This window comes from Camelus dromedarius, chromosome 19, assembly GCF_036321535.1.
Source record: "Camelus dromedarius isolate mCamDro1 chromosome 19, mCamDro1.pat, whole genome shotgun sequence".
Lineage (NCBI taxonomy): Eukaryota > Metazoa > Chordata > Mammalia > Artiodactyla > Camelidae > Camelus > Camelus dromedarius.
The window spans coordinates 18,102,601-18,225,735 of NC_087454.1; the positions used below are offsets into that span (position 1 = coordinate 18,102,601).

The 123,135-nt window shown below is 37.6% G+C and overlaps 17 protein-coding genes, 2 non-coding genes and 1 pseudogene across 19 annotated transcripts; 9 read left to right on the top strand and 11 right to left on the bottom strand.

The window, feature by feature from the left end:
- Nucleotides 1-552: 552 nt before the first annotated feature.
- LOC116147748 (histone H3.1) lies at nt 553-8,359 on the top strand. The gene is made up of 2 exons (XM_064476036.1): nt 553-1,074; nt 6,856-8,359. Exons 1-2 carry the CDS (start codon nt 735-737, stop codon nt 7,170-7,172), a joined length of 657 nt encoding a protein of 218 aa, XP_064332106.1. The 5' UTR covers nt 553-734; the 3' UTR covers nt 7,173-8,359.
- Nucleotides 2,354-3,950, bottom strand: LOC135318564 (histone H2A type 1-H). Its single transcript, XM_064476024.1, has one exon. It carries the CDS (start codon nt 3,932-3,934, stop codon nt 3,548-3,550), a length of 387 nt encoding a protein of 128 aa, XP_064332094.1. The 5' UTR covers nt 3,935-3,950; the 3' UTR covers nt 2,354-3,547.
- On the top strand, nt 4,238-6,863 carry LOC105084589 (histone H2B type 1-C/E/F/G/I-like). Its single transcript, XM_010974730.3, has 2 exons — nt 4,238-4,624; nt 6,724-6,863. The coding sequence occupies exons 1-2, from the start codon at nt 4,248-4,250 to the stop codon at nt 6,803-6,805; spliced, it is 459 nt and encodes a 152-aa protein (XP_010973032.2). The 5' UTR covers nt 4,238-4,247; the 3' UTR covers nt 6,806-6,863.
- A 656-nt stretch (nt 8,360-9,015) lies between the features above and the next one.
- On the bottom strand, nt 9,016-34,477 carry LOC135318565 (uncharacterized). The gene is made up of 3 exons (XM_064476033.1): nt 34,186-34,477; nt 32,942-33,311; nt 9,016-10,453 (listed from the first exon to the last, which is right to left on the bottom strand). Exons 1-3 carry the CDS (start codon nt 34,472-34,474, stop codon nt 10,126-10,128), a joined length of 987 nt encoding a protein of 328 aa, XP_064332103.1. The 5' UTR covers nt 34,475-34,477; the 3' UTR covers nt 9,016-10,125.
- Nucleotides 13,152-15,137, bottom strand: LOC135318562 (histone H2A type 1-like). The gene is made up of 2 exons (XM_064476014.1): nt 14,721-15,137; nt 13,152-13,241 (listed from the first exon to the last, which is right to left on the bottom strand). The coding sequence occupies exons 1-2, from the start codon at nt 15,107-15,109 to the stop codon at nt 13,202-13,204; spliced, it is 429 nt and encodes a 142-aa protein (XP_064332084.1). The 5' UTR covers nt 15,110-15,137; the 3' UTR covers nt 13,152-13,201.
- On the top strand, nt 15,340-17,731 carry LOC105084569 (histone H2B type 1-N). The gene is made up of 2 exons (XM_064476025.1): nt 15,340-15,843; nt 16,797-17,731. The coding sequence occupies exon 1, from the start codon at nt 15,440-15,442 to the stop codon at nt 15,818-15,820; it is 381 nt and encodes a 126-aa protein (XP_064332095.1). The 5' UTR covers nt 15,340-15,439; the 3' UTR covers nt 15,821-15,843; nt 16,797-17,731.
- On the bottom strand, nt 28,039-28,496 carry LOC116147786 (histone H2B type 1-C/E/F/G/I). The gene has a single exon (XM_031435496.2). The coding sequence runs from the start codon at nt 28,441-28,443 to the stop codon at nt 28,063-28,065; it is 381 nt and encodes a 126-aa protein (XP_031291356.1). The 5' UTR covers nt 28,444-28,496; the 3' UTR covers nt 28,039-28,062.
- LOC116147782 (histone H2A type 1) lies at nt 28,719-29,841 on the top strand. Its single transcript, XM_031435491.2, has one exon. It carries the CDS (start codon nt 28,757-28,759, stop codon nt 29,147-29,149), a length of 393 nt encoding a protein of 130 aa, XP_031291351.1. The 5' UTR covers nt 28,719-28,756; the 3' UTR covers nt 29,150-29,841.
- On the bottom strand, nt 29,857-30,588 carry H1-5 (H1.5 linker histone, cluster member). The gene has a single exon (XM_010974712.3). It carries the CDS (start codon nt 30,535-30,537, stop codon nt 29,857-29,859), a length of 681 nt encoding a protein of 226 aa, XP_010973014.3. The 5' UTR covers nt 30,538-30,588.
- Nucleotides 34,478-38,413: 3,936 nt separating the features above from the next.
- Nucleotides 38,414-40,060, bottom strand: LOC105084571 (histone H3.1). Its single transcript, XM_064476020.1, has one exon. The coding sequence runs from the start codon at nt 39,636-39,638 to the stop codon at nt 39,228-39,230; it is 411 nt and encodes a 136-aa protein (XP_064332090.1). The 5' UTR covers nt 39,639-40,060; the 3' UTR covers nt 38,414-39,227.
- A 603-nt stretch (nt 40,061-40,663) lies between these two features.
- On the bottom strand, nt 40,664-41,208 carry LOC116147783 (histone H2A type 1). Its single transcript, XM_031435492.2, has one exon. The coding sequence runs from the start codon at nt 41,155-41,157 to the stop codon at nt 40,765-40,767; it is 393 nt and encodes a 130-aa protein (XP_031291352.1). The 5' UTR covers nt 41,158-41,208; the 3' UTR covers nt 40,664-40,764.
- Nucleotides 41,209-41,429: 221 nt separating this feature from the next.
- Nucleotides 41,430-41,870, top strand: LOC105084567 (histone H2B type 1-C/E/F/G/I). The gene has a single exon (XM_010974709.3). The coding sequence runs from the start codon at nt 41,471-41,473 to the stop codon at nt 41,849-41,851; it is 381 nt and encodes a 126-aa protein (XP_010973011.2). The 5' UTR covers nt 41,430-41,470; the 3' UTR covers nt 41,852-41,870.
- Nucleotides 41,871-45,731: 3,861 nt separating this feature from the next.
- Nucleotides 45,732-45,803, bottom strand: TRNAM-CAU (transfer RNA methionine (anticodon CAU)). Its single transcript has one exon. It is a non-coding gene; the product is annotated as a tRNA-Met (tRNA).
- Nucleotides 45,804-46,175: 372 nt separating this feature from the next.
- On the bottom strand, nt 46,176-46,246 carry TRNAG-GCC (transfer RNA glycine (anticodon GCC)). The gene has a single exon. It is a non-coding gene; the product is annotated as a tRNA-Gly (tRNA).
- Nucleotides 46,247-54,629: 8,383 nt separating this feature from the next.
- Nucleotides 54,630-58,733, bottom strand: LOC135318399 (olfactory receptor 2B2). The gene is made up of 2 exons (XM_010974708.3): nt 58,416-58,733; nt 54,630-56,018 (listed from the first exon to the last, which is right to left on the bottom strand). The coding sequence occupies exon 2, from the start codon at nt 55,991-55,993 to the stop codon at nt 55,052-55,054; it is 942 nt and encodes a 313-aa protein (XP_010973010.1). The 5' UTR covers nt 55,994-56,018; nt 58,416-58,733; the 3' UTR covers nt 54,630-55,051.
- A 14,900-nt stretch (nt 58,734-73,633) lies between these two features.
- On the top strand, nt 73,634-74,645 carry LOC105084586 (putative olfactory receptor 2W6). The gene has a single exon (XM_010974727.3). It carries the CDS (start codon nt 73,634-73,636, stop codon nt 74,582-74,584), a length of 951 nt encoding a protein of 316 aa, XP_010973029.2. The 3' UTR covers nt 74,585-74,645.
- A 9,043-nt stretch (nt 74,646-83,688) lies between these two features.
- Nucleotides 83,689-84,739, top strand: LOC105084585 (olfactory receptor 2B6). The gene has a single exon (XM_031435463.2). The coding sequence runs from the start codon at nt 83,689-83,691 to the stop codon at nt 84,643-84,645; it is 957 nt and encodes a 318-aa protein (XP_031291323.2). The 3' UTR covers nt 84,646-84,739.
- Nucleotides 84,740-91,359: 6,620 nt separating this feature from the next.
- LOC105084565 (putative olfactory receptor 2W6) lies at nt 91,360-92,289 on the top strand. The gene has a single exon (XM_010974706.3). It carries the CDS (start codon nt 91,360-91,362, stop codon nt 92,287-92,289), a length of 930 nt encoding a protein of 309 aa, XP_010973008.1.
- A 20,928-nt stretch (nt 92,290-113,217) lies between these two features.
- LOC105084564 (olfactory receptor 2W3-like) lies at nt 113,218-114,136 on the top strand (annotated as a pseudogene).
- A 4,949-nt stretch (nt 114,137-119,085) lies between these two features.
- On the bottom strand, nt 119,086-120,319 carry LOC105084563 (putative olfactory receptor 2B8). The gene has a single exon (XM_064476037.1). The coding sequence runs from the start codon at nt 120,141-120,143 to the stop codon at nt 119,205-119,207; it is 939 nt and encodes a 312-aa protein (XP_064332107.1). The 5' UTR covers nt 120,144-120,319; the 3' UTR covers nt 119,086-119,204.
- Nucleotides 120,320-123,135: the final 2,816 nt, after the last annotated feature.

Here is a 123,135-nt window from a genome sequence, read left to right on the forward strand (position 1 = left end):
AGGAATTACATTCCTAAAATAGAAAAATATATTATGCTGCAATGAAATCGTTCTATATATTATCTGACAATGAAAAAAAAGTCCGAGTAAGAATGTTTTTCCCTATGAAGTTTTTGGCCCTTGAATTCCTCACACGGAAATCAGATTTTGCTTGCTGAAAAGTTTAAAAAAAAAGTCAAAATTTAAATGTTTGAAGGAGGGAAAATTGAAGAGTGATGGTATAGAGGTCCATTGTCTTCACGGCTAACTACGAGCCAATTGTGGCCAGTGATCACTGGATATGTGGGTAGTCCGAAGTAAGAAGTGGTCAACATGTAATATACACACTGGATTTCGAAGTTAGTGAAAAGTAATAAAGAATGTGAAATACATAACAATTATATTGATTACATGTTGAAATGAATATTTTAGAAATATTGGGTAAAACACTATTACTATTAAAATTAATTTATCCTTTTTTTTAATGTCTTTCCTATAAAAGTTTGTTTCTTACGTAGCTCATATTTATTTCTACTGGAAATCGCTGTTATAGAGCTAGCACCACAAGAAAAATTAAAAAAATCGAGGTCGTGGATAACAGACCATCAGAGGATTTGGGAAAGAAAATTTTCGAGTCCTAATCAGTGCGGTTACCAGTTGAGTAGCCCTGGTTTCTTCTTGTCCAATCAGCTTCTGACTCTCACTATAAATACGTGGCTAGGTTTGACTCCGTATACCAGCTAAACTTTCCAGCCATGGCTCGCACTAAACAGACAGCTCGCAAGTCCACCGGCGGCAAGGCGCCGCGCAAGCAGCTGGCCACCAAGGCGGCCCGCAAGAGCGCGCCGGCCACGGGCGGCGTGAAGAAGCCGCACCGCTACCGGCCCGGCACGGTGGCCCTGCGCGAGATCCGCCGCTACCAGAAGTCCACGGAGCTGCTGATCCGCAAGCTGCCGTTCCAGCGGCTGGTGCGCGAGATCGCGCAGGATTTCAAGACCGACCTGCGCTTCCAGAGCTCGGCCGTGATGGCTCTGCAGGAGGCGTGCGAGGCCTACCTGGTGGGGCTCTTTGAGGACACGAACCTGTGCGCCATCCACGCCAAGCGCGTTACCATCATGCCCAAGGACATCCAGCTTGCCCGCCGCATCCGCGGGGAGAGGGCCTGAGCCCGAAGCTCCCATCCACCCCCAAAGGCTCTTTTCAGAGCCACCTACGTGCACACTGAAAAAGGACTGTTTACCTGCTCGTTTTTACTGTTCCTATCTTAACTGAGACAATAAGGTGGACTTTTTATGTTGTGATTTTTCTAAGTACAAAATTCCCTACCACTACCGGAGAAATCTTTGCTCCAGAATCTCCAGGGATTGGGTCTGACAGTGAGTTCCTTACCAGTGCTTTTTTCCTTCAGTTTTGACAGGATAGTGCCCTAGTTTACACTTACTTTGAACTACATCTTGTGCATTTTCTTCCTAATACAGAAAATACTACCTGGAATATTGGATCTTTTCCTGTGTTATCTATGTATCTCCTAACTTGGTGAAACACATGGTAAGAATTTGCATTCCTAATGCCTCTTTTTAGTTAGGTAAGATCACTACTACAACCACTAAGCCATCAGACATAATCATGCTTTTTACTTTTCTGTGAGTAGGCTCATGAAATGTAGGATGTATGGTTTCCACATGGGATTTAGGGTGACGCCAGTATTTCAGTATGTTAAAATAATATTCTAATACTTTCTGTTTGGATCGACACCTTCAGTAAAATAGTGTGTCCCCTCCCAGGAAAAAGAAAGATACAGCATTTGGTGGGAAGTGGTCTGCCTCTTCCCCTAGGCCAATCTAAGGCCAATTTCTAATCAGATTGGTATTTTGAGTGTGTAATCAGTGCCTTCTGGGCTTGAAAGCTAAGGAAGGTATCAAGTCAAGAGGTGTTCACAACTGGGATCGCCCTTTCTACACTGAACACTTGCTGTCTGGGTAGGGCACCCTCTCCTGGATATATGCAGTCAATATACTTCTCCAAAGTAATCTTGCAGTATTTATTAAATATTAAGGTTTTTTCCAGGGAAATGAGTAGTCCTAGTTGTGGACATTACTATTTATGTGGACACATACTCCATGTCTCTTTAAACACTCCCTCTGCTGAACTAGAGCAGTCAGTTATCCTACCTGTTATTTTCTGGAACTTGAGTTTTGTTATAGTAATGGCTCACAAAAATGAATACTCTGATATTAGACCATTTGGGCTCATGCTAATGAGTAGATGGTGATACTAAGTATTAAGAACACTGGGAAAGTAGTGATGATGAGCCTGGGACATCAATTTTGAATTTCCCAGATCTACAAGAATTTCCAAAAGTAGATGAGTATGTATGTCTAAGTTTGAGATGTCTGGGATGGACATAAAGATTTGAAAGTTACCACTATTTTTAAAATATTTAAAATCAAAGGAGTGGCCTACAAATCCCTCTGGCTCCTTTCTATCTTGTGATCTATTTGCCTTATGTGCCAGTATCAAACTTCTTGTTATATGCCTGCACATACAAGCTGAGTCTGTTGATGCTCATTCTCTGCTGAAATCCCTAGACTTTCCTCTATTTCCTTTAATCCTCAATGCAGATGTTACCTCTCACAGATTTTACTCCTGTGTTCCCTCAATATCCCCCTGGGCTTAATTCTGTTACATTTTGCTTTACTTTTGTATGTTTCTATTGAACTTTCTTTAGGACAGGTAAAATTGTGTCTAACTCATGGTAGCTGTGTGTCAAAAAATCTATTGAAAATATTAGAAAAAAGGAAACAGAATAAATAGCCTGTGCCTGAATTTCTTAAAATGGTAAAACTAATTGGCATAAATGTCCCAAAACTTTCCAAAGCCCGGAAAAAAAAGACCTTGTTACTCCTGAATAGAAATATGAACATATGAGAATATTTTACCTTATTCTGAAAACAGTCTTTTGCTTTTTCATACGGTAGGCCTCCACTGTTAGCGCTCTTGGAATAATAGTATTCATTACCATCGTTGTTACAACCAAGCTTGGATTACTGTATCTGGACATCTGCTTTAACTTTTGTACTACCAGGTAGCGATAAAAGCACCTTTTAGTAAGCATACTAAAAACAATTCTTCCTTAAGGGCAAATTTTTCAAGATGCAATATTTACTATCTTCCTACAGACACTCCAGTGAGTTCTGTGCATCATTCACAGAAAAATCCCAACGTCTCAAAACAGGCTTCGGTTTGACAAAAAGTTACTCAACCTAAAACTAACTTCCACCTAAGGACCTACATAATTAAGTCAACTTAATACCTTGTAAACCCAGTGATTTTGAACGTTAGTGTAACATAAGTCATTTATGTTGACAAAGCTTCCTAAAAGCCAATTCTGAAATATGGAGAGATGTGAGGGAGGTACCTTAGAACTGAAGAGAAGCATCTGGACTGTCCCTCATTACACTAAGCAAAAGGTGAAACAGTGGGAAATACAAATCGTGTCACCTTTTTTTATGACGATAGAAGTGGCTCTGAAAAGAGCCGTTTGTTCAATTGTTTCCAAACTTGGTCCTCACTTGGCCTTGTGGTGGCTCTCAGTCTTCTTGGGCAGCAGCACGGCCTGGATGTTGGGCAGGACGCCACCCTGAGCGATGGTGACTTTACCCAGCAGCTTGTTGAGTTCCTCGTCGTTGCGGATGGCCAGTTGCAAGTGGCGCGGGATGATGCGCGTCTTCTTGTTGTCGCGGGCCGCGTTGCCCGCCAGCTCCAGGATCTCGGCCGTCAGGTACTCCAGCACCGCCGCCAGGTACACCGGCGCGCCGGCCCCGACCCGCTCGGCGTAGTTGCCTTTGCGGAGCAGGCGGTGCACTCGGCCCACGGGGAACTGGAGCCCCGCCCGCGAGGAGCGGGTCTTGGCCTTGGCGCGAGCCTTACCCCCCTGCTTACCACGTCCAGACATGACTCAGACGCAACAGCTGCTGCCTAGGAAGATGCAGACAAGAACACTGAAACGCATATTTTATAGGCCCTGCTGGGCGCGAAAATGGAAGCCGTAAGATTGGCTAGTATTTTACTTTCATTTGAGCCAATGGAAACGCGACTCCGTAGGATGTGCGGCTCGATTGGGCGAAACTGACCTGTGACGTCACGCGAGAATAACCACCAATCACCAGACACCCTAACTCCACCTCATTTGCATAAGCCGTTGTGATTAAAAAGGTGCCTTTCGCTTCCCGCTCATTCAATTTCGGTTTTTGCCGTTGCTGTTCAGCATGCCTGAGCCAGCCAAGTCCGCCCCAGCCCCGAAGAAGGGCTCCAAGAAGGCGGTGACCAAGGCGCAGAAGAAGGACGGCAAGAAGCGCAAGCGCAGCCGCAAGGAGAGCTACTCGGTGTACGTGTACAAGGTGCTGAAGCAGGTCCACCCGGACACCGGCATCTCGTCCAAGGCCATGGGCATCATGAACTCGTTCGTCAACGACATCTTTGAGCGCATCGCGGGCGAGGCGTCGCGCCTGGCGCACTACAACAAGCGCTCGACCATCACGTCCCGGGAGATCCAGACGGCCGTGCGCCTGCTGCTTCCCGGGGAGCTGGCCAAGCACGCCGTGTCCGAGGGCACCAAGGCCGTCACCAAGTACACCAGCTCTAAGTGAGCCATCGACTGTATTAGTGATCTATTAGGCTCGTTCACACCCAAAGGCTCTTTTCAGAGCCACCCACAGTTTTCCACGAAAGAGCATGTCCACTACATGTTTAGTTTGAAATGGCTTTTATGCTTTCTTGATATGTGCAAGTATAACTAGATCGTTACTTAATAGCTGCCTTGCTTTTTGTGTATTTTTCCATTTTTGTTGTAGTTGCGTTGTGTTAGAGTTTTGTGTATTTAATGGAGAGTTAATGCATAGAACACCGCCCTTTAGTCAGATGAAGTATTTAAAAATACTTCCTTGCACTGCAAGTAACTAGAGCATCGCTGTAATTCATGGGGCTTTCATTTTGTTTTCTGTTGAGGTACAAGCTACTCTGCTATTTACTGCTGATAGGTTTGAGTAAGGGATTAGAGCAGGATTCAAGAGATTGCTTCCCAGACAGCAACAGGCCCATAACCTCACATGTCTCTAAAGCTTCATACTTGTAGTTGAAAGTTAAGGTAGCTTTAAGAGTGCTGAGACTTGGTGCTTCACAGAGAAATAGCCATCAAAAGGTTGAAAATGGTTGCCTCTGGGGAGTGGAATTTTTTAGTAAAACTGTCATCTCTCCTTGACTTAAATCGCTGCCTTAATGCTTCTGTTAATGAAACAAACTTGGATCCGATCACTTCCTACTTAGTAAAGCCAGTTCACTGGTACTGGGTTCTGGTGACGGAAATTAAAGCATTTATTTGCAGGGCTCAAGTAAAGGGTGTGGGTGGCTCATGCTCAAAAGAGCCTTTTATATTTATTTAACAAACAATAAATGGAGGGAGAGAGGCTTTTTACCCAGAAAGGCCCTGCGTGGTTCCTGCTCAGTTTCAGTTTCCTCCCACATTTTCACTTTCCCAGTTTGCTGCCCTTGGATGCCTAAAACTCCTTTCCTTTGTCCTGTCATTTCTCTGCAAATTTTTTGTACCTCTTTGAAGACGCTAAATAAGCTGGAATTCTAAGCCTCCATTTTGAGTTACTTTTCATTTAGGTTTCTCTCTTATGATGTGCACGTGTAAAGACACTCTGGTTTTCTCCTGTTAATACGTGTTTTTGTAAGAGTACCAGTTGAAAACATGTGACTAGAGGTAAAGTTTCTCCTCCCATACAACTGGTGTTTTCCAAGAATGTTGGGAAGAGTAGTTAACCAAATGTATGGAAAAGCAAATCGGGGCAAGAAAAAAAATAAGATATTGGTAACAACATTGCCACTAAACTTTTCATCTTTTCTGAAAATGATTTTAGATTTAGTATATACAAAACAAAATTGCATTCTTTTAAAGATGTCAATTTTTATGCCCCAATTAATAAGTGCAGTGCAATTATCAAAATTCAAAGGGTTTTTTTTCTTTAACTTGAAACATGTTACAATGTTTAAAACATTCTAATGGAAATGCAATAGAAAGGACAATTGTTCCCAGTACAGTACAGACATTACATTAACTATGGTACTTAATCTTTGAGAGATAAATCAATAAATCTTGCTGAGTGACCAGTGATCAACCAAAGAAAAAAACTGAATTACCTACCCTAAAATTAATTCTGAATGTAACAAGCAAATTTTAAAAACAATATATAGAACAGAATAGGATTTTAGTAAGAGTTCCAAGTATAGTGTTAAAGCTGCCACCTTATAAGCGAATTAAAGAATTATTTTAAAAACCTGGCTGATTAAGGAATTGCTAGTGAATTGTTTAAAACTGCACGGGGGTATTTCATAGGACAGAATAATAAGCAAACATTAAAAATAACATTTAAAAACTTAAGGGAAACTGATTTAAATATGATCAGTGTAAAGTGGTTATTAAAACGCCATATACAGCGTTTTCTTTGGGGAAAAAATGTGCTTTTATCTGGTCACCAAAGTACTAATTCCCTAGCAGTAATGACATCTATATGGTGGGATAACTGGTTGTTACTTTATTGTATGCTGTTTTCGTTATTTTCCTCATTGTTTTGTCTTCGTATTCAAAAGCAACTGTTAAAGCCTTAAAAAATGGTAACAAAATAGTTACTACAACGTGAAATACAGTGCAGAACCGAGGTTTTTTGTTTTTTGTTTTTTTAGATTTCCGCCTCTCCCTCCCTGGGGCGGGACTTCCCGCCTACTTTCTTCACGTTCTCAATTCGGTCCGCGAACTGATGTATAAAGGCCAGAGTCAGGGCCGGATACATACAAAGGAGAAGCAACTGAATTGTTTCGCGATGTCTGGTCGTGGCAAGGGTGGAAAAGGTCTTGGTAAAGGAGGTGCAAAGCGCCACCGAAAAGTCCTGCGGGATAATATCCAAGGAATCACTAAGCCCGCGATCCGGCGTCTGGCCCGGCGAGGTGGTGTGAAGCGCATCTCTGGCCTCATCTACGAGGAGACCCGCGGGGTGCTGAAGGTGTTCCTGGAGAACGTGATTCGGGACGCCGTCACGTACACCGAGCACGCCAAGCGCAAGACCGTTACGGCCATGGACGTGGTCTACGCGCTCAAGCGCCAGGGCCGCACTCTCTACGGTTTCGGCGGCTGAGTTAGCAGTTTTGCTTCCGATTTACGAACAAGCCCTTTTCAGGGCTTCCTATTTTCTCATTTGAGGAGCTGTGATGCTAGTTTCGTAACTATTTCTAAGTATTTTGATAACCACTGCGGACATTTTCTTTTTTTAATATAGCCGTTTGTTCTCCGAGGCTGGCTTGTGCGTCTTCCAGGGCGCATGCGTACCCAATCCGCCTAGTTACAGCAGGGGACTCTGCTCCGTCAATCCTTCACCTAAAAACATATTCGAACGTAATTTGTAAGGGATCATTAGTTGCCGATTTTGCTAAAGAAGGTGGATAGTGGGAAAGATTATCTGCTTCATGACTTACGTTTGTTGCATAAAGAGATCTTGCTATAAATATCTACGTGATTTAAGTGGTTAGAACAAAGACATCCGGGACTTAGGACAATTGTTTGGCTTTACTTTCCAGCTGTACTGGGAAAACTTACACTAGAAGGAAGCCATACCCTGAAACCTTAGCAAATATAAAAAAGTATTGTAATTAAATGCCCTGAGAATTTGCAGGTATTCCTTAACATAGATTAGGCAGTTTCATCGCTTGTTCAGGACTCTCCCTTAGAAAACGCACTACAGTCAGCCAGGAAAGATCTCAATCGGTGGCTTCGGGAACGTTAGTTAAATAATTCATCTATTTATATTACAGAGTGACTGCTGTGCTTCAGACACTGCACTTGGCACTGGTGATATATGAAGGGGGGAAAAAAGACTCCTGCTCTTTTTACTGAGGAAAGACAAAATAAACTAATAAAAATCATTTTACTACATCCAATGGGCAATTATTAGTCTTCACTTTCTTTGGGCTGTTGGAAACACTGACATAATTGACCCTACAATTTCTCTTTGATACTTTTTTTGATGCTTCTGGAAAAACAGTAACCATCTGTTGATGACAACAAAGAATTTGGTTATTGTATTAATCAACATCTTTGTAGAGAAGGATAGAATCCTCTATTTAGGTATAATACCAATAGGATACTGACAAAACTCCAAGGGCCCCCTGATACATGCCATCAAGTATTTGCTATTATAGCCACCAAATAAGAAGGGCATTTATACCTAGGAACAAAATCTGTTGAGTTTTGTGTCTTTAATATGCAGTATTGTTTACCCAACTTTAAAAGTGTAAGTTAAACATTTATATCAATAACATCTGGTTCACTTAAGGATGTAGTTTTTTTGATCTGCCCTCTATTTTCAAATATTGCACAATATATAACAATTCTCATAATTGTATATGCTTAATTATAAATATACATGAGAGAACAAACCTTATGTATGGCTGAGAGGCTACAACTGGCAAAAGTAATTTAAATATAAATATATTAACACCTTAATAGTTTCATTATTCAAAATGGGATCTGGATTTAGAAAAGGTAGTATCAAAAGAATCAGGCTATGAATGTAATAGATTTCTAAAGACAAATACTATTAAGTATAATATAGCATTTAAATTATGCACAGAATACCTAGGAATTTGTTGTTTTTAACTGAGAGACTTTTGTCTAAATTATTCAAGAAATCAGTAGAAAACCACAGAGATAATTGATTTACAGTATACAAAATATAAATATTTTATTTCCCCAACTCAAAATGTTGGGGAAATATAATTAAAAGTACAATCTCCCAGTTCAGAAAACTCCACACAAAGGTAGTAGAAACAGAAAAGTTACTTTTGAATAAGTATTAAGCTAGAATATGAGTGCATCACAGGTAATCTGCTAAAGGGTTTGCAAAGCAAAGAGAGAAATCTCTTTTATACAGCTAAGTGTATACAAACCATTCAAATATCATGTATGTAGGCTTGGAAATTTGGAATCAAGGGATAACAAGTTAGGCCCATCTCTCCCGAGGAAACCGAGACAGTGTTATCTTCTTTGTTTTTCAAAGATATGAGGCTAGGGTCCTCAAGGAAACATTCCTGAGTTGGGAGACTGGCTAGGTGCACATTTAGCATTTGACCTTACAAAGATTAACTATTGGTAAGGCAAGGAGTTCTTTTAAGCTTTCAACTTCAGCTATAAAGTATAAAACAATCTGGTCATTGTTTTCTCATTTTTTGTACATGTGGGCAATTGCTTTTTAGTCTGTGTCTGCATGTCTTTCACCTTTGAGTTTCTTTCTATAGCTTCTAAAATCTCTGGGAGGATACTTAGACCCTTGGATTTAGTTCTGGATTACCTAGTTTCTTTAATTCCTTTCCCATTAGGTACCAAGGATCTCTTTAAATTAGTTCTCCTGGGTTTGAGAGCTGCCTTGGATTTTCTAATCGTGGAGCACATTTTTATAATGTGACTTTGTTTTCCGTATAATTTAGTTGAAATACATTTTAAGCACATCCCATCCTTACCAACTGTTATGAGAAGTTAATAAGTACTTTATCAGCCTTCCACACTGTTGAAGTATGAAAGCCTACGTAACAGCATAGATGTTTCTTGAGCAGGACACATGGAGCTAGAATAGCTGTCACTAAATTGTAAACAAATTTTAAGGCCTTATTGGATACGTTACAAATTAGTGAGGTGCCAAGTGAACTTCTCTCCTTCCTTCCAAAACCTAAGCTTGCACTCCATCTACAAGAGAAATGCCATTCTACTAAAAAGCCCTATGTATTTGGTCTATTTCCTAGCTTATAACCCCATAAACTTTATTACAATGTAAACATTACTCTAGTAGGATTACTAGATAATACAGACTCCAGGTTTTAAGGGAAGTATATCCAAGTCTATTGCCTGAAAAGTACCAGAATTACAAGTTTCATAGGCAAGGATAAGTTTTTGTAATAAAGTCAGAAACCAGAAGATAAAAATTGCAAGCCAGAAATAAAAACTAAGAAGCAAAAACACCAGTCACAGCTCCTCAAGTGAAAGAGTAGGGGGCCCTGAAAAGGGCCTTTTGTGGAAAAAAAAAAAAAAATCGCAGATACTCAGCCGCCGAAGCCGTAGAGAGTGCGGCCCTGGCGCTTGAGCGCGTAGACCACGTCCATGGCTGTGACCGTCTTGCGCTTGGCGTGCTCGGTGTAGGTGACGGCGTCCCGAATCACGTTCTCCAGGAACACCTTCAGCACGCCGCGGGTCTCCTCGTAGATGAGGCCGGAGATGCGCTTCACACCACCTCGCCGGGCCAGGCGCCGAATGGCAGGCTTGGTGATACCCTGGATGTTGTCCCGAAGCACCTTCCGATGGCGCTTAGCGCCTCCTTTACCAAGGCCCTTTCCCCCTTTTCCACGTCCAGACATAGCGAAAGAACAAGAGCTAGCTTACAGCTTGTCTGTAACCTGCCCTGATGCGGGCTTTTATACATCCGTTGGCGGACCGAGTTGAAAACGTGAAGAAAGTCGGCGGGAAGTGTTGTTGGGGGGAGGGGAATCTGACGAAGGGGGGGAAAAAAAAAGAGGCCTTCTCGGTTCGTTTGTACTGAGTTTTGTACCATAGTAACTATTTTGTTATCTACTATGTTTTAACGCTTTAACAATTGCTTTTGAATGCGAACGCAAAATATTAATGTTGTGGAAAATACAGAACAGGGCGAGCAATAACAACTAGTTCTCCTACCACACAGAAATCACCACTGCTAGCTAATTTGCTGTTTTGGTGAACAGATAAAAGCACATATCCTTTTAAAGAAATTGTATGCATTTTGGGACCTCTTTGCCCTGATTACATTTTAATCAATTTCCTTTATTAAACAGAAAAATATTTTAATGTCTGCCTGTTATTCTTATGAATTTTCTTAATACAGTTTTAACCAACTCCCTAGCAGCCATTTTTTGGTTTTATAAATAGATTATTTTTCTATTTAATGTAAATGTAGTTCTTCACTATCCTTGGTTGTATGATACTATACTGACATTTCTAATGAAGAGCAGAATATGCCACCCCCAAATATCCCTGTATAGCAAAAGGACTATTTTGAGGTGATTATTTTTGAGAAAAAGCAAACAAGGAGAATCTTTAAAAATGGTAGCATTTACCCCTTTTTATGGGACGTTTACACTTATATGAGAAATCTCCAGTTGTAAGCATATCTCCCTCTATGTGCCAGGAAGAGAAAGATAACTTACAAGAAATTTATCAATGGAGAAGATGCAGGAGTTAAATCTGCCGTACTTTGTTTACTGTGCTTTTCCAGGTCAAGTCCTACAACAGACGACCTCCCCACCACAACATCTATTGTCTTTAGCTGAAGATGGTGCTTAAAGTGGTGGTTCAGTCCATTTCTGGGAGTTTTACTCAGTTCTCAGGGTATCCCAGATACACATAAGAGGTACACAGTATTAAACTTCTGTTTTTCTTTTGTTAATTTTTTTTAATTATGGAGGGGTCTCAGCCACAGAAAAAATGAAATTAATATTTTCATATAAACAATTAAAATAGTAAGAATAGATAAAATTCTGGAAGAGGAGTTTACAAAACCACAAAAAACAATCTTAGGGGAAAGGCATTTTTTGGAAGCCTCAGTAATATGTGCTGCTGGGGGCTCCCAAATTCTTTGTCCGTAGTGTTTGCCCCTTGTCCAGAATTCCTGCCTTCTTCCAAATTCACTCACGCTGTTTCACTATTCCACCACTGATGTTCATTAACATCAGTAATATTTATTTAAATGTGAGACTATTGATAGACTGGAAGAGGAAGTTGGAGGTACACCAAATTAATAAGATCATTCAGATCAACCCTTTCCCAGATAAATTAATAGCATGAAGTGAAAAGTCAGTGTAAATCTTTCCAACTGGTCTTTGCAACTTGGACCCTTTCTGATCGTCAGGCTTTCTTCTCCAGTTTAACTATTTTGAAGTTATTCATTTAACAATCCCTACATTTTCCCCACACGATCTCACCCTTGTTTAAATTTCAACTTCTTTTTTGCTTTTATTTCTATCACTTACTTTATAAGAATTTTTATTACAAAATGAACACAATTTAGTGATGATATTTCATGGGCTTGTCATTGAACTAGGGTCTAGGGAGGTGCAAATAAGAATAAAACTCAGTCTGCACTCTAAGGGCCCTTGTAAACTAAAGCTAAGATACTGAAGGGATTCAGAATGAGCTCCCCAAAATGTGCCACTTTTGCATGTGGACTATTTTGAGCTAAAGACAAGTGACATTCTAAGGTCTCAAGAGAAACTTATGCCCCTCCCTTAACTACCCAGAAGAATTTAAAATGGGAATCTTTCCCAGAATGAGAATTATTATCAGAGAAAAATTTTATCTGATTGACCCACCTGTATGGCAGGGCAAACTAATTGCCCAACATCTACTTTTCTTCCTATTGTCCTGTGAATTATCCTCTTGTCCTTGGAAGTCCTAGGGCCCTATCACATTTCTTATCTCAGGATGGCATATAAACCTCATTTTACCTTTCTGTCTCTGAACTTCTCATGTATGTGGGATTCCTGTATGTAGGAAATTAAATTTGAGTTTCTCCTGTTTATGTCATGTTGATTTGATTATTAGACCAGGCAAAAGGACCTTAGAAGGGTAGAAGAAAATCCTTTCTCCCTAACAAAACACAGCAAATCTTATATGGGAAGATACTGTTAGGTGCTTTCATAATAATCTAAGGTAAGTAGAGGAAAATTAATGGGAAGGCCAATTCCAGAAATAAAATTTAAACAATACTTTCATAAATCTTCTGCCACTAAAATTGAATTTTGCCTCATATGAAAACTAATTTACAGTATGAATTTTGGAGTTCTGAAGAGATCTTCAGGATCTAATTGAACTTATAAATATCTAAATTACTGTGGCAAGGTTTTTGGAAAGTTTTGTTATCTCCATTTATAAATTCAAGGTTTTTTTTCTGAATATGTAGATAGTAAAGAAGAATAGTAAGTGCTTTACACAATGAAATTGTATCAATAGCCAATTAATTTAAAAACTTCAATTAACATGTGGAATTATAAACAATGACAAACCACACTTAAATATTTTATTTTAAACAAAAATTTATATTCATTTATCAACGATTTCATTATAGATTCGTTGACTTCATCAAAACCACTAATAATTATAAAGGTATGATTTTAACAGTGTGATGATTCTTGTGGGGAATAGAAATAATACAAAGAAGCAAGTGTTAGTAATCGCATCATCAACATCATTAACAATAACAACAGCATATTTTATTTTAAAAAATTGGAAGAACTCATAGGCCTTCCTTGGAGCTGTATCATTTACTCTGCTTCAGAGTTCTAGTTCTGAGATATAGTTGGTTACAATTTACAAATTCAAATAATGCAGATGACTTTTTAAGACTAATAAAATGAATAATTAGCTTCATTGAAGTCAGGATTTGGGTCTTCCAACATCAAATAATCACAAGTTAAAAAGAAAAGGGGGGGGAGGTGACATTTGCCTCATGTTTATGATTGCTGTGGTCACTTTTTCCAAATTGAAGTATAGTCAGTTACAATGTGTCAATATCTGGTGTACAGCACAATGTCCCAGTAATTTTTTTCATTAAAGGTTATTACGAGATATTGAATATAGTTCCCTGTGCTATACAGAAGAAATTTTCTGGGTTTTTTAAAAATCTATTTTTATATATAGTGGCTAACATTTACAAATCTCAAACTCCCAAATTTATCCCTTCCCACCCCATTTCCCCCCGTAAACAAGACTGTTTACTATGACTGAGTCTTTCTGTTATGTTAGATCAGTTCATTAGTGTCCTCTTTTTCCTTTTTATAAGATTCCACATACAAGTGTTATCATACGGTATTTTTCTATTTCTATTGTGGTCACTTATATTCCAAGGAACATTATTTATACATGTGATTGCAGTTGAGATTTAAATATAGGAAAAACAAGTATTTCAGGAGACTCAAAAAACTTATTCCAATGGACTAGGAATGCCATACAAATTCATTTTCATTATAACGCATTCATAAGGAAAACTAGACATTAGCTGATGTGGCTAGGAATTGAAGGCCCTCTCTAGCTAGGGTGACTTGATTTGAGAGAATGTTCAGTGATGGTGGTGGGGAAGTAGGGAGCTAAAATCATTGACAATGGAACCTGATATTGTACAGGTGTGATTAAGTGTCCTCTTTTCTTGTTAAGGAATAAACCTCTCCTACCATGTATGTAAACAGCCCATTATGAAATGCATTCTCTGCCTGAAGCTACTTGAGACTGGGAATTAACCCTTTTTCATGACTCTTCAAATTACATTTAGGAAGTTGAGTGGTGCTCGATAAGAATCAATTGAATTAGAGAAGGTAGGCTATAAAGTGACAGTGTGCTAACTTTTTGCTTTAGATGACATTCGATCCCAATGGAGCAATCACAGGGATAGTTTTCGCCCTCGTGGGTTTAACCATAACTATGGGAACATCTAAGGAATCTCGGCAGAATGACCTAGACATAGAATATCCAAAACGGTATTATTTAACATTTTAGCATTCCACAACAATGTGGTTTCGAAAGCACAGCTCCTTTTTTGATACAGTGGGTGGCTCTGAAAAGAGCCTTTTGGTTTTGGACAGGTCTTAGTTGTAAAGGATACCAGATTTCTTACTTGCCCTTAGCCTTGTGGTGGCTCTCGGTCTTCTTGGGCAGCAGCACGGCCTGGATGTTGGGCAGGACGCCACCCTGAGCGATGGTGACTTTACCCAGCAGCTTGTTGAGTTCCTCGTCGTTGCGGATCGCCAGCTGCAGGTGGCGCGGGATGATGCGCGTCTTCTTGTTGTCGCGAGCCGCGTTGCCCGCCAGCTCCAGGATCTCAGCTGTCAGGTACTCCAGCACCGCCGCCAAATAAACCGGCGCGCCAGCACCAACACGCTCAGCGTAGTTGCCTTTGCGGAGCAGACGGTGTACACGGCCCACCGGGAACTGGAGCCCGGCCCGCGAAGAGCGGGTCTTGGCCTTAGCGCGAGCCTTCCCTCCTTGCTTGCCTCGTCCAGACATTACGGAATTATAACCCACCAACCTGAATACAACCTGAGTTGATAAAGTGGGAACTACCCTACTTATAGTCTTTTCTGGGCGCGAAAATGAAAGCGTATCATTGGCTGAAACTACAGTTTTACTTAACCCAATGAAATCGTGGTTTTGAAATATACTTATTTTGATTGGACAAAACTTTTATATGACGTGTCCGGGATTTACCACCAATCAGACAACACGGCTCTACTCACTGCCTCCTTCGTTTAAGTAGCCGTGAAGGAAGAAGACACGTACAGCCTCACACCCATCCTTCCTGTTATTTTTGAATTGTTCAGCAGTTAATTTCCGACCATGCCTGAACCCTCCAAGTCCGCCCCGGCCCCGAAGAAGGGCTCCAAGAAGGCGGTGGCCAAGGCGCAGAAGAAGGACGGCAAGAAGCGCAAGCGCAGCCGCAAGGAGAGCTACTCGGTGTACGTGTACAAGGTGCTGAAGCAGGTCCACCCGGACACCGGCATCTCGTCCAAGGCCATGGGCATCATGAACTCGTTCGTCAACGACATCTTTGAGCGCATCGCGGGCGAGGCGTCGCGCCTGGCGCATTACAACAAGCGCTCGACCATCACGTCCCGGGAGATCCAGACGGCCGTGCGCCTGCTACTGCCTGGGGAGCTGGCCAAGCACGCTGTGTCCGAGGGCACCAAGGCCGTCACCAAGTACACCAGCTCCAAGTGAGTCAGACCGCAGCGGAGCGATCGGTAAGGCTTAGCCTACACCCCAAAGGCTCTTTTCAGAGCCACTCAGTATTCTAAAGAGAACTGACACTCACTTTCTGCAGCGATTGGTTCTTATTTGTTGCAAAGAAACAAGTTCCGCGTTTCCTTATTTTGATCTTGTTAAAAATTACTTCCACTACAGTGTAGGTGGTGCTGCAGCATGCGCGAGACATTTTTATGTCTTTATGTCCAGAAGGATAAGATTCATTATCAGATAAGCGTAGTAAAGAAGACAAAATATCCTTTGTCCAAAAGCAAAGTTGGCTCCCGTTTAAAAATTTCAATTTGGCAAAAAGTTCCTTTACAACGACCTGAACGCTCCTTCCTTAACTTTAACGTGTAGATGCCTGACTCATGTAATGTTTGGCATGCAATAAGAAAGCCACAACTCGTTTTGTTTCCTTTCGGGAGCTGTGCTGACTTTAATCCCCTTTCCCTGAGTTTGGATTTCCCAAATATTAAGTTAGAAAAGGCAGAAGTAAGAAATGGAAGCCAGAATCCAATTCAAATCATTGCACGCATCGACCAGTTGCCACGTTGTATCGGTAGCCAATCCAGAAGCCGCGCGCGTAGTTTGAAATTAACCAACGGTTTCCCTTTGTGGGTCTATCCTAATTGGGAGAATTTGGGGCAGTGCGGCTTTGGGGGAAGATCTCTGCCAGTTTCTCCACTCCCTAATTTCTGAGTGAAATTCCTCTGTACTGGAGGGATTAGGTCCTACTCCCTGCCTTTCGTGTCAGAATCTGCTCCATGTTTTCCTTCTATATTTGTGTCACTTGGACTTAACTATTTCTCTATTAATTGGAATGAGTTTTAAAAGAAAATTATTAAGTAGAGAAGAAAGGCTGTTCCCCTATTCTCAATTCAGGAAGTCAAAATCCATCTCTTCATTTTAAACCTTTACAAATGACATTTAAAACTCTTGTTCTTTGCAGGCCAATAAGTGTGGAAACGCTTCCCCCAAAAGTATACTATTCTACCAATTGACCACTTGCTGCAAAATTTCCTGCTTGTTCCAATTCCATGTGAAAATATACAGGTGACCTAATAAGTTTAATTTGCAATATGCTAAGACAGAAATGAGTGACTAGCCATGAAAAGTCTCAAGGCTCAAGTCTTGAAAAGGGGGAAGGGAAAAACTACTTTGAATATTTGTTTAAGGCCTCACATTCAAGGTTGAATGGGTATGATACATATCTTTTTTGAAACTGTATTAGTTTATTTTTTTCTAGGTGATATATAATGTCAAATACCTGAATTTTTAATTTAGACATGATATTAAAAAGTATGATTTTAATGTGTTATAATAAAATAGACACAAAATATTTCCCAGAAGATTTCCTCATGCACTTATAAGGAAGGAAAATATCCATGAATAAGTTAAGGGTTTTTTGGGTATGTTTTAATTCTATAAAAATGGTATTATATCCTGTCTACTTTAATTCTGAAAATAATACAGAATATAATATTGAGAGTATAGGCATGGCCCATTCATGAAAATGTTCAGATTTTGCATAATACAAAACATTCAATAATAAATTCTAATGTCTTTGCACTTGTTCAAGGGGAAAAAAACATAAATTTACACCAAAAACTAGAATATATATATGTGGTGAGAACTTGAAGCTGCATTTAAAATGTAACCCAGATATATCAGTGTCATTTACTAGTTTGTTCTTGTGAAAGACTATTTTGAAAATATGGAACTGTATAAAAATATTCCACTCCAATTGGAAGGTGACACTGTATAAATGTAACACTGGACTTTTAAAAATAATTCTTAATTTGATTGTAGTTTCATCTTAATTCACTTTTCCCCCCAATATTTGTAACTAACATCTTTAAAATAAACTAGTGGAAAATTAAGGTATTCTGTATGTGTTAATGTATTTGGTCAAATATAAATAACCATATTTGACAAAAAGTCTTAAGAAATTGAAATTCAGTGGTGCCTGTAGTTAAAATAACTGTGCTATGAGTGTGTGCATGTATGGGCATATATATATTATAAGCATATAAAATATGCTTTATTTATACACAATACACTAAAATATATTTTAATTTTTCCCAACACTCTTACTGCAGGAAGATGACAAAAAATACAAAGGCATTGATTGTCTATTTTCTGATTATTTTATGCTCATGGTACAGAACAGCAGTGAGATGGAGAATATAAATAAATCTAATCCTTTGAGATTCTAGCTTCATATTCCATTAGTCAGAAAACACTTTATACATGCATACATACATATACAGATACAGCTATTATACTCTTATTTCTATTATGCTTTTTATTATATTTAATGGAATTAATAGAATAATTGGAAACTGGACAGTCAATGCTTCTGTAGTTTTTGTCATTCTCTTGAAATGAGCATTGGAAAAATTAAAATTTCATCTTCTTTTAAAATAACTGGTATAGATGGTAATGATTATGAGAATCACTTGGAATTATACCTTGCAAAAAGGCAACGTAGTAAGAGCATCCTCATGTTTATTAGCTGTGGACTGTAGTAATTCTTCCAAAAACTCAAAATGAAATATTAAAATTACTAATGTGTTGTGGATATTTTTAAATTGTATGCCTGGATAAGAGTCCATTGTAGTATGCTTTAAAACATTTTAATAATACTATTTTTAAAACATTGTTTAGATAGACACCCCAAAATCTGGTAAATCACCCCCCAAATCTGGTAAATTAACCTTGGTGAGGTGGTTTTACATGGCATAACAGTGAAGCTATCAGCTCAAGAAGAAAAGTGAGTTTGATTTAAAAATATTTTTTATTCTGGGATAAGATAAAAGACTTCCCAAAAAAAAAAAAAAAAAGTAACATGGGCTTAGCCTTGAAAAACTGTTTTTAGCTTGTCATTAATGTGTTCTCAAAGTCCCCTGAATAAGCCAGGTGCTTCAGTGCTCTCCCAGAATAATCTAACATAAACCCTGGTGTGGAGGTTTCCACCTCTATTCAAGAAACTAAAGTCCTTGAAGAGGACCTGATTGCAGGTTTTGAGACAAGGGATATCCTGATGTGTCTAGGACATCATGCTGACTGAAAGCAAGGATGATCTCCGATGTTGGTGTAACAATGGCAAGACTTAGGGTAAGAGAGGCAAGAAAGCTTGAAAGAATCCCCACTGTGTAAGTAGTGCTAATTGGCGAATCAAAACTAAGCAAACAGAACAGCTGTAGTTGTCCACTGGAATAAATTCAGCATCTAAAAAGCCACGACTCTGAGAATCAATTGGAACAAACACTATGATGAGCTGAATAAGAATTTCACGTGGTGAAATTTGATATCTCAGTCTACTCTTTTCCCAAGTCTTTGTGCCCTACATCCTGAAATGAGCATCTTGTTTTCCAGAAAGTGCCTATCCTTGCAAATCTCAAGGGTCTGTTTTGCTTACATTCAGGAAAGGGCCACCTCCTGTAATGCTATAGAATCCAGTCTCAAAATAAGAGCTCCCTGAGAAAGTCATTGATGCTTTGTGAACTAAAATTTCATTTCAGTACAACAATTTTCATTTTAATGACTGCCATGGTTGGGAATCAATCCAAACTCTCATTCCCTGGGCGTTCTCAAACTATCCTACGTAGCAGTTTCTGCCACAGCCATCCTCAACATTACCACCAACATTATGGTTACTAAATAAATAAATGAAATGTTAGCTTTCTTTTTGTCCCAAAGATAGTCATTCTCCAAATGTGGTCTGAGGACCCCTAAGGGGTCCCAGAGATCCTTTTGGTGGATCTGTGAGTACAAAATTGTTTTTATAATTATCCTGAAACTTATTTTCCTTTTCCATCCTCAATGTCCACTTGACAGTTAGATTGCAACACATTGAATGCAAAAACAAATATGAGAATCTGGCTGACTTCTATTAAGTCAGACTTTAAAGATATTTGCAAACTTAAAACAAGTTTCTTCTGTATAGCACAGGGAACTATATTCAATATCTTGTAGTAACCTATAATGAAAATGAATATATGTATGTCTATGTATGACTGAAACATTATGCTGTACACCAGAAAATGACACATTGTAAACTGACTATACTTAAATTAAAAAAAAAGATATTTGCAAGCTGTAAAACAATGCCACTCTGCTAATTTTTTTATTTTGAAAAGTATAGCCATCTTCATAAAATATGTACATTAGAATGAGTTTATTGTAATTTTAAAATGATTAACCACAATGAATGTTTTTTCCAGTTTTAATTTCTAATGAGGCAAAAATCCATAGTAATAACCTACATAGTAATAACCTCTCTGCTCACTTTCCCCTTCCCAGAGGGTCAGCAATCCAGGTCTGCCCAAGTGAAAGGCTAAAAGGCATGACTATGGATGAGACTTGGATTTGCAGTAGCTACTATGTAATTTTTTAAAAATATTTTACGTATTATTGTATTATTTAATAATTATATTTGGTGGGGGAGTAATTAGATTTATTTTTAGAGAAAGTACTGGGTATTGAACCCAGGACCTTCTGCATACTAAGCATGCACTGTACCACTTGAGCTATACCCTCCCTATAATCATTTTTAAAATAGAAGTTTAAACATTAACCCATCTTCTTAGTTCTTTTGTCTTCATTCCTTATTATCAAAGAAGCAAAACTAGGCCTAGTCCCAGGAAGGGAAGCATACACCTCTGATTTCTATGGGCTGTTCTACTTAAAGGAAGGCAGCTATTATGGGAAGAATTTTTATTCCTCCCACAACCTTCAGAAAGTAACCATATTTAGGGATAGAGTCTTTAAACATGTAATTAAATTAAAATGAGGTCATTGGAGAGTGGGTAGGCCTTAGTCCGATATGACTAGTGTCCCTTAAAGAAAAGGAAATTTGGACACAAACAAGTACAGAAGGAGCACATGTGTGTGGGAACGATGGCCATCTGTAAGCTAAAGAGAGAGGCCTAGAACCCGTCCTTCCCTCACAGCCCTTCCTCAGAAGGAAACAACTCTGCTGGGGAGCCTTGATCTCGAACTTCCAGCCTCCAAAACTGAGAATAGTTTTCTGTTGTTTAAGCCACTTAGACTGAGAAACCTTGTTATGGCAACTGTAGTAAACTAATAAAGCAGCCAATACATTAATATAACGTTATAGTCCCAATCTTCTGGCACTTTACCTGTGGACAGAGATACCACTAGCACATACCTCATGGGATTGGAAAAATAAATTAGATAATGCACAATATCCAAAGATAGTACACACTTAAAAAATGGCAGCCAATAACTAACGTGATATTTTTCTTTAGATGCCAAGAGCCATACAGTTTACTCCTTGAGGGCAGATCCTTAAGCGTAGAGCCATGACAGACACCCTGACATTTGGTAATCCCCAGAATACTAGAGCAAATGAAATCAAGAACTTCCAGGCATACAAGGAGATAAGCAAGAGAAATATATGAAGGAGAATAAAATGCTGAAAATAGAAAAATTGGATGAAGCACCAAACCAGGTCATTCTGATATTTAGAATTAATTAAGAGCCTACCCTAAAGCGGCTTAAACAGGTGGAAGGAGCACAGGCCCTGGAAAGTCTTTGGACACTGTGCCCCATACTTGCTAGCTGGGTACCTGGGCTACTACTTCAAAGAGCCTGTGTACAATCAGGCCATGCCTGATGGCTGTCCTCTTGCTCTCTGCACATCCGCTGCTGGACCAGTCCCTCCTTCACCTCACCCTACTCACGGGTCTGACCCTTCCTCTTTTTCCTTTTTTTTATATTTCAAATATATTTTATTAATATTTTAGGTTATTTGCACTTCCATGTGAAGTTTAGTATTTGCTTATCAATTTTACAGAAGAAAAAATGCTGGAATTTTTATAGGGATTGCATCAAAACAGATGAATTTGGGGAGAAGACCAATTCAGTATTTTAAAACAGCATAATGCAATATCTCACCATTTATTTTAAACTTCTCCTATTTCTTTCAACAACATTTTCAGGTTTTAGTATATAAATTTGGGCTTTGCTCTTAAATTCGTTCTATAGTCTTTTATTCTGACCCTTCCGCTTAATCAGAACTGATCAGCACCTGCCTAAGTGCTTGTCCTCTGCTCCAATGGGTACTTGTTCTGATTCTTAGACCTTCAAATGGCTTCACCATGCTGGGCTATTAAAGAAAAATATGGCCCCCTTAATGGTTGTTAACCAAAGGGATGGTGAGAAACGGCCACCTCTCTGGTTTCCTGGTAACTGATGAGTCCACCTGACATCAATTCCCCCTCTGACTGGTACACCCCGGGGAAAATTGCTGACATGTCCTGCCCGCTGTTGGTACAGAGTGAGGTGTTGCCCCAGGACCTTGCTTCAGACGTGTAAGATCTCCTGTCCAATAAACCACTGAAGTCTCTGTCGCTGTCTCCCGGCTCTTTCTTCCATCTCCAGGCTGGGCAATTATAGGGTTTGCAGGCCTGCGGGGTGCAGCCCAACACTGCGATTCTCCTGATTATCTGTAAATTGGAGATGAATAATAAAGTTCTAGTTTTCCAAGAAGGACTTTATGTGATGATATACATTGCTTCCAAGTATGTTCTTGGCACCTGAATGAGGTACAAAAAGGAAAGTTATTATAAAAAAGGCATTACATCAAATTTTTTCTTTCAACAAAATAAGTAATAATTAAATAGTTTGAGAACAAAAAATAAGTATAATTTAATAAATGTTCCACCACAAAGTGAGCTTCCCTGGGTCACATACTTCTATATTTCCTGAGTTAGACATATTATGGCAGCTCAATTAAATAGTACATTAATGAAACCAGCATTTTCCCAGATAGGTACTAAGTACTACTGGGGGCACAGAAAATGATTATAAGCAGTATATGGACTTTGGTGTTTAAAATGTTGAAACAGAGAATGAAAATATCATTCTCTTTTCTACTCTAAATTTTTCTGATTAAGTAACTGGGAAAGCGTTAATTTGGTGCTGGTGAGACAAGAGGGAAGAGGGTAGAGCACAGCCACTCAAGGAATGACAGCAATTTAACACCAAAATGGTGGAAGATTTCAACTCCTAGTAAGACTTAAGGATTAAGAAGTTTGACTTCTAGTAGACCTTGAGCTACATTATATGCTCACTGTAACAGCGTGATGAATAACATGCCCGCAGGCGCCATGACAGTCCCAAGGACAACTGCAAAAGGCCAAAGAATGGGCACTGGCCCAATTCATGGGAATCCCAGCCCCTTCCCCAGGGCAGTTGAAATGATCTCACCTGTAGGCATGTGAAGCTACTGAGCCCATAAAAACTGACAACACCACGCCTAGCAGCCTTTTCGCTCCCTCCCCTTCAAAGATGGTCCACATTCTGTCTATGAAGTGTTTACCTACTTTTACTTTAACCTGAACACCCAATTCCCACACCTCTTTCTTTGCCTTTATCTTGCCTTACACTGTATGCGGTATGTGTCTCTCTAAATAAATCTACATTTACTCAACAGTGGCTCGCACTTGAATTCTTTCCTGTGCAAAGCCAAGGACCCACACCTGGCGGGACATGTCCCAGGGGCTCAACTGAGACCTGGGACACAGCCCTCCTCATGCCCCACATCCATTTTCCTGCATCACTGGCAGATCTTTAAGTTCTCTCTAACACTTGTTAACCTTTGTCTCCCACACCCCAACCTCGATTTTTCAACTTCATAACAAAGAACATGTCTGAGGCTCAAAGTAGTAGGCAGCAAATGGCATATAACTGGACTTAAATAATATGTATATTTTAATAATATTTTTTAGTTATATTCTGTTTATGGTCAGAGGTAGAAACTTTCCAGTAAGGTAGTGATGTACAGTTGTCTTTTTAAATACATTGATTTCATTTTCTACAGAGTATATTTAAAGAAAAAGATTAAGTAAATAATGGTATAGGCAGTACCCTGATACAGCAAAAAGAAAAAAATCATAAAAGTGGAATTTAAATAACTGAAGTTTGAGCAATACTAAATCAAATAATATAAGCAATGTCATAAAACAATAAGTGGCAAAATGACACTATTATATTTTATACTGCTACATAAATTATATATCTATATATGTTATATAAATCATAAATAATACATTATTATAATATTAACAATAATTATAGCATATGTAGTTGTATATATAAATATAAAATATAATATAATTAATGTTATTTATCATATTATAATTACATCAAACTATGTTTAATATTAACTGCTATAGGAATTTAGAGGTAGTAAATATTACTCAGGAATGTGATAATCTGGGATAGATTCTTGGAAGAGGTATAACAAGGTTCAACCTTGAAAGAAAGGATTGCTGAGACTTTAGTTGGTGTATATCAGCTAAATATGTTGTGTAACACATTATTCCAAAGTTGAGCAGCTTGAGACAGCAAACACATTACCTCACGGAGTTTCTTAGGGTCAGGAGTTCAAGATCTCTCATGAGGCTGCCATCAAGGATTTTGGTCATCTGAAGGTTTGACAGGGACTGGAGCTTCTAAGGTCCAAGAAAAGTCTTGCTTATTTATGATGCTGTTGGCTGGAGGCCTCAGTATCTCACCATGTGGGCATCTCTATAAGGTTATTCATGACAAGGGCTGGCTTCCTTCCTCAGCAGCAAGTGATCCAAGAGAAGTGGAAGTCTCTTTTCTAATCTCGGAAGTGACATACCATCTCTTCTGTCATATCCTGTTGACCATAATCCTGGAGCAATGAGGGGAGGGCACAGATATTAGAAGGTGTGGGTCACTGGATGCCATCTGAGAGGCCATTTCCCACAGTTGGCACAGAATAGTGTGCCTCTCAATTCTCAGAGCCATCAGTGTTATCTGGGGAATTTCAAATACCCCAGATGCCCAGGCTCCACCTCTGATAAATTTAATCAGAATCTCTGGGGGCAAATCTCAGCAGTTACATATTGTTTCAAAATATGTAACTGCTGGATGCAAAAGGAGTGAGAAACTGGAACTACAGAACTGATCGAGTGAGAGTGGCCATTTGCTTATTTCCTAGTTATATGGCTAATATACCATGAGAAACAATATGAAAGATTTTGCTGTCTTGGTTTGAGACAAGGGTGGAAATAAAGCCAGAAAAAGTGAAAGAAGTGCCAGAAAGGTTAAGATTCAGGAGTGGACCTGTGTATTAAAAAGTGAGTATGGCTTTTAATGTTTGAAAGATAGCCTTATTTGTCAATGGCCCATGTTCATGTGGTCCCTGGGGAACCCCAACTGGAAGCCGATTCAAAATTAGTGATTCTTCCACAGAGATCTGCTCAGTTCAGGAGGCTGTGGAGAAGGGGACTATACTGGAACAAAAAGTAGCTGTTGGGAATAAATGGCCTGGGGTTCCTATATCTGTAGGGAAGAGTCTGGCACTTTTCTGGGGGCCCTGATGCCGTGACTCCTTCTCTCTGACCTCTCTGGGAGGTTTCAGCAAAGAAGCAAAATGACACTTCCATGCAGAGCACCTTGCCTGTTCTTCTTTGAGGTCCAGGATGAGGGGTCGAAATGAGTCACAGCTGATCACCCAAAACCATTCTGCAACTACTAAGAATTTGAAATACATGACAAGGAAATGCAAAGACATTATACTGTCATACCAGGTTTAACACATTCTGGAAAGCTCCTTCCCCACCGCTCTTTCCCACCTCCAGCTATTTTGTTGCCTCAGTTCCAGCCACACTGGCCACCTCCTGTCCCTTAAAGAACACCAGGTATTTCCCCCTCAACCCACATGTACACTCAAGGCCTCTTGTTCCTGCTTCCTTCTGCCTAGAATTATCTTTCCTACTCCCTCATCTCCTCATCTTTGTTAAAATTTCACCTTGTTGATGAGCATTCTGTGATTATGCTATTTAAAATGGAAGAAAAAAAAAACATTTCCTATCTTTCTTTTCTGCTTCGTGTACCAGACATTTAATATCTTCTGACACTCTTTTGTTATTGCAGTTTTTATCAGCCTGTCTTTTCCCATATTAGAAAATAAACTCTGTGAGTGCATGACTTTTTTTCTCTTTAGTTCACTGCTGTATTTCTGGCACCTAGAAGAGTTTATGGGATGCAATATGTGCTCAACAAACGTTTATTGAAAGAAAAAATGAACTAATAAACACTGTATGGGTTGGATTTTGAGGTTGAGTTTGAGACATGAAGATGTCCTAAGCCTTTCAAATGCCAAATAGATGTACAAGATTCCTTTTTAATATATACAAAATATATGTGCCTATTAATCTACAATTCATAAGCATTCACAAAGCATTCTCGCTGATCCTCACAATATTCATGTGACTATAAAATTGATGTTATCCCTAGTTTACTGACAGGGAAACGGAGTTTCAGAGAAGCTGAAATCTTGGCCTATTAAAGTAAGTAGTAAAAGTTTTAGGAACTGGTCTCCTAATTTCAAATGTCAGTCCTGTAGGCCAACCATAACAGCAGGGACAGGTAATATTGGTTAAAAATGAATTCTAAAACAAAAATGCTAAATACTAAAAGAAGACTCTAGAAATAAATCACACTTCTTAAGTCTAATGGAAATAAAGGCATAAAAATACAGGAAAGACAGGGAGGGCCCCGCTTGCACATAGGCAGGATGTATGTGTGTGGGAAAGGTTGAAATAGGAAGGGGAAAAAATCTGGAAAAAATTCAAGAAAGGAGAACAAAGCAAGCTGGAAAAATAAAAGAAGGTTTCAGAGATTAGATTTGGACACTAGCTCTGCAGGACGGACAGGATTTAGATGGTAGATGAACAGGGGCGTTACAGAATGGAGAACAGCCATATGGTGTATTTCAAGAAATAACAATCTAGTGTTAGTTTATGTCTTCACTGCATCAATAACAATACTAATTTCATATTTAATGTTGATTCATGTAGTTAAAAAAATGAATTAAACTCCATAAATATTCTGCAAGTGTTTCCAGCCAACTTTTTGAGGCTACTGGAAACACAATCACTAGCTTTGTCAGCAGTCATGGCTTTAACTCTCTCCTTTGCTCCTGAGCTCCTTTGTTCAGCCTCAGTTTTATACTTTCTATTCCCGCAAACCTAAGTCCTCCTGTCCTTTAACGGAAAAAGGTTGAATAATACCTAGAAAAACAGCAAAGATGTTAGGTTTTTAAGATCTTAGTATCTGATGGTCGGTAGAATGCATGGGACTTTTATTTCCACACTGATTTTTGAAAATGTCTAATTAGCTCTAAAATACCGGCCTAAACACTGGGAGACTGCATTTCCCCCTGGCAGAAAAATGCCATCCTGATACTCCTCTTCACATCTCAAAGATTGCCTTTTCATGTAGGATTTCTCCCTTCAAACAGGAGAAAAAAAAAAAAAAAAGGTGAGGCGGAAATAGAATGAGATGCAATGTGGAGCTGACTCAGGAAAGAAAATGACCTACAGTCAATTCTTTTTCCCAAGTAAAAAATTTGACCATGTGAAAATAGTGAATAGGAATGCCACCCAACTCCAAAGGTGGTAAAACATTAACACTTAAGAATATGCTGCAGGATCCAATTGCATCTTAGTGGAACTTCACGACGAAAGATGTGGACGTGCAGACACGTACAGTACCTTGGTCTACCCAGGAAAAATGTAGAGTAAGTGGTAGAAAAATTCAAACATCTGGATTTTCAAATGAGGATACAATCCCACCCCTAACTGGTGAAAAGACGTGATTTAATTCCATTCTAATCCTTTTCCTCTTTCTCCATCTTTATGCGAACACGAGGTTATTTTGTGCAAATGTGTGAGTTGGAAGTAGCAAGAAAGCACATATCCAGGATTGATGTTACATAAGAAAAATCTAAAGGGAATACAACCTGGTAATTTTCCTTTAACCTGTTTTCTGTGATGTTTTTGGATCATGTTGCGGCAGGAGGGTGAGGGACTGCAGTCAGCAGCTGGTGAATATGGTAACTTGTAAACGTTCAGCTAAAGAACACTTGAAATTGTGTAGCAACTAGTTGGGTCATAGTTAAAATGAGTCTGGTTGTTAAATGAAGTAACTACAATAAAATTCGTTTTGGGTCATGTCTCTAGCATGTCTCTATAATCTTACTTGAAACATCAGAAACCCAAAATCTAATTTTTGCACCAATTTAGAAGCATTTATTAAAGGCTTATTAAAGGCCTTTATCTTCCTCTAAAGTTGGTAAGTGCCAGTTCTCTTTGGAAAGCGTGGGTGGCTCTGAAAAGAGCCTTTGGGTCGTGGGTAGTTGGCGGACTTGCTTACTTGGAGCTGGTATACTTGGTGACGGCCTTGGTGCCCTCGGACACGGCGTGCTTGGCCAGCTCCCCGGGCAGCAGCAGGCGCACGGCCGTCTGGATCTCCCGGGACGTGATGGTCGAGCGCTTGTTGTAGTGCGCCAGGCGCGACGCCTCGCCCGCGATGCGCTCGAAGATGTCGTTGACGAACGAGTTCATGATGCCCATGGCCTTGGACGAGATGCCGGTGTCCGGGTGGACCTGCTTCAGCACCTTGTACACGTACACCGAGTAGCTCTCCTTGCGGCTGCGCTTGCGCTTCTTGCCGTCCTTCTTCTGCGCCTTGGCCACCGCCTTCTTGGAGCCCTTCTTCGGGGCTGGAGCGGACTTGGCTGGCTCGGGCATGGTGAACAGAAGTCACAACACTCCAGAAACAAGTGAGCACGGGACGGGTCGAGTCCTTTTTATTTACAGCTCCGTATGCAAGTAATATTGTAAAGCTCTATGTCTGATTGGCTAATACGAGTGATGATGTTAAATGACAGTATTGTCCAATGAGAACACACGTTTTAAAGGCACTGAGTTTGTCTTGTTTAAAATGAAACTGCAACGGTAGCCAATGGAATAGCTTCTTTTTCGCGCCCAGCTGCAGCTATAAATTTTGCGTTTGTCCTCTTTTTCTTTATTCGTCTCTTGCATAGGCTTTAGATATTGCATAATGTCTGGACGTGGTAAGCAGGGCGGCAAAGCTCGCGCCAAGGCCAAGACCCGCTCTTCGCGGGCCGGTCTCCAGTTCCCCGTGGGCCGAGTGCACCGCCTGCTCCGCAAGGGCAACTACGCCGAGCGGGTCGGGGCCGGCGCGCCGGTGTACCTGGCGGCGGTGCTGGAGTACCTGACGGCCGAGATCCTGGAGCTGGCGGGCAACGCGGCTCGCGACAACAAGAAGACGCGCATCATCCCGCGCCACCTGCAGCTGGCGATCCGCAACGACGAGGAACTCAACAAGCTGCTGGGTAAAGTCACCATTGCTCAGGGTGGTGTCCTGCCCAACATCCAGGCCGTGCTGCTGCCCAAGAAGACTGAGAGCCACCACAAGGCCAAGGGCAAGTAGGAAGGCCTCAATAGTAACGCAATTTTGAGCAAAGAACCAAAGGCTCTTTTCAGAGCCACCTACTTTGTCTGCGGAGGAGCTGCGATAATACTTTGACCTACTCCCGTTGTCACTGTTGACTGGGGGAAGAGAATTTCGTGTAACTTGTTTGGCAAGCAATTTGAAGTCATTTATCAGGTGTAGATTTTATATGCTCTTAGACGTCTAGTCATGTCTAAGGAATGTGACGAATCAGGAGCTTTGGTAAAGTACAGTATCAATCAAATGGAGAAATGTACAGGTGCAGGTAGCTTGGTCCCGAAGGAAACAAGAGGTTCCCAAGTTTGAATTGAAAGAATTGACCAATCGGAACTTGGCGCGGGCTATTTAATTCAAAGTGAGTGTGTCCTTGTAGCTAACACCCTAGAAATCAGGACCTCTATACCAGTAGTAACCCATGCTCTATGTATTCTTGGGACAATTTTGCAGAAGTTGCCTAATCAAGGCCGTTTTCTGGCTTTAGATCTTGAGAAGGTATAGAAAGGAAGCTTTCAATCTCTAAATAGAAAAAGCTGAAATAGACAGGGGGAAGCGACAAACTGCTTTGGAAGGGGGTTGAGAAAGCAATGTGGTTTTAGTATAACAGTACTGTGTGCAGCTATTTTTAGAGATCTCTGGGTGGCTCTGAAAAGAGCCTTTGGGGTTTGCTTTTTTCAAGCGCCAACTTCCTACTTCTTCTTGGGAGCCGCCTTCTTCGCCTTTGCAGCTTTGGGTTTTGCTGCCTTAGGCTTAGCGGCTTTGGGTTTGGCCGCCTTTGGCTTCACTGCCTTGGGCTTAGCAGGGCTCTTGGCAGCTTTCTTAGGCTTTGCGGCAGCTTTGGTCTTCTTGGGACTCTTGGCCACCTTTTTGACACCAGCAGCCGCAGGCTTCTTAGCCTTCTTAGGAGTCTTCTTCACGGCTTTCTTGGCTCCAGCAGCCTTCTTGGGCTTCTTAGGGGTGGCCCCTGCAGGTTTCTTAGCTTTAGCAGCCCCCGCCTTCTTGGCTTTGGGTTTGGCTTCCCCGGTCGCCGCCTTCTTGTTGAGCTTAAAGGAGCCGGAGGCGCCGGTGCCCTTGGTCTGCACTAAGGTGCCCTTGCTCACCAGGCTCTTGAGACCCAGCTTGATACGGCTGTTGTTCTTCTCAACGTCGTAGCCGCCAGCTGCCAGCGCCTTCTTGAGCGCAGCCAAAGAAAGGCCATTGCGCTCTTTGGAAGCAGCCACAGCTTTAGTGATCAGCTCCGAAACAGGGGGCCCGGAAGCTTTGCGCTTCGCGGCGCCACCGCTCGCGGCCTTCTTGGCTGCTTTCTTCTTAGCAGGAGATTTCTCCACTGGAGCCGGGGCTGCCGTCTCAGCAGGAGCAGTTTCCGACATGGCGATGGATGAAATTGCTGGAAGAGAGATTCAAAACTCAAAGAGCAAGTTTTGCAGTGCCGCCTTGCGCGGGCCCAGGGCTTATATAAGCCGATGCTGCCCTGTGATTGGTGGAGCGTCCGATCCACCGCCCTCAGGCAGTCGCCTCTCGTGGTTGGACTCCCAAATTGTGTTTGTTAGTCCGAAAAATTTGATTAAATGCTGTAAACAATGGTACAGAATTTGACTCTTTGAAGCTCCAAAACAGGAAAACAGCCACCAGGTTCTCATACTTGTTTGTGTTTTCCAGAATCACCAACAATTGATGAAAGATATTTTTAAAAATCCCTTCAGCTTTTCATACGAATCCACCCAGTTTAAGGCATCGAGCTAGTTAGCTGTGTGTTACAATAAATTTCTACTAAGTATCAAGTGAATGTTTTTAAAGAGGCTTTGTCCCTAAGTTCAGCCTTAGATTTTTGCAAGAGGAAAGATACTAGATTCCTTGGTTTTGCCATAAACTTTGTTTCGAACTGCAGCAAGTAACACAGACGCAGGGCTGCCGGTAGCCTCTAGCCCTAAATTAGCTATATACATCTTACTTTAAAAACCGGTTCGGCTTCCCAAGGAATTTCCACATGCCAGTGTCTTTAGAGAATATTTTGCAGCTTGGAAAAGTTCTGTTGTCAAAGTGACTTTTTCCAAGAGGAACAGAAATTGCTTTGCCTTCAGGATCCAATAACCTGCGTTCAAATTCAAACAAGTATGTTTGGTATGTTTTTGATTACGATGCTTTCTCTCTACTTCCTAGGTGAATTCATTAAAGTAAGGGCAAAAAAAATTCCTTAGCCTAGATAATGTATTTTAGAAAAAAACTGAAACTTACTGAAATTTATTTGAGGTTTTCCAGTAGCCCTTAAAGCACAAACTGTTTAGATAGCATGGGACTTTGCCCACCTCTCAAGGTGCTTTTCCCAATTTTCTCACTCAGACTCCTTAGCTCCGTCACCATTTAACAAATTGCATGATCAGGAACACCCTCTTTTGTAGGACATCAGTGTGGGTATTTTTGTATGTGTTAAGTGAAGACAGAACTGTATCTTTAAGTGAAATAATTAGCCACTGAATACAAGAAGTGTGGATTGGATATTGGGAATGGAGGTGATAAATTTTAGAATTCAGGAAAACATTAATATCCAAGGGAACTGAGGCAAAGACCAGGAGGTGGAATGGTGGGTGAATTTTGCTATTTGAAGGGGGCAGGGGGGAGGAGGAAGCATGAAAAGGATTTTATGCCTGAATAGGGTGTTGATTAGGATCTCTAATGCGATCAACAGTCAGTTCTTCCATGGAAAACTGTAGGCCAACAAATATCTCCTCAGGAACTCCTGGGGTTGAAATTATAGCTTACTACGGCCAAATCTGGACAGTGGCCTGTTTTTTTATGGCCCTCCAGCTACGAGTTTTTCTATTTTTCAATTGTATTAGAAGAAAAATGTGAAAGAGACTATTATGTGGCCTGCAAAACCTAAAGTATTTACTATCTGGCTCTTCTGCTGCTTTGAACTCCAAAGACACAGTTCATGATATATTGTTATAGGCCTGCCTCTTTCAGAATTATGCAAATCGAGAACTAAAGAAAAGGAGATCTTAAGAAAATGTCCCCTACTGTTTCAATCACAAAGCTCTCATATTTGCGAAGGTTGGGAGTGGAGGCCCATACTTTTAGGGGCAGGAGACAGTCATAATGGAAGCTAAAATCCGCTGAGCACTTACTACGTGCCAGGTACTAGTCGAAGCACGCTCTACAAACTTGAATTCATTTGCCACATTTTAGTTGTACGAGTCTCAAAGGATGAGTAACTTGGCAAATTTATACAGCTGGTAGTAATTAGCATAGCAGCTGGGAGACTGGAGCCTCCACCATTTCCCCCTGCAGCAGGAATGCAAAAGACATCTTCTGAAGTCACAGGGCAAACACTTTGGAAAAAAATAACTATCCATAGAAACCACAAATACTTTCCCAGAGAACGGGCACCCTTCCTTCATTCACTTCGTGTAGGATAACCTGTTTTGGCTTCCAAAATGTCTACATAAGCGCTTTCACATAAAACAGCTCAATATGCTGACCTGGAGTAGAGACTACACAGCAATCCCACCCCTCGTTTTCACTATTGTCTCCAAATTATGCCTATCGGCAAGGGAATGGACAACTGAGCCCACAATGGACTTCATCAAAATACCCTGCCTTTTTTCTAAGAGGATGAACAGCTCCTTCTTGGTGACAGCTGAGGGGCTCTGAAAAGAGCCTTTTGGGGTCGGGTATTGGGAACGCTAGAAAACTTAAGCTCTTTCCCCGCGGATGCGGCGCGCGAGCTGGATGTCCTTGGGCATGATTGTGACGCGCTTGGCATGGATGGCGCACAGGTTCGTGTCCTCGAAGAGCCCCACCAGGTAGGCCTCGCACGCCTCCTGCAGCGCCATCACGGCCGAGCTCTGGAAGCGCAGGTCGGTCTTGAAGTCCTGCGCGATCTCACGCACCAGCCGCTGGAACGGCAGCTTGCGGATCAGCAGCTCCGTGGACTTCTGGTAGCGGCGGATCTCGCGCAGGGCCACCGTGCCGGGCCGGTAGCGGTGCGGCTTCTTCACGCCGCCGGTGGCCGGCGCGCTCTTGCGGGCCGCCTTGGTGGCCAGCTGCTTGCGCGGCGCCTTACCGCCGGTGGACTTGCGAGCTGTCTGCTTAGTGCGAGCCATGACTGAGAAGCAACAACGACTTAAAGTGAAAACAGGAGCCGGTGGTCCCACTATTTATAGCAATTCTCGCGTCTTGATTGGACAATAGACTGCTACCTCCCTTGTCTGCCCCGCCCTTCCCGCCCTTCCCGCCCTTCCCGCCCATCCCTCCCATCCTTCCCATCCCGCCCACAGAATTAATCTGGGTTTATTCCTTTAAGAAAGGGAAGCATTTTCCCGCCTCTGCTTAGGTCTTTAGAACAATGTACAAAGGAAATACTGGCTTTTTTTAGAAGTTTGCAAGATGCATCATAATTAAGAAAGTTGTCTCAAGAATCTGAATGTGTCTTGCACTATTTTAAATACATGGTATGATGATTGAACTGTTTACTGAATAACATGAAAGGGAACTTGAGTGTATTATAAATGGAGGCATCGAAGTTGCTTGAAATCTAGTCATTATGTTCTATGCCAGTATTCTCAGGCCTCAGCGTGTTTAAGAACCCCTCAAAGAGCTTGCTGAAAGAAGGGTCGGCCAACTTTTCTTGTGAAAGCCCATGATAGCATTTTAGGTATTGCTGGACATACTGAGTCAGAACTATTTGTCCTTGACGGAGAAGTGCGAGCAAAGCGGACATATGGCAAGAGATCCCAGTTTATACTAAGCCTCTGTAAAAAACGGTAATGTAGGTCAAAGAACTTTTCACTCAATGTGGCGATGCTGACGGGGCGGGGGGTGGTTACGAAACGGTTTCATTTAATTGCAATGTCAAATCTAGCTCTCCGAAAACCGCCAAACCTACAGTTGGGTGCTCAGAGAAACGGAAAGCATTAGTGCCTACAGCTCTTCTAACAGATTTAGTGGGGTGGCCCTGAGAAGGGCCTTTGAGTTATTAAGTGGAAGTTTTAAACTCTAGCCGCCAAAGCCGTAGAGGGTGCGGCCCTGGCGCTTGAGCGCGTAGACTACGTCCATGGCCGTAACCGTCTTGCGCTTCGCGTGCTCGGTGTATGTGACCGCGTCCCGGATCACGTTCTCCAGGAACACCTTCAGCACGCCGCGGGTCTCCTCGTAGATGAGGCCGGAGATGCGCTTGACGCCACCTCGACGAGCCAGACGCCGGATGGCAGGCTTGGTGATGCCCTGGATATTGTCCCGCAGCACCTTGCGGTGGCGCTTTGCACCTCCTTTGCCAAGGCCCTTCCCGCCCTTGCCGCGACCAGACATATTCGCGATTCGAACAAATACAACGTTCAGTAGGCAAAGTCGCCACTTTATATAGTGGTACTTCGGACCTGTTTGGGAACTTCTCAGGCCACCTCAGGGAGTTCCCAGACCCGAAGCCCCGCCCACGTTTTCAGACAAAGTGGAAAGGGCGGTGCTTAAACTGCTGGGTTAAAAAGGCGCCTAATTAATGCAGTTTCTACAGTGTTTTGAGCTTGCCCACCGCTGGAAGCCCATTTATTTGTCTGGCTCAGGACTTGCTGTCCAGTTTTATTTTGTTTCTGTCATCTCTTAGACATGGATCGCACTAGCGACTTGTGGCTGCTAGAATGAGTGTTCCATCTCAAAAACAGTGATTGTAGTCATTTGGGGGCATTTGTGAAAGCTTACTGTATCCAAAGTGCTTTCTATATAATCTCAGTGTAATCAGCCTGTGTAGCTGCTGACTGCAGTTAACTCCTCCTGATAGCTTCAAGCTGGGGCTCCTCAGTGTTCTCATCTTCGGAGCTCTCCCCTCTTCCTGACCTTTTATTAATCTTATCACCTTCCTTTGGCCGCCGTCACTCGCTGCCACATTATTGTGGGGAAAGAGAACTGACTTTTTCACATTTTCTTCATCTGGTTTAGAAACACTTCAGGAAATTGTTTGAAGAAGAAGGTCTGTTTTACTTGCCTTTTTCTTGGTGAGTCCGTGAGAAGGTGAATATGTCGCAGGGATTCTCCCCCACCCCCACCCCAACCTCCTTTTTTGAACTGAGAAATCGAGTGCACCTTGAAATCCCGTGCCTTTAATTTACAGATAAAGTGCAGAATGTAGAGACCAAGAACGATTTTATTCTAGAAAAGGAAACTTTCAAAGGCAGAAAGATGGGTGTCTATGTGTCAAACCTGTTTAGAATGACCTCTCTCAGGCCCTTACTTGTCTTCCAGGTATCAGATTTTGTTTTTCTGGAAATCTTCACTTTCTGTGGCCTACATTCACCTTTCTCTTTTGCAGAGCATCAGTAATGTTCACCCGTCCTGTTTCAAACGTATGTGGTTCATTATTTACTCCTTGAACAAATTTCTAATTTTATTCTAGGAATCAGTCTCCAAGTTATTTATAAACTCCTTTGTAATTACTGTAGATGCAAAGCACTACATGCCCATGTTCTGTTGGTTAATCCATCTCTTACTGAGTTTGTAATCTGGCTTTTTTCCCCCCTGGCCCTGTTTAGTAATGGAATCTGAGTACTTAACCTTGAAGGCATTAATCTGGTGGGTAGTCTCACCAAGTGTTGAATAATTGGGGTAAATATTTAGTGTTTGTTTCTCACATTAGGAGAGATATTCTTTTCTAAGAGAAATGTTGGTAATGTTTTAAATTCTGTACAATTCCCTTCCTCCTTAACTGGATGAATAAATGAGGTATTACTTGCCTTTCCAGTGTTCTGAGGGTTGCTTACTGATCCACATTTGTCTGGTGGACAATTCTTAACATTCTTAGTTCCAAGTGTTGGGTTCAATTCTTTTTAATATTGTTATACTTTCAATTGATATGCCATATATTTATTTCTTTGACACTTGATATTTTTGTTTGCTTTGGTTAGAACTTTGGAATTGACTGGAAGGTTATGTTTACATCTCTTTTACTTTTCTTTCCTTGTTCCTCATTTGAAATTAGTTTACTTACTAGTAAATAGTACCTTTCCCAATTCTCATTTCTCCTGTCCCCAAAACACATATATATTCACAGATAAACACAACAGAAACAGGCATATACACTAATCCAAAACACTAGTAGCCCTTTTCCACTCCATGAACTTAACTTCTTGGATCTTTTCCTTCCATTTCATAGTGTCTTTACACTTCCACATATACTGGCCTTTTACCAAGTCAGAACCTTAAATATGAGATATAGAAGCACAGTTTCCCTTATTCCTTGGTCCCACCTCAGCACAATCACCACCCCTGTTTCCATCCTTAAAGTTTCCATCAGCATCTATGCCTCCATGTGCTATTAAGACCAATTAAAGAAATCTGAAGAGGCGGAATCCTTTGTCCTTCCTGGTCTCTTCCTCTCTTCATCTTACTACACCCTCTTCCCTGAGGTTCCCTCTACCATATTCTTGTCTGTTTATAGCTTGAAACCTGATTTGCAAAACCCTTTATCAGAGAAACCTCTTACTTTTTCCTGAAATCCTCTCAAGACCTAAATAGATTCTTTAATATATACAGTTTTCTTGCCTACTACTCCTTCCTTGATCTATGTAATGTCCTGCCTTTGAGACGGGATTGAAGAGGGCAGGGCACAGCCATGCAAGGAATACTACAGCAGTTAACATCAAAATGGTGAAAGATTCAACCCCCAATAGGCCTTGAGGCTCAGGATGATGAGAGATTTAACTTCTAGTAGATCTTGAGCTTCATTATACGCCCATTGTAATGTATTAACATGGTGAATAACATGCCCCCAGGTACCATGGCAGTCCCAAGGCCAGCCACAAAAGGTCAAAAAGTGGGAAATGGCCAACTTCCTGGGAATCCCAGCCCTTTCCCCAGACTTCTTAGACTGGTCCTTCCACTTAATAGCATATGAAGTCACCAAGCCCATAAAAACCAGCAACACGGGACCTCGCGGCGGTCCCTTTCTCCCTCTTCGGAGATGGCCCACATTCTATGGAGTGTGAACCTACTTTTACTCTAATCTGAGCACCCAATCCCCACACCTCATGGCCTTTCTCTTGCCTTTCAATGTGTCTCTCTGAATAAATCTACCTTCACTCAACTGTGGCTCGCTCTTGAATTCTTTCCTGCGGGAAGTCAAGGACCCACACTTAGCGGGCGCAACCCAGGGGCTCAACAAAGACATGGGACACAGTCCTTCTCACGCCCCACATCTGTTTTCCTGCATCAGCTTGTTTCCAAAATTTCTTAATACTATGTGACCAATGATGATTTTTTATAGTTCCTTCTAGGTGTCTCCTGATTTAGTTTTCATGCCTGAAATATATCAAAAGATAGTTGTCAGAAACTCTGATTCTCTTTTATTCACTTCACCTTACTAGCATCTCCAGGGTTGGATATTGAGAGAACAAGAATCAAGATAAAGGAGAGAGTTCCTGGGGTAGGGAGTTCCCTGCTGTCTTGGCCTCCTGAGTTTACAACAGGAATAGAGGCTAAGAACATAGTTTCCAAGCTTCTAATTTTTAATAGACTGAATGTTTCTGTCTCCCCAAAATTCATATGTTGAAACCGAATCTCGTGAGGGTATTTGGACGTGGGGTCATTCAGAGGTGCTTAGGTCATAACTGCTCTCATGAATGGGATTAGTCCCCTATAAAAGAGACCCCCCTGTCTTCCATACCATGAGAAAATAGCCATCCATGAATTAAGAAGTGGGATCTTACCAGACACTGAATCTGACAGCACCTTGATCTTGGACTTCCCACACTCCAGAATTGAGAAATACATTTCTATTGTTTATAAGCCACCTAGTCTAAGGTATTCTGTTACAATAGCCCAAGCAGACTAAGACACTGATGTTCTACAAGTCGTGTTTCTAGAAAAGTACTCAGATATGGTGCCCTTGATTTTGGTGGTTTTTCTAGTTTTTCGGGAAGTAAAGCTAGAAAACAATGTTGGAGATCCTGGCACAGGTGAGCCCAGGTATGAACTGAATGACAGTAGCAAGGCTGAGCCTTGGATTCAGCTCTTGCTTTTGCCATTTACTTGTTTCTTGACCTCAGAAGGAATTTCTTATCATGCACTCACTGTATTTTAATTATTCATTCATCCCGTGAATTATCTCTACTTTCTTACTACCACAAATAGTTCCTTGATAAATTTTTTGATGTGTCCTCTTTCCAGTCTGTAGGAAAATTTCCTTGGGGCATAGGCCTGGGCACACCCAACTTTACTAAATACACCAGGCAGTTTTCCAAACCATCTTCTGCAAAACTATCATCAGTAAACCACCACATGAAATTAAATTCTTACAATTCCCAACACTTGGTTATTTATATACCAGCTTTCTGATTTTGCCAGTCTGATGGGTGTTGGGTAGTATTTCATTGTTGTCTTAATTTGCATTTATCTGATTAAAAGTGAAGTTTTAAAAGCCTTTATATAATTGGTAGCCATTTATATAATTGGTATCTCCATTGAAAAACTAATTTTTTTTTCATGATAGGAGGTAGATACTCTTAAGTATTTGTTTGTTCTTAACACAGAACACTCATTGCTATAAACTTTCAGGCCACTTATGTAGGTATAAATTTTAATGTAGATTCTATCAGTTTCCATCTCAGGAAGTTCACTATTTCCATCCTTGTCCAGATCAGAAACATTATTGGCAGAGATACATAAAATATCCATTTTATACACTTCAGACTCTTTCAAAATGAGAACCGCATGCCAGCAGCAGCCCCCATGCTGGAGTGGAGTGAGTAGCCCTCAAGCTTCATTTACATTGAATTTTTGCTCCCCTGCTTGACATCTTGTTTCAGGCTTTCACGAGGGAGACAGAGGGATGCTTCTGAAAGTATTTCTCACCTAGAGCGAGTTTCTTTTTAAATAGCTAACAAAGATTTAACGGCGTATGTGGCCTTGGCAAGTGCACTTGTGCTTATTTTGCATGCGACTGAAAATACCTAGTTCTTCCATAAAACATTTTTCCTCCCGTTTTAACACCAAACCTAATGACAGCCACCCTTAGTGAGAATGGAAGTGGCTCTTAAAAGAGCCTTTGGGAGAACAAATGCGCTTAGGACAGGGTTTATGCCCTCTCCCCGCGGATGCGGCGCGCGAGCTGGATGTCCTTGGGCATGATTGTGACGCGCTTGGCATGGATGGCGCACAGGTTCGTGTCCTCGAAGAGCCCCACCAGGTAGGCCTCGCACGCCTCCTGCAGCGCCATCACGGCCGAGCTCTGGAAGCGCAGGTCGGTCTTGAAGTCCTGCGCGATCTCACGCACCAGCCGCTGGAACGGCAGCTTGCGGATCAGCAGCTCCGTAGACTTCTGGTAGCGACGGATCTCGCGCAGGGCCACTGTGCCCGGCCGGTAGCGGTGCGGCTTCTTCACGCCGCCGGTGGCCGGCGCGCTCTTGCGGGCCGCCTTGGTGGCCAGCTGCTTGCGCGGCGCCTTGCCGCCGGTGGACTTGCGGGCCGTCTGCTTGGTGCGAGCCATCAGCTTAGCGCTTGTGCTGTGAAATAAGCAACTGGAAAACTGATGCCAGAACCTGGCTTTATACTAGTAATCGGATCCTGATTGGTCAGAACTGTCGCAGGCGTCACCTGATTGGCTTTTATTCCAATCTTCATTTGATTCCTACTGCCCCTGAAAAGGTTTTGTTTTCCATACTAACAGTTGTTTTCAATTCTTACAGGAAAGAATTATTTATGACTTTTCTCTATCCGGAGTTTATGGTTTTCTACCAAAAAGTTAAGATCCCTCCAGTAAAAGGAATCTCACGCAGTATTTGTAGAAATCAGCTCCTAAATTGTTCTTAAATGTATTTTCATTGGATTCTTTTTCGCTTCTCAATGTTGGGGGAAATTACAGCAGAATAATGTATTCATTAGCTTCTCTGAAAAGTAGTTTCATTTCATAACTGCGTCAAGATGTGCTTTTAATGAGTGTACCAAGACCTAGAATAGAGTTAAAACAGGCTTTGACACAGCGACCCCTGAACACAGAACTTTAGTTTCCACAGCGTGGTATGGGGAAGGAGGACCTCGATGTGTTTGACTACAAACTAGTAAGTGGTTATCCGACTTCATTAACTGATCTTGATGCAATCAAATGGCTGATTGGACTTTAATATGTAAGCTGTATACTTGGCGGACCTGGAGTGAGGATAGGTTTACATTCATCAGTTATCAGGTGTTTTCCTGTAAATAGGGATAGCTATGAAAAGAGCCTCTGAGATGGGAGTTTTACTTTACCAATGGACCATCGGGTTCTCCTAACGATAAATACCTAGAAAAAAAACAAAACTTGGTTTAATATTTAACTTACTGGCGCATGTCATCACCGGAACTGTGTTCCTGGGGCGGGAGTGCGGGGGCGGGTGTTGGGGTGACAACAGGCGGGTGGCTTCAGTTTTACAGAAGTATTGAGAATTGGTCTTTACCAGATCCAAGTCAACGCATGCTTGGTCAAATCAAAAGGGTTATTACGTATGTCATGTTCTGAGAACTTTTAGCCGTGTATTCCTGGTGGGTTTCATAAGAGTGCTCAGTTCTTCCACAGAAACGGTGGGTGGCTCTGAAAAGAGCCTTTGGTCCTAGAGTTTAAAGTATGAATTCAGAATTTACTTGCCCTTGGCCTTGTGGTGGCTCTCGGTCTTCTTGGGCAGCAGCACGGCCTGGATGTTGGGCAGGACACCACCCTGAGCAATGGTGACTTTACCCAGCAGCTTGTTGAGTTCCTCGTCGTTGCGGATCGCCAGCTGCAGGTGGCGCGGGATGATGCGCGTCTTCTTGTTGTCGCGAGCCGCGTTGCCCGCCAGCTCCAGGATCTCGGCCGTCAGGTACTCCAGCACCGCCGCCAGGTACACCGGCGCGCCGGCCCCGACCCGCTCGGCGTAGTTGCCCTTGCGGAGCAGGCGGTGCACTCGGCCCACGGGGAACTGGAGACCGGCCCGCGAAGAGCGGGTCTTGGCCTTGGCGCGAGCTTTGCCGCCCTGCTTACCACGTCCAGACATTATGCAATATCTAAAGCCTATGCAAGAGACGAATAAAGAAAAAGAGGACAAACGCAAAATTTATAGCTGCAGCTGGGCGCGAAAAAGAAGCTATTCCATTGGCTACCGTTGCAGTTTCATTTTAAACAAGACAAACTCAGTGCCTTTAAAACGTGTGTTCTCATTGGACAATACTGTCATTTAACATCATCACTCGTATTAGCCAATCAGACATAGAGCTTTACAATATTACTTGCATACGGAGCTGTAAATAAAAAGGACTCGACCCGTCCCGTGCTCACTTGTTTCTGGAGTGTTGTGACTTCTGTTCACCATGCCCGAGCCAGCCAAGTCCGCTCCAGCCCCGAAGAAGGGCTCCAAGAAGGCGGTGGCCAAGGCGCAGAAGAAGGACGGCAAGAAGCGCAAGCGCAGCCGCAAGGAGAGCTACTCGGTGTACGTGTACAAGGTGCTGAAGCAGGTCCACCCGGACACCGGCATCTCGTCCAAGGCCATGGGCATCATGAACTCGTTCGTCAACGACATCTTCGAGCGCATCGCGGGCGAGGCGTCGCGCCTGGCGCACTACAACAAGCGCTCGACCATCACGTCCCGGGAGATCCAGACGGCCGTGCGCCTGCTGCTGCCCGGGGAGCTGGCCAAGCACGCCGTGTCCGAGGGCACCAAGGCCGTCACCAAGTACACCAGCTCCAAGTGAGCCGGCCCACAGCCACCCATGACCCAAAGGCTCTTTTCAGAGCCACCTACTCTTTCAGAGAAATAGCTGGTGCACTTTCCTTGTAGTCTAGTTTCTTTTTGGAGAATTAGGGGTTGGTTTGGGAAATAAAAATTGGGGGGTGCTTAAAAAGCCCTTCGCACGTATTCTTGGATAAGCATTTTGGCACATTACGCAGTTTATTATGGGGTCTTTGGCGTCCTTTGAACAAGATTTTCAGTTCTGCCCTCTGCTACATTAGCCGAAATTTCGCTTTTGGTTACCCTTCTTCAAAGTAAGTGACGTCCCCCTTCTCTGATTGGACAGCAGCACTATTTGAAAAGCCCGTCGTGGGCTGCAATTGGCCAGATAGTTTGCTATTGGGATTGTGCGTTGTGAAGGGATTTTCTGTGGAAAGTAAAATTATGACTTACTTTATCTGTAGGAATGCACCAGGTTCTGAAGCCAAGAGCCATGAAGCTGAAAATTAACGGTTCTGTGTTTTGCAGTCAGATCCTGGGCGAAGTTAACCGCTCGGTGCTTATTTCCCATCCACTACCGAATAGGAACTGTAACTTTAGCCCTGTCTACCCTACAGAGATACTAGGGTAACTTGAAATGATTTATGTCAAAATGCATCGGGAGCATTAAAGGTCAGAGACTCTCCTTAAGGATAAGGTGTTGAACAAGGAACCCAACAACTTGGGAAAGATGCAGTCTTCCCATGTTTTATCAGGATGCGTTGGGAGGGAGATATGCCAGGACTCGCTAGGGCGGGGAAGCAGTTTTCTGGCAGTGACTTGGGAGTCCACGATTAGAAATTCCGCGATACAAGTCAGAGACCTCAGTATTTAAGAGAAGAGCGTATTTACTGAACTCATAAGCTAGCTAGGAATATTAGGGAATGGAATCTTTCAAGGTATAATTCAAAGTCCTTCGACTCCTCCTCCCCTGCATCTTTCAATAGTGCCTAAATTCTTTTTTCGCAGTTCGAATATTAACATCTTCCACTATCCTCATCCCCTTCCACTAGGAAGTGATTGCTATTGTAAACCTTTTTTTCCCACTAACATCAAAATAACAAGCCCCTACACTCATATTTCCACTCCAGGCTACAAATTTTCCTTTCCTTGTTGTCACTTCCCTTAGTTGTGGGTGTAGGCCCTATCTCAGACGAACAGTTTTGTTCCTGTCACAGGCAACAAGCCTCCCGGAGATCAAGTCATCCAAAATATACGAGTTTGTCATTCACTTCTCTAAAGTGAGTTTCTCTTTTTCCAGTCCCTGCGCCCCTGTCATTAAGTCTTGGGAGCTGTTGACAGAGCCCACGGACAAGCTGCTCTACTTGTTGGAGAGCAGTCCCCTAAATTAATCTAATTGCGTTCTGAACTCATCGGCATCATATTCATCCCCTTTCTATTCTTTGCTCTCTTTCCGAGATTTTTTTTTTTTTTTTTCCTCCACGGTTAAGAGAGCTGAGGGATTATTACCTCAAGAGTAGGTGAAATAAGAAGTATTGCCCTCTTCTGCCATCTTGTGGAAAGAAAGCAGAAGGACAAATCCAAGGAGTGTTTTCCACATCCAACTGAAATGCTTCCTCACTTCAACTTTGTACTCAAAATCAGTGAATTGGGTTAAGTGGAGTGATCATTTCCGTCTTCCATTAACCGCTGGCTTTCAAGTAGTTTCTCCAAGAGTCACTTGTGGGCATGAGAGAGAGGGAGAGAGGTATTGTTTTTGTGGTCTAGTCAGAGCTGTCCAAATAAAAAGGAATCAAAAATCAAAATACTCTGCACCCTAAAATTAAAATAATAATTAATAATAATAATAATAATAATAATAATAATAATAATAATAATAATAATAATAATAATAATAATGTCATGCTCACCCTAGTTCTGGTCCTCAAAGTAATAAACACTGAATGTTTTCTGTTAACATAAACACTTGACAAACACTGATACCCTGATTTTTGCTAGGCTGCTCTGTGAAGATATGTCAGGATTTACAGTTATGATTATCACCTGAGTAAGTTGCAGTTTTTCCACCATGAACAAGCCAATGTAAACTTGGTAACCTCCGTCATTTCACAGGTTCCCCTCCACCTCACCATTTTAAACACTTGTGTATATGCGTGCATGTATGTGTGTTTTCCCCAGCATCTGACTCTTGACTTCTTTGCAGGTAGACTTTTTCCCCCTTACAAAATGTTTCTATCTCTTAGTTCTGCTTTGACAGTTTCTACTGTTTAAGTGCAAACATCCTGTTAACATGCTTGCATTAGTTTGCTAGGGATACCACAACATGCCACACACTGGGTGTCTTTAAAAAAATTATTTTCTCACAGTTCTGAGGCCAGAAGTCCAAGGTTCAGGTGTAGGCAGGATTGGTTTCCCTCCTTGGCTGGCAGCTGACCATCTTGCTATGTCCTCACGTGGTCTTTTTTCTGTGCATCTGCACCCCTGAAGTCTTTTCCTGTTCTTATAAAGTTAAAAGTGCTTTTGGATTAGGACCCTACCCTTATGATCTGATTTAACCTTAACTATCTTTTTAAAGGCCATATCTCTACATAGTTACATTGGGGTTAGGACTCAAACATATGAATTTTGAAGGAACACAATTCAGTCCATAACTACATTTAAGGCCATTTTTTCATGCATCTACACATACTAATTGAGTCAAGGATCATTGTGGTCCCCCACGAGATGAAGAAGTAAGTTTGTCTCCTAAGGAGGTCTGGTTAATTAGATACACAGTACACTCTAAAGGAGAGGCAGGAGGCCCAAATCGGCTAAGAAAATTTTTATCTTTAAATTTTTCTCATCTTGCCATAAAATATGGCAGAGTATGTCCCAGGGACTCACCGAGACCTGGGACATGACCATCCTCTCTCGCCCCATTTTCCTACAACAACAGGATTTCTAGCACCTTCCTTGCCAGGTTGATAAAGATGTTGCCTTAATTTTAGAAGTGACTGAAAATGAAATATGGCCCTTTGGCCTCCTATTCCAGACATTTATGTAAACATTAAGTTTGGTTATATATGGACACATAATAGCAACAGTATTGTAAAGGAAAGAACTTCATATGAATATTTATAAAGTCATTGCTTTTTAAAGTAAGTATTGTGTTATTTAAATGACATCATTAATATGAGCTGTTTCCAGACTCTTTGCAAATAAAACCTATTCATCAAAAAAAAAAAGGGGGGGGGATTGGGAGAGTTGCAGTCATTTTTGTACTCTTCTTTTAAAAGGTAAAAGAAGGTGAATAATAACATCGAACACTGCTATCTGGTGTATTAGAAATTGTAGCTTTTAATGTATTTAAGGAAGAACCTATGCCTAAGATGTGCCAGGACGTGTTGTTGTAAATACTGCAGAAGCCACAGTGGCAAAACAGACAAAAATCTCTGTTCTTGTGAATTCTTATACCATTGGGGGAGAAAATACTAAATGAATAAATAAAATATACTATATACTACATAGTGTTAAGTGCTAAGGAGGAAAACAGAGCAGGGGAAGAAATTATGAAGAACTGTTATTTTAAATAAACCCTAACTCCCTTTAACCAAATCTCTGAAACGGAAATTAGCTGTATGTGGTTCTTTTTTTAACTCTAAATCTAAATTCTTGTTTGCAATATTATAGTAGGTAGACAAGGCGACTTTTCAGCTGCTGGGTTAACATTCTCTGCTCTCTGAGATGGAGCACGTGACATTGGTGCCTTTCTGATTTGTGAATTATTTTTGTCTCAAATATGGGGAGGGGTGAAAATTTATCCCTGTGTTGCCCACCCTTTCATTAGATACAGAAGGGAAAACGGGTTACTAAAATTACAGCCGTCCCAGTTAGTAAACACCCCCGTTTTCTTCGAAAAGAGTTAGCAGAGGATGGTTTCGATCCATCGACCTCTGGGTTATGGGCCCAGCACGCTTCCGCTGCGCCACTCTGCTACTGGCGTTTTGGGGTGCTTGAAGTAGTTCCTTTATTTTATTTTCATTTGAAGAGTGCTGGATTCCTGTATTGAAAAAAATGTGTTTTGTTGTTGTTCTTTGTTTTTCTCTCAAAAAGCCATTAGTTTTATTTATACTTCAAACAGAAGAATGACTCCAGAGCAGATTGACTTCAAATACTCTAAACAGAGAAAAGTCGATGTTTCTGTTAGGAAAACAGCCCGTCACCAGCCTGTTCCTTTCACCTAGCCGGAGCGACTCCAGATCTTGGACTCACAAAATATACGAGTAAATTAGAATGTAAAAAGTATCCAGCTACAAAACGAGCATTTTTAAGATTGGAAGGACTTTTTCAAAAGGTAAAAAGGCACATGCATTGGCCGGGAATCGAACCCGGGCCTCCCGCGTGGCAGGCGAGAATTCTACCACTGAACCACCAATGCTTACACACAACGGGCTTAAGGCTTACTGTAGAAATGGATTTTTTTCTATTATTTATATGGCAACAATCCATGTTTTCTTCTAAAAAAAAAATGGGCTCCTAGTGGTGGCCGCCCTCACTGGCTCCAACCTTAGCATCTTCACCGCTGCCGAGAAGTGCTCCAAGGCTCTGAACTTTCTAGAGTTCCTGCAAGACTTGGGCGCCTAATTCCCCAGTTTGCTTGGGAGGCAGGGGTTTGTTTTGTGCCTGTGGCGAGGCTCCGCGTCGGGGCGGGGACCGGAACGAAGGGTGGGAGGAGAAAAGGGACGGGAAAGAAGAAAAGGAGGGTAAGATTGAGGAGTTAGAGCACCACCCTAGGAAGGGAAGGAGCAGGAAGCAAAAGGAGGAAGGTGAGGAAGAAAGAGAGGAAGGGAGGCTAGTGCTGTTCCCCTCTGGTCTCCACAAAGGAGACGTAGTAGGGGATTTAGAAATTCTGTGGGTTTGTCTTACGCTTTGGTTGCCATAGTCATGGAGGTGGCACTAGAAACTCCTTCCAGCCAAATAGGGCAAACCCCCAGCGCCCGCCCCCATACAATTATGACTTGCGTACAAATAGAAAAACGAATCTCTTTTAAAAGATTTTATTTAACTCATTAATGAGGTAACTGGTAGTGTTACTGAGACAGGAAGGGGGCCGGGCAAAACCATTCAAGGAATACTATAGCAATTAACATCAAAATGGTGAAAGATTCGACCCCTAGGAGGCCTTGAGGCTCAAGATGGTGGGAAATTTAACTTCTAGTAGAACTTGAGCTTCAGTATACACTTATTGTAATATATTAACATGGTGAATAACATGCCCGCAGGCGCCATGGCAGTCCCAAGGCTAGCCACAAAAGGTCAAAGGGTGGGAAATGGCCAACTTCCTGGGAATCCCAGCCCTTCCCCCAGGCTAGTTAGGCTGGTACTTACACTTGCTAGCATATGAAGCCACCAAGCCCATAAAAACTGGCAACACGATTCCTCGTGGTCGCCGCAACCCACTCTCTCCCTCTTCAGAGGAGGCCCACACTCTGTCTACAGAGTGTGTACCTACTTTTACTCTAATCTGAGCACCCAACCCCCACACCTTGTGGTGTTCCTCTTGCCTTTCAATGTATCTCTCCGAATAAATCTACCTTTAATCAACTGTGGTTCGCTCTTGAATTCTTTCCTGCACTAAGTCAAGGACCCACACTTGGCAGGGCATGTCCCAGGGGCTCAGCTGAAGCCTGGGACACAGCCCTCCTCACGCCCCACATCTGTGTTTCCTTCATCATTACCACCAGTTCAAAGGAGAATTCAAAGAATGGACACCATTTATAGATCAGGAATATTGAAATGAATGTGTAAATAAAGACAAAACTGGCTTTTACAAGGTTGAGGTTGGTGGGGGGAGGGAACTGGGGAGGGAGAAAATGCCCCACCGGGAGACAGAATTAATTTGCATGTCTGTAGACAGGAATTATTTTCTATTGCTTTCAGTTATCTACAGTTTACAGAGTTGTAAAATAGCTCTCATAGTATCGGAATCAGATGACACAAAAGGGTGAGCTATAATTTTCCTGTGAAGCACAAATTTTCCTGACAGTCCCTTATTTTCCAGGGAAATAGAGGGAGGCGGAGGGGGTGGGGAGGAGGCAGGCAGGCAGGGCCTTGGGCACAATTTTTAAGGAATGTAGGTTGAGCTATACCTAGTTACACATTAGCTCCCATCCACCCTCACCAGTAATCTAAGCTGAACCTCAAAGTAGGACCTTCATAAAGGAGAGGCTGCAGTTCCTGAGGAGCATAGGGGTAGGAATGAACACATAAGATGCATGGAGAGGATGGTACTTAATGAGGACCACTTTTCAGGCTAAAAGAGGGAGAGCAGAGACCGCAGAACTACTGAATCAGGGACTAGCCCTAAACCTGAAATTGAATGCAAATGTAGGGGTGTGTGCACAGGCTTCTAAAGAGTTTGTCAAAATCTCTCACTGATACCGGAAAATGGGGCACAAGAGCATGGTCGTGTTCCAGGTCTCCATGGAGTCCCTGGGATGCACCCCAAGTCAGGGTCCTTGGCTTCTCTCAAGAAAGAATTAAGAGTGAGCCATACTTGAGTAAGTAGATTTATTTAGAGAGATGAACACTTCAAACACAGTGAAGGCTAACCTAGAAGGCAAGAGAAAGGCCAAGAGGTGCAGGGTTGTATGTTCAGTTTAAAGTAAAAGTAGATACACACTCCACAGAGTGCCGGCCATCTCAGAAGGTGGGGGAGTAAGAGAGGCTTCAAGGTATGGGTGTTACTAGTTTTTATATGCTGCTAGTTTTTATATGCTAACAAGTGAGAGGATTATTCCAACTACTTTGGGAAAGGGGCTAGGATTCCCAGGAACGGGCCACTGCCCTCTCTTTGACCTTTCATGGTTAGACTTGGAACTGTTATGGCGCCTGCGGGTGTGTCCTTCACCGTGCTGATACATTACAGTGTGTATAAAGAAGCTCAAGGTCCACTGGAGTCCGAATCTCCCACCATCTTGGGGCCTCAACATCTACTGGTGTTACAGAAATGACAGGCCAGCCAAGAAACAAGTACCACTCAGAGGGTTGGCGTACTCAGATTTATTATGCCGGCGGGCTCAGAGGGGCTTCTGCTCCGAAGCACTGAGCACCTCCAAGACGTGTGCATGAGGTTTTATAGGGTTAATTACAAGCTTGGGGTATTCGGCCAATAGGCAGGGAACAGCTTTAGCAGCATCATTATCACAAAAGTAGAGGCAGGGAGGCAGCAAACCAACATTTCAAGGCCAGATAGGTCTCTTTGAAAATCCAGCTGGCTAGAAAAAAAAAAAAAAACGTGAACAGGGAATTAGCAAACCGACACTTATTAACTTAGATTTACGAGTTAGCCCAGCAGAACGCAGATCAGTAATCCAACACTTGTTACACTTAGATTTGCGAGTAGGCCCAGCCCGCTTTTCCTTCACACTGGGAGTTGAATCTTCCCCTATCTTGGTGCTAATTGCTGTGTCATTCTTTTAATGGTTGGGCCCTGCCCCCTTCCCTCATCTCAAATCCACATGTTAAGACTCTCCCACCCTAGACTTTAATGGGAGATGGTCAGAAACAGCACACTAGTGCCCTGGGCTTTGAGTAATGGTGAATTTTTAAAGGTGTGTTTAACTCGTGAGTTTAGATCTTATGTCTGTGCTGAGTTGGCAGAATTCTCTGCTTTTAGTCAGAAAAGAAAAGCACCAAAGGGGTTTCTTTCTACATCTGGAAGCTGGGTTCACCTCTTGGTGGGTGTCGAGCCAAAAGACATAACCAAGCCAGAGATCAGGAGAAAGATTTATTGCTCGCATGGGACCTCTCCCATGTGTACCACTTGCCACAGCTTTCAGACCCCAGCAGGAGAAAGATTTCCTCCTGACCCAGCGACAACAAGCTGCCCACAGACTGCAGCCAATGAAGAACCACCACAATTCCTGCAGCCAATGAAGAACCACTTCATTTCCTCCTTTCCCCTGTGAAAGCAAGCCTCTCTCCTCTGTTCTCTGGACTTCCCTGTGGTTTGCCAGTTTGCTTGTCCCAGTGGCAATTTTCTGCTATTCCTGAATAAATTCATTTTGCTGGTAAAATAACTGGATCTTTGGGCTTTTCAAGGTCAACAGTGGTATTCATGTATGCTTTTTAATCCACTAAGTCTGAGAGCTCCTAAGACAGAGAATTTTATATCCACTGAGACTCTTCTCCAAAAACAAGAGTAAGATAAAGACATTTTCAGATAAACAAAAGCTAAGGGAATTCATCGCCAGCAGACTCGCTGAACAAGAAATGCTAAAAGAAGTTTTTTTAATCTGAAGGTGTGAAGGAAAAACCGGGCTGGTCTGACAAGATAACTCATAAGTCTAGGAATGTGAAGGAGAGGCTGGGCTGGGCTAACAAGTCTAAGTATCGGAATACTGATCCGAGTTCCGCTGGACTAACTTGTAAATCTAGGTTAATTAGTGTTGGTTTGCTGTTCATGTTTTTTTGCTAGCTAGCTGGATTTTCAAAGATACATATGTGGCTTTGGAATGTTGGTTTGCTGCCTCCCCGCCTCCACTTTTGTGATGATGATGCTGCTAAAGCTGTTCCATGCCTATTGGCCGAATACCCCAAGCTTGTACTTTACCCTATAAAACCTCATGTGCACATCTTGAAGGTGCTCAGAGCTTTGGAGCAGAAGCCCCTCTGAGCCCACCGGCGTAATACATCTGAGTACTCCAACCCTCCGAGTGGTGATTGTTTCTTGACTGCCCTGTCGTTTCCGTAACACCATCATCCAAACACCCAACGATTTTAACACTATTCTTGGCCAGAGCCGATATTTTCACTGTGGGTTGCAGAGTGGTAATTCACTATTTAATTTCTCCTATATTTTTAATTGGTAGCCTTCAGTAAAGTAGAGCTTTCCTTAATGGAATGGCTATCTGGTTTCTCTGAAATACACATAAAATTTCCCATGTTGCTTTTTTTTTTTTTTAAAGTATCATCAAGAGAGTCTGGAATTTTCAATACATTAATTTACTTCAATTAATTACATTCATCATTATTTTGGATGCTTTGGGCTTAGGGAGGTTTTTCAAGATGTCCCTAATGTCCTTTTCTGGCACAATAAAATGTCCCAGGCTCACCAGTTACCTTCCTTGTTTCATACATGACATAAGTTATTTCTTCAAGAAGTTCTTATTCTTTTTAGTGGCAAACAGTATCAGAGAACTGAGTTCTCAGCATCATTATCGCTAATAAAATGTTATAAGTTTTAAAATGCAAATAATATGTTATATGTTAATAAAATGTTCATGTCATACTTCTAGGCCATTCAGTGGACAGAGCTAGATGATATATATTTTTAAATGCATCAGTTCATATTATTTTTATTTAATTTTAAATTTAAGGTGTTTCACTTTATTAGTTATATCTGTATCATAATGAAAACATTGATTCCTAACATCAGCATGGTTACATTTTCCCTCCATCTTACAATATTAAACACATTTAAAAAAAATGTAATAGTATATTTTTTCTTTTATAGATAGGAGCCCTTTATTAAGTAACACTGGACAGTCAATCCTTTTTTTTTTTTTAATGCGCTGGGGATTGAACCCAGGACCTTATGCACGCTAAGCATGCACTCTACCACTGAGCTATACCCACCTCCCCTGATCCAGTTTTCTTTTAATTGGTGTTATAATGGCATCCATTTTTCCAAACTTGTACTACTTACCCAATTGTGTCTTTACATTTAAAGTATTTCTTATAAGCAGTATATGAGTCTTGTTTTTTTACCCAATCTGACAATCTGTATCTTTCCATTAGAGTATAATTGGGGCACATTTTGGTACTGAAAATGGAGTAAAATGATAAAAATGTGACATATTTATGGAAATATGATTGTTATTTTAATATAAATAATAAAGATAAGTGAAAGATGGTATATATAACAGTATATTTTGTGTTTATATTTAAATTACACACAAATATACAAATTCCATTGTCTTTCTAATCACTACTATCTATATGGTTTTAATATTCACTTAACTTAAAAAAATCAAAGGTATGGATTGCTTATATCTGCACAAAAGAGCTTTAACTTTTCCACCAACTTTTGCCCAATGACCAATTCAACGTGTATTGAAAAGTGATATAATCTATCTGTTCTATTGTTTCAAAAAAGAAAATACATATAGTTTAAAAATTCTCATGATAACAAGATAGTGATGACTTTAGGAGTAGGAGTAAAGTTACATTCTTGCTAATTTGATTAAGAATCTAAAAAAAAAAATTCCTCAAAACCTAATGTTAGTCTCCTTTTTTCAGGGGAAAATGGGCAACATCACCCTGAATGTTATAAATGATGTAGCAGCTTGAATAATGACCCCCCAAAAGATATGTCCACCTCATAATCACCAGAACCTGTGCATGTTACCTTATATGGCAAAAAATGCGATTAGTCAAGAATCTTGAGAAGATAAATTTATCCTAGATTGTCTCAGTGGGCTCTCAATGCCATCAAATGTCTCCTTGTAAGAAAGAGGCAGAGGGAGGTTAGACTGAGGCACACACAGAGGAGAAGGAGATATGAAAATGGAGGTAGAGATGAGAGTGATGTGACCACAAGACAATGACAGCAAGGCATGCCAGCAGCAGCTAGAAATTCAAAAAAGCAAGGAACAGATCCCACCACCCCCTCGCCTCCTCCACCGCCTCCCCTCCTCCACCCCCTCCCCAGCTTCCAGAGGGAGTATGACCTCATGACACCTTAATTTCAGACTTCTAACCTCCAGAACTGTGAGAGAAAACATTTCACTGTATCTTTATTTACATAGTCTATTATATCACAAATTTTATTTTCAGGAAATTATTTTTCATGTCTAACCAAATTCCCCTATATTGTTGTCGACACAGTCAAAGACTTTTTGGGTTAGAAATAATCTTACAAACCGTGTAATCCAACTTCCCTCCAGTATTGAAAATCCTATCTCCACAGAGATATTTATTCATTCAAACTTTCCTATTTTTGTTTTTTTGCAGTGTTGACTCCCATATGTTGAATCAGAGTAGCTTCCACCTAGCTCTTTACTTAGGAGCCAGAACATCAATTCAATTTCTACATGACATTCTTTCCAAAGGCTTGGTTATATCTATCATTTTCTCTGTGTCTACTTTTGTTCTTTTGGTCATTAACAGAAATTGTTGTGACAAACCATTTAACTACAGAAAATTTCTAAAACAGACTATAAAGAGGAAAAGCATTAGGTAGACTATTTAATTCAATCTCTATTTTATATAGATTTGTTTTTTCCCACATTGCCAGAAATGTTTAACTACTTCATTGTGGTATAATGTAAATTGTATTGTGAGTCCTTTCTTATATCATATTAAAATCGGCTTTATTTTTACCCATTAGTATGAATTCTATCCCTTATGGAACAAACAATATTCTGCATGACTACCCTTTAAATATTTGAAGAGAACAATTGCATCATACTTTGACAAAGCATTTTCTACTCCATTTTAAACAAATCTATGGCTTCAGTAATTCTTCCAGAGGCATGATATTCTGATTCCTCAATTCTCTAGTCATCATTCTGTAGAAGCATTTTAATTTTAAATGTATTTCTTAAAATGTGAATCCTAGAATTGAAGCCAATAATTTATATACTTTATTATCAATTTGTTTATACAGGCATCTCAGCCCTGAATTTCCTCTCTGGTGATCTTGCTACCTCCAGATGTGGGAGTACACCTTTCACATGAGAGATTTACTCCCTGTTTTCAAGGGAAGAGAGAAGGGTCAGAGTTTCCTTCTAGCATCTGCTGTTTCTCAAGCAACTTCAACTCAAAGTAATTAACATGCCATTGTGGTATATTTTGAGGTGGCCAACCTTGAGTCCCAATATCAGCAAAACATTTTCTGCATTCATTTTAAACACTAGCACAGCAGTCCTTAAAGCGTGGTCTCTGTTCAGAATTACCCGGAAATTCATTAGAAATGCAATATCCAACCTCCTCCCCCCAGACCTACGGCCTTTGAAAATCTGGGAGTGGAGGTGAAGTGACTCCCAGTGAATGTGGATTTTAAAAGCCCTCCAGATGGTTCTGATATACGTTAAACTTTTAAGATCCACCATACTGTGTTAGAAAATTACATTGAGGCAGAAATGCACCTTATTACTGTAAGATCTTCGTGAGAAATATGCTAATTGTGTTTCTCAGTTATTCTATTTTCTGTTTTTATAATATATTTAGTAGAAGAAATAATTAGAAAAAGGATAGTGAAGCAGTTAAAATGATTACAGTGCAACTATTCATAAAATCAACCAAATAACCAATTCACAGTGTGCAAGTATTTTCCTCAGCACTTTGATGAGTCCAAAGGCCATATGGAAGAAGTATAAATTACAGTCTATGCTACCTCAAGGGAACTAACATAATAAGCTTTTCTTCTTGCATTAAAAAAATGCATTAAACAAGTGAAGGACATCATTATATAATGTGCTATTTTTATGATTTAGACTCTAATGCTTTAGGGGTTAAAGGGAGAGCAATAACATAGGCAGTAGGGGAATTACGAAAATTTTTTTCAAAAAAAAGAGTGTGTGACTCAAATCTAAAGTATAGCTACAAATCCATTTGGTAGGCAAAATAAAATAGGACACTTTAATTTAGGATAAGTGGAAAGTACAGAAACAAGAGAAGATCTGGGTAAAACTGTAGAAGAAAAATCATTGTGGAACACAAATATTGTGTTGATGTGCAAATAGTGTAAAAAATTTAACACTAATGTTATATCTACATTTACTAATGTAATATTTACAATTAAGAGGAGGGGGCTATGGATGGTTTTATGGACTTCTGTTATATCTCTAATAACTGAGAATAAATTTGTGAGGATGGTTTGTGTGAGTGTATTTGCATGTATATAAAAATGTTTTTTTTCCTAAGCTTTCATTCTAGTCTCAGAGAAGTCTAAGAATCTTCATTAAGTATATAAACCAGTACTATAAAGCTTGAAACTTTAAGTATTTTAAGGTTACACTATTTTAGGGGATCATAACAGACCAGTGCTCAGGACTTGTGCAATGAATACATTTAGGCAGTAGGAAATAAGTGTAGTTTTCTATCAATGACATTTTATTTGAGGAAGATCCCTGTAATATTTCTTTCTTAGAGTAGCCAGACTAAAGCAACTTGGGAGACTTAAATTATTAAAATATGTAAACTTCAAGTCTTTACAAGACCTCTCATTTGGGTGTTCCTATTTCTTGATTAAGAAAATCCTTGCAATCAACCTCTTAAATGCTCCTTTTACATCTTTGTTTCTAAGTGTGTATATAAGGGGGTTCAACATGGGTGTGATGATTCCATAGAAAAGGGAGACCATCTTTCCCCGGTCCTTGGAGGCAGGGGATGGTGGTTGCAGGTACATATAGATAGCAGTGCCATAAAAAAGGGACACCACAATCAGATGGGAGCCACATGTTCCAAATGCCTTTCGCCGACCTTCAGTTGACTGTATTTTCAACACCGCTTGAGCAATAAAAGCATATGATATAAGAATGAGTACCACAGGTATTAGAAGAAATAGCACACTGATAAAAAATAGTTCAGCCTCATTTGCTGTTGTGTCCACACACGACAACTTGAGCAGAGCAGGGACTTCACAGAAGAAGTGATCCACTTCTTTGTGGCCACAGAGTGGCATCTGAAGGGTCAAAGTGGACTGCAATACTGAGTTGCTGAAGCCACTAATCCAGGATGCAGCTGCCAACTGTAGGCAGAGCCTCTGGTGCATGATGACTGAGTAATGGAGAGGCCGACAAATAGCTACAAACCTGTCAAAGGACATGACAGCCAAGAGGAGACATTCAGTGGAACCCAAGGCCAGGAAAATGAAAAGTTGGGCCACACAGCCACCATAACTAATCACCTTCCTGATGCTGCATATGTTCACCAGCATCTGTGGAACTGTGCTTGTGGTGTAGCAAAGATCTAGGAGTGAGAGATTGGTAAGAAAAAAATACATCGGGGTATGGAGTTTGGAATCCAGACGTGACACGAGAATTATTGCCAGATTGTCAAAGATAGTCAACATATAGGAAACCAAGAACACCACAAAGAGTGGAAGCTCCAGCCATGGTCGATCTGAGAAACCTAAGAGGATGAACTCTTGGGGGACACTCTCATTTATCCTATTCATGTTAAGTAGTTCAACTCTTGGTTCCCTGAAATATAAAGTCAGTAAGTTAACAAACGCATTTACTTACTGTCAGTTAGTTATAATCACTTTGCTAAAATTTGCATAAATTTACAGGCTGATGCCATTAATAACGTGAAAATATGTTGACAAAATTATAAATACTTATCTTCCCAAGTATTTCAAGTGTTTCTATTTTAGTAACAGTGTATTAGCAAAATAAATTTCCAAAATTTTAAAGTATATCATCAGTTTCCACATTCACAGAATTTATCCTTTGATCTTTTGTTAGTTTGTAAATTCATTGTTCTCACTTCTTTTTACCTAGGTGCCTACTGTTAGGTAGATGTAGACACAGTTCTTGCCCTTTGAATTCATTCTAATTTCTCCTTAATGCCAATGAGATTTCCTGTTTGTGTGAATCAGTTAAAATTGTGTGAATCAGTTAAAATTGTGTAAATCTCAGCCCACAAAAAGAGCTGCTTCCATTCTTAGTATTCCTGTTTGGATAAGATATAAGACCTCTCTAGCTGTAATACAAAGGAGACAATCCTTATATTATTACTCAGGAAGTATCTCATCCCTGAGGACACTGCCCGTGTTTTCTTTTTTCACACAGGCCAAGGGCCTTTCCTGACCAGCCTGAGATCTGGTATTACTTCCTAGAACTCAGCCAAAGAAGCCGTCTCTGTAGAAGATTATAGAAAGAGGAAGTCTGTTAATTCTTTTTTAATCAATTGAGATAGAGTACTTAAAAAAGTAATAAATTGCTTTTGTCTCAATATAGTAGTTCATGACTTCTGTTATATGTAATATCCTCTCATGTTCTGTAATCAGTGAGGGCACAGGAAGGGGAAAACTATTTATCACTCTAGCAGAAGGCACTGGAGCAGAATAAGAAATAAAAATAATAGAGCCAGAAAGCAATGAGGAGAGGAAACTTGGGAGATTTCAGAGCATTGAATTCTTGAATTCTGCTTTACTCTTTTTTTTTTTTTTTTTTTTTGGTACATTCACCCATCTTTCAAACACAACCTCAAATATTCATCCACTCTTGAAAGCGTATCTTTAGATTAAGAAGTTGTGGTATTTTTTGCATTTTCAAAGTTTCTAAGTAATTTGAATTCTGATTCATATCTCCAATGTTAGGATTGAAGTATTTATTTACAACTAAACCAAAAGAACAAAAACCTGGGATGTCCTTATCTGCAGCTCTGAAATTATATCGGATAGGCTCCTGAGTATTACCCATTGACATCTGTGCCATTTGCTTGCAATTGTGGCTAATTCCTTAAAGGCCACTGAGCAGATTCCTCTGCTTTTGAGTGAAAGTACATGGCCAGAATCTCAAGGTAATGTTTATCTCATTTTGAGTAGCATTTAATTGGGCAGCAGAATAAAACATTTGAATTGTGTGATATATCAAGGGGTCAGAAAGGGAGCATACTGGGTTAAAACAGAAGTCAATGGAAGTTGATAAAAGAAAAGGATTTTGGAAAGCTGCTGATGAGATATCAACGAATTTTATCTGTGATCTGTTGATCTTCTATCACACTCTACATCATTCTCTTTTCCCATATCTGACCTTGAACATGCAAAAAGATAAGGTTCAACAGAGTCTTGGAAGCATCTTTTTAAGCTGCACTATGGAAAGAGCATTGAGACAAGAGCAGTGATGAGTTTAATCTCAAATCAGCCAGTAAATCATTGTATAATTGGGCAAGTTAATTAATAGATTTGGATATCAGTTTTACCTTCAGTAACACTATGGGATTGATAATGTCCTTTTAGCATAAAAATTGTTTACTGTTATATTTTCTTAAATTATCTTCTATCTCTATGAGATAGGCTTCCAAACAACACCTAGATACCATATTCTTGCTGGAGTATAAAAATGAATAATAGGAGTAATCTTTCACACATCTAATATATTGTACATTGGTTTATCAGTACAAGAAAGAGTGTCAAATTTTTTTTCCAGTTCACTAAAGGTTAACTTGCAGGCAGAAACTGAATTTATTATGCTTAGAGAAATTACTTTCCTGAGGTCCTAGAGCTAGTAAATAGCAGACTAAAAATTAGAACCTAAGACTGACCCACTCTAAAGTTCTTATTTCCCATAGATTATATAAATATATTCAAAGTATATATTTGTGCATAATATATAATATAAAATACAATTTGTATATATAAATAATATATATTCATAACATAATATATATTAAAGTTTATAATTATAATTATAATATACATGTTACATATAAAGATTTATAGAAACTGAAGCTAAATGAATCAGATTTTTCCTAACAGATAAGTTGGTCTTTGCTGAGATTTGAAATATAAACAGTCCATGAAATATGTGCTTAGAATACTCAAATTTTAGTGTAATTTTATTTAGTAATTCTAAAACATGTTTTCTACTTACCTCCATCTTAAGCATTGGCAAGAGATCAATTTTATGTCCAAGAAAACTTGAATTCAAATAGGACTAATTTAAAGTTCACAGATACAGTGACATCTTCATATGTTACTGAGTTGTAAAACTGAGTTGAAATTCATTCAACTTCTTTTAGTTACATTCAAAACATGGCAAGTCATGATGTCTCCATTCAGAGTTAACTGGAAGATAAGAAGGAAGTATTACAGATGATCAGAATGGTCTTCTGGCATCACATCACTTGGAATTAGAGCATCAACCACTATTTTCAGATTTTTTTTTCCAACCAGTTTCGCAAATGGATGTACTTTATCAATATTTTTTGGTCTCTGGCAGAAATCTCAAACGCTGAAGTGTAAAAGTCTTCCTCTATAGTTTATAGTAATTAACGACATACCCACTGGGAAGAGAGAGGGAGGAGATCTCCACGAAGCAATATTCCTCCTTCATCATTGATTTGCTAAGCAAATCCTTTCTCTAGGGGCTGAATCTTCAACTTTTTCTAAGACAAAAGGAGTGACAGTTGGGACAAAAATACCTTATCAAGAACAGTTTGGATTTTGTGCTATTGAGTAAGGATTAGTTTTTTAAACTACTCATTGAGTTTTCTATAATGTTACTTAATTACTTCTCTCAGGAAGAAATTTTTATCTCATGTGTAAATTCTCTGAGATTCCATCTGAGATTATGCTACCAAGCCTTTGATTTGTAACAGAAGAGACCTCTTTTTAATTTATCTTAAGAAAATTGCTTAACTTGGTTTATGATACATTTTACATAAAGCAGTTTTTAAAAATTAATATAGAACCAATTTATCTATCTTTTATTTCATGGATCTTTAAAATTTCCAGGCTTAGTAACTAAATTCTTCTTCAACTCAAGATTATATAGATTGTCTTATAAGATTTAAACGTTTTTATATTATACTATTTAATCCAGCCAAAATATATTTTTATTTTTTCATGTGCTACCATATACAGGTTCATTACAATTTCTTTTCCAGACGAATAGATTTGGAAGACAAATATTTATAATTCTGAAAAAAGATTTAAGAATTTTAACAAATTTAGGGAGAAATCACACAAATAGCCCAATAGGAAAACACTTATAGTAATAGACAATTTAGACAATAGCATATCCAAAAAACTAATAGATATGAGAAAATATGGCCAAATTCTCAAGTAGAGAAATTCATGATGATAAAGCTCTTCACATTCACCAGGCTGGAAGCAAAAGAAGAATTGAATCTTATTGCTAATGACAATGAAGGAAAAAGACTACTCACAGATTACTGGTGGAAATTCAAAGTGTTTTCTTGGGGAAAATATGGCAAAGGCTTCTAAAAACTATATAAATTCTCAGCTCAGTGCTGTTACTCCAAGGAGTTATCCCCATAGAAAGGAATCTAACAGTGTATAAGGACAAATGGACAATAATGTTTGATATAGACATGTTTTAATGACCAAAGATAAAGAAAAATATAGGGTCCTTGATAGGAAATTTACTAAATAATTAATAGATTCACTAAATGAGAACTATTCATTCATCTGAAACAAGAAATTATCGCACTAACACATTCTTGGAGATGTTTTCCTGAGATTTTACTGAATGAGCAAACAAAAATGCTGAAATACGTACATAACATGGTTCTACTTTTATAAAACAATAAATCAAGATACCAAAATACGATTTTGTTATGTAATCTGTATCTGTATGAGATCACATGAGAAAGTATATATATATATATATAAAAATTAGAAGAATTAATATATAAATTTTATACATATAATTATTTATATATAATTTTATATATATATATAAAATTAGAAGAAAGCCTAGTTCTTAGATAATTAGCATGAATAACCTGGAAAAGGGGAAAGGGCAGAGGCGTTATCTGGAGGAGAAAGGTGCATGAAGAAAAACTAAAAAAGAAAACAAATTGAGACTTTTTGTAGATTGAAATTTGTTTTTAATTATTAGCAATGGTTACTTCTGACACTAGAGTAGGAGTAAGGTTGGGAATGATCAGGTGACAAATTGAACTAGGGTGTGAATTTTTTTTACAGTATTTTTTAACAAGTTGTAATTTAAATGAACAAAAATCACAGTTTAAAAAGAAAGTAAACAAAGGTCTAAAGAAAATATGAATAAAGGTAAATATTTATTCTGCAGAATGGCTCAAGCATATATAAATTGAAATTGTTTCAGAAGTCCTTACATTTAAAAATTACCAAGTAATGCACTTATCCAGGTTCTGGAAATAGAGAAGGATGTATTGAGTTTGTTATTATTATCCAGACACCAGTGCTGAGTCCTTTGAAAGAATTATTTCACTCAGTCCTCACAAGTGCCCCGTCAGACAGTGGTTCCTTATCTCCAAAGATACACATATATAGAAACAGAGGCTTAGACAGGTTAAAATAGAATGTGTTGGGAAACTGATTATATAACGTGGAAGTCCCACTTTTGTTCTTTTTTTTTTTCCTTCTGGCACTACTACCAAAGAGTCATATGCCTCCATTCTTACCACTAAGACTCGTTTTTCAGAAATCTATATAATTAGTGTAGCTCTCTTCTTTTGCTTGGAAAGAAGTTCTAGAATAAGGTTATTTGGTATGGTTTTCTCTGGTTGTCTGAATTTTTTTTTTTTAACAGAAGAAGTATTGAATATTGGAACAGAAGTCTGCAATAGTACAGTAGGCAAGGAATCAAAGTCTGCATCAGAAAGTTAAGCAAACCAGCTATGTTTTCAGTAAGAGAAATGTTATAATAACTAAAAAAGACTGGAGATGATGGGAGATCTAGGAGGAAACGTGGGTAGGGACGTATTCAAATTCGACTAAAGTTTAAAATGAGCTTTTATTACTAGACTCCCAAGAGAGTGGTAGTATTCTAAGAAATAAAAAGGAATGCTGAAGCTTGCTCCAAATAAGGATAGTCATCAGAGTGGTTTCTTCATTTAATTGCATGTTGCCAAAAGAAACACATGTTTAATACACATCTTCTTTATCCATTTATCTGTTGATGGGCACTTAGGTTGCTTTCAAATCTTAGCTATTGTATATAATGCCACTATGAACAATGGGATGGACATATCTTTTTGAATTAGTGTTTTCATTTTCTTTGGATATAAATATATATATTACTCAGTTATATATAACACACACACAAACACACACACACACATATAAGCATGAAACATGAATGAAAATCTGCTAGTCACAGCATCAATGGGCCTAGAAAGTAGTATGCTTAATGAAATGAATCAGACAGAGAAGACAAATACTCTGTTATTACTTATATGTGGAATCTAAAAAATAAAGCAAATGAATATATATAACAAAGCAGAAACAGACTCACAGATAAAGGGAACAATTAGTGGTTACCAGAGAGGGAAGGGGGAGGGGCAAAATGAGGGTATGGGATTAAGATTATCCCTGCTCTTTTTTTTTTTTTAATAGAGGTACTGGGGATTGAATCCAGGACCTTGTTCATGCTAAGCACATGCTCTACCACAGAGCTATAACCCACCCAAGTTATCTCTGCTCTTATGGTACAGTTCCCAAGGTCTTTCAACCAAGAGACTAGTATATTAACTAGGGTCAATCCTCTGGGTTAGTCATAAATTTTAACTCCTCAGTACCATAAGACTGATGAAAATTCAGCTGTGTTTTAGAGAGGTCTTGGAACAGCTTTTGAATTTCCCTCCCTGTTTAAAGGCTTGTTGAATACCTTTAGGGGAAAACTGCCTTGTATTTAGGCCTTCAATTCATTTTTGTCACTTTAGCTATACAAGAATGACAGATTTCTATCCTTTTCCCCCCTCTATCCCTATTAATGGTCCTTCCGTTACCAAGGCTGTTGCTTCAGAATCATACTCCTGCCCCTCCCTCGAATGGAAACCAATTGCTCTTACCTGTTTCAGGAGGAAGCTGCAAAGAGAAAAACAAGAACTGGTTAAAATCAGCTTGGCCCAAGATGGCAGAAAACTTCCAGTTGACATTGAGCCTTATTACATGCTCATTATAGTGTATTAGCATGCTAAAAGACACACTCACCAGTGCGAAGACAGTTGACAACTGCCATGACAATAACCAGAAAAGCCCATACAAGGACTGACAAGAAGTGCTGCATCAGTTCTGGGTCCAAACTATATCCTTGTTATCAGATGAATATTCCTCTCACTCTTTCTAATTCCCTCCCTTTTACCTCAACCCTCCTATATATATTGTGTCTCCAACCGAACGGGGTTGAGAAGTTGATTTGTGAACTAAGTTCCCGCTTCTCCATTCTTTGGCCATTGAATAAAGATTGTGCTGTTCCAGTCTCAGCATCAGTTTTGTTATTGGCTGTGCAAATCTGAGCAGTAAAAGAACCCTCCGGATCTTTGCCAGGCTAGGACTCTGGCACAGGTCCAATGACCTATGCAGTAGCACTTTTACCAGGTAAAGATAAATTATCAGCTTCTTGCTTACAACCATAAACAGCAACTTCAGAGAAAAAACAAGTTCAGCTCACTTTTTCACAGTTCTTCACTACATGGAATATTAACTGAATATTAACCTTGTTGTCTGTTGTTTCAGCGGCTCTCTGATATTTTACACAAGTGATTTCTTTTTTTTTTTTTTTTAGTATCTACTATGGCTTATCAAGTTCTTGATGACTTCTAAAAGCTATTTTAACTTGCTTGGAAGCAGAATTCTTGATTCAGATTTGAGCTAAGTTTGTAATTAATAGCACTGATTTTGCTGGTGTGGTGGCTCTTTGTGGGCAAGGTCAGAGATGTGTTTACCATGAAACTGATGGAGGTTAATCTTCATAGTCTATCACTTGCATGGGCCCCTTCCATGACTCTGGGAAGGGAGAATCCTAGCAATGTGTTCAAATAAACATATGGTTTTGTAAAATTTGTAGGGAGAAAAAAAGACTTATTCACTTTTCCACTCCAACTTCCCTCTGTAGTAATTCTCACGCGACTTGGTAATGAAGTAGCTTTGAGAATTTTTGTCATCTGACTAAGAGAAAGGTGTTTCAGGGATATGGTTATGAAGTTCACAGTCATTTCTATATATAGGTTAGTTGCTGTAAGCCCTCCTGGTGTAGCAATGGCTTCTAGGAACACTCTAACTTCTGGCTCTGCTGACTTACCAGCATCATGACAGAAGGTGCAGGGCCAGAATGTGAAGATGTCTGATGATGCCAATCACCTGAAGTATGTGGACAGTGGATAGTTATTACACAGCTGTTCAAGCCTCAAAATGGATACACAATCACTGTAAGGACTCCAATTAATGAAGGAGTATATTTTCAGAGACTTAAACAAGAATTCAGAAAACAAATGAATAGAAATAATTTTTTCAAAAAATTGATAAAGCCAACTGAAATCTGAAAGATGTTTTGCAATGTTCAAATAAAACAAGTGAGAAATTATAGACCCCTGACTTGTACATACAAAGAATAACTTTCATTGCCATTTATGGATTTCTTTGTTAAAAAACAACTCAGGAAAAACTTTAAGGAAAATTAATAAAATACAGAAAAAGAATAATAAGTATGAATGAAGAAATTATTCAAATTGCATTTTCTCCCATATCTTATAAGAAACAGTAATTCATTAAGTGGAATAGATAAAATCTGAATAATGTCAGGGAGGGAGAATTTTTTCTCTGCCTTCTAGGTTCTTCTGACTGCTTTAAGAATTAAATTGACATGAGACAGATTAACAGGAGAAAATCAAACAGAAGTTTAATAACATGTATACGTGGGAGAGATCCAGGGAAATTGAGTGACTGACCAAAATGGTCAACACTCTCACTTTAAATATCATCTTCATTTAAAAACAAAAAGGATGTTGGGGGTAGTGGTTTGAGACTTCAAAGGGAAGGAAGGCAATTCACACGGAGGTGGAGAAGCAAAAGGCAAGGTGCTCCATGTTGCGCTCCACCTCTCAGAATGAAACCCTGTAGTAAGTGTGATCATCAGGATAATGGCCCCCAAAGGGGTCCACACCCTAATCCTCAGAATATGTTACCTTACATGGTAAAAGGGACTTTGCAAATGTGATTAAGTAAGGATCTTGAGATGGGGAGATCATCCTGGATTACCTGGGCAGAGCCAGTGTAATCACCAGGGTCCTGTAATAGGGAGGCAGAAGAGTCCAAGTTAGAAAAACAGATTGGAAAATGTTATGCTACTGACTTTAAAGATGGAAGATGAACCATGAGCCAAGGAATGCAGATGGCTTCTAGAAGCTAGAAAAGGCAAGAAAACATTCTATCCTGAAGCTTCTGGAAAGAATGCAACCCTGATGATTGAGGAGTCAGGCTCAAGGCCAAAGTCATTTGTATAATTTTTCAGGCCTGATTAAAGGCAGTCACAAACCTGGCAGGCCTCATGGTGCAAAGCTGCTCTCCTCACACACTTGGTGCACACCTAATACGCTGCAGTCATTGGAAGGAGCTGCATCCTAGGACTCAGCGCTCCCTACCATCCCTACGCAATCCCCCATCCTCACTGCCCAAGCCATCTTCGGGAAGGAATGACTAAGTAAGGAAAATGGAAAGGTAGTACACCTTAAATTATTGCTTAAAAAGAGTACCTTACATAAAGTCCTACTTTCTGAATTTTCTTGAGAAATATAAATTATACATGGTAGGTATACCATCTATACCTAATAGGTAGCCAGTGTCATGAACTTCTGGTTTATCTCTTTAGTTTCTGGTTTATCATTACTGTATTTCCTTTTGCACAAAACAGCAGGTATATGGATATTTTATTATATCCCCTTCTTTCTTATATGAAAGATAACATACAATAGACACTCTTTGAGCTTTGCTTTTTTCAGTTAACAATATAACCTGGAACACTCAATATTAATTCATACAGATTTTATTTTAAAAAAATTTAAACCTTTTTATTTTGGGAAAAATATAGATTTACAGGAAGTTGCAAAAATAGTAATACAGAGAGGTCATGTGTACCAAATGTTCCACTGGGAACATTTCAAGTAACTGTAGTACAATGTCAAAAGCAAGAAACTGACGTTAGTACAATTCACAGATCTTTTCCAGATTTCACCAGTGTCAGTGTGTGTGTGTGTGTGTGTGTGTGTGTAGTTCTGTGCATTTGTGAAACCACCTCCACAATCAAGATACACATTTGTTCCACTACTACAAATACCTCTTATTTATGTTACCCCTTTATAATCACACCCATCTCTTTCTCCCCTCAATCCCCATCCCTGACTCCTGGCAACCACTAATCTGTTCACTATCTCCATAATCTTGTCATTTTGAGTATGTTATATAAATGGAATCAAATAGTATGCAACCTTTTGAAATTTTTTTTCACTCAGCTTAATTCCGGTGACATCCATCTAAACTGTTGCATGTATCAGTAATTCATTCCTTTTTATTGTCAAATAGTAATCATGGTATATATGCAGCTTAGTTTGCTTAACCATTTACCCACCAAAGAACATTTAGGTTAGTTCTACATTTTGGCTATTGCAAATAGAACTGTTATAAACCACAAGTTTTGTGTGAGTGTAAGTTTTCATTTTTCTGGGATAAATGTCCAGAGGTGCAATAGCTGGGTCATATGGTAAGTATATGTTTAATTTCTTAAGAAGCTATTTTCCAGAGTGGAAACTAACAACAATATATGAGTCCAGTTTCTCTGCATTCTTGTCAGCATTTGGTGTTAACACTATTTTTAATTTTAGCTCTCTTAGTTAAATATATGGTGATATCTCATAATAATTTTAGTTTGTATTTCCCAAATGGTTAATGATGTTGAACACATTTCTGTGCACTTATTAGCCATCAATATTTCTTCTGTGGTGAAATGTCAGTTATGTCTTTTGCCCATTTTCTAATTGCATTATTTGTTTTTATTGTTGAGTACTGAGAGTTCTTTATGCATTCTAATTATGAGTCTTTTGTCTGATATATGGTTTGCAGATATTTTCTTCTAGTCTAGAGCTGGTCTTTTATACTCTTAACAGATTCTTACACAAAGCAAATGTTTTTCATTTTGATGAAGTCCAATTTATAGATTTTTTTCTTTTATGAATCATGCTTTCGGTATTATGTCTAAGAAAATAAACATAATACCTTTATGTAGTCTTATTTTTCAGTTTATCCTTCTTAGAGTTTACTGAAATTCTTTAGTATGTTAGATGATGTTTCTAATTAGTTTTAGAAAATTCTTAGCCATTATCTTCCATATTTTGTTTCTGCTCCATTCTTTCTCACTTCTCCTGACACCCTAATTATTTATATCTTAAACTACTTGTGTATGACCTGTATGTCATTATGTTCATAATTTGTTTCCTTTCTTTTTTCTTTCTTGGTGTTACTCTTTTTTTTCTACTGCCAGTCACTATTCCTATGTTATGCTGTTAAACTCAAAGCGAGTTTTTAATTTGTTACTTTACTTTTTACTTCTAGAATGTGCATTCTATTATTTTTATGTTTTAAGTCTCTAGTGAAATTCTCATGAGTTTGTCTTTTTTGTCTCTGTTTTCCTTTAACAAACTAATCATAGCTATGTTCAAATATTTGTCTACTAATTGCAGAATTTAAATTATCTAGGGGTCCCATTCTATGGCCTTTAAAAAAAAGTCTTGATTACTGGTCATATGGCATTGCTTCTTTCTATGTGTAGTAATTTTTGTCTGTTTGTTTGGGGGTAGGCAATTAGGTTTGTATTTATTTATTTATTTATATGGAGGTACTGGGGATTGGACCCAGGACCTCATGCATGCTAAGCGTACACTCTACCACTGAGCAATACCCACCCCCTTCATGTGTAGTAATTTTTTATTGTACACTTGACTTTGTATGAATGGACAACAGAGCGCAAGATGACATTATTTTCAACCAAGGGGTTTCTTCAAGATACCCTTTAAGTAGATCACACAAGGGTTTCTTTTTCTTCCACTTTACTGTCCTCTACTTTTACTTCCATATCCCTTCACATATAAATCACAATAAACATTTTAGTTCTCTCATTTTGCTAAACCCCTCTAAATTTTTTCATTTCCTCTGTTTTATTCACTTAATTAAGAATTCTCTCCTAATAATCCATCTTTTAAAGTTAAAAAAAATTAACTGAAATCCAAGATAGAGTTTAAAAAGTGCATTAAGAGTGTGATAGAACTGCAAATAATGAGCTTCTGGAATTCAGATGAAAGAACAGCCAAATACAACAAAGAGGAATGAGAGTATTTTCCAAGAAGAATATTTCAACGGAGTCTTGATTACTTTAGTATTCTTTTTAATAGAATGAATATTCCCTTCTGAGAGAATGTGATAAGCAAGAAGGCACATAGTTAGAAATCACAATTATTAAAGATCTACTTTATGTCAGGGACAATGCCCAATATTTAATATTTAATATTTCTTACCTTATTTAACTTTTACAAAAGCTCTTCAAGGTAATTTTTCTTCCCAGTGATAGTAAATGAGGCTTTCTAGGCTTTAAGCCTGCATTGATTGTTTCTCAGCTGGAGTTTGAGCCAATCTATCTTCAAAGGCTATTCTCCCTCCCTTTTACTCCAAATTATTTTCCAGAGATAATTCAACTTTCCATTATTTATGGAAAATAGTGAGTAGTTGAATGCACTTGGAGTATAAAGAAACAGAAGCTGTTTTAGATAGAGCTGGAAATGTAAATTTGTCCAGAACCAGCATCAATATTCAGAAATCTATGTATATTTCTCTAGGCAATGAGCCACGTCAGGACTTTCAGTACTGGCAATGCAACACCTGTATTTTGGAAAGGCTCCTTCTGCAGCGAAGTGAAAGATGACTTTAAGTAGCAAGATTCTAGAGACTAACTAATGAACAGGCTCTTGTAAAAAATCTGGCAAGAGTTAATGAGGTACTGGGCTAGGGCAAGAGAAGTGGAAATAAAAATGAGGTATGAAAGACATGTTATGGTTAGGCTTAGAAACTTATTGAATATGAGCATTCAGGGAAAGAGATAGCTCAGGAAAATTGTAATATTTTAAGACTTAGAGACTGGAAAAATCACAAAGAGGTGAAAATCAAGACAGCAGGTTTGTGAAATAAAGTGTAAAGAAGTGATGAATATTTGACATCAAATTTTATGAATACAATCTATAAAATTTGATAAATAATCTGTTATTCACTTCCACAAAAGCTACAATGATAACACATTAAATTACAGTAAAAGAGAATTTGTCTGAAGGTAATTGCATTTGATGGAAGAGATGACTGACATAGACTTATAAATGTCATTTCTTATGAAAATGAATGTATGTATATATATATATATGGCTGGGACATTGTGCTGTGCACTTGAAATTGATACATTGTAACTGACTGTCTTTCAACTAAAAAAAAAAAGAAATGCAAAATGTTATATCCCTTAGTGATACATAGTATTATTACATTTTGACAAAACAAGAAAAAAAAGTCATCTCTTTCTCTGATAACATTCTATGATGTCATATCACAACTGGGAAGTATCTCTTGTTATCACTTGTAACTTTGGATTGTATTATTTTATTTCACAGAAAATTGGTTTCTATAACTATGGTATTTCCATCAGTTACAAGTTTAAAGGTATTTGTAATGGGTTAGGGTTGGTGATGGGCAGGTGTGAGGAAAAAGGATAGAAGTGAGATAACAAAAAAATTTTTTTAATTGCTTTTCAAGCTTCTTTGACTAACAATTCCACATCCTTCTTTGAGTTAAGTACTCCATGAGGCTCTCATCTCCTTCATTTCTCAGAGGGGCTTATTATCTCAGATAGGAAATTCTTGAGAGCATTAAACTCTCTAGGTATTGCTGCCTAGCTTCCATGAGAAAGTATTAGGTTGATATGGTAATATAGGCTAATAACTTAATGTAAGTATAAGAAGCAACTCTCAAGGGAATGGCTCATCCACTGTGCCAAGAAGTTTGCTGCAATAAAGAATTAATACTGATTACTTTTGATTGCTCATCTATGTATTTCAGTACTTGTTGACAGACAAAAGTCATTGTATGCTATTTTTTATAAATTAACGGAAATAACATTATCATTGTTTATAGCTAGTATATTCCATCTCTACTAATATTATTAGTATATTAAGATTATATTATATGAGAATAATTTTTACATTTAAAGCATAGTACTTGACATGATAATGACCAGATACATTCTGTTTTTTACTTGACAGAAGTGGTAACTGAAGTTAGTTGGCCATGGGATACTAATAATAATGGTTATTAAAATCTAAAAATATTTTAAATGTACAAAGCACATTTATATGTAGTATCTCATGTATAGCAATTAAAATCTCTAGTTGTAGAGGTGAAATGTGAGATTCATCTCCCATAGAAGCCTTTGACAGCTAAATATAGAAAACATGCTTTTGAGATGTAGTTGTTTCTGTATTGTTCACCTTACGATTGTAAGAGACAGTCATCTGAAATACCACATATATACTGTTATTTTTTCTTTTTTTAACTAAAACATGCTCATTTATTTCTAATTACTCAGCTGAAGTCATTTATCAGTAACTTTCTTGAGATAGTTTTAATAATTTTACACCAAATCAAGCAAATTGAAATGAAATTATTTTAATTTTTTGGCCTGTTTTTGTTTTTGTTTTTGTATTAATTTTAAATGTCAAAATTGATCTCTCTTTTTTCAAGTTAAACTTTATTATTTTGGACCCTAAAGTTGCATGGAAAATTAACCTTAAGTAAACAAACAGTAAAGGAATATGAATACTAGTACTTCTCTGCACAGTATGCCCTAAACAAGTGGTAGATCCTTGCACATGTTTTCATTGATTCTAGGTTCTATTCTGAATTGAGTAGGAGGTGGCCACATTCCATGCCTTAATGCTTATCACCAACTACTTGTCTTGATGAGACCCAGTGAGGAAGATTTGGTGCTCTCTCTAAGTCTCTCTCTTGGATAAATCTGTCATGTGTGTGTGTGAGAGAGAGAGAGAGAGAGAGAAATAGTTTGTGTATGTGTGTGTCTTTGTGTTGGTAAGAGTGATACTTCCTCTGAGAATATCATATGCTTTCCCAACCCTTGTTAGAGATAATCAGTTCAGGGAATTTTTGAAAAAGTTTTACTCCATAGGGGGAGGCAGAGAAAGAAGTATTTAATCCTACATCAGCTCTAAAACCCATATAAAGTTCTTCCTTTTCACACGTGAATCCTTTGGTCTTTAAGTGTTCCCTGTGCTGAATGTGCACCAGAGATACCCCCCGCTTCCTTCAGCCTGCTCCTTATCTAGCTCTGTATCTAGGGTGGAAGGGGGTATGTGGATATTTGGGGTCCTCACGTGGTTTAACTATTGTGTGCTCATCAACATTCTCTCTTCATTCAGATTCACCTCTGCTGGCAACAGTTGCCTCCTTATCTTCTTCCCTTCTCATAGATCTCCTACATGTCATCCTTCTCTTCTACTTGTTTTCACTCTAGTCATCTCACTTGGACTTCCAAGTGAAAGCCTAAGAAGGAGAAGGAACTGTGGACATGGCATTACTGAGGTTGCAGTCAAATCTGGTAAGTTATTTAGTTCTTTAAAGTTCAGAAAGGCAAGAATGTAGCCCTCACAAAAGGAAGGCTTGGTAAACAAGAGCAGTGATTAAATATTGATGTGATAATATGAGGAGAAAGGCAGACAATGGATGGATGGTTTAACCACCAGAAAAACTTTGAATCAGAATGAAAAATTCATTAGAATAATTTTAGTTGAATACTCTCATCCTTTGTGGGACATTTGATTGACTTGAGAAACAAGAAAAATAAAATAATTTGGGTTTGTACTCTATAGTTGAAAAACATTCACAAACACACATACAAACAGATACTTACACAGACAGAGGGAAAATTCAGAGTATGTTAACTGTGGAATGAGACAGTCACTGTCCATCACAGTCACCCTCCATTCCCTTCCAGTAGGGCCAGATGACTCCAGGCTGAGGATCACTCTGTTTCTGTGCCCAATGTATACAGAATTAACACATCCTGGCAGGCAAATCTTAACTGTATTTCTCATTTTCTGAATAAAAATATGACTTGTTTATCTTTGCTTATACTACCATGAAAGCTACCTGCCTTACTCAATTTATAAGTAATAAAATATATTAAAGTTTGTGCAACAAATCAGAATAAATAGTTACAATCTCAGTTTTACAACTTTTTTATTTTCTTCATATACAGATTTGTATAATTGTTGTTTTTCTTAACTCTACAGTTAGATTCAAGATTAGTAGAGTCATATCTGGAGTAAAATTGCTGGAGTCTCAGTCAGTTCCATGTACCAGCTTTGTGATCTGGGGCAGTTTGTTTCATTATTCCCTTGGCCTCAGTGGCTTAATTTGTATGTTGAATAATTAAACTGCCGACCTCCTGGGGCTACGTTGAGAATAAAATGAGGTAAACTATGTCAAATGGTCAACATTAGTGCCTAGCTCATGAGATCCATAAATATTAGTTACATTAATATTTAAATGGTTTGTATTCATATTGTTATTTTATTTTTTCTTTTATATTTTGAGATATTTTAAGATACTTTAAGCATACAGAAACTTATAAAGACTAGCAGAAAAAATACACATACTTCACCATCCAGAATTAATAGCTATTCCTTATGGTCATACTTCCTTCTAGCTATTTGTAAAGAAATAAGCCATTATAAATACAGAGAAAGTCACAGGTTTTGATCTAGTTTCTTCTCCAGAGACATCCACTATCATCAGTACCTTCTAAGTTCATTTGTACATATATGTTTTTTCGTAACCATTGTATAATATGTATATATACTTTAAATTTCCATTTTACAAGAGGTGGAGGAAAGCCCTTAATGCTGTCTTGATTATAAGTGTTGGTCCTCAGTTATCCAATCAGTGGATTGTCTATACACCTAGATATTATCACATCCATTCGTCACCACCATAGAAGCTTGTTGCAGCCTCTAGAGTGATGACTTTGACAATCTTAGAATTTCCAATAAGTGTCAGAGTTTTAATGTACAAAATTTTAAAGCTGTTGTTGGGAACACATGCCACAACATGGTTTAGTTATGGCAAAGTATTCTCAGAGCAGTAGATTTGAACTTTATTTTGTGCCCCAATGTACCTGAGAGATATAATGCATTCCCTTTTAATAAGAGTCATAATTCTATTAATTCTTACTAACTGCTCAGGAAAACATGCAGAAGTGTTAGAATGAAACTTTGCCCTTAGTTAGCTTTACATTAGGCAATACACTCACCCTAAGACATAAAACCACTGCCAAATAATTGAGAGTACAAAGTATCACAGAAGATATAAAATCACTTAGTTCTATGGGACCATAAGAAGCAGATAAATAAAATAATCAATGTAGGATTCCAGGAAGTGGAGTTCTTTTTGAAAATAAAATGTGAATAAGAGGCAAAGCAAAGGTATTGAAAGAACTTTGAATATTAGTCCCATTTGGATTGAGTTCTAATAGTTGCTTTTTTCTATCTCTTTCATCTTTACAGGAAAGTATTCCCAACTTCAGAAAAGCCACCCAGGAGTATATTACACCTAGGTGATGTGAAACATAATTTTATCATAGAGGTTTAGGATAGGGCTGGGTAGAGAGGGAGGGGATATATTAGGATCCTGCTCCAGTAAATAGAACAAATGGAATCAACGGTGTAACTATAAACAATAATGAGATCATCATCTCCCTAGGATTTTGCTTATCACTTGAACTCCCTTGAGTCTGGATATGACTCTAGGATTACCGATATTAATGAGAAAATATTTAGAATGAGATTTCACCTAATAGCAAGCCAGGTTCTCTGATCCAGAGACATAAGTCACTATTCCTATCCACTGTTTACATATGATTAGAAGAATTCAGTGCTTCCCTATTTAGAAAAAAAAAAAAGGAAATGACTTTGAGTGTTCATTTCCTTGTAAAATATAATCGGCTTTGAAAGTAATATTTTACTTCCTGTGAAACTGAAAACAATGATGCAAAATATTGGGGGAAAAAATCACAGCCAAAGAGCCTGAAAAATTCTCAAATACTCTGCTCTTCAGACCTAATAAAGACTAACACCTATTGAAATTCTGGGTCAAGCATCCAGCATTTCCAAACAAGTTCCCCTTCTACCATTTTACTAGTCATTCTATTTTGAGGGAATATATCTACACGCTTCACAGATACTCACCTCTCTCCTAACAGGTAATATGTGGTCACAGGTGATGGAAAAGGACAACACAAGTTCTTTTGAAAGATTCATCCTTGTGGGCTTCTCTGATCGTCCCCACCTAGAGCTGATCCTCTTTGTGGTTGTCCTCACTTTTTATCTGCTGACTCTTCTTGGCAACATGACCATCATCTTGCTTTCAGTTCTCGATTCCCGGCTACACACACCAATGTATTTCTTTTTGGCCAACCTCTCATTCCTAGACATGTGTTTCACCACAGGTTCCATCCCTCAGATGCTCTGCAACCTTGGTGGTCCAGATAAGACCATCAGCTATCTCCGTTGTGCCATTCAGCTCTACTTCGTCCTGGCTCTGGGAGGAGTGGAGTGTGTCCTCCTGGCTGTCATGGCATATGACCGTTATGCTGCAGTCTGCAAACCTCTGCACTACACTGTCATCATGCACCCACGTCTCTGTGGGCAGCTGGCTTCAGTGGCATTTCTCTTTGGCAATTCTCTCATAATGGCACCCCAGACGTTGATGCTACCTCGCTGCGGGCACAGGCGGGTGGACCACTTTCTCTGTGAGATGCCAGCACTAATTGTCATGGCCTGTGTAGATACCATGACCCTTGAGGCATTAGCATTTACCTTGGCAATCTTTATCATCTTGGCACCACTCATCCTCATCCTCATCTCTTATGGTTATATTGTACAAGCTGTACTTAGGATCAAGTCAGCTGCTGGACGAAAGAAAGCCTTCAACACCTGTAGCTCCCACCTCATTATTGTCTCTCTCTTCTATGGTACGATAATATACATGTACCTCCAGCCAGCAAACACTTATTCTCAGGACCAGGGCAAGTTCCTTACTCTTTTCTATACAATTGTCACTCCCAGTGTTAACCCCCTGATTTATACACTGAGAAACAAAGATGTTAAAGAGGCCATGAAGAAGGTACTAGGGAAAGAGGGTGCAGAAGTACAGTAAAAAGTCATCAGATTTGGGGATTGTCTTTTGACCCAACTTCTATACATGTTGTTAGAACTAGCAAATAAAGGAATGTTCTGACATTACAGACTAAAGAGGCACTTACTGAGATGGGGAATTCAATGGTTTAGCTAAGTTGAGAAAACGCAATATTCCTGAGTTGACAGTCACTTGTACTCCTCTCAAGTCTGTGTAAGTCAAGTATTCATCACTAGGAGGGCTCCAATCCAGGATCAAACAGTGATCTGTGCTTGCAAAATACTAGCCATGAATGTAGACACGAGGCATTTTGTACCTATTCTAGCTTCCATCACAATGATTTGTACTTAATAGCTCCTCAACATATATGAAAAGAATGAACTTAACAAGTGGTGAAGAAAAATACTTATTTTATCTAGGAAGTTCAAATGAGCTTTTATAGTGCCAAATGGCTGAATGAGAGGCAGTATAAATTATTCAGTTTTCTAGCATTTTAGTATCTCCAATAGTATAACTTACATGTGGCTCCTGCATATTTTGAATTATTTATATAATTCAGTTTAATGGTATTTATGTTTGACTTTCTGAGGCAACAGAGAATAAAGAAAAAAAGATATAAAGCAAGACCACGATGCATTTGCTTTATAGAGAAGGAAGAATTTATTGTTCATATTCAATATTTGTTCATACTTTATTAATGACCAAAGAAGACTAAGGGTCTTCTTGCTTAAAATATTTGAAGATTATTAATCTCTATTTTTTCCACATGTTATCAGGATAAACTTGGATAGAGGTAGAGAAGAATGAGATGAACTCTGGGGAACTGTTGGAATATTTATGATTGATTATTCTCTGGATGTTGAATTTTTCACATTTACACTAACGACTACAGTACCTCACTAGTTATAACAATTAAATGATGTGTATTAAATGAATGAATCTTAAAGGCAGACATGTTTCTTCAGACCTGAAATATTATAAATTGGATGAATCCCATCTCATCACCTAGGAAAACATATATTATGTTGGAATTTCTGCAAGTGAATAAGTATTCCAAATTTTGGGAGTATTGACTGTATTATCATTAGGAACTGGAGTTAACAATTTCTCATTTAAGCCCTTTCAAAATATTTAAGAAAGTTTAGGTTAATCCAGAGGCCCCAAAAGAAATACCAAATATCTAATAAATTTTTCTCAAAACATCATTCTCAGACATAATGTGTACATTTTTCCTATTTTTGAGCACTAACTTTTGAGCTTTGTCCAGATAGATTAGGTTTGCATTTTAGATTAGTTAGGGCTTGTAAGAATGGGTTTGGGGTTTAGTTTTGATTATTCACATAAGAAGGTAGAAAAATTAGAATATATTGATTCTTCTTAATTTATAAACTAAGTAAAAGGTGATGCTGAGCTGTGATTATGTTTACTGCAGCCCATGTACAGAATATGGAGACTTGCAGTTTAGCATTTTTCATCTCTCCCACTAAAAAATGACTTATAGTATGTGTCCTACTGGCATAAAAATATACTATACATTTCTACATAAATGAAAAGTCCTTTTCAAATCAGTCCCTATTCAATAATGATTACAATATTTTTTAATCTTATCTCTATGCAATTTAGATACATATTACATTAGAATCAATAATACCTTGGAGTAGGGGCAAGAGATTGAGACAGAGTATAAATCTCCGTGGATATACTGATTTTGGAAGCTCCCTATGGGATTCCCAAAAAGTTCCTTTCAAAACTTCCCTTTTCCCCCCACAAGGGGTAATTTTCATAGCACTCTTCTCTAAAAAATTTAGAACCACGAATTAGAGGTTATAGGGCATAATATGTATCAGATCTCGAGGGGAAAAAAGGTGACTAAGTTCTTAATACCATTATGATGGCTCAGCATCACCATTTACTTAATTTATAGTGTAGTCTGAAAAGTTTACCTAGTTTACTTACTTATGCTTAGAATAATCAAATATATTCTAACTGTTCTGCCATTTCCTGGGAATAACAGGATATTCTCCATAATGAAAATAGCAGAAACATTTCATTTTCATCTTCTGTAGATTCTTCCCTTCACTAATCTGTGCTTCTTCCTTATGGACTGACCTTTTACATAGAGCAGATGGAGGTTTGGGTAGAAATGAGCATCAGGATTCAACCCACTGTTCACAATTCTATTTCTCTTAGCTAAAGTGCTTAAATTTCTTCCAAGAGAAATAAATATCACATACATGCTTGTGTATGTGTGTGTGTGTTTATACTCACTGTGATTTTAAATTAAAAGCCGTAAGAAGATAGCTCAATAAATGCTTACTAATCAGATTATCAGATCATCTTCCATCTTGTTGTCTTGATAGGCGGTACAAAGACCCTGAGGATAAATTAACCTATTTTATATTTTTTCTATATTCACATTTTGCTCTCCACATTCACTCATTCAGCAAATATATATTGTGTCAGGCATTGTTCTGGGAGTACTAGAACAAAATACACAAGAAAATGGCCATTGCATTGTGCCTACATTCCAGTGGATAAAAGAGAAAATAGACAAATTTTAAAAAGAAAACTTACGATAGTAACATTTATAAGAGTTGTGAAGATAAGTATAACAGGGACACGTTCTAGGAAATATGGGAGGGCTCCAGTTTTAAATGGAGAAATTCGAGGAAGAGCTTGGAAAATATATTTGAGCAAAGACATGATGGAGATAAGCAAGCAAGGTAGAAATCTGGGGAAGAGGGCTCCCAGCAGAGGGAGTAGCAAGCACAATATTTAGGTCAGAAAAATGCGAAGGAACTGGAGAAGAGGATTAAGAAGTGTTCGGTGAGTAGGAGGAAGATCAAAAGCTTCAGTTTTCTTGGAAGAAAAGAGCAAAAAGCGTTTCCAGAAGGAATGAGTGATCAACTTTAAAATGCTGCTAATAGGTCAGCTGAAGTCTATTTCCTGACCTCTTTGAATCTGGTTAGTCTCCTGATTTGCTTTAGCCAATAAAAAGACCAGAGGCTTTGCAAGCGTCCAACTCTTTTTCACAAACCTCCAACTTAATTTTGAGAACATGCTCAGGGTAGAAAGCCAGTGAATGAGACCTATGGAATAGAGCCGGGTTGGACCAGTTTTATCAGCTGAGGCTCCAGCCAACATCAGCAAAATTATCATATCAAATTGCACTGTCCATAGACATGTGAATGAGGTTTGAGATCCAGCTGACCCAGGAACTTAAAAGAACAGTTTCTTTTTGTATGTCTCAGGGATATTGTGATTATTTCTCACATAGTTACTCTCAAAATAGATAACTGATACAATTTTATAATTCATGAAAATACATATAAAAATTCTAAATAGTCATTAGCAAGTTTAATATAGTGTTGCACAGAGAGCATGACATATTATAACCATGTGGAGTTTATCATAGGAATAGAGTGGTGTAACATTTGAAAATCAGTGCTATTTATCAATTTTTTTTTAAATTGAAAGGAAAACCTATAGATTCAGTCAAAGCATTTGACAAACTTCAATCCCCATTCATTGTTTCAAAACCTTAGCAAACTAAGAATAAAATGGGATTTCCTTAAGCTGATAAAGTATACCTACAAGAAACCTCCAGCAAGCATTAAACACTATGGTGAAATACTGATTGAAACAAGGATGCTCATTATCACCATTTCTTTTCAGCATTGTACTGATGACCTTAGCTAGTGTAATAAACAAGAAAAAGAAACAAAATGCATACGGAATGGAAAGAAAGAAGTATATTTGTCATTTTTTTTGGAATAACATAATTGTGTATATTGAAAATGTCTGTGTAGAAACTATGAAAATAGTTAAGTGAGTTTATCAAGGTCACTGGAAAAATAATCGGTAAACAAAAATCAATCATATTTACACCAGCAACAAACAAATAGAAAATGAAATGTGAAGATTTGTGTAAGTCATAATAGTTCACAGGAATCCATCTAATTCAAGGATGCTCCAGATTTAATATAAGGCTTTACATGCTGAACCTAATGATATCCCATGCCCGTCCATCTTACAAAGGAAATATAAACTAAGAAAGAGCTTTGGATATCCTGCTTTCATTTACACTTTAAACTGGTTTTTGCCATCTAGACATCATGTTCTCAGCCACCATTAATTTAAACACAAATATCCACACACATTCGTGGCAGTAGCCCAAGGTCTTCCATTGTTTTCTCTAATATGCTGTTCTTCAAATCCTATATCCCCTGGGCAAGGAGTTTTGAATTTATTATCTCCAAGTTTAAAATTGCCTCTGACCCCTAGGCCTTCAGATTTTTACTTAGTCTCTCTGGTATTTAATACTTGGTGCTCCCTAATGTCCTATTATAGGTCTGTCCCTCTCAGTGCTTAGTTCCTCCTTATATAGGAAGTTCTTCCTGAGATCTAGCCCTGAGGAATTCAATCCACAAGGCTTGTCACTAAAAGAACTCTGTGGCCGTGCCTGTTCCGTTCTCTCAGAGAGTAATTGTTAGATGGTCAGAAAATAATCCTGTAAATTATAACATTCTGGGAGATCTTTCCTTACAAAGCAAGACAGAGATATGCCAATAAGCAGCCTTCTGGGAAATGAGGGTAAGAAGGGGAGGGTGGGAAAGTTGGCACTAGCCAAGGAGGAGAAATTAAATTTAAATGAACCAAAGTGTGTATTTCATACTGTATCTCTGATTTCCTAAAATATTCTGTGAATTTAGGAAAGTTTAACTTCTCTATGTCTCAGCTTCCACATCAACAAAATTAAGATAAAATGTAGCTATTTTATAGGGCATTGGTGAGGATAGTGAGCACCAATGAGATATTATTACTATTATTATTAAACTCTGCAAATTCTTTCCTATTTCCAGGCCTTTGTTAACTGGGCATTATTTCTTAATTTTTCACTTTAAGGACTACTGAAAATTTTGAGTTTACTTATCCTGGTCTATTCACCAAACTAAAGACTTTATTCATATTTTCTTATTTGTTTGGTCCTCTATTTTATTTTTAAACTACTGTTTTCTTTGTTTAAATAACCTGTTATAAGAACTTGTGAAAAAAAAAAAAAAAAGAAAACCTACATTACAAACATCATTTATCCCCTGACTAATCCCATCCTCATGCCCACTCAGAGGTAAGCACTGTTATTAGTTTGAGAAGTTTTTAAATAGTATACATGATTTTTGGTGGATTAAGTCTTAATTTTTTGTTTTCTTGTTTTACTTGATGCCTTTTCCTTCTTTCACAAATGCCTCTGTTCTCTTCGGATTGTCCACGTTAAGCATTTAATAAATATCCTTCCTTCTTTTTCTTCATTTTCATAAAATCCTATATAGGCATACAATACATAAAATTATATTTAGAGCACTTTAGTCATTATTTTATATAGTTAAGGTCGTGCTATTTAATCTCTCTTGCATCTTCATTTGCTTACTCAGCAATATCACAGGAAAATCACTAGAGTAGATTATTATTCAGGCAATTCCCCATTGAGGGAGTAAATTTTTTCTCCAACTTTCACAACTATAAACATTGCTACAATAAAAATTCTTGCCTTATGTCTTCATATATTGATCATTTTTTTCCATAGGATAGGTTTCCATGCATGATATTGCTAGGTTGATGGATATATGTGTATTTTCAAGATTTACTGTCCTATTTATTTCTAAAACTCTAGTGACACTTTGAATTTCTACCCATAATTTGAGAGTAGCCTTTTCCCTTCAGTAACATCAGGAATAGGAGTTACTGCTGGCCACTTAAAGACTGGAACAAAGAACTAAACAAACTTCACCATCTTATAACTGAACAGCTTATGAAGAGATTGTTGAATCTGTATGCTTCTAATTAGTCCTATTGGAATTAAAAGCTTCTTGGACAGACACACAAATCATCCTATCTCTAATGCTTAGAATAAAGGTATATAGAACACTTTTCTGAAAATTATTCTATAAGACATAATGAAATTTGGGTGTTCTGAACACTCATGGACTGTTTATCATCGTATCACTTAGAAAAATTTGACTCAGCTTCCGTTTCTTAATTCCATTTATTTGTCTACAATTCTACTTTGCATACATTTGTTATGTCTGTTGAAAATTAAAATTTTAAAGCAGAGCAGTCTTGCTTTCTAACCTTCAGTCTGCTATGTACTAGCTTGGGAAAACAACCTCTCCAAGCTTAATTCAAATTTCTGCCTGAATTAATCTCTCATGAAATGCAAACAAACTAACAAAACTTCCCTCCCTGTTCTAAGCCAAATTACAATGTTGTGTGAAAAAATTACTATTATTTATTCTTATGCTCCAGCAGGAATATTGGAGTCCAGTGTAGTATTTAAAACTTTTTATACATTAACAGATTCATGGTAATTTCTTGAGGAAATTTAGAAATAAATAATTTTTATGTTTACTGAAAAACAGAAAATTTCAATGTTACAGAAGATTAAATTGCTTTCCAAAGCCATCAAGTAACTTGCCCAGTTGTGCAGGTGACTTAGTGGCAAGATAGGAACTACAATTTTTATCATTCTTTTGTATCTTAATGCTCTTTCCACAGTAAAAGCTAAAAAGAAGTTTCCAAGACTTTGCTGAAACTCCTCATTATGAATCCTTGAATCTTAGTCATGGAGTGAGAAAACCTGGTAAGTAGCTGGAGGTGTAATGTCAACCAACATACAGGAAGGCAGGTGGTAATAATTTATATTTATCTAGGCAATATAAATTTAAATATCCTAGTTACATATTTGTCCTGCTTTCCAGAATTCTTATAATCAGTGGCAACTTTTTTTTTTTTGCCAATAAGGTGCCCAATGCTCCCATAATCCAGCCTTTAGGAAACCTCCATGTTGAGCCTTAATTCAGACTCAGTTTTAAGAATCTATTAAGAGAGAAAAACTACATTTATATAAGATTTGCTTTCTGATGGTATTAAAGTCTAAAACAATGTTGATCCTTATAGTAAAATGCAGAGTATAAGACATTTAAAGTTATTATATAATACATAATAATTTTTGTTAAGAAGAGGTATTATAATACTTGTTTACTAAAAATTAGACTGAACAGGAGTAAAGTTAAATATTAAAGTATGATTTGTTCTCTCTTCATTCCCACTCCTCAGAGGTAACAACCTTTAACACTTTTGCACACTTCCAGGTAATTTTTATACATGTGTGAATACTGACATGTATAATATTACATTGCCTTATGTAAACACATGGAAGCATGCTAAATACACGTTCAGAAACGTGTTTTTTCCCTTGAAGATTTGAGTATTTTTGCACATTCATATTTATAATCTGAATTTATCTGTATCCTTGTTTTACTGACAGCTACACAGCAACAGGCATAGCAGAAGCCTTCTTTACCACTCTCTACTGAGAGGTGTAGAATAAGGGAGCAAAATTAAAATACACTTTGAATAATAATTCAAAAATTGCATTCCTCTTGTTAAATTCACATTTCTATACCAACAAAATAATAATAAAATAATACTGGGTGGCGCTAGTAAGGAAGACAATTTTGGGATGAACTTTGGCAGCTTTGACTTATACAGTTGGCCCTTCCTGTCTGTGTGTTCTGCATCCATAGATGGAAAGTATTTTTTTTTAAATTCCAGAAAGCTCCAAAAAGCAAATCAATTTTGCCCTGCAACTATTTACATGGCATTTGCATTGTATTTACAACTGCTTATATAGCATTTACATTGTATTAGGTCTTTTTTTTTTTTAACAGTTTTTATTGATTTATAATCATTCTACAATGTGTCAAATTCCAGTGTAGAGCACAATTTTTCAGTTATACATGAACATATATATATTCATTGTCACATTTTTTTCTCTGTGAGCTACCATAATGTAGTAGGTCTTATAGGTAATCTAGAGATGATTTAAAGTATATGAGAGAATATGTGTAGGTTGTACGTAAATACTTTGCCATTTTATATAAGGGACTCAGCATCCTCAGAATTTGGCATCTACAGAGGTCCTGGAATCAGTCCCCTGTGGATATGGAAGAACAACTGTATTAATACCTCCAGCCAAACTAAGGACTCTGAATAGCCTCTGCTTTAAGCATCTCAGAGTTCTTGCATCACTATGATACTTTCATTCACATTGCTGTGTGGCACTATGCCAGGCAATTACATTAAAGATCACATTTATAATTTACATCAGGTAGTCACTACTACCTCTATTGTTGAGGTTGGTGGTTTTGGAGTTGTGGTGGAAATGGGAAGGTAAGTCTTCAACTCAAAGAGCCATTTTCCATTGTTGACCCTAGGACAATTAAGAATTCTAAGAATTATAAGCAATTTTCCTCTCTGAACATCTCAGAGACCTTGGTTCACTATAGTTCCTTTCATTTACATTAATGTCACCACACCAGAAAGGCAATATTATATTCACTTTATAGATGGGGAACCTGGAGTTCCTAGAATATAAGAAATAGTGCCAGTACTCTTGATTTACATAGTAGAAACTTGAACCCAGGCTTGTCTGGTTCCAAATTCCACGTTATTAGTATCTTTTTTTCCCCTCAGTGTCAGAATACTTTTTATTCATTTACATGCTCATTTTAAAAATCATTTTTGTTTCATATTAGTATCTTTTTATTTTCATTCTATGAGGTCCTAAAAGGCAAAAGACATGTTCGTTTGAAATCTGTCTGACAGCTTGCTCGAACCTATCTACAAACATAGTTTTGGGAGTGGTCTAAATACTTTTAATTGTTTCAGATGCTAGAGTAATCTCCTTGGCACTGAGGAGAAATTAGAATGAAAAAGTAATGTACCAGGAATTGTAACCAAACTTCCTAATAATAGCTATCTAGGTGGAAAGTAGTGCAAACAAAGATTAGCCAGATGACAAAAGAAAAAAAATCAAAGAACCAATTTTATTAAAGCTGTTTAAACCAGGTATTTATCTTAAATTTTTGGTTTTCATTTTTGAAGTGCTGATACAGATATAGAAAGACTGAATTTTAGAAATACTTAGATAACTAAGTATTTTTCTTGTTACAACAATATCAGTTCTGTAAATGTCTTCAAACAGAAAGGAAAGTGATTATAAATAATTGAAATAGTCAATAAATATGTTCATTGACTTCCTGAATTTTTGTTTCAGGAAACCAAGAATGGAAACACTGGTCACGAATCACATAAATGACAGTATCCCACTGGAGTTTATCCTCTTAGGCTTCTCAGATCAACCATGGCTGGAGTTTCTACTCTTTGTGGTTTTCTTCATTTCTTATATCGTGACTATCTTTGGAAATCTGACCATTATTCTAGTGTCACGCCTGGACTCCAGACTCCATACACCCATGTATTTCTTTCTTACCAATCTGTCACTCCTAGATGTTTGCTACACCACAAGCACAGTTCCACAACTGCTGGTGAATTTATACAGCACCAGGAAGGTAATTAGTTATGCTGGCTGTGTAGCCCAGCTTTTCGTGTTTCTGGCCTTGGGGGCCACTGAATGTGTTCTGCTGGCTGTCATGTCCTTTGATAGGTTTGTAGCTATTTGCTGGCCTCTCCATTACTCAGTCATCATGCACCAGAGGCTCTGCCTCCAGTTGGCGGCTGCGTCCTGGGTTACTGGTTTCAGCAACTCAGTGTGGTTATCTGCCCTGACTCTCCAACTGCCACTCTGTGGCCCTTATGTACTAGATCACTTTCTCTGTGAAGTCCCTGCTCTGCTCAAGTTGTCCTGTGTTGACACAACAGCAAATGAGGCTGAACTATTCCTTGTAAGTGTGTTATTCCATCTGGTACCCTTGACACTTATTCTTATATCGTATGCTTTTATTGCTCAAGCAGTGTTGAGAATCCAATCTGCTGAAGGTAGACAAAAAGCATTTGGAACATGTGGCTCCCATCTGATTGTGGTGTCCCTTTTTTATGGTACAGCTGTCTCCATGTACCTGCAACCACCTTCAACCAACTCCAAGGACCGGGGAAAGTTGGTTTCCCTCTTCTATGGAATCATCGCACCCATGCTGAACCCCCTGATATATACACTTAGAAACAAAGAGGTAAAGGAGGCATTTAAAAGGTTAGTTGCAAGAGTTTTCTCAATCAAGAAATAAGTGTTACAAAGAAGAAAAACAGGCCCCAAACGGAGTCACTTGTACTAAGCCCATGAAACCAAACCAGGACTTGATACCTAATGCAATTGCAGTCTTAACCCTCCAGGAATGTTTGCTTAGACAACCTGGAATTTCCTGGTCAGCAGTAAGTGAGGTAATCTGCCTAATAGGTCCTTCCCTTCCCCTTGGGAGGGCAATCTTGCCTGAAACAATGCATTTTTTCCTAATAATTTCCCTTTTTGCCCCACCTTTCTGCCTTTAAAAACCTTTCCTTTCTACAGCTATGCAGAGCTCTTTTTTGTTTGCTAGATGGGATGTTGCTTAATTCATGAATTGTTCAATAAAGCTAATTAGATGTTTAAAATGTACTCAGTTGAATCTCTGTTATTTAACACAATGAATATGCAAGTGATAAGCTCTGTAAACGATTAATGTTTATGTTGCTTACTAACTTCAAGTTGCCCTATTTTCATCATTCCTACAGAGAACTTTTGTGTTTATCTCCCTCAAATAAAATTTCATTGACAGAAAGCTACATTAGTCTTCTTTTGCCTGAACATATTTATTGAACAGATATCCACAACTAGCCTTCCAGTTCACCAGAAACTGTGTAATCTGAACCTCTTCAAACTTTACATCAATGTTTGTATAATTTGGTGTAGCTTAGACCCTTCTAAGAATATGGTAAAGGCCAGAAATCATTTCTCTGGTAATATCATACGTACACACGCACTCAGAAACACACATTTTTTCACACAATTAGAGGAGGTTTACCAAAACCCTAAAAAAATAACAACTTTAAATGAGGTTATCAACTCATGTTTAAAATTTTCAATATCACTTCCATGTCAGCATAATAATAAAAACCAGTGATTTTTCTTCTAGATTGTGCTTGGATTTTCCATTCTCTATACTCAGGTTTTCCTCTTCATTGGAAACATCCCTTTTTACTTCCTTTATAGATCAAATCCTAGGCATTTATTAGGCCTCACTAATTTTCACTTCCTTGAAATTTTTTTCATAATTCTCCCAATTATCAATATTTTCCCTATTTTCTTAACCCCTAAAACACTTACAGCCTAGATTTTAAAATAGCACATCATATAGTGAGTTCCAATGATTTCCTGTTTCATACACGTTTCTTGCACAACAATAGTTTCATTACATTTTAATCTCCTTAAGAGAACATAGCAGTGACTTAGTCCTGCCCCAAACCCTCCACTGCAATTATTGTAAAGTTTAATCTGTTAATATGGCTTATAACTCCTTACATGATCACTCCAACCAATGCAAAACTTTCTTCACTTTCATTTGATGCCATGTGAGATTCATCCATTTTGATTCATTTTTTATCCTGTGGTATACTCCTTAGTATGAATGGACCACAGTGTATTAAGCAGGTCTCCAAATGATACTCATCTAGGTGATTTCCAATTTTCTGCTACCACAAATAAAGCTGTTATCAACATTGCTATACCTACCTCTTGGGTATATGAGCTAGAATTTTTCTATAGGTGTGGAATTTCTGGGGCATAGTTATATGTAAATCTTCAAATTTACTATATAGTGCCTGTTTCCATTTATTTGTATTATTTTTATTTATTATGGAACTACATCACATAATTGTCAATAAACTAAAATATTTATTTATGGTAAATGGAGATGCATGAAGAAGAAATAAGTTATAGTTACCATTTTATATCCTATAGAAAAGTCAATACTGCAAATCATTTGCCCTTAGAGTACTCCATCAAAAATTTCCTATGCCTTTTATTCAAAATGTTCATTGTAAAAGACAGCAAGTCTTCAACATGATACATTTACTATCTCCTTATAGATGAACTGATAAAACTGACAATTATTAATTGAGAAAGAACTATATGTTAACACTTTGCTAGGCACTGGGGATACAGCAGTGAATGCAATGCTTAATGGGAAGTGAATATATAGTAGAGTGGAAAACTAATGAGCAATTAACAAATACAATAGAATCAAGAACTCAATGTTTATCTCTTTCTCTGTCTTGAATAAGGTGGTAATTTTTGACACAATCTTGTAAGTTCCTCTTTCTAATCTTCCTTACTTTTCTTATGAAATGCTAAGGACAGATACATAACACTTATTGATGTACCAATTGTCTTTCACAATGCCTGCAAATATGTTTGATGAATAAAGTTTATTGAATTCCCAGAGTAATTGGCATTAGGAGTTTTTTGGAAATTGCTGCTGAAGATTGAGTAGAGAACAACAAAAAAGTCACTGATAGAGAATAGCTCTCCTAGATACTCCCACTGAATCCCTGCTCAACAAAATGCCGTCCATAAGCGAGGGAATGATTATTCTAGTTATGTCAGGAAAGTTGAGATTTGATGGTGCGCATGCCATTAACGCGTAAAGCCTCAGGGCTGCTGAGTAGCTCTCAGAGGCAACTGTAAAGCAAAGAGAACATAATGACAGGAGCTGAGTCACGCTAGCTCTCCACTGCAATCAGTCCTTTATTGACTGTTTCTCCTCTAAGACAGATAACCCTAGAGATTGCTCCATTTTGTGAGTTATAATGAAACTGGCTTGAAACTTTTTAATGGCTGCATGCAGCATGGGGAGAACATGTTAATCAGTTCTGCTCTTCCAAGAGCTGGATCTCTGTGGACACGGAGAAAACAAGATCGTGGTTATCAATAGTTCAACTCTAATAGCCATTATAATGAGATCTCTAGGGTCTTGTTTTTCCTTCCAACTTGTATTAAAGAGCAGCAGAAGTTGAAAAATCACTCTTTCTCTTGCTCTAGTTTTAAATGTTACTGATGACCTCATTATGTTCATATAAACACGAAACAATTGCAAAATATTTAAAGGTGGAAACAATGTACTATTACATACAGTCTTCTTCCAAGCTTACTCACACCGTTACTTTGAAAATGGCAAGAAGAAAATCAAGCTATTTAGTTAAAAAAAAAAAACTATTTTCTTATACCCTCAGATTTCAAATATTATGAAACTGAAAATTATTTGCAATACAGTAGGAGAAAAATATCTCATTGTTTTGATTTGTATTTATTTAATTACAAGTGAGACTAAAAATTTTTATAAGTTTGGGGACCATCTGTGTTGCTATTTTATTAAATTTTATCTCATTGTTCTTTGCCCATTTGTATTACCCAGACAAGTGTAATCCTTACTTATTTTTAAAAATTTATTTGTTGGAAAAGGCCCTTTGATTACTAAAAATATTTGCTCTTTGTTCCATGTATGTGTTGTAAATATTTTTCTCTGTTTTACAAACTATTAGTAGGCTTTTTCTAAGAACTTATTGAACCAGTGCAATTTGTTCATTGGCCATAAAACTTGACTCCTATATTGCTTTTTACTTTAGTCTTATTTCTATACCTATAAAATGATACAATTTTAAACCCAGATAACATACAAGTTTTGCTTCTGAGATGAGTTTTTTAAGGGTCAGTCATTAGTTTCAAATAACATTAGTTTGGGGAAAAATGTAAGCTTTAATGTGTCACATCAGTGAGTACGATTAATGTTTATTCTTGTGCCCGTCTTAGAGGAATCTCTCTAGACCTTAATTCACTGGTTGCAGAGATCATGTTATCATTTTGGAGGTTTTTGGGGGGCAAATTTACCTTCTCCAAAAGGTAATCAGTGTGGTTTCCACTTTTTGTTTGAATATAATTTAAAGACCATGAATGAATCAAATGCAGTCTATTTATTTTATATTTACTATATTCCAGTAACCTTACCAATATAAGTGAAAATAAAAGTTACAAATCAGGTGACAAAGAGAAACATAATATACTTTTGCATTATCATTTTGAAAAATTATATTAAAATAGAAGGAAATTAGACTTTAAGATTCTTCCCTCAGAAGACAGACTAAATCTCATTTCAATTCAAGGATAAAAGGTGTTCAAAAGCTGTTCATATTTGCACTATGCTGCCAAACTTTGGTGTTGCCCCACCAAACACCAGGAATATTTTCTCATAGAAATAAAAGTTCAGAGTTTTAGGATATGGATAACTGTGGCCCCAGACAGAAACCAAGAAAAGAGATTTGATTCCCAATCATCTGATGTTATTCCAAGATTTCCCCTAAGAGTATACTCCTCTATTCCCTTCTGCAGCCCAGCCAATTACCCAAAGGAGTATGCAGTTCCTATGATCGCAACAAGAAAACATGTTATGTCAACTTGGAGGCACCATTTTTGATGCTAAGAAGTTAGTCCTTCGTTTTTCAGTCCATCTGGGTCTATAAGAGCTTCCTAATCTGCACTGGTTATCTTCTGAGGGCTTTAGCTGAGAGCTCCTGAAGCCTCCTGAAGGCTGGGTATTCGGCCAAAATGGCAGGTAGACAGGGGAGGAATGCTAATGCTATTTTCTATTTCAATTGCCTCTTTTTTCCATAATTTAACTAACCTATGGCAATTATTCCATTTTGTGTTTTCTCTGAGGTAGTGATACACCATTATTCCATCACTCTAGTCAAATTATAAGAAAAAGGGATTCACATGGCATTTACAACTCTTTTATCTTCAGGAACAAACAAGACTCTAACACAAGAAAGACGGTTTGGGGCTTGATTGTCATCTCCCTTCTTAACTTAAGATCTCTGTAATCACTTTTATATAGTACCTGGTGCATTAGACTCATATCATTCTATTGTTACTTTACCTATAGTAACTGCACAATCTTCTGTAAAATCCCAAGTAACAAATGCCAACCAAAGGGAAAAACATCAGTGTGGGTTCTCCCTATTAATGTTTTCACTTGGGAATGTTGAAACCAGGTAAGCCTAAATGATTTGAGAAAATTAAGAATATTTTCTTTTCTTTTGGTATACTGTATTTGGCTTTGGAAAATAAATTTACTATAAGAACTGAGAAGTTGAGACACTTTCACCAAAAAACAAGTTTTTTATTTGAAAATCAAAATATTTGTGACAATTTATGTCCTACTCTGCCTTTATTTTTTCCCAGCTTACTAATTGAATATATATTATTAATTGAAGCAGTCTTTGATTCTCTAAATCACACAGCAGTCTACATATTTTATAAGATCCATTTAATAATTTTAGTCCTTTTATTTATGCTTAAGTTGTCAAAGAATCAACATGACTAAGGGTTTAAGGTACATTTCCTTTGCACCTGCTACTCTGCTGTTTTCACGTCTGTCTCCCTTTCACAGAGATGCCCATGTGAAATCCCTCAGAAATCAACTGCCTAAAAAATTTTAAAAGAATTCAAAATTTTTGTTTTCTTAGGTAAGCATGTGTTTGATGTCACAGAATAATTAAATTCCTCATTTTACCCTTCTCTGCATACAGATTTTATAGGAGCTCTTCAGATAGTATTTTTAAAGAATGCTGGCATACTTCCCTAATATAGGGCATAGTTTGCATGGCAATGACCCAAGTTGATGTTATTATAAATTATGGTAGAAAAAACTATGGTAGATATAGGTTTTTGTTTTTCAGGTAGCTAATCAATTCTGGAATTTTAGTAACTATTAATTACACAAAATAAAATTATTTTTCTTCATAATAATAAAGAAGGAAATGCTGGTATTTTTAACAAGAAACCAGAAGAAAAAGGTGACTTTTTATACTCAAAAAGTAAATATAATTTTTACTTAAATTTTCTTATCAATTATAATTATATTTAATTTCATTATTATCCTACTATTCCTTATTCCAAATATAAGTCTGATTTTATGAACCCAGCTCTTTTTATTCTTTTTAGCCATAGTAGGGTCAATTTTTTAAATTGCTTTATAAAGTTAATCTTTATTTGCTACATTCTCCTTTTTCTCTCCATTCATCCATACTGCCATGCACCTCTCCTCTGCAAGCTAATCATGTTGTTTTGATGTTTCTAAAAGGCTACCAAAAACAAATTATATCCAAAGTTGCCATTTTATTACTGAACAGAGTATCCTCCCTGACTCTGGCAATCTAGGCTGCAGAATTATTTTTCTTTCAAAGAAATGAATGATAGAGATCTGAGTTGACAGAATTTCATGAGAATAAGACCTAGGAGTATCTAGTAGATACAATTATAACTTAATTCAAAAAGTGTCATTGACATTATGAAGTAAATGCATACTTAATACCACATTAATAAGATTATAATAGTCCAGGTCATGGTAGGCAATAGTTTCCCTGAACCTTGTGATTTTCAAATCATATCTTGGATACTGAACTCGGCCCTGGTTGTCAGATTTCCAGAAGGTCATTGTCAACATGAGGGTATTTGGAAGACATCTACTAGGGTGATAATATGCCTGATTACCTTGTTATACGAAGAATCATCAAAGAAAATTGAATGTCTTGTCCTAAAGAAAATTTATTTTAAATGTGGTAGCTGCCTTTAATGGCTGTCATATAAAGAGAGATTAGATATGATGTATATTCAATAAAGTTAAAATATTTTGTCTTGTGAATAAGGAGAAACACTTCTTCTTTAATAAAAAGATGATGATTATCAGTCAGAATCTTCTAACTCTGAAATAATCTGCCTTACATGTTTGAACAAATGATGTACAGCTTATATGGCCGGGCAGACGCTATTCCAATATTGGTTGGGTTGCTAGACTTGATGTCTTATATGTGTCTTTAAAATCCTGATATTCAATGGCTTTCAGAAAACATAGATTAAATTTTCTTTATTTTATTCTTACCAGCTGTTCAGATGATGTGAAAGGAAGGCAATGGAAAAATCCAACGACAGCTCAGAGTATGGTTTTATCTTAGTGGGATTCTCTGATCGTCCCAAACTGGAGATGGTGCTTTTCATAGTAAATTTTACTCTGTATTCAGTGGCTGTGCTGGGAAATTCAACCATAATCCTTGTATGTATATTAGACCCTCAATTTCATACCCCAATGTACTTCTTTCTGGCAAATCTTTCCTTTCTAGATCTCTGCTTCAGTACTAGTTGTATCCCACAGATGCTGGTTAACCTCTGGGGCCCTGATAAGACTATCAGCTATGCAGGCTGTGTCGTCCAGCTTTTCTCTTTCCTTTCTGTTGGAGGAATCGAATGCATCCTTCTGGCTGTCATGGCATATGACCGCTACGCTGCAGTCTGCAAGCCCTTGCACTACATGGTCATTATGCATCCCCAGCTGTGTTTACGACTGGTGGCTGTGGCCTGGGGAAGTGGACTAGTCAATGCCATTGTCATGTCCCCACTAACAATGACTCTCTCCAGATGTGGCCAGCGACGAGTTAACCATTTCCTCTGTGAAATGCCAGCACTGATCAAGATGGCTTGTGTGGATGCTCGTGCAGTGGAAATGCTGGCCTTTACCTTTGCCATTCTCATTGTCCTACTGCCCCTCACTCTTATTCTTGTCTCCTATGGCTACATCGCAGCAGCAGTGCTGAGGATCAAGTCAGCTGCTGGGAGACGGAAGGCCTTCAATACCTGTAGCTCCCACCTTACTGTGGTCTCCTTGTTCTATGGGAGCATCATCTATATGTATATGCAGCCAGGAAACAGCTCTTCCCAAGACCAAGGCAAGTTTCTCACCCTCTTCTACAACCTGGTAACTCCCATGTTGAATCCACTCATCTATACCTTAAGGAATAAGGAGGTGAAAGGAGCACTGAAGAAGGTTTTGGGGAGGCAACAATGAGCAGCAGAGGTGTGCTAAGTTGTAAAGTCCTAGGCAAAATATTTTTTTCAAACACTACCATTTATTTTGTGCTTATAATAACTTAAGCCAATGTATCAGATGCTCTTGGATCTTTTAAGATGTGGATAAATACACTGAAGTGTACCCAGAGTCAAAGTGAATCAGCTATACCTACACATATTGTTGTATCTTTGCAACATAATACTTAGTGAAAAGAATTAAGTCCCAGAAGAAAGGTGAAATGACTCTCATATAGATATAAAACAAATATGTGTTAAAGATTTTATTCAACACAGTTAATGAGGGAACCAGGCAAAGTAATAACCAGTTCAAAAAAAAAAAAAAAAAAGACTCAAAAAGCAGAGATTTACAAGAAGTGAAGGAATGTTTGAAGTAAATGTACAAGTGGAGGCAAAAATTGCTTCTTCCACTGTGGGAAAGGTAAGTCAAATAGTTTCTACCTGACAGAACTCAATTTGCATGTCATACACAAGAACTATTTTGCTTGGCTATCAGTTATCTATAATTTACAATGTTGTAAAATGCCTGCCACAGAATCAGAATCAGATAACCTGGAGAGGTGTCTAGACTCTAGACAATGTATAATTTTCCACTGAAGTATAAATTTGTCCCTTAAAGCTCAACTATATATCTTACTCATGTTATAAAACTGAGTAGTCTCAAGTTTCTTACACACTTGTAGGTATTTTCATCCTGATTTTTTAAATAGCGAAACTTTGGTTTATAGATTCTGTGTAAATGAACCTGAGTCACACAGTAGATAACTGGAATTCAAAACCGGTGTGTACAAATCTGAGCCTCTGTTGATAGCCACCTTTGTTACAGAGTGTGTAGTGCATGTCAGGTGACCTTGTTTTCTTGTACAATCCTTTAATCATGCTGAGTATGCTATAGATCCTATAAAACTCTCACCATTTAGAAGCTCACTAATTTTTCTTTAACTGTTAATACCACATCATCCCTTCCCACATTGTCCCATGAAAATCCCCTGTCCGAATCTTTCCCATGCTTCAGTGGTCAGCTCTAACACAATACATTTGTAAAATTATCTGGGACTCTGATTTTAAAATGTTCTGTCACTCCTTTTAAACTATCACATTTTTATACAATGAAATAACAGTTCTTCTAGTTAATATATTATATGTTTTATATATTCTTATTGGACTGTAAATTTCTTGATGGTAGAACTATTTTTTTTAATCCTTCTTAGCACCATTTCAGGTATTAAGTTGTTGTTAAGATGCCTTATAGACAGTAAGTGATCAATAATAACTCAAGATGATCATTAATTTTAATTGATTAATTATATCCAGAAATTATTCCTTCATTTTATTTGATGCACTGTCTAAATCTTTGTTCTTCAAGATTATGATTGAATCTATCACAATATTCTGTTTGAGTTTAAACTGCTATCAGATGTTTCATGCTTTTTTTAAATCAATTAAACATAAACTCCATAAAGAGAGAGAAAAAAAAGTCATTAAGGAATCTCCATGGGTATGAAAAATCAGCCCCAACTTTTGGGGAACAAACTTTTTTTTCCTAAATATCAATCTTAAACTCAAGGAGAATTGCTATGAATTCTGCCATGGTCTAGAGGCTGTTTTGACAGTGACAACAAATCAGAATTTTAAACCTCTTCTGTTGACATAAGAAAGGTATTCCTCCCCTCCTCATTCAAATTATTTTCTTGGATACAATGCCCTCAGAGTCCCCATTTCATTATTCCTTATTTGTTACCCAATTCTCATTGTTAATCAATCATTAAAACAACTGAAAATATTTTTTAAAGCCTCTATAAATATGAGTGGAATAATATATGTTTGCAAATCATATAAATGCTGGAAAGTTAGAAAATGGCCTTTGTGGAAGGCAGTGGGAATGATTATGTAATACTGAATTTTACACTGAAAATGGAAATTACTCTTAATGAGTATATGGATGTTTAAGTAGAAAAAATGCTTTAAATGAACATTACTGTTGTCTCTGGTACAGTTGCATGTACTTTCTCAAGGCACTGAGATTTCAGTTAGGTAACACCTAGAATTCTACTCTTGGGATTACATAGCCCCCCATATCATGTGTTATATAGATCTGATGATTTCCAAAATAGCCTTTACTTCTATGCTTCTTTTTCTTTTGTATTTGTTTAAGAAAATGTCAATAGTAACTTAATACCTTAGGAAGGCACATTTATTTTGCATATTCTGTATTTTACAGAATATTTGTCTTGAAATAATTTATTGGGTGTATTCTTATGACAGAATCAAAAAAATGTTTATTTCAGTGTGAGAGGACTAACATCCAGTTAAAATAATTTAGAAAGGTATAACAGAACAAATTTAAACATAGAATGACTATCATACATCTATTGTAAAATAAGTTACATGGATTGTTGATCTTATATGATCTCCCTTTTACTCCTGGTGTACTCCCTATAGACATGTTCAGGATTTTTCACAGCAATTTATCTACCCTGTCTCTACTGTGACAGAAAGAAATTCTCTTGGACATTAGAAGTTTTTACTACCTTTAGACGTGCTAAAAAAAAATGATACACAAATTCAAACTTGTTTCCTCTGAAGTACTTTGTTGTATTAGGGGATCACTTTTTAAATGATCACTCAAAGGAATGAATCCATAATATGAAAATACCAGTCATCATTGAGGCTTATTAAAAATAATATTTATCAATTTGAGGAGGGCTCACAAAACTCCACAAAGACATAGCTATTCACATCCATTCTATGTGAAATTAAATTAAATATCACAATTATAATTGATAAGAAAATTTAAATTAAAAGTATATGTACTTCTTAAATATAAAAAGTAACTTCTTTCTTCTGGTTTCTTGTTTGAAATACCAACATTTCCTTCCTTATGATTATGAAGAAAAGTCAAAAAAATTTTTTTGTTTTGTGTAACTAACAGTTTCTAAAATTCCAGAATTGACTGGCTAAATGAAACACAAAAATCTATATCTACCACTATTTTTTCTACCATAATTTGTAATGCCATCAACTAGTGTCATTGCCATGCAAACTATGCCTTGTATTAGGGAAGTATGGCAGCCTTCTTTAAAAATATTATGTAAGAGCTCCTGTAAAAGACCGTACTCTTTGAAAGAAGAGTAAAATGAGGAATTTAATTATTCTATGACATCAAACACATGTTTACCTAAGAAAACAAAAATGTTGAACTCTTTTTAAATTTTTTAGTCAGGTGATTTCTTAGGGACTTCACATGGGCATCTCTGTGAATGTTCTGGATGGTCACCATCCACCAGAGAATGGGCCCACTGAGCTCTGCCATTTCTTTTGACTAATATTGTAGGAAAGGAAAGTGTCTAATTTGTAGGTTTGAAGGTGCTGAAAGACGGAGGCCCGTCTTAGTCCCCAAGACTGCTTCCTGCTGTAGCTTGCAGTGGCGAAAACAAACTATAGTTATCTTTTTGCGTCAATTTTCTGACAAAGGTGGCCTGTGAAGTCAGTATCAGTTAAGTCAGAGTGGCTGATAGTGTTGTTCAGAACATCTATGTCTTTACTGATTTCTTGCATATAGTTCTATCAATTGCTGAGAAAGCAACTCATATATATGTTAAAATATTCAACCATGACTGTGGAATTGTCTATGTCTCCCTTTAATTTTGCCAAATTTCGCTAAAAAGAAAAAATGACACAGGTGATGTTTATTCTTGTACATTTGAATAAAAATGTCACTTGACATATTTTGGCAAAATAACCTGTAAATTTATTGCATTCAAATGCCGATGAATCTTGATCATGACTGTAAATTATATATGTTTAAAAATGTAGGATCCTAAATCTTATATAAAAAATTACCCCAACCCTAATTCTTTGAAGATTGATCAAATTAATTGCATAATTACTCAAAGGAGTAATTATCTATCTATTCCTGGTCACAGTGGGGTAGAACGCCTTTAAGAATGTGAATAAGCAATATAAAGATTTCATGTTTATAACATTTTTCTGACTTAGAGATCACATTAAGCCCAAAACTGACTTTCAAATCACTGTGAATGATCAGTCCAGATGGTGTAAACTTTATATTTGATTCAAACTTATGATTAAACTGTCTAATCCTTAAACACCTCAATCCAGTTTCTCATTCGTATGCTCTGATATCTTTTTTATAGGGTGGGTGAAGGTTTTCATGACATTATAAGACACCCCAGAAATTATGAAAACTTTTTTACTTATGGATAGACTCCTGTCATTAATTTTCTTATGGTGTATATAATAACTGTTAGCATCCAGATTTAGTCTTAGGCTTTAGAAAATATCCCTGTCTTTCCCATCTGGTCTTTAACATTTATTTTCCTTCAACAAAGAGTAATAAAAAGAGCATAGATAGTTTAGTTACTTAAAGATAGAGTTGAATCACAGCTCTGCCATATTTTAAATATTTTATTTAAGCTACTTAACTTCTTTGATTCCTAGGTCATTTAGCTGTAAAATATGAATTATATAAATCAAATGGGGTTGTTTTGATAGTTATTAATACTATGTTTGCATTAAAGTAATAGTTTGCTTTAACTACTGAAAGGCAAGAACAATTGTGTAGGTATTTGAAAGCATATATGACTGAGAAGAGTGCCAGTGAGGCAGTCTTATGTGTGGTGGGCAGAGAGGAGGGCAGTGGACTCAGCCATAGACAGGGAGGATGACTGCAGCCCCACTTATGTATCCTTAGGTTAAGGAAACATACAGCTTCCACCAACTAAACAGAAATAACTCTCAGATTTTGATCTTCCTCCTTAAGTTGTCACAACTCTAAATAAACAAATGGTTAAATTGCCCTATAATGGTTTCAGAAAGATTCAAAAGCATTGTCAAATTACTTTTACTTTGAGCTTATATATTTTAAGTCTATATACTTAAGTCTGTGTATTTAAGTCTATAAATTTTGCTAATGTTATTTGCAATGACTTTAGCTAATTTAATTTTCCTATTTTAATTCTCAACATAAAAACTCTGTAAACTGAGCCATGATAAGTGCCTCTCATGATACTGACTGACAGCAAATATTCCAACCTGATTATATTATATTAGTTTTAGGGGAACTGCTTTTGGTAGGTAGAAGGAATATAGTCAGACTAAATTAATCATCAGAAGTCGTTGAGCCCTAAAAACTTTCTGAATTATCTGAGGAATAATAAATATTACTTTTTTGAGGAACTGTACATTTTTGAGGAAAGTCTTCTTTCTGAAAGCTTATACCACACTATCTTTATTAGTGTAGTATCAGCTCTGTGAAAAAGAATAAAAATACCAGACCTCTGCAAGTCCTCTGGAAGAGACACTCTAGACCCTGCCTTAATTTTCCCTCAGGTTTAACAGAGAATATAGTAACAAATATGAAAGGTGATACCATTAATGATCCAGTAATAACCCACCCTAAATGCACCACCACCACAGAACAGCCCTGGGCCACAGACACTTGTCAGTTTGGGCTCAGGAGAGGAGTCCCAGGAACTTGGGTCCTGGGTGACATCTTCAAGAAAATAAAGGAAACATGACATGAACATTTGGTTACCTCCTGAGTTCTGGAGTCTTAATAAGACTCTAACCTACTCAGTTCCTCATTAATTGTTGTGATTACTGCAGAAATACCTCCATTATTTAAGATAGCCCAGTGCCTTTATTTGCTCCCTTCGATAGCCTTCTCTCTAGTTTATTGTGTCCTTGGTTGTTGAGTTATATATCTATTACCGGGCCCTCTTATTTTGACCACATGGTCCTATTATAATGAAAAATGAGGAATTATAGATGTTAAGCTTCCTTTTGTCCAACAAAAAAGGAAATATGTATTATACATGTGTGTGTGTGCATTTGTGTGTAGAATATCTTGAAAATGGGCAGTTGGAGGCGACATGGAAAGAGGAGTTGTTTGAGTAAATAAGAGGTGGTGGCTCCCTGGGATGTCTTTTCTGCCAACATTGACAAACATACCTTGGGAGTGAGACAAACTATCCTTTTACTTCCAATAGTTTATAGACCTCCCTCTCCTCTTAAAGCCTCTAAGGAGTATATTGTGTATATTGTGTTAGTTCATGGTTCCAGAGGGCCTCTCGACCAATCGCTACTCCCAGGAGTGGGAAACGATGGAAGGGTGGAAGAATGAACTTCAAGGACTTCTGGTTTTCCTTCTTAAACTCAGAAGTGATACATAATTTTCATTCTTTTCATCACCCCTAGTTTTTCACCTCATTCATATAACTTCATAAATGTTATCTTCCAAGTTATTAACTGACTTTGAAAAGCCCAAATTATTTCATGATTTTAATGTTAATTAAATAATTCAACAAATGTTAATTTATTAGATACTGCTAAAAACACAGTGGAATGCAATTACCATGTTTTCTGCTGTCTTGGAACCACTAGACCAGTGTGGGAAAAGACAATAAACACAAACCCACACATAAATAATAATTATAATTTGCCATAACAGCAATAGTAATAGTAGCTATGATGTATGATCATGAATATACTACATGCCAGGAACTGTTTTAAGCTCTTTATATATGAAACTAGTTAATTCTTACAAAAATATATGATTTAGGTCTTGTTATTTTTGTTATTTTTACAGATGAGGAAACTGTGGCATAGAAAGGTTAATTAATCTGATCAAGGGGAAAAGACACAAATTGCCAATATCAGGTATGAGAGATGTGATGTCACTACAGATGCTACAGATTTTTTTAAGATAGTAAAAGAATCATATTATAGAATAGGAAAATTTCTTGAATTACACATACTATCAAAAACTCATTCAAGAAGATTCTGAATAGTCCTTATCTGTTAAAGAAATTTATTTTAAAGCTAAACCACCTTAAAAAGCTTCTCACAAAGAAAATTCCAGGACTTTATGGTTTCACTGGTGAATTCTACCAAAGTTTAGGTAAGAAATAATACCAATTCTACACAAACTCTTCCAGAAAATTAAAACAGACTTATACTTCTGAATTCATTTTTTGAGGCCAGCACTACTCTAACAATAGAACCAGAAAAAGTCATTAGAGGAAAAAATAAAATAATACTCAATGGTGAAAAGTTGAAAGCCTTCCCACTAAAATCTGGAACAAGACAAAGATGCCTACTCTTACCACTTCTGTTCAACATATTATTGAAAGTCCCAGCCATAGCAATCAGACAAGAAGAAAAATAAAAATAAAAGTGATCCAAATTGGAAGGGAAGAGGTAAAATTGTCACTATATGCGGATGACATGATACTATATATGGAAAACCCTAAAGATGCCACACAAACACTAGTAGAGCTGATAAACAAGTCAACAAAGTAGCTGGTTACAAGATTAACATACAGAAATCTATTGTATTTCTTCATACTAACAATGAAATAACAGAAAAGGAAAGTAAAAAACAATCCCTTTTAAAATTGCTTCAAAAAAATACTTATGAATAAAGTTGACCAATGAAGGGAAAGACTTATACGTGAAGAGCTATAAAACATTGATAAAGGAAATTATAGATAATTTAAAGAAATGGAAAGATATTCCATGTTCTTTGATTGGAAGAATTAATATTGTTAAAACGGCCATACTACCCAAAGCTATCTACAGATTTAATGTGATCCCTATCAATCTACCCATGACATTTTTCACAGAACTAGAACAAATAATCCTAAAATTTATATGGAATCACAAAAGACCCAGAATTGCCAAAGCAATAGTGAAGAAAAAGAACAAAGCTGAAGGAATAACCCTCCCAGACTTCAGACAATACTACAAAGCTACTGTAAGCAAAACAGCGTGGTACTGGCACAAAAACAGACATATGGATGAATGGAACAGAATAGAGAGCCCAGAAATAAACCCACACACTTACGGTCAATTAATCTTCAATAAAGGAGGCAAGAATGTGCAATGGAGAAAAGACAGTCTCTTTAACAAGTAGTGTTGGGAAAGCTGGACAGCCACATGTAAATCAATGAAGTTAGAACACTCCCTCACACCATGCACAAAAATAAACTCAAAATGGCTTAAAGAAATATTGTTAACACCATTTGCAGCAACATGGATGCTCCTGGTGAATGTCATTCTAAGTGAAGTAAGCCAGAAAGAGAAAGAAAAATACCATATGAGATCGCTCATATGTGGAATCTAAAAACAAACAAACAAAGCATAAATACAAACCAGAAACAGAATCATAGACATAGAATACAAACTTGTGGTTGCCAAGGGGGTGGAGGGTGGGAAGGGATAGACGGGATTTCAAAATTGTAGAATAGATAAACAAGATTATACTGTATAGCACAGGGAAATATACACAAGATCTTATGGGAGCGCACAGAGAAAAAAATTTGACAATGACTACATATATGTTCATGTATAACTGAAAAACCATGCTCTACACTGTAATTTGACACAACATTGTAAAATGATTATAAATCAATAAAAAAAGTTATATTGTTAAAAAAAGAAATATTGTTCATGTTAATCAAGGACTTCGCTGATTGATAAAGAGTTGAACAATTCTCTAATTTTTTAATAATCTTTATGTACCTTTTTTAAATTCTTTCAGTCTAATTTTCATTCATTCTAGTTTATTCCTTTTTCAAGATCATATTAACCAACTGTCTATTTCATGCATGTTTTCAACAGAAAATATTAATTCTATGGATTATTTTTCACTTTTACTTTTACTTCATTAATTTTGCCATTCTTTCTTTTTTCTTTCATTAAATTTTTCTGTTCTTTTTCTGCCATTTTGAACTGAAACTTCAGTTCCTTTTTTTTTCCCTCTGGCTGGTTCTTGTCAAAAGGATTTAATGTATAAATTTTCCCCTGAAAGTCCCTTTGGCCCTAGGTAACAGATGTATGTTTATATGTAATAGTTTATCTTTCTACTTCACATAGATTGTAACTTCAATTTTTATTTTCATGCAAAATTTATTCTAAAGTGTTCTTCCAAATTTTTTAGGTTTAGTAGCTGCAATAACTAATTCAACCTTGGTGAGAGGCGGCCCCTATTGGGCCCATGCATACGTCCCCTCATCTGTAGTTTATGCTTTCCTGGGTGGTCATTAACATTTGATACAAAGATGCATACACTGTGCGGCCATTCTTATAGATTCATTCACATATTTATTCTTCAGACCTCCTTGTCCTCAAATTTCCAATCTTACTCTTTTCAGGTTCTTGATAAACCAGCCAAATCAATTCAACCCTGCCCAGGAATATAGTAGATACTTACCTCAGACATATTTTCTTAATATGAAGTGTATGACTAGATGGGCTGCCTGAATCTCTGCCCGTTGGGAAGATCACCACTCACTAGCATCTTGCTGGGATACCCCTGAGTAGGGGTGTATAACAGCAGCAGCCCATTTTTGGCTCTCATCAACATACCAAGCTGACTTATCTGTTAACCAGATCTGGGTTTCCCTCTTGTTTTAGGTGGCCCTAGTGAACCCTCCATAAGTGTATTGGTATAAGCTGAGAGAAAGGCAATGGTGAAACAAAAGTAGATGATATAGGAATGTGGACTACCTATTTGCCCCAGACCACTAGACTCTTTAAAATGTTATTGATATGCTAGAACTCTGAATCTTGCAGGTTTATCTCCCACCCTCTGGACTACATGTATCCTAAGGAGCAACTAGAGTAGTTGCCACTTCCTTCTCATCAGGCTGATTAACATAATGTCATCAGCACGGTGAACAGCATATGCTTAAGAATGTCCAGATGACCACAGTCCTGTCAGGCTCTACCATCAATGAGAACAAAGAAGTTAACATAGCCCTAAAGCAAACTGTGAGTGTATACTGTTATCTATACCAAATGAATGCAAACTGCCTCTGAGAGTCCTCATTTATGGGTATTGATAAGAATGCATTTCTATCAATGAGATCAGTGCATAATAACTACCAGAGTGTGTGGATTTGTCCTATTAAAGATATCTGTCACAGCAGCTGCAATGGTGCTACCATTTGGTGAAGGTTTCAGTAAGCTATTGTCATCCACCACAATCCATCTGATTTTTGCAGGAGCCCTTCCGGTGAATGAACTGGGGATATGATGAAAACCACTATCTCTATACATTTAAGTGTTTGAGGGTGATACTAATCTGCCACTCCACCTGTGAAGTGCTCTTGATTCTGATACACTATTGTAGCTGAGGCAGTTTAATGGACCTCCATTTAGCCTTTTGTACCACAATGTGCCTTAGTCAGCAAGCCAAGACACAATGGGAAAGCTTTGTCATCTTCTAAATATATACCTTCCAGATACTCTCACAGACTGGGAATATGAACACTGCATGGATCCACGGGCCCAGTGAACTCTGAGATCGATACAATAATGTCTCTCCAAAGATGTCAATAGAATCTGTGAATATGTTACCTTATGTGACAAAAGGAACTCGGCAGAAGTGATTAGGGATGTGGAATTTGAGATAGGAAGATTATCCTGAATTATCCAGGCTGGCCCAATCTAATTACACTAGTATCAAAATCACCCTACTCTAGAGAATCTTTCCCAGTTGTGATCAGAGATAGCTGCAATGACAGGAGAAGAATCAGAAAGATACATGAGAGACACTCAGCCAGATGTTAGCTTTGGTGAAGAAAGGGGGCGATAAGCCAAAGAATACAGGCAGTCTCTAGAAGATGGAAAAGGCAAGGAAACAGATTCCCCCTAGAGCTCCAGAAGGAATGCAGTCCTTCTGATACTTTGATTTTAGCCCAATGAACCTATGCTGTACATCTAACCTATGAAACTCTAAGTTAATAAATTTGTTGTGTTTTAAGCCACTAAGTTTGTAGTAATCTGTTATAGCCACAATGCAAAACTAGTACAGATCCATTCTGAGATGAACTTAGGCCAGGACTTCATTCATCAACTGGTTCATAGGTGGCTCCTTTCTGACAGAGGGTCCATGACGGTATTTGTGTTTGCTGGTATCAAAGTTATCTTGGCCCTCTCTACCCAAAAATCCTTGAAAACTGAAAATTCCCACTTTCACAGTACATGGTCATTCTGGTACATAACTGCAGTGACATTCAGGGAGGAACCGGGGAAACTGTTACTGAAGACCAATACAAAGCTTCAATTTATATGAATGCTGTGTCCTTCTTCAGTGGGAACTGGTCTCTTTTTAGTTCCATGGTCTCTTCTTATTCTGGGTACTAGCATATATCTGGAAGCTGGGCAAAGGATGCTGATTTTAAAAAATGAAGGCAATTGCTACTGATCGTTTTATGTCAGAACCCCTTGGAGAAATGGCTGAATCTAGAGCTGTGATAGGGAACTATAAGATAAACCTGGATATTTTGTGCTACAGAGCAAGGAAGTGTTCAAAGAATGATGGGGAAATAGCAAGAGGACACAGACATGAGGCTATATAAAATGCTAATATTAGGGGAAGCTGGGTAAAGGGTACACAAGAATCTTCTCTGTGTATGTTACATCTCTACTATAAATATACATTTTTTTCAAAATAAAATCTTTCTTTAAAATGGACATAGAAGCTAGGCTGAGGGAGTTCTCACTGAACAAAACTGGAATTATTTGAACATCAAAATGAATAATGATATTAATATATTACAACCCATTGAATAAATAGGAATCTACATAGGAAGGAAGGAAGAAGATTTTTCCTTGTAGTAGAATGTCAACTAGTAACTGTAGAAAGAATGACAGAATTAGAAAATCATACTTATAATTAATTCAGCAAGGAAACATCAATAAGTGCTAAAGTAAGCGGGGGAAATTTACTGAGGAATGGGATATTTACATTTTACCACCTCACAAAATACTTCTTAATTACAGTAAGAAAGAGTAGTAACTTTACAGTGCAGAAACCTGCAATACCCTACTTTAATCAAATGATCAAAGTTCTTATCATCTGTAATGGGCCAAACTGACATCATTTGCCTTCCTAATATGAGCAAATGAGAACACAGCATCAATTCTGTGATTTTTCTGCCAAAGATGTGTAACCTATCTAATTATTAAGAAAATACCAGATAAACCCACATTGAGGAATTTGGGTTATTTTATAAAATAACTATTCTGTACTGTCTAAAGGTGTCAAAGTCATGGAAGTCAAGTAAAGACTGAGGAATTTTTCCAGATTGAAGAAGACTAAAGAGACATGAGAAATAATTACACAATACATGATCCTGGATTGGATCTTTTTCTATAAGCAATATTATTGGTACAGCTTTTAAAATTTGAATGGAGTGTGTGAATTAGATGACACTAATATGTAAATGCAAAGTTCATCGTTTTGATAGTCATTTGTGATTATATCGAAGAATGACCTTATTTGCCGGAAATTCATTAAGGTATTCGAGGGAGCAAACTGCTCTCAAATGATTCAGGAAATAGTTATTTGTACTAGTCCTACAACTCTTCTACAAATTTGAAATCATGACAAAACTAATAAAGTTTAAAAAAACTTCTGGCATCTAAAAGAACACTAACTCTTTTAGAGTGGTCTCAGGCCTGCCTAAGTCTCCTCAGCCTTAAAGACGAGCTCAGGGAGAGCTCTTATCATTTCTCCTTATCCACAATCAAAGCAAGTGCCCCCACCCCCTCCACCCCCAGACGCAAAGTCTAAAGGAAGCACAGATGTTAGTTTCCTTACACATGCCCCACTGCTCTTCCTTTTTGGACAGGACAGCAAACCTGTCTAATTGCTTCAGTGGAATATATATTCCCACAGGCTTCAGAGAAGATAATAAAATATTTTTAGTTCTCCAATCTGAGTTCAGTAACATTTTAAAGTATAAATGGTCTTTATTACTTCAGAATAGTTCTTTAAGAGTTTGAAGCTCTGATCTCAGACTCCCGGTGTAGGATATGCTGAAGCCTACCATGGGCCTCCGGATGGAAAGCGAACCAATTTAACAGGAATCAAGTCAAGGGTCAAAGTGTAGGTGTAAACCATACACTTGCTTAGCGAGTGGTTGCCCTTTCACATCGGCCTCCTGGTAGGCTCTATCTGTGCAAGTTCGGAAGCAAGTTTCAGAGTAAAGTCACAAGCGGGCAAATATCCTCAGGAACAGAGACCACTAACCAGCTTCCAAGGACTCAAACTGATGTTCAGAAGAAAGAAAAGTAGTGAGAGGAGAAGAATTAGAATAGAAGTAAGTCCTGACATTATTTCCTCATGGATACTTTAAGAGAAGGCAAGTTTTATTTCAATTATTTAATTTTTTTCTGATAATAAATTTTTTTCTTACCCTGATCTACTTGTCTCTTAACCATAAAAACATGATTGGCAGTCATACTTAATAGTATTATTAATGGCTATATTTTCCTTTGACATATCTAGGAAAAAAGAGGGCAGTAGGGACAACTGCATAAGGAAGCAAATACTGGACTAGAGTATAACTTTTAATGTAGTTGATAATAGATAATCATAGAAGTATAATTCATGTAGACTAATGAAGTACTAAAAATCCATGCTTATGAAATTCTAGATAAATTTCAGATTCGTGGATTCCAACACAGAACTTCTACCCAAACTTCAGGAATTCTACACATTCACAATTAAGAACTATGAACATAATAACAACTATGAACTGTTTTTAATTATGATGTCAGAAATGTATACTTATACTAAAACTCATCAGTTTTCTATTTTTTCTGACTATTTAGATAATGCTAATATTCTATTTGTAGATGATCCATGTGTATTGATACAACGTATGTGTATAAAACATGTTTCAAAATATTTTTTAGCTTGGAATACTTCAAGAAAACTTGATATATAAAGACAAAATCTTCCAGACATTTGAAAAATCTATCAATAATAACTGCTTTATCCCGTTGGATAAGTTTCTATCAGTTTAAGATTTCATTAATTCAAGCTAAAGTGGAATCAGGGTCTTACTTTGATATTGAGAGTCTACTGATTTTATTGTACGCCACTATTCTTATCTCCAAACAAGGACTAGTAACTGTATCTTCATATCAATCTGTTTTAAGAACAAATTGATGATCTTAAACTTCTTAAACAGATTTTAATTTATGTACCTCATGTGATCAGTGACTCTAATCATAAGCAAATGCAAAATAAAATAAACCAATTAGTAAAATACTTTCCCAAATCTTTAAAACATTCTATGGGTCATATTGTCTTAATTTGTACCTAAATGGATATCATTTTAATTTAAAAAAAAAAAAGATTGAAAATTTCCTAAAAGTTCTTTTTTTCCCCCAGGTAAGTAAATTTTTATATATTATATTCATCGGAATAATAGTGATTTGATAAGTTGGAAAGGATGCAGATGTCCATCTGCCTAATGGACCTTTTCACTAAGAGGTTCTATAGAAACTTCATATTCACTTGTCCCCCAAATTAAATTGGTTATCACCACCAATTCAAAGGTACCCCCCTTTCCTTCTGTGTTTCTACTTTATTAAGCAACTGTGCAACCATACAGACATAAACTTGAAGACCCTGCTTCACCATCCTCCCATCTCTCATCTGATAAATCTCCCAGTGCTGCAGATTCTCTCTAGCATCGCTCGTCCATCTATCTGTAGGCTTCTCTTTACTGCAGCTTTCACAGGGTAGCAGATCACAAACATCTTTCATCTAGAGATCTGCGCCCATCTCATGGTTGCCTCCCACTTTCCAGTATTGCTCTTGTCTAATTCATAGCAGCCAGAGTAAGTTCTAAAATCCAAACTCAGTCATGTAACTCAATGCTACTCTCTTTTTTAACATAAAGACAGAACTCCTTAACATGAACTACTAGACCAAGCATACACTAGCCTTGATTATATCTCCAGTCTGAGTGAATTTCGTTCCCTCATCACACTGCACAATACCAAGCTATTTCAACTTCTCCCGTGTGACACTCTTTTTCTTGACTCTAGTCCTCTCATGTTAAAGCTCTTACCCTGAGGTCCTACTTCTTCCAAGAACACATCCCTCATTCCCTGGGTTATAGGTTAGTACCCCATCTATGTCTATACACCTTCCAATCACATTATATGTCACACTCTCTACTATAGTTGCCATATTATTCTCTGAATTCCACTTTGGACTATAATCTCCATGAGGGCAAGGATCATCTATATATTGTTACATTATCCCCAGAATTTTGCATGGTGTCAGTTATATGATAGACACTCATGTTTTATTTTTTCCTAGATATACCTCAAGCTTTCATTCTGTACAAGTAGGACACCTACAGTTGACTAAACTGCCAAAAGCTTTTGAATAAAGACTAGACTGGAAACCATGAATGAATTATAAATAAGGAGAAGAGTATTAATGAAAAAGAAATTTAAAAATTAGAAAGACAAGCAATATTAATTTTTACAGATAGTAACAGAAAAAATAAGACTATAAAAGTGCAAATAAGACAAACGGGACTTTGAAACAGACATTTTCTTCTCCCAAAAATTATAATAAGGCCACTCACTCACTAACTCTATTTAAATGACACAGTGGGCTTCACTGCTCTAGTTCCAGTATACCGCTTTGATGAAACTGGTGACTGGAGATGAAGAACCACAGATACTGCATGTAAACACAACAAAGCAACCCTCTAAAACCCAGCAGTTCTCGAGCCACATGTGGCCAGGAGCACTTACAAGGAATATAACTTCTGTGATAATAATAAATCTTTGGGTATATGATATATTAGGCAGAATAATAAATATCTCACAAATTAACTTCTTTATCTTTACCCCAGATAAGGGATATTGTTGCTGTTGTTGTCATCTCACTGGACAGTTAAGGATACTCATGTGAATATAACTTGCCTAAGGTTACATAGCTACAAACCAGGGCTGAGCCTTACTTCAAATGAAGATTGATCTACCCAAAATGGACTTACCTACTATTCTTTGCTGCCTTTGTAAAAGTGAGAACATGGAGACAGATTAACGGTGGGAGAGCATCATCAAGGCAGAGTCATCCATCAGCACATTGCATCCCATGTTCCTAAATTTCAGAACCTATTTCATATCCAAATTTTCGTAGTAGTTCTTTAAATTTGTCTGGTCTTCTGAGCCTAACAATTTCCCATAGCCTTAACAATCTACATGAGAACTGAAGCTTTGTTGTCCCTGGGTTTGGGATGTACCTGGGCATGTCCAGAGTCAGTTTGCCTGACAGACTGAGAAAGTCCTGGTATGTAATTCAACAAACAAATTTAAAGTATACATATGTTTTGCTTGAAGTCTTTACCAAAATATAAGCATGTCGAAAGCTAATTTATTTAACCCCTTAAACAACCCTTTGAATTAGGAACTATTATTATGCCCATTTTACAGGTTATAAAATTGGGCACAGAGTGTTTAAGTAAATTGTCCAAGGTCTCTGAGCTACTCAATAGCATTGCTGGGATGTGAAACCATGCTTCAGGGTCTGGGCTGATTACCAGACTGCTGCCTCTTTCTCAATTATCTGTTGGTCACTCAAGTAAAGATATTCAGAAAAAGTTGAATGTGCAGATCTATATTTCAGAATAAAAATCTAAGAGCTATTTAATTGATAAGCATCAGCATATGAATGGTATTTGAGTCAAGTGTAAAGATGATATCAGAATAATATTTGAAGTAAGTTGGATCTAAAATATGAGAAGTACTAACATTCAAGATTTGTGCTTGGTAATACGAGTTGTTCTTGATATTGTTATTTTCTTTGTGTGACATACTAGAAGCATTTAATACTTTTGTCCATATCAGTTTTGAAATGTTTTCTTGGATTCCATTTCACAATGGAATAGAAGAGACTTAATGGAATAAAAAAGAGAGAAAGAGATCAAGTTAATGAAAATCATTGTTACAATACAGTTCAATATGGTATCCAATATAATTACACATATAGTTTCATCCTTACAATAATTCTGTGAGATGTATACTTTACCATTTCTATTTCACAGAAAAGGAAATTGAAAACAGAGCAGTTAAATATCTTGACCAAGGTCATAAGACTGGTAAGGGGAGAGCCATGATTTGGACGATTGTTCCAATATACTACTGTGAGCTGTATATTTTATGTTTATATTTTTCTAAGTAACTAAATTGTAAATTTTGTTTTAAATGTATTATGTATTTAAATGTAATATGTATTTTAATCAAAATAATATTTGCAAAAGTTAAAGCAAGAATAAGTACAAAAAGATCTGCCAATAACAGCAAAAATAATTTTATATAGTGTCTTCCAACACCAGTTTGTACACTTCAAGGATGAAATTTTTAACTCTTTCTCTTTAAGTTCAATTTATTAATTCTAGGCGTGTACTTATATATTGATTCCTTGATCTACCAATTTTAGTGTCTGTTGTCGGTGCTTTACCGATACTATCAGTTTATTGTTATTGTCATCCTTCCGTTGATTGTGTAACTTTTACGATATACTCAAACTTCTATACCTTGCTTCACCACATTTAGAACTACTTTTTGCTTTCCTTCCACTTCTCCTCCTATTGTATACCTCCTGGCTTTTGTCAGCAGTAAACTCATGCTTTGTCAAAATTGACCTTAGGTTTCTAACAACTCTAAGCCCAATAACAGGTAAAGAAGAAGCAGATTAGCAAAATTGAGTAAGAGAAAAATCACAGTTCTCCCCATATGTCTGAGCACATTTCCACCCACCTAACACCTAATGAAAAGTAATGTTCAAGAAGTAAGAAATAAACAAACAAAATAGATTTAAAAAATTTTAAAAACAAGAGTGACCAATAGAAGAATGACTAATAGTATCCATGTGTGTATATACACATATGCCACATAATATATTTTCTGGTTGTAATTATTGATTTAAAATATTTAAAATGCATCTAGATTTTTTGCATATTTTATCTATTTTTACTCTGTGATTATAGAAAATAAATTATGTCAGATTGTCTAATAATTTCAATTATAATCTTTTCAATCATTGTTTTAGGTTGTATTTACAATATCAATTTTTCCCAAAAAGGCTATTTTTAGCATAACTTTGTCAGTAACATTGTTATGTTTGAAGTTATTATTTTTTACTTAAAATCCAGCAAACTTTGAACTAATTAATAACTGTTTTTTTAATTTGTTTAAGAAAACTGAATTTTGGTGACATATTCTTAACTTATCCTAAATAGAGTTCTTTGACATTCTCATTTGATTGGGAACAAATCAGTGATTAAAGGATTCAGAGCACTCAACTGCATCCAACTGGGGTCATAAATAAATACATTATCTTTCTGTTTTAGCCCCGTGGTATTTAGAAACTTGATTTGAGAGTCAGACACGGATCTGAATTCCACACCTACATCTTCCCAGCTGTGTACCCTCAGTAAGTTACTAAATGCCTACCTTCAAATTCAGGTGTGAGTATTAAATAAGACACTCCAAGAAAATACTTAGCACAATGCTAGGCAATAAGTAAGGGCTTAATATCATTGATAGTCATTATACATTAATTTGTGTGAGTTTTTGATGAATGTCTGTTTCTTCCCCTAGACTACAAATCAATAAAGTAAATTACTATCTTAGAAATCTTTTGTCTCTGACATACAATACAGAGCTTGGTAAGTAATAGGAGTTTGATAAATATTTGTTGAATATGCAATGATTTATTAATATAAATATTTTCAGTAATCCTTATTCCTAAGGTCATATCTTGACTTCTCTGATCTAAGGTTGTATCAATATTGGGAGAGGCCTTTTAAAATCACTTAGAATATAACTTCCAGTCAAGTTTTCTTCTCAGGCCACCTATGCAACTCTAATTAATTTAAACTGAGTAAAACAGTTTAGTCTTTAGTAATAACACTGCTAGTAATTATACTCAAAATGCACTGTCTTTTTCAGTTCTCTTCTTGATCATGTATAACATAGACCTGTCTTTTCTGGTTTATAATCATAATAACTAACACCTAAAACATAGTTTATGGTGTGCAGTTCACAAACGTGTAATGGTGTGTAAAGATATCAGTGTGTATGAAATACTGGTGTAGAGCTGGCAATGGAGATGTGATCCCTTCGCTCTCACCTGTCCCTCCTGGATCTCATATTACACTTATTTGGTGAGAAAAGCTCACTAGTTATAGTAGGAACTAGTTACAGTGACTATTTGAAGTGGTAACTGGTAGAGTCACAAAGCCCTTTAAGCACCTGAGGGAGAGGTGGCACTGAAAACTGTAAATCACATCAGCCTTGGGAGGTAATGATTTAAAGGGACAATACATAGAGTATTGAGCAAAAGTCTTTGAGTCAAGCACCATAGTCTGTAGATACAGCACAGGAAACATCTTCATTAATTTGAGGTGCTGAGAAATGTCCTGTTACTGTTACACATAAGGTCATAAAATCCTCTTAGAGTGTTTTAAACTGTCTGATTTTGGAAGTGCTTTTGACACATTTGAATGAAACTAAAACCTTTACTTCTTCAATTATATAATGCAGTCAAAGGGAATCTTTACTTCGAGGAATTACTCACAGGATTTTGAGATTTTTCCTCTACATATCAAAGTTTTTAAAAGCATTCATTTATGACTTTTGAATGGATACATTGCTTTTAAATATGAAAAATTGATTTACCTGGATTTTTTTCTAATTTGACAATTAGTTCTTTCTTGGAGATTAAAACAGCATATTTTTAAGGCAACATAATAGTATTCTCTGTCAATGTATTAAAGTTTATAAATCGTATAAATTTATAAATGATATAAATGGAATTATATCATCTACATATTTATAATTTTATTATATCATTTTATATAAATATAAGTTTCTATTTATATCGACTATATTTATTTTATAATTTGTCATTTAAAAAGCTGTAAGTCTGCCTTAGTTATATCCAGTTAAAAATATAATTATGAACATCATTCATAAAATGAAGAAATTGTTAAAATACAATATTCATTGAAAACTCCATAATTGTGTCTTCATAAAATTTCAATTTATTGAACATAAAATTTCAGTTTTATGAACTATGTGAGAATATAGTTGGAGGTAGGGAAAATAAGAACTTCATATAAAGGATAAAGTAGAAACAAGGATCACATCACTTACAAAAGAATTCATATGTTGTTATGGATTCAATTGTTAAGTATAAATTGAAAGGTGGGGCCGTGAATTCCAATAAGTATAAATAAAATCAGCCTTTACCTTTATTTGCACTGGTATGCAAAGAGTCACTTTTGAGTTCTATTGATAGACTTTTCTATGATCTCAGTGACAAATGTTTTCACAAATGCAATAAATGAATAAACATCAAAAAATTAATTAACCTCATAGGTAATATCAAATTTAAACAATATGAGATTTGGGGGGAACCAAACAATTGCCAAAGATTTAGGGGAAAATATACTTGGTTAGAATGCAGTAAAACAGGTACTTTTATAATCTTTCTAGCAAGACCTTTAAAATATTGGAAATATCCTTAATAACTAACTACAGAGAAATGATTAGAAAAATGATGACACAGCTATAGCAATATTATGCAAATATTAATGATTATTTTTTGTAGAACTTTAAAACCAAAGCAAATTTTCACAATGTACAATTGTGAAAGCAAATTTAGAATATAAAATGTATAAACACACCATTATTTAGGTTGTGTTAAATTACATATGCTCATAAGAAAAGAGTGAAAAGAAATAAATCAATATTGCAGTAGTGATTGTTTCTGGGATGTGGGTAATCTTTTCCTATCCTTTACATATGTTTGTGTTTTCTAAATATTGTACAATGATCTGTAATTTTTTGTATCCAAAACAGAAGACAATAAAAAGAGATATTCTTCCTAAAGTATATAATCTATATCTACACAGAATAGTGAAATTTTATGTATTATTTTGCATGATCACTTGGTATAAGCCTCCTGATTCTATGGATTCCTTAGCCTGCTTCATTAAGAACATGGTGCACTCCTATCTGCTTCCCTGCAGGTGTGTGCTGATTATCCACTGTCATGACCAACCAGAGCTGCCAGGAACAGTTCATCTTGTTGGGTTTCTCAGACAGACCCAGGCTAGAGCAGATCCTCTTTGTGTTTGTCCTCATCTTCTACCTTGTGACTTTAGTGGGCAATATTGTCATTATCTTGGTTTCCTGCCTGGACCCCTGCCTCCACACACCCATGTACTTCTTCCTCACTAACCTGTCCTTCCTAGATCTCTGCTTTACCACCAGTTCGATCCCCCAGCTACTCTTCAACTTAGGCAGCCCAGACAAAACTATCAGTTACACGGGTTGTGCCATCCGGCTCTTCATGTTCCTGGGACTGGGTGGCACAGAATGTGTTCTCTTGGCAGTCATGGCTTATGACCGCTTCACTGCAATCTGCAAGCCCCTCCACTAGTCTGTCCTCATGCACCCTCAGCTCTGCTGGAAGTTGGTGTCTGTGGCCTGGGGAGTTGGGCTTCTCAACTCCCTGGTTATGTCTCCAGTGACTATGAAGCTGCCATGATGGGGGAGATGTATGGTGAAACATTTTCTATGTGAGATGCCAGCTCTGATAAAAATTGCCTGTGTGAACACAGTGGCTGTGGAGAGCACTGTTTTCATCTTATCAGTAATAATTGTCCTGGTGCCCCGTCACTTATCCTCATTTCTTACAGCTACATTGCCCTAGCAGTGCTGAGGATTAAGTGGCCACAGGAAGAAGGAAGGCTTTCAACATGTGTGGGTCCCATCTCACTGTAGTCTCCTTGTTTTATGGGAATATTATCTATATGTATATGCAACCAGGAAATAGTTCTTCTCAGGACCAAGGGAAATTCCTTACCCTCTTCTACAACCTGGTGACTCCCATGTTGAACCCTGTCATCTACACACTGAGAAATAAGGATGTAATGGGTGCACTGAAGAGGTTTGTGTCCAGAAAGTAAGGTGACAGTGACTTTTCCTAATGTTATTTCTTTTACTTAGTTAATAGAAATAAATCATTCTTGAAGTAAAATGTTTAAATTAATTTAAAAATTCCTACCTACCCAATAAAAACTGCCAGGGATGGAGTTTGAGAATATGTACTATTAAAGCCCCAAATATGATACTGATGATTAGCTGGATGATAGGTAAAATTTAATTTTCATAATAATTTGTTTGACATTTCAAATCATCTTTTCTCCTCCTTTTCAAGTTGACCACATCTAATTAAAATTCAACAAAACCATGAATCAATATATATAAAAATTTGGACTAGAATATATAATGAATGTGTACAAGTCAATAATAAAAAGGCAAGCAATCTAGTGAAGAGTGAGCACAAAGCTAAAACCAGACATTTCACAAAATAAGATGTATGCATAGCGAAAAACACATGAAAACGTGCTCAGTGTTTTCATCTTCATGTATATGCAAATTAACATCACAAAATACCACTTCATAATCACTAAAATGGCTAAATTAAAACAGAAACTCTGATAATACCAAATATTAGTAAAGATGCAGAGCAACTGGTACCCTCACGTGTCACTTGTGGAATATAGAGTGATACAATTACTCTGAAAAAGTGTTTGGCTATTTTTTAGAAAGTTAAACATACATCCTCTATGATAGAGTATTTACACTGCTGTATCTTTTCCTAAGAAAAATGAAAACAAATGTCCAGAAAAAAGGTTTGTGCAAGAGTAGTCTCACAGTGGTTTTGTTCATTGTAGCACAAAACTAACAACAATGCAAAAATCTACAATGGAAAAAATGTGATAAGTCACAAAATGTAGTTCCATTCATCAATAAAAATGAACAATCTATTGATATATGCAACAGCATGGAAGAACCTCAAAACCTTTCTGTTGTATGAGAGGTCAAACACTAAAGGATGAATACCCTATGATTCTAATTTTATGAATTTCTAAATCATCAAAAGACTAAGATTATAGAGAGCAGATCAGTGGTTTCATTCAGGGATTTTTACTGGGAAGGGACATGAAGGAATTTTTTAGAGTACTTATTTCAGAAAACATTGGAATTACATCATTTGTAAGCATGTAATTTCTAAGTAGTATAGAGCTAAAGGAAACATATATCCTTCATTATTTATCTTCATAAAGAGTTAAAAAATTGACCTACAATAGACTGAATGTGGAGTGCATGCTTTGTAAATGTGTGTATATATGTTTATGTGTGTATAATAATACATTAATATATAAGATTTAACAAAAACATAATGCATATGTTATTTAAATCTAAACGCAAGTCAAAGTGTAACATGCTGTGAAGGAATATGAGAAGAAATATTCTTTGGGAAGTATCAGATGATTTTTCCAAGACAGGTTGTAAATCCAGAGAGCAACTGATTTCATGCTAAAAATGACACATTGTTGGCCAAGATGCTCCCTTCAAATATACTAAAACAGAGTTCACATTCCTGTAGATAAATTAATATAGTAACTTTCCAAAGAGAATCTTGCAAGACTGGTTAACAAACAATTTCCAAATGCCTGAAATGTGGTCTTAAAAATACTTGGTAGAATAGGGAAACAAGATTATACTGTATAGCACAGGAAAATATACACAAGATCTTATGGTAGCTTACTGAGAAAAAAAGTCTCAGTTAATATATATATGTTCATGTATGACTGAAAAATTGTGCTCTACACTGGAATTTGACACAACATTGTAAAATGATTATAAATCAATAAAAAAATTAAAAAATAAATACTTGGTAAGCACTATTTGTAACCTACTAACACAGAATCAGGAGTGGGTTCCTGGGAAAGAGATTGACAACTGATAGTAACATCCCATTGATCATTAGTATCTCAAATAACCCAGTCATTAGGAATGTCCAGGGTGCTTCATTGAGACTGAAGCCACAGGTACAACAGCTGCAGGGCTCCACTCTCAAAAGGAGTTAAAACTGTCCTCAGAAATGGTCACCTCATCAGAAGAATCAGCAGTTTTTAAAGATCTCATAGGTTTCATTCAGTTCAGGATGGCTAAAATAAATACACCAAACAATGTAAATCAATAGAATAGATTGTTTAAAAAGGAGCAAAACTGTCCAGCCCTACAGTTACCTCCGGGATGCCATCCCCTGATCCCTTTGATTCAGGAATCACTCATCTTCACATTTCTGCATTTACACAGATCCCACCTTCCCAGCAAACCACATTCCCAAGATATTTCCATACATGCTGGTTCTTGGAGTCTGCCAGATTAGGTTTTCAAATACACTACAATAATAAAAAGGCAGGGAAAAGTTGAACTATACTACACACAAGCATCAGATCAGAAGTCACCTGCAAAGGAAAGGGTTGTAGTTGTAAGATGTTCCTCCCTCCTCTGTGACCCTGGTCAGGAGAGAACCCTGGCAAAAAGTAACTGTTGACTATGAGGGTCTTACAGGTATTGCTATAAACTGATTACTGATATAGCAATGTTTTTAGAGGACCTGAGCTGATGATGTTCCCACTGTGCTGTTCTGAGGACAAAAGGCCTGGAAGAATCTATGAAGTGCTCCAGGGCATAACTCCAGAGGCTAAACCCAAATGGGATAAAATAATCTATCCAAGCCCAGGGTACAATCACTGCAGCCATTCCACAATTGTTGGTGAGAATTGAGAAGGAAACAGTCCAAATAATTTTGGTGGCAATTTATACCATCTTGTGATCTGTTATAGACAAAAGCATGGACAGTTTGGGAAGGCAGAGTGTCTAGATACCATTTGAAAACTGTTCCAGAACAATATTGAACTTGTGGGTTTTGGTATCTTAAATGATTTTTTTAATTGTAGCTGGGGACCAGAGACCTTTATTACCTGTGATTTACTCTCCCAAAATATACACATCCAAATGCCATTCAAGTGTTTACTTAAAGGAAATAAATCTGTTTTGCAACAGTGCTTTTGTGTGTCCTTAAGAGCAGAAAAGCAGTTGCTCAGCCAGAACAATAGGCTCTGTGACTTCACGAGACCTTGAGGGTTTCTGCACCAAAGAACGTTCATTGGAGGGATTTTAAAGTGACCATTAAGGTATAACTATCAGGATGTTGTTGAACAATAATGGTGAGTGGGAAATTTGTCACCATTGAGGGTGAACAGCATTCCAAAATTTTTTATACTAGTATGTATTATTATCACTATGATGCCAAAATTTTCCAAGTGTTGGTTTCAAGTGTGAATACTGAGAAGCTATCAGGGACATAGAAAGACTCCTAACCATGTGTATAATTTGCCAAACCATCATTTCCAGTTGCCAAATGACCTCTCTGTTCTAAGATCACGTGTCATGAGCATTACCAGCTTAGGGGGCTCCAGGCACAGGAGGATGTAGGTTAGCTGTCAGGATAGGGAACTGAGTGGTAATTTACATCTCCACTCTGAAATACAAGTGTGATTACCTGCACTGGGGTATGTTTTGGGAAAATCTGCATTTACATAAACACTTCTGTGATTTGTGACATTGTCAAACCTCTAATCGCCGTGGAAATATACACTGTTCATGACATTAAATATATACAAAACCAGCATTCCTACCCCAAAATAAATGTACACCACAAACTGAGCTTGAGTGGGTATCTAAGGGACAGACTGTCAGATTAAATTTTTCTGGGATGTTTATATTTATTATTCACAATTCAGAATTGTATGATAGTTATTCCATAATGAGATGGCTATTTGAAAAGTTTAGGCATATACAATTTTTTTAATTAATATGCACTATATTTATTCTTTAACTTTTTTCCCAGTGAATTTGAGTGAGCTTCTACAGAACATGGGGTTTCTTGGAAATAAGGGGCTATTTTTCATAGTTTTAGAATATGTCACTGAATTCAAATTATACAGGGCCTTTGCAAGATGTGAGATACAAAGGCCTAGACCAATGGATGCCTCAATCAAAGAATTCATAAAATAGTAGGAGGAGAGTAATCTAAATACATTTTATCCTTTTTTGGGGAGGGACTTCAGTCTCTGCTGGCAGTGTCGTCTCCCTGTGGTTCCCCTTCCTAAGCCTGGGAATGCTCTGGGGAGGCAAGGCAGAATGTAGGGAAACTGTGCCCTGCCCTCTGGCCTGGGCAGTGCCAGCAGGGAGGAGGCACTTTGCTGCATTTCTGTAGGTAAAATGTACAGAATATGCAACAAAACTTGGGTCATATACTATTCAGATTTCATAATGTCCTCAAAAGACACTTTTTAAAAGCAACTAGGTGGCTCACAAACTTAAAATAATTAACTTCTATACCTCACATCAGTGTTTCTGCTGCTCTGTACTATATAGCACATGAGCACTATTTGCTGTTTCTTACCAGCTAAGGGCTACCAAGGTCCCTGGCAGCAGTGCATCAGACCCTTCGCTCAGTGAGTCCTACGTACAGCCTTCTCTGAAATGAATGTTATATAATATGACTGCCACACTGGTGAGGGTACAGTTGGGCCTTAATATCTCAATGGCTTTATTAAAATTAATGTAGCAACTTTTTCTTTAAAGTTTATTTTATCCACAGTTTCCATACCTACTTCGATTAAAAAAACTGATAACAGTCAACCTCAACCCATGTATGTTGTAATAGCGCCAAGATCAAATGCACAAATCAATGATATCCCTCTAGCAACTCTTAGAAAATGATAAAATGTTAGTATTCCTTACAGTGTTCCTGTGGATTGATGGTATTATTTTGGCTGTGCCTTCATGTTATGGATTCACATCTCTTTTTTGTAAGTAGAAATAGAATACTGTTCTCAAATAGGATTGCAAATAAGAGAAAAATGTGGAGTTTTTAAAAATAATAAATATAATTAAGATGCTCTAGAAATACTGAATGACCATCTCTAGAAGTTGGAATGACTCCATTAACTTAGATTTGAACACTCACTTTTGTAAGAGAATGAAGTAAGAAAAAAATCCCAAGATAACTATCAGGAAAAATTTTGGATGACACATGGGGGACACACACATACATCTAAAGACCTCAGGCATTCAAAGTCCTTGCATTACACTGTCTTCCACCCACCATCATCTGGAGTCAGAGTCCTTCCAAAACACCTTCTTCATTGCTGCCTTCACATCCTTGTTCCGCAGTGTGTATATCAGGGGGTTGATCATGGGGGAAACGACAGTGTAGAAGAGAGCTATGACCTTGCCCTGATCCTGGGAGTAGTTGTTCCTGGGCTGGGCATAAGCATAGATGGCTGTGCCATAGAACAGGGAGACCACGGTCAGGTGGGATCCACATGTCCCAAATGCTTTTCTCTGCCCTGCAGCAGACTTCATTCTTAAGATTGCCCTGGCAATCTGAACATAGGAGAACATGATTAATGCCACAGGTATGAAAAGAATGAAGACACTGAGAAAGAAGAGCTCAGACTCATTCCTAGTGGTGTCAACACAGGCAAGCTTGAGCAAAGGAGGGACCTCACAAAAGAAGTGGTCTAATTCATTTCTGCCACAAAGTGGTAAAAGGAAGATGAGCACTGTCTGCAATAAGGAGTTGGCAAAACCAACGAGCCATGAAGCAGAAGCCATCAGGGCACAGAGACAAGGGTGCATGATCACTGTGTAGTGAAGGGGCCTGCAAACAGCTGCATAGCGGTCAAATGCCATTACTGCTAACAGAATGCATTCTGTACATCCCAACCCCAGAGAGGTGAACAGCTGAACTACACACCCACCGAAGGAGATAGATTTGTCTGCTCCACTGAGATTAACGAGGAACTGGGGAACAATGCTGGTAGTGTAACACAGGTCCAGGAAGCTTAGGTTGGAAAGGAAAAAGTACATAGGGGTGTGAAGTTGTGGGTCCACATAGGACAATGCAATGATGGTTGAGTTTCCCAGCAAAGTGAAGGTGTAGAAAATCAGAAGAACCACAAAGAGGACTAGCTCCAGTTGAGGCCTGTCAGAGAAACCTAGCAGGATAAACCCGGTGAAAGAACTTCCATTTTTCTGTTCCATCCTTTGTTAGCACGTGGGTCCTGTCAAGACAAAGCATCGAACAATTTTTAAAAGGTATCTTTAAAAAGAAAGGGACAGTGGGAGAGGATGTGAATTTATCATGTTAAAAGGCAGGGCCATGGAATTTATATACTATTTGAATAAATAATGTACTTTTTTTTTTTAAATTGACATGTGTCATAACAATTTAGGCAACATTATCAAAAATAGTAATAATGACACTTAATATAGGGAAATCAAATAGTGGGCCTTGTGTCTGCATCAGTCAAACATTAAAAAGATCTCTCTCAGATTGGGTGTAATAGGATTTAAGGTGCTATGTGAATATAAGTACATTTTAGAGAAAATGGGGATAGGAGAAAAAGGGAAGGGCAATCAGAAACAATGAAATATGAAAGAGACTCAGATAGGAGGAAAGGTTATTTTAAATATGAATCCCATAATTCTACACACCTAAATTTGCACATATTCCACATGCAATAGAACACTAGATAATCTCTAAAATGCATTTAGTAATAGGAATTTATGACCTAGAATGGACTTATACAAAGGACTAAATCATATTCAAAACATCACTAAGAGTGCTGCACATAAACATTTTGAGAGAATTGCCTCTCTACTCCTCTAATATATTATATTTGTCGATGCTACCTTCATCTTTTTGTATGGTAATAAAACAATTAAATACTCAGACAGAGCCTGAAAATACCACCAGTAAATTATACTGCTTAATTCTTGCCCTCAAGATGCCTCACCTTACTATACCAATTTAACAAGAACTCCAAAAATTCATCGGCTATATGTAGTCAGTTGAAGTCAGTAGTCCAAAATCCAGTGACCAGACTTACCTTTTCTTTCTGTTGATGTTATTTTCACATATTACCAACAACAAGACTGCGTGGTACCTTAAAGGAGGTGGATTATTCACTATCAACAAAAACCACTAGGTATAATAAATAAGATACACGGATGTAATATACAGTGTATGGAAGACAGCCAATATTTTATAATAACTTTTTATATGAGTATAATCTCTAAATATATAAAATTACTATGTTGTATACCTGAAGTTATTATAATAACTCAATTTACCTCAATTAAAAAAAACTCTTACATGAGATGAAGTTGTACAATCCATTTACTGCTTTACAGAATAACGTGTAAATTAACAAAAAAGAACGCTGAATATGATTGCAGGTTGAAAAGTAAACTACCAAGCAAAGTTACTTTGCCAACTAAAACAGAATAAAGAAAGTAGTTGTCTCTGTACAATTATTTCCTACCCACATAGAGAGCACACTGGGACATAATGAGGACACTAATGCCATATTTTCTCTTCTTATTTTAATTTTTTTCTTTTACATTCATGAAGATTATTACTGTTTGTAACATTGGATATGGGAAATGTCTAGGTACAAGATGCATTATCCCACTGATTCTCAAGAGTACATTCTGCTGGCCTGGGTCACACTGCTCCCTTTCTACTTTTCTACTCAGCATCCATTTAACATAAAGTTGTCTACACAACCACCAAAGGCAATCTGCCAAAACAACAAATATTTTTGGCTCAAGTTAATGAGAAATTTCCATTTCTTTCCCACCACATTTAAAGAATTGTGTAATTTCCCTGGAAGTCATCATCTATGTCATCAATCATAAGCATCAGTTGACTAACTGTAGTAAGAAATATTGATCCATATCAGACAACTACATAAATAATAATGACTGGAAATATTAGACACATTCATCCTAGCATCAAGAACAAAGAATGGTGTCCTAGAGAACCAGCATGATATGACATGACATAGGAAGTCCTGTTATAATTATATACACATATATATAAATTAATACTTGGATACAAAAACAAATATTGAAAAAAGCTAAGTGAGTGTATGTAGAAAAAATTTTAAACAGCTAATATTTTTAAAATAGATTTTATAAAACAAAGATGACATTCTGTATAACAATTATCAAAAAATAATGTCATGGAAAATGACATCTCACAAAAACACAATGCTACTATATTGATCAACAGAATGGGCATCAAATGAAAGAGGTTAAATGCTTAGTACTGACACATATCAGGTGGTAGAAGTGAATAGTTTACAATTACAATAATTGTACGATATTCACATATAATTAAAATTTTAGTGGAAAAATAAGTATTTTAATAAAATTAATCAATATGTATACCATACATTTTTAACACAGGTGATCTCAACATAATGTCTGTTTTTGAGATATTTCAAATATACAACATTCACTGATATTTTTTACATACCAATTCTGCTCTATCCAGTTCCTCAATGAATCCTGAAAAAGTGCTGGCACTTATATTTGGGAAGTTTCTGTAGGAATTTCAGTTCCTTTTGCCAGCTGACATATACACAAACCAACTTAGCGTTTTGTTTCAAGAATAACTGCAATGGAAAAATAGTCTAATTTGCCAATTCCTAAAGCAACACAGAGACTAAGTTCCATTCTGCTCACCTTTATTCATCTTATCCGTGGGTCCTAAGCACTTTCCCTACCTCATTTCCAAGTTACTATCTCTAATATGGTACTGGGGATTAGAACTTGGAAATGTAGAATCAGAAAGCAGCTTGTGTGGAGTGAGTGCAAGCATTGCTTATTCTGAAACTTCCCTTAAGCAAGAAGATGCTTTCTCATGATGACCTCAGATATCTCCAAATGATATTGAAGATCTGCATTCTGTGCAGGTTGTAAGATGAACAAAGGCAATTCCAAAGTCTCAGTATAAATCTCCTGAATACAATGACCTGGCCCTATGACACAGAGATCCCTGTGGGCAACAGGACAAGGTGGTATGAAACTGCTCTGTGATTGGGCTGGCACACAGAAACAATCAGCCCTGACTGAATTTCTGGAGAATGTTTGTCCTCTACTGTTAATTAGCTGATATCACCAAGCTGTCCAGAGATTCCAGTCCTCAGGGGAAAAGAATCTCAAGAAGAATACCAGAGGATACCTA

What these genes read in the sequence shown, in the direction of transcription:
- LOC116147748 (XM_064476036.1), top strand. Translation starts at nt 735, where the DNA reads ATGGCTCGCACTAAACAGACAGCTCGCAAGTCCACCGGCGGCAAGGCG. An exon ending in CACGAACCTGTGCGCCATCC is followed by an intron (nt 1,075 to 6,855) that starts ACGCCAAGCGCG and finishes AACTGAATTGTT; the next exon opens with TCGCGATGTCTGGTCGTGGC.
- LOC135318564 (XM_064476024.1), bottom strand. Translation starts at nt 3,934, where the DNA reads ATGTCTGGACGTGGTAAGCAGGGGGGTAAGGCTCGCGCCAAGGCCAAG.
- LOC105084589 (XM_010974730.3), top strand. Translation starts at nt 4,248, where the DNA reads ATGCCTGAGCCAGCCAAGTCCGCCCCAGCCCCGAAGAAGGGCTCCAAG. An exon ending in ACCAAGTACACCAGCTCTAA is followed by an intron (nt 4,625 to 6,723) that starts GTGAGCCATCGA and finishes TTGTTTTTTTAG; the next exon opens with ATTTCCGCCTCTCCCTCCCT.
- LOC135318562 (XM_064476014.1), bottom strand. Translation starts at nt 15,109, where the DNA reads ATGTCTGGACGAGGCAAGCAAGGAGGGAAGGCTCGCGCTAAGGCCAAG. An exon ending in CACCACAAGGCTAAGGGCAA is followed by an intron (nt 13,242 to 14,720) that starts GTAAGAAATCTG and finishes ATTCCCCACAAG; the next exon opens with AATCATCACACTGTTAAAAT.
- LOC105084569 (XM_064476025.1), top strand. Translation starts at nt 15,440, where the DNA reads ATGCCTGAACCCTCCAAGTCCGCCCCGGCCCCGAAGAAGGGCTCCAAG.
- LOC116147786 (XM_031435496.2), bottom strand. Translation starts at nt 28,443, where the DNA reads ATGCCCGAGCCAGCCAAGTCCGCTCCAGCCCCGAAGAAGGGCTCCAAG.
- LOC116147782 (XM_031435491.2), top strand. Translation starts at nt 28,757, where the DNA reads ATGTCTGGACGTGGTAAGCAGGGCGGCAAAGCTCGCGCCAAGGCCAAG.
- H1-5 (XM_010974712.3), bottom strand. Translation starts at nt 30,537, where the DNA reads ATGTCGGAAACTGCTCCTGCTGAGACGGCAGCCCCGGCTCCAGTGGAG.
- LOC135318565 (XM_064476033.1), bottom strand. Translation starts at nt 34,474, where the DNA reads ATGTCTGGTCGCGGCAAGGGCGGGAAGGGCCTTGGCAAAGGAGGTGCA. An exon ending in GCTCAAGCGCCAGGGCCGCA is followed by an intron (nt 33,312 to 34,185) that starts CCCTCTACGGCT and finishes TAGTGGGACCAC; the next exon opens with CGGCTCCTGTTTTCACTTTA. An exon ending in CTCTTCGAGGACACGAACCT is followed by an intron (nt 10,454 to 32,941) that starts GTGCGCCATCCA and finishes GCTGTAAGCTAG; the next exon opens with CTCTTGTTCTTTCGCTATGT.
- LOC105084571 (XM_064476020.1), bottom strand. Translation starts at nt 39,638, where the DNA reads ATGGCTCGCACCAAGCAGACGGCCCGCAAGTCCACCGGCGGCAAGGCG.
- LOC116147783 (XM_031435492.2), bottom strand. Translation starts at nt 41,157, where the DNA reads ATGTCTGGACGTGGTAAGCAGGGCGGCAAAGCTCGCGCCAAGGCCAAG.
- LOC105084567 (XM_010974709.3), top strand. Translation starts at nt 41,471, where the DNA reads ATGCCCGAGCCAGCCAAGTCCGCTCCAGCCCCGAAGAAGGGCTCCAAG.
- LOC135318399 (XM_010974708.3), bottom strand. Translation starts at nt 55,993, where the DNA reads ATGAATAGGATAAATGAGAGTGTCCCCCAAGAGTTCATCCTCTTAGGT.
- LOC105084586 (XM_010974727.3), top strand. Translation starts at nt 73,634, where the DNA reads ATGTGGTCACAGGTGATGGAAAAGGACAACACAAGTTCTTTTGAAAGA.
- LOC105084585 (XM_031435463.2), top strand. Translation starts at nt 83,689, where the DNA reads ATGGAAACACTGGTCACGAATCACATAAATGACAGTATCCCACTGGAG.
- LOC105084565 (XM_010974706.3), top strand. Translation starts at nt 91,360, where the DNA reads ATGGAAAAATCCAACGACAGCTCAGAGTATGGTTTTATCTTAGTGGGA.
- LOC105084563 (XM_064476037.1), bottom strand. Translation starts at nt 120,143, where the DNA reads ATGGAACAGAAAAATGGAAGTTCTTTCACCGGGTTTATCCTGCTAGGT.